Consider the following 139095-nt stretch of genomic DNA (forward strand, 5'->3'; position numbering starts at 1 on the left):
GTGAATACATCTATTCATTCAAGAATATATTATAATAACAATCGCGCAAAATTTAAATAAATGCAGTCTTCATACTTTTACAAGGCAATACGAATTTGTCATGCTTGGTAGTTATACATAAAGTAATTATAGTCGTTATATATTGTCATGTTTTGCTAAATTCAGAACAAAAAAGGATGCGTAATAATTCGTTGAAAAAATATAAAAATTCCTAGAAGACATATATACACTTAAAGACAGGCATACAATGTATGTGCTTATTCTTTTTCCACTATATTTTATAATTCAAAATGGAGTCCAGTCGTCTTCTTAACTTTCTAAAACAATGATACATATTATAATGAAAAAAGCTGAGGAAAGAAGTGACTTGAATGTGGACTACTGAAACGTGGCTTAAAGGTTTAATTGATTAAATCATAATAGCTGTCCACTTCATTGCTATAATTTCAGGCGTGCAATATAGGATTGAAGCTATTACGACTTCAGACATTTTCTTTTAAAAAATAGACCATAGTATGTACAATAGTTATAGCAAGTTTGACAAAGTTTGGAGTCAGAAAGGACACGTTCCGATTTCTCGTACCAGTTCACATTATGCCCGTTAAATGGAGTTTGAATGTAGCTGCAATAAAATAACATCCGTCTCCTAAACTACATAGGCTGAATGGAGTTTGATTAAATTGGCCAGCGTGTTTAAATTTAGATCGTTACAATCGGCCGACCCTCGTGGCTTCATAATGTATGTGTATGGCATCATTCTGTAGACAACTATCTTACACTTCGAAGTAGTAAATAAAAAGTTCGTGATTAATTTGTGCCTAAATTTTGTGAACGTATCGGAACCCCAGTTTAGAAATATATCTATTTTTCTCTCGTTTTTATCTATTAATAATTATCTCTATTTCTATTCTAAGTTTCTCTCTATTATCACTATTTTATCTGCTAATAATATATCGGTTACATATTCAAAATATTTAAGTTAACTTATCTGTGCAAAAAGAAGTATATTAAATAACTGTTCACTTTGGTCGCAGTATCGACTAATTGAATCAGCATGAAATTAAAGTCTGCTTAGTACTGGACTCAGTTTTGTCTCGTGAATTTCGATTGCAATATTTTACAGATATTAATAAATATAGTACAATACGCGGAACTGTAGCATAGAAGTGAAAGATATATTCACGTTACTCCGGCAGAAGATCATCGCCGAGTTCTTCATCCCCGAAATCATCGTCCCTTTTTCCAGCCGATGTCATGGGTCGAATAGGTAAAGGACCTATTGGATCCACGTATGGGGTACCTGCGTAAAATATTCCACATACATTGGCTATTGTGTGTATCAAATATTTTAAATGACGATTCTACAACCTAATTTATCACTTTTTACTGTTTCTTCCGACCTAGAATATTTCCATTCTATATGATTTTTTCATTTTATGCAGACAAAACTGGTGCAATTTACTCGTATAATACTTAAATGTTCAGTAATTTGTTAAATATAAACAAATTTAATAATGTGAACAATATTTCGAATAATAAGCAATTTTTAATGGCGGCAGAGAGTCGAGGAAAGGAATGAAAAATTCCAACAGACACAAAATACTATCTTCTCTTCTTGCATTGGCATTAACGCACCTAATCGAACATCAAATTAGCGAATGGAAGTGCAAGTTTGGAAGATGCATATATTACAGACATAGCAGGAGTAGGCTGTTTAAAATAGCTAGACCCATCTATCATCTATTCAATCCATTAGTGCGCTGCAATCATCATCTGTAGATCATTCTCGTTAATGCTCATTTGGAATAAAGCTACGCAATTCCGAAACATAGGTGGGTCTATCATGTATTTAGTGCTTGCAAAGGCAATATGAAGGAAAATATTCCTGCAGAATATAGATAGTGCTCCGATTATATTTTCCAAATCGTTCCAAATTGTTCCAAATAATACCTCTAAAATCATCAAATATTTATAAACAGTCCTTAAAAGAAGAATAACATGTTTGGACAAGTATAAATAATTTTTAAAAACATTACGAACTCGAATGGCGAAGAATCTAATCTTGCAGAAAAAGTACTACTAAAACATAAAATGAAATTGGAGCTTTCCTCCACATAATTCAGATTTTTGTACCTGTTCGATCATTCGAATCAACTGCAGCTTCCGAATAATTCTCGATCGCAGACATTCGATTAGATCTCGAGACGCCGGCACTGCTCAACCCTTGATTATCTCTTCTGCCAGGAACAGGACTCGATCTTTGATCCGACATTATACTCATTCCGGACCCAGTCCGTGACGATGTCCCGCTATTGGTCCTTCTCGATCCTAAACACAAATTACTTATTATTTTATTATTAATTTATTCGAGAACATGTATCTGAGATACCTGGCCTTGCCGATCCTTGTCTATCTTTCAATTCCTTCGCCTTTTCAGCACGTTTCAATTCTGTCGCGTACGTTTGCGCCTCTTTCAATCCTAGATCGCTACATAGTCGAATCAAGAACTTAAGACACTCAATGTTCTCAGGGAACTTCTCATGGATATCTTGATACTCCAATAAAGCCTTGTGAAACTGGCCTGTTCGTCTCAAACATGCTGCAACAAGCAATCTCCACCTCGGTTCACCCGGAGCCAGCTCTACTGCTTTCTTGAAGTAAACTAACGCTTTTTCAGCAACCTGAAATAAATAACGAAATAAATATATATATTTGGTATAAGATCTGGAGAAAACAAATTACAATCCTCACCTGCATCGATACGAAGTATGACCCAAGCCAGTCGATCACTTCGAAATTTGCGGGAAAGTATCTATACGACTGCAGAAATAAACATATTAATTAATATGTAAGATACGATCAAATAATTGTACACTAAATAAACTTACATCGCTGTACAACTGATATGCTTGTTGCTTATCGCCAGAAGCATCATACATTTCACCCAATTTTTGCAGAACTCCAGGATCAGACGGTATGATACCAAGTAATTGATTGTACCTAGCATATTTGAAAATAGCTTGCAATCAACTAATGTTCTTAACGAGCTAATGTCAAGAATACGTGTTTTACTCGCAAGGGAACATACTCAAGTTACATAAGCCGACTTTAATTAAACTTTTGTGTGAGGTAGTCCTTAGAAAAATATTCAACACATGTTTTAATACCATATTAGATGTCGTTAATCAAACGGCTTGTGTAACTTGAATATTTTCACTTGGCAGTCATTGTACCATTCCGCTGCTTGATCCACATCATTCATGAGCTGATACAGGTGACCAATTTGGTACAGTGTCTGTGGATCATGTCTGACTATATTCCGAACTTTCCAAAAGCAGTCCAAAGCTTCTTCATACATGCTTTGCTTCTTGTAGACTAATCCTGTTAATGAAATCTTCATTTATAATATGTATAAATATATTACAACATCCCAGATTATAATTTCAATTACCTAGATTATAAAGTGCCTGTACGTGACTAGCATCAGTGTCCAGCGCACACAAAAGAAACTCTCTAGCTATATCAAAATCGCCTTTTCTAATTGCACAAGCAGACAAATTGATATAGGCTGCTGCATTGTAACTGTCTGCCTTTCGAGCAATTTCTCCACAATTTTCTGCTTGCTCATAGTCCCCTTGCTATGAATTAAATAACAATAAGTCATAGTTTCTTCGTAAAAGAAGTATTGCGTAAACAAAAATGAATATTACGACTTACTAGAAAATAAATAAACGATAGCATGGTCGCAGCTGCGCTGTTAACTTTACTTTCCCGATTTTCAAACATTTTTAAGGTGTCAATGGCTAGCTGCGTTTCTCTGTTATGCAGGAACACCATTGCTTTGCTTATTTCCAAATCGGCGGCTAGAGGTCCATACGCTGAAGATTTTATAGCGTCAACGCACCTTTAAAAAATACAATAAACATATTGAAATATTTAGTAATGGCGGTATTTCGCGCGACCCAATGAATTGGGTGTGTAGATTGAAGTTCATGAAATTTTACCAAGCAAAGCCAGCTGTAAGCGTGTCTTCAATGACTGGTGCTATTAATTTAGCAGCACACAGTATAGTTCTCTCAGCTTCAGACTTCAATTCTTTTTCTAACTTTGATAAATCATCGTTCTTCAAAGTTTCATTCAATATATTCGAAGCAACATCGTCCTGCGAAACACATAAATAAAGTTTCAGAAGAGTACAACTAATTAACTTGAAAATACACAGTATTCAGTAATTAAAAGAAAATGAGATTGAACGTTTATGCAGCTAGTGAACGCAGGTGCAACAATCAAAACTCTTTGCATGGTGATATTCATAAATATTCCCAACTCACTGTACTTATACTATATCTGTCTTCCTGATCTATGTTAAGCTGAACTTCTAACAACTCTAAAAACGCCCTTTTCATTTTATCCCTATGTGACAATGCAAAATGGCACAGAACAGTATGCAACCCTGCTTTAAATTCGGCTCTCTCTTTCATAACCCATTCAAAACTATTAGCTGCTTCTTCCAAACGACCCATTTGTACAAATAACATTCCAATGTTATGCATTATCTTTATTCTGCGAATTATTTATCAACTCAATGTTAACATAAATGATAAATATATACATTCAATAATTACTGCACAATAATCAATCCACATTATTTTGTTACCTCAAATCTTTATGGGCAGCTGGTGCTTGATCAAACGCCATTCTGTACATTTTAATCGCTTGAGACAACTGTCCTATCTTAACATATATATTTCCCATGTTCACCTTAAGCCTAGCATTGTTGCTGAACATTTTGTTCCTTGTTATAGCTTGGTAAGTAGCTATGGCTTCTGTGTACATGTTATTGTTGGTATACTGAGTTGCCAAGTTAAAAATTACCTGTAATATTAATACGATGTTTAGCTAATATCTAATCTTCTCTTTTATAAATTAATAAAGAAGATCAATCCGTACAGCAAATGTTAGATCTACATTATGGTTGTCACTGAGTGCAGCCTGTTCTTCCAATCGAATTAGAGCTCGCTCTCGTGAGGATGCTTCCCTAGCTCTTTCCAGAGCAACCCTCATATTGTTCTCGTACGCTGCCTCCACTGAACTTTCTATTAGTTCCATTATTTTCCTTTCAGCTACTTTTATCTTTTCTTCCGGCCTACAAAAGCAAGCATTAAGTGACTATGAAAATCTGATCTATAAAAACAAGCTTTCCAAATTTGAATACACATTGAGTAATTAGTCTATAACAGTCTCACGTGTCTTCTTTCCCACTTTCTAAAGGAGGTGCGGCTCCTTTAACAGTGTTTCCCATATTTAATGGATCGAATGCTTGACGACTACTGCTGGTATAACCAGCACCTCTGACTGCAGTCATTGGACGAACTCCGCTGGTAGTCGGACGTATAGATATGCCAGTGCCAGACCTATGAAACTAAAACAATTACAATTATAGTATGCACCAATATTGCAAAAATATATGTACAGTAGGTTCTTGCTCATTGCTAGATCAAATGCTTGGTTCTAACTCTGATCTTGCCTGAAATTCCAGTTCCAATTTTGTGCAACAAGCAAATATCTACCGTACACTATTCAATTTACTTACTCCAGTCGACGTGCCCAAACGCATAGCAGTTCCAGGTGTTTTTGCAGTAAACTAATAAATTACAGAATAAATTTCTTTATTGTTGTATAATTAATATATACTTTCTAAAATGTAAGTCTTGTAACTACTTACAAGTGATCTTCGTCCATAACTCGTGGTAAGAGCTTCGTGAAAATATTCATCTTGCTCGAGATCTCTGATACTGTATACCGATGGATAATTATTATATCCATCATAAATATCGTCATTCATCTGCATAGTAGCCATCATGATTGCTTCGGTAGTGCTGTGTTAATTACAGGAATACAAAATAATAAGCAAGGCAAATTGCACAGTTTCATTCAACAACAACAAACAGTTTACTGTTTTGATTTTCGTCAAGTGACGTCACTGAGTTGCAAGGCAACGAGAAGCACATGTTGTACTTTATAACGTCCCGCTGCATCCCCCAAAGTACGCGACGCTGAAGATAGATCGCACTGTTATTTGGTAGTGTTTTGTCTCCATAATGTAAGCGCAACGATATTGACAATTTATCGGTATACTGACAATTTAGTGGATTTTAAGAATGGCAGTGAAAGAGAAACAATTAGAAAATTCCACCGATGAAATCGAGTGGAACGTCGAAAACGAAATTCAATTATTCTTTGCTATGAACGGACATAAACCTGTCGGTAAGATTTGGAATAGTCGGTAACGTTTTCATAGGTTATGTTTACATTAGTTTCATCTGAAAGCAATAATTAATAATATCATTACAGAACGCTTCTATTTTCATTTTATAAGAATTTACTAAACATGTTTTTTCGCAGGTGTGAATAAATACTTCCACATGGTCTGTATATGGGAAAAGTTTCGAGCTGCCATCCACAAAGATGTACCGTTAAAAATGATTTGGGATCATTTGGAATCAATGTACGACCTCATAGCATTGGTACTTATTAATGTATTAAGAAGTAGTACATCAAAGTTTCGAGTAAAGTTAAAAGTATATCATTTTAGGACGATATGGAAGATTTGCCGTTCCCCAATCAAGAGATAGATTTCTCTTTACCCGAACAAGAATTCTTGGGAACGCTTAAAGCTAGGAAACGAGAAGAACCAGAACTCAAGTTGAAAGAACAAAGGGACAAATACAAGGAAATGAAAAAAGAGAAAGATGTTAAGGACCCTATGAAAAAAGATACCATCCTCCGTGATCTTAAAGGAACAAAAGATGTTGAGAGAAAAAAGGAAGAGTGTAAGAAGTTTATCAAGGATATAGAAATGAAAAAGGACAAGCTTCGAGACATGAAAGATATCAGGAAGGATCACAAATCTTCAAAAGGGAGATCATCCAAAGGAAAAGATGATCTTGAAGAAATAAGTGTGTATTTCTATCTTTAATATAATTCTATTCATCGTCCACGAGAAGATGGTACAAATTTCGACAAAGGGGCAAAAGAATCTCCGAAACCCTCTCTTAATACTAGCGTAGTAGGGACATAGTGTTCTGGAGGGATAGCAGGTTCCAATCAACCTAGTCAGGTTCATTTGTTTTCAAACGACTCTGGCTATTGCGAAATACTTGCAACATGAAGTAGTGATATCAGGTAGTGGAGCAAGGATACCTACAAGTTTGCCATCTTCTCGTGCAAGAAGAATATATGCCTGTAGAATTTAATACATAATTTCTTTCTTTCAGTGTCTACTGTAAAGAAGGAACGTAAGGACTCCGACTCTGGCCGTGAAAGCTTAAAGAGAGGACCGAAACGACCAACTAGGCAAAGTGTTGATAGCACATCGAAAGCATCCCCAAGTCCTCGTGATACACCGCCACCAAAGCGTAGAAGAATATAATGATTAAAATAAAATTTATTGCTTATACAGTTTGTATTTCAAACTCCAAACAAAATGTGACTCATAACACATACGTATGATGTAAAAATTTGTATGAAAGATTGTGTACTTATACAAATACAGTTTTATAAAATGTTTTGCATCTATTGTAAATATATTGTACAATGAAACATTAATAAAAGTATTACATATCTAAAATTTTAAACAGACAATCATATGTTATTAATATTAATAACGCAATCTACTTTGTCTTGTGCTATAACAATAGTAATTATGCATCTTGCATAACTGATGAACTCCTACACAAGGTAATATAATTTAATTATGAACTCGCATCTTTTAAGCCATTTATTAAAAGAATTGAACGTATAGGGGAAAATCTAAGGATCTTTGATTTATAGAAAACGTTGACAAAAATTATTATAAATTTCGTTTAGTTTTCGAAACACAAACATAATAATTTTGCAAGGTAGTCAACGCTGGTAACGGAACCTAACGTTTATTGGTTGGCAATGTAAGCCGTCCTTCGCATGTTAGACAACTAATCTATAACACTATATATAAAAATGGGATTTCACAGTTACTATACGTAAAGAAAAGTGTTCCGACAGTATATTTCCACTATTTAGAAAGTTTGCTCTGTTTCTACGTACGATCGAAAAATATACGATGTAAATTTATAATTTTACGTTGGCAGTTTGATAAGAGGGGCTCTGATTTTATTGTTTCCCTGAAGGCGGGGTTACTTTCCGCAGCAGTGTGCTATAATAGATAACCTGTTCCGCCGAGTCCAGTATAATGTTGATAAATATTCGGATTTGACATGTGTTACGTGATAACAGATAAGTTGCGATGTAGAGGATCATGTGAAGAATATTTCAATCGTTTAACGACGTCCGCGCAATGCAATTCAAGGCCGAATTTGTAATGTGATCCTATAAAAAAGCGGATTAAACAGATCTTTTAAAAAATGACAACTGAGCGGAGCGGACACGATCATTCCCTAGCGATCCGACAAGAAATACAACGTTTCGAAAGTGTTCACCCGTCGATATATGCTATTTACGATCTAGCTGATCTAATATCCGACACAAACATCGCGAAACAAATTCGTGAACATGTTGTTGCGATCGAAGGTACAATACATACATATACATATATATATATAGATATATATACGTATAATAAAATTGTCAAAAGTATTCCATATATTTTTTTATTTTCTTATTTATTTTTCCTTTCTGACATCATTCTATATTATTGTAGATTCATTCATTAATAGTCATGAATGGACACTGGCCAGAGACGTGCCAGAATTACATTTAGGGATCATTGGTTCGTCCGACTCAGGCAAATCAGCTTTAGTACATAGATATCTGACTGGTTCCTTTATGCACGAAGAATCTCCAGAAGGCGGTCGGTTTAAGAAGGAAGTCTTTATCAATGATCAAAGTTATCTTTTGCTAATTAGGGACGAGGGCGGAGTGCCGGAATCACAAGTATACACAAAATATATGATATTTTAACGTATTGACTGCCGAGCGTATTTTATTTCAGTTTATAATACTAAAAATATAAATATCCGTATGTACACTTATCATTTTAGAGCACTATTCGAATATTAAATGCAGTTATAAAATTATAAACGTTATTGTTCGCGAAATTTACATATTTTTATTGAATTCGATTGCGCTGGTTAGTAGTGACCACTGTGGCAGTCAACATGTTAATCAATTAATCTATAGGTGTATCATATAGGTCTATAGGATTATAAATTTCGCACAATATTCATCACAGACATTGTTCTTTCCAGTTTTCCGCTTGGATAGATGCTTTATTACTTGTATTTAGTTTAGAGAGTGAGGAAAGTTTCTCGATAGTGTGCAGTTTCTATAATAGAATGTGTTCATTTCGAAATATGTCAGAGATACCAAAAATTCTTGTAGGTGTGCAAGGTAAATCAGACATTTGCTTTATGCTTATACAATATATGGCAGTCTACTTATTGATTTCAGTCAGTATGGATTAAACTTACGTAATATATATTTCATGCTCTCTAGATTCGATTAATGATTCTAATCCCCGGGTTGTAAAAGATGTTAGACCAAGAAAATTGGCATGCGATCTGAGGTGTCCTTATTATGAAACGTGCACTATTTATGGTTTGAATGTTGAAAGGGTGTTTCAGGATGGTAAGTATGTCTGGATTGATTCCAATATTATTCTTATGAATTTCTAACACACAACTTAATTTCTTACATATAGAAAGAAAATACTTATATGGTTACATTTTATTTTAATCACTGTATTCTGAATATTGCAGTGTGTCAAAAGATTATACAACATATATCTGTGAAACAGTATCGATGTAACGGGCAACAAACAGCAGATAGCGAAACAAAGTATCCTGGCCCAACGATTGCTAAAAACGCGCAGCTCCTTGCCAAAGACATGGAAGCAGCGAATTCATCGAAATTGAATGTGAGACAGTATATTAAAATAGAAGATACGTTAATGCATCACTTATGCATTAAGATAAAATTGATATGCGATTGATTGGTTTCTCTACAGACATCCGACAAAGAGGAAGACTCTAGATCTCTGCACAGCAGTTCTACACAAAACGATTCTGGATCAGTGAGCGATAACTTTCACAATATGCAGAATCAGCATACTGATCTTAGATCTTCGATTTTAACTCCGACTACTATCAGGTACAATTGTTAAAATACATGAATTTATACAGTACTACAGGGACTAATCGAGTGTATACTACAGGAAATTTAGAAGAAAATCCAACATCTTCACACCATCAAAGAAAGAGAAATACAATATGGGTGAAATGGGTGTTGGCAGAGAGATACCAGTGAAGCAAGGATATTTATTTAAACGAAGTAGTAAATCTTTGAAAGAGTGGAAGAAGAAATATGTTACATTATTGGAAGACGGTCGTTTAACTTACCATTCTAGCTTACACGTAATTATTACATAGAATTAGTGTGTTAACTTGAATGCTGTTGTAATGAAACTCGTCTTGTAACATTGTACAATATTTATTATTTAGGACTATATGAACGATGCAAATGGTAAAGAAATATTGTTACAATACGTAACTGTGAAAGTGCCTGGGAAAACTAAGGGTTCCAAATCATCCAATGCTCAAGGTACGTAAGAACTATAACGATGAACCTGCAGAATCCAAAAATCATCGAGATCGGAGGGTAGGTAGCTGTTCGCCAATATAACAATTTATATTTCATTTTGCAGAAGATAGTTTCGAGTTTTCTATAATCTCATTAGAAAATAAGACTTGGCATTTCGAGGCAAACAATGCCGAAGACAGGGACAGTTGGATATCTGCTATAGAGCAACAGATTCTCTCAAGTCTGCAAAATAGCGATGGCGACAAGAAGAATGAAACTGACGCTTTCAAAATGCATTGTATAAAAAACAAAGTGTCGGGAAACGACGCCTGTGTGGACTGTGGAGTACCTAGTAAATAACAAATCCACTACAGATACTTTAATATTTACGGACCACTATAATTTTTATACTCTTAATTATATTTTAGATCCTGATTGGGCTAGTTTAAACTTAGGTGTACTAATGTGTATCGACTGTTCGGGAATCCATAGGAATTTAGGTTCACACATATCGAAAGTTAGATCATTGGATTTAGACGATTGGTCGTAAGTGTGATAATTATTTCATTTGAGCAAATAACAATGTTCCAATTTAAACGATACTATTATCAATAAATAATTCGATTTGGAGAATACAGTTATGCGAGTCTGCACGAACATATTTTGATTTGCGCATGTATTGCTTTATGGTATAAAATAGCTCTGTTATTACTTTTAGCGCAGGTCAGTTAAGTGTAATGTTAGCTCTTGGTAACGACATAGCAAATAGTGTTTGGGAATATTGTTTGAACGGAAAGCAAAAGCCAACATCGGATTCTCCTAGAGAAGAGAAGGAGCAGTGGATCAGATGGAAGTACGAGGACAAAATGTTCTTGCAACCAATTAATCCAAATATATCGTTAGGAAAATTGCTTATTGATTCAGTTTGTAGGTAAATATTTTTCTGTTGCCTGTTATACCTATTACAGTAGGCATTTGACAAGTACCTGTGTTAACAACCCTACACATTTCTGCTAAACGCACAAAAGTCTGACAGTTACTTATCGAATGTCTACTATACATATGTATAATTTCGTTGTGTATTCTTAGATAATTAATCTTTTCTGTGAAAAAATAATGTAGAGGCGATATGAGAGCGTTTACGTTGTGCTTGGCCAGATGTAGTTACGAAGATATTAATATGTCTGTAAGTATGGAAGATTTGAGGACACCACTTCATTTGGCTTGTGCTACAGGAAACTTGGCCATGGCGCAATTACTGATATGGGTATGTATACCTTTTTATTTTATTTTATTTGATCATCGTGTGTAGATGTTATATACCGTACTTGTACATCAATCGAACCGTTACAGCATAAGGCAAATCCGCATAACTTAGATCACGAAGGACGCACGTGTATGTCGTACGTACGAGCACTCGAAAGAACTCTTGACAATTCGTCGGATTCTATGGAAATGCAAAAGCTTCTCGAAGTACTTGAACAAGCTACTGTCTCCGGAGTAGATGATGTAGAAACATCGCAGTATTAAAAATTTGTTCTTCGCGTTACGTACTTATTGTGCATGCGAAGCCATGCTTTAATTAATAGCTTGTAGACACGATGTAACGTTTTTTTTCTCATTAACAGTACTGATACTCAGAAATCCAACCAAAGTATGTTAAAAAGAATTTTAAATATGTACGGAATGGCCTATTTCTGTAAAGTAGCATTCTGTAGCTGTGTGAAAGAAAATTTTACATTATATTAAATAGTGTATCCCCCTCTTTAAATGCTGGCTATAAGTTTCATAAGAAATTTGACCACATAATTTTACCGAATATAACATACTTTGCGTATATATTTGTACATTAAAGAAGTAGTTTGAATTGAAAATAATAATACATATTATTATATATATATATATGAATTATACATATGTATGTATGTATATATATATATATTTAATTATTACTATATAATTATATATATATATATATATACATGTATATACGAATATATTTAACGAGGTTTAGGTCAGTGAAAGTAAATGACTAATAGTGAATTGGAGTGTACATTATCAATGACTGAGAGTACAAACACTCATAAATCTAGTTATATTTATACATCGAATACATTAAATGTATTTGAAGAATGCTTTTATAATTTTTATTTTATTAATTACGAATTAAACATGTAATTACCTCACAAAACGTTTTTATTATTTTGGACACCTCCTGAGAACTTGTGTATAATTTATTTTATTATTTTTTACGGCTCTTTAAAACAAAATTTCATTTAAATTTGATAGACGAACAAATTGCACTTGTAACATAATACGATTCGTCGGTAGTATCGTTTGACTCGTCTGAAAGTATGCAAAATTTTATTTTCAATATGTACTATGTATCTCGTATAAAAAAATCTTACCTAATGCACATGTACTCGTTGGAAATATGGGCATTTCACTATAATATTTAATAGTTGTTAATTTTGATAACTTGTACTGGGAAGAAAGAGATATTCTATGTGCAGCAGGAATCCTGGAAGCAATATATAGTTGTACTTAAATTCGTAATTATTATTGTAATTGTTTCACTTACTCTTTATTAAAATTATTAATGGTTGCAACTGGAAGCGGAGCATTTAAAGTATAAATTATATTTTGATCTAAATTATGACAATTCTGTATCGGTGATTTTTCACAAACATATTTTTTAAATGCATGTAGAAATAACGATCTTAAATCATCGTGTGTACATATTAAATGATCTTGGAACAACGTCATAAATTCCAGACATACATGAATTTGTACTAAACACATTAATTTTTTCCTAAAAACAATTATATTATATATGTACAATAACTAAGAATTGCACTATAATTTTGTCACACATACCTGTACTTATCAATTGTAAATTCACCGCACGAGACATTTCCCAATTTTTCTTGGATATTGTGCAAGTCACCGAATCTTGAGTTTATTAAAATGTATATATAGTCTCTACACAATTTTTCAAAGCCCATATCAATAACGTACTCTAATGGTAAACTACCTGATAGTAAATTTGAAATTATTGTATGCTGACTTGAATTGGTGATGACTTTAGCAAATCTTGTCGGATTTGTTAAATTTATCTAGTACATATTATTAATTGTATTATTACGTGTCATGTGCATTGGTAAAAATATTTTTATCATACCTGTGCAAAACATTCATCCACTACGATCTTATTCAGAACAGAATGTATACATTTTGCCATTTCGATGTAATTCGAATTTTCTGAAAGTGTGTGTGTGTGTGTTATTTGATGCCATTTAAATTGCACTACCTATTGTAGCATCACAATTGAATTTAATATGTGTATAAAAATACGTTAAACGATTTTTAGACGAGATATACTTACTAATAAGCAAGTCCCATAAAAAATCAGTAAGGTCTAAATTGTACCTAGATGGGAGATTTTTTAATTCTTCTCTCATTTTTACAGTACTTTCTAAATTTTCTTCAGGTATAAAATTATCTTTTCGTACATCAGCGTTATCGGTACCTCTGTAACTGTAGTCTCCATTGAGCAATAGGTTTATGTTATCCATTATTTTGTTGTGATCCTGTTTTATAAATAAACAGTATTATCAACAGTTCTGTATACTTTATATACATCTAAAAAATTAACTCATACTTCTGCATATGGACTCATAAAATTTTTTGGAAATTCCAGGGGTAATGGAGTGTAAGGAGAACTCGTATTCTTTTTAAAATCTTCTAGTATGTTCAAATACTGATTTAATAATAGTAGTTGTGTCCATAGTTCTTGCAGAGGACTGTTATCTGACCCAGTTACAACTTGAGCAACCTGAACATAATGCAAAATATGTACAACTCGTTTAATATGCATAACGAGATCTTACCAAAATATTCTTTGATGCTCTTGTGGGAGAATACAATGACAAATTAGAACTATGGACTTCTATGCTTATACTATTCTCAAACTTGCTTTTCGCATTTTTATCCCAATGTATCAATTCTTCTCTTGTTCCAAATACATCGTAAGTACTAAATGCAGATATGGCAACCTAAATAACAGTTTAAGAGGCATTGAAAATTAAGTTGAAAACAAAGAATAAAAAAAAGTATAGCTTTATCTTATATTCTACTCTGTGTTTAATAATACCTACATTCGTCTCATGAACATGCGAAAGTTTTAAATGTTGTTCAAGAAATGCTGAAGATGATTCTTTAATAGTTTCGAAAGTTTCATTATCAGCTAAACAAACTTCAATCGTAGTGAACCATTCTCTCTGAATACTTTTACCTAGCAATCTGCTTCTTACATTATCATTACCATCGCAAAGTGCAAATATAGGAGGAAATTCATCTGTGATAAGATCTGTGCACGCATTTAATGCATCACTGAAATAAGCTTGTATTATTAATATAATTAAAATAAATTTATAATAGTCGTAAATTTACCATGCTTCTGTTCTGCTTAATGGTAGATATTTTTCCTCCTCTTTGCACCAATTCTGTTTCATCAGAATAATGGTGTCTTCAAAATTGACATCCTCAAACGAATATTTTAAAGGTGATCCAGTAATATCAAAATCTGAAACTTTTGTATCACCAAATGGTATATTAAATGTTTCGTAAATAATTTACAGTCGTAGTTATTAAATTTACCGTTCGTGCGATTGTCACAAATGTAATCGGAACAATTATTAATATCGTCTGTACACCGCTGAAAATAAAAAATACAAATGTTATTTTAACACGAATTTCATGTTTATACTTACGTTGTCATTCAGAAATTTAAAGAATAAGATAGTAATAATATTTATTGAATAATTTTTCAATATAGCAATTCAATAATTAACGTACTTGTTTATGCAATATTATGCAAGGAGAATCTTTATAATCAGGAAAAATTCGAGCCACGTATGACAGACAGAGTTTACTTATTTTTACAGAAGGATTCAACACTTTTCTTAGTATCTCGATTTCATTCATTTTCGACGATTGCTTAAAACTTAAGGATCTTAGAATTTGTTTATAACAATATACATTTCAGACCTAGTTTATTGTTTGTGTTTAAATCTAGTTTACTTATTCTACTTCAATAATGTATAGGTCAAATTTGAATTGGAATTTCGAACGTTACTTGCGTTCCGAAATACACAAAATCTTTTTCGAATCATTCCTAGGGAATATTCCTAGGGAATATTAATTTTATTATTCGAATTTTTTAATGACATTGCAAATATCGATATAAAATTCATTTTAAAATAATTTGTTGTTTATTAATAATTTGTTAAAAATCGTTTTTCACTCATATCTCGAATATTATCGTGCTTTGCAAGGTTGCCATTTTTTCGTTTCGATCTAGTGATGGGCACTATCGACTAAATTCAACTATCGACTAGACATACATACATACATATGTTTAGTGAATTAATTAATTTGAGAGCGCTAACGAAAGAAACAATATGGTAGTAAAGAGATAATAAATCTCATGATCGGATCTGATCGATAATCAGTTGATAGCTCCGCCCGCTCTACCGCTGCATAAATCAGTCGATAATTCAGTCAGAGAGGAAATCTTTGGTTCAGTAAAGCAGTGAACCAAAGTAATACCCCACCACTTCAAAATTCAGTCGATAGTTCAGTAAAATCAGTCGACTGAAAATAGTAACAGCTACTATCGACTTAGTCGATAGTTTTTAGTCGATAGTGCCCATCACTATTTCAATCTACTTTCCCAACGAATGGAAAAACGAACTGAAAGAAGCGGCAACACTGTCTGCACGTATGTAGTACGCGAGGGTCATCAGATTCGAGAACACTAACGACAAACCTTTCCAACAGAGTTTCCATTTTGTACTTCGTGGTTGAACGTTCATTGTTCATCGAGTCTCCCATCAACTAATTCGCGTTTGCGCTACGTGCAGTGTGTAACATCGATATGTCAATACTTGTAAAGTACGAAATTTGATAAAAAAGTATATGATGTCGTAGAAGAAGTACGCGGAGATATTCGCGAAGTAATCGTAGCTTGGGTAGTGGTTAGGTTATGAAAAAGTCGAACAAATACTGGACAGGTGTGGGTAACATTTCAACGGTGTGTTTGTCCGAGGTGAAGAGGGACCGTAGGGAACTGGAGGACGGTCTTCCGACCTTTTACATGAAGGAACAGGATATTCCTGAATATTTGGAAGGCTGTGGTCTAACCACCTGCACAGCCGACATGCCTGAGGACGTATCCGCCCTGCGGGACATTAAGGAGCAGATGAAAGAAAAAAAGCTGTCCTCCGCGTCTATAGCAGGCCCCGACACCAAGAAAACGGTAACTGTCAAACACCCTGAGTCCAACAAGCCGAAACCCACTACGAAAAAAGGTAAACCGATCCAGGCCGATTTAGACGTCGCCAAAGAGTTCGTTAGATGCAGGGACGAGTGTGTGAAACGGCTGGATTTAAGTAAATCGAGCATCACGCATCTCCCTAGCACCGTGCGCGACTTGACGCACCTGGTCGAATTCTATTTGTATGGTAACAAACTGGCAACGTTACCACCGGAGATCGGTTACCTGGCGAATCTAGAGACATTGGCTTTGAGTGAAAACTCGCTGACCAGTTTGCCGAGCACATTAGAAAATCTGAAGTCGTTGCGAGTACTGGACCTCAGGCATAATAAGTTGAACGAAATACCTGATGTTGTTTATAAATTGACTAGCCTGACAACTCTGTATTTGCGCTTCAATCGAGTCAAATACGTTAGCAACAACATTAGAAACTTGACAAATCTAACAATGCTCAGCTTGAGGGAGAACAAGATCAGGGAACTTCCGGCGGGTATCGGAAAGTTGGTCAATTTGATAACGTTCGACGTGTCCCATAATCATTTAGAGCACCTGCCCGAAGAGATTGGGAATTGCGTCCAATTGTCTACTCTCGATCTGCAGCACAACGAGCTGTTGGATATTCCTGATACAATTGGGAATTTAGTTTCTTTAACGAGATTAGGTCTTAGATACAATAGATTAACTAATATCCCAAAATCATTGGCAAACTGTAAGTTAATGGACGAGTTCAGCGTCGAAGGAAACCAAGTGTGCCAACTGCCTGACGGGCTGCTGTCGAGTCTTTCTGATTTGACGTCGATCACACTGTCCAGAAATGCCTTCACTGCATATCCATCGGGAGGACCAGCCCAATTTACGAATGTTTATTCCATCAATTTGGAACATAATAAGATCGATAAAATACCATACGGTATTTTTTCCAGAGCAAAAAATCTGACAAAGTTAAACATGAAGGAAAACCAATTAACTGCTCTGCCTTTAGATATTGGTACATGGGTGAAAATGGTCGAATTGAATTTGGGTACGAATCAACTAACAAAGATTCCAGACGATATTCAATGCCTTCAGAGTTTGGAAGTCTTGATACTTTCAAACAATTTGTTGAAACGTATTCCTGCCAGCATAGCAAACTTACGCAAGCTCAGAGTATTAGATCTTGAGGAGAATAAGATCGATTCTTTACCCAATGAGATTGGTTTCCTACGAGACTTGCAGACATTAATCTTACAAAGTAACCAGGTGACTACCTTGCCAAGAGCGATTGGTAATTTGACAAATTTAACATACTTAAGCGTAGGTGAGAATAATCTTAACTATTTACCTGAGGAAATTGGCACGTTGGAAAATTTAGAGTCACTGTACATAAACGATAACGCAAACTTGCATAACTTACCATTCGAATTAGCTTTGTGCACAAATCTCAGTATTATGTCAATTGAAAATTGTCCACTCTCGCAAATCCCGCCTGAAATAGTTGTCGGAGGCCCTTCTATAGTGATTCAATATTTGAAAATGCAAGGTCCTTATCGATCTATGTAACAAAATTAGAAAATTGTCTTTTGTATGAATTGGATGTCGATTCTTAGTAAGAGTGATACAGAAACAAATGATATTTGATACAAATATTTATTAACTTAAATTCTCACCATAATGATCTCACACCAATAAAAATTCTATGGAATATTATCAATATACATATAATATATGAAAATATGTATTCTCATGAAATGAATAGAGATACCGTTTTCAATATAAAGATGGAGAAACGTATGTACAGATATATTATGAAATTGGTGCTGACTTTGGAAATCTGCACAATGACTAAAGAAACTATAAAAGAATAAAATCATAATAAGTAGAGGTGTGCGAGAACCCGTAGACATCGGGCTCTGGCACACCTCTAATAATGAGATATTTTAGATACAGTAATAATATAAATTATACGGACACTTTTATTAGTATAAAGCATAGTTTATAATACTCCACTCGTATGTATGTTATTTAATAATACAATGAACTGTAATAATGGTTGATGTAATACGTTTTAATTAGTATGTTATATACACTTTGCATAACAGTTATCTTATAATTTCTGAAATTAATCTAGCATATAAAATTTTGTAGCAGAACCCATAAGTTTTCAATTATACACAGATACCTGAAAATACTATTCTTAGACACGTAATTATTATTTTTGAAAATTGTATTAAACGCAAAGAAGTAAGATAAAATTGATTCATTTGAGAAGACATAAAAATTAAGAATCGGCATCAATCAATTTAGATTTTAGTTACTGCTATTCATTGCCATATGAATGAACAAATTTTGCTGAAAAATTATACGATAATATGGGGCTTGTTGTTAATTACTGTGCAACATGTTATTATCTGTTGGAAATTTTAATAGTGAAAACTTTCGAAATTGTTGCTGTTCGAAAATATGAAAGATAGCTACTTATATGATTTAGCAGACTGTAATGAATTATGTATTATTTTTTTTACTTCTAAGATTAAATGTAAACGATTTTATATCAAAGCACTTTAAAAAAAAATGATAAAAAAAGCTGATGTATCATGAAGAAAAAAAGTACATTATATGATAATAGCACTATATTTTAACAGTAATTTTTACTTTTGCATTTGCTACATAAGTTGCAATAATCAGTGGCAATTATAAACTATATTTAAGTGTATACTCCTACAATGTAGTTAAAGATTAAATGGCATATGTGTTCTTTTAATTAATTAGTAAGTTATCATTCTAACTGTTAATGCAATTAAAATTTATAATTGAATTATTAATGTGCTCTCATTCATTGAAAAAGCTGCCAAACCTAAGCATACAATTATATAGTATTAGCATTGTATTCTTGTAACATTGTTTTTTGCTAAGTTCCATACATAATAATTTACTATACGTATAATTAAGGTAATATGGTTTTATTTTAGTTACTTCATTGAACTGTGCACATTGTGTATTTATGTGTACGCGTGCGCGCGTGTGTGTATTTTAATTGAATTATTATTTTTTACAAATATATACATGTTTATATGATATATACTCTGTATCACACCTATAATACTTCAATGAATGGATTTTATTTATAGGTGAGGATATATTGATTTTTTAAACGTATAACATGCTCTTGCACACGTATGACTCGATAAACAATACCAGTATACTATTTTGCCATTTATAACATAATAGCTGAATTAGAAATATTTTTTCATAATTTGTTTATTATGCAATGGCTGTGCAATAAGACGTTAAAAAATTAGCACTATTTTACTTATATTAATTGTAACTGTAATTGATATTACATTAATGTATTATAAAATATAAAAATATATAAATATATTTTACCTCTTAATTAGTGCTACTCAAATTCTATTTCAATTGAAAAACAAACGGAAAATCGATGCTATTGAAAGTACATGGAAATATTTGAAAAGTAAAATGGAACTTAGTAAACTTTTAATTGTAATTAAGAAGTTGTAATATGTCTATTCTATAATTACATATTGATGTATATGTAAATGTATAATTTGTTATGTGTCTATTTACAGTTTTTCTATGCTAGTTATGTTTCTAGAATATAATTATGGTAATGTATTTGCATTATAAGACTTTGTCTTTCAAATTTCTACAATTTGTCCATAAAATAATAAAAGGTTGATAATAACATTGCATAATGAAAATTTCGCCAGATTTCGTATTAAATTTTCTTTCTTAATCAAGTGACTTTTATATATGTACAATTAACATATATATATATACCTACAATTATTTAATTATTGATCCAAAATATTAATGTCAATTTGTAAAGTTCAACTCGATGTTTACTTTTTCATTGTATCTACGTGTATGTTATATATGTATGTATTAGTAGTCGTATATATAATTTATGACATTTCTATAACATTTATCCGTATCGCTAAAGACATGTACAAAATTTTGGTTCTACGGTATTATTTAAATCGTTTTATTAAGACTAAATGTGTATGTCTATTATATATACGTAAGGTATTAAATAAGTTTCAGAATACACGCAAATGTTGCCAAAAGGAGTGCTACAATACAAATTGTTGTGATAAACTGTTCAACAGTTTTAAAAAGACATAAGTAATACACTATTATATGATTGGGAAATGACTAAATTTGTATAATAAAAAGAAATAGCTATTCTCAAATTATAATCTTGTTGAATAGTCTATTAAGTATGATATATATATATATAATTTCAGAATAATAATATTAATGTAATACCATGTATATGACTAATCATATAGGATGCTGTATATTTCTAAATAAATAAATACGCTATAAACGTTTTTTGACCTTTCATTTAATTGACCTTTCGTATAATTATTTATAACTTAATGTAAAACATAATTGCATCACGATTTTACCTTAATCAATATATTTTATTCAGTGTCCTTCATTTATTTATTACTTTTTAAGTTTCAAAGAAACGATACTTTGCTTTTTTAAAGTAAATTTTCCAAGTCGTATGTTGCTTATCACGCGTGGACGCTGTAATTAGAAAAATAGATAAGAATTGTCAAAAATATTCATTAACCAAAATAAATAACTATCTAATCAAATTTATTTTCAACCTTTTTAGGAGTATCAGCAATTTTCGTGAAGTTATTCGAAGATGTTGCAACATTTTCTCCAATTGTTGTGATAGGGTGGTTCTTCGAATATTTTTCGGCGCCCTTAAATCCTTTACATATTTTTAATTTTTGATTGTCAACCTTTTTAGGAGTATTAATATTCGTAAAGTTATTTGAAGATGTTGCAACATTCTCTCCAATTGTTATGATAGGGCGATTCTTTAAATATTTTTCGGCACTCTTAAATCCTTTATTTGTTTTTGGTTTTTTATATGCAAGTGTATTGCAAACATTTTGCGAATTTTCTAAAGAGTTTACTAATCTAAAATTCACATACAAATGGCCAAACAATACAAATTATTTTCATAAATAAAAATGATCAATCTTTTCAAATAATTTAAAACCGCAGTACCTTATAAGGTGTAATATTTCTTCCGAAAATGATTTTAAATTATCTAAGATGTACATAGCATTTGTTATGCTTTCTTCAATATCTTCATTATGAATGCATGTTCTTTGATTATTAATATTATCGATTTCATTTTTCAATTCCGTAATTTTATCTTCCTCAATTGTATTAATAGATTTCGCATAATTGTATGGTACAGTACTGTATTTACAATTATGACATTCAATTATTTCTGTGATATTAGGATATGGCTTGAAGATAATGTTAAAATTATGTTGCAAGTAAAAGTCCCACACTTCGTTACAAAATTTATCTTCTACTGTCCATACAGTAGAATTTATATTGTTCTATAACAAATTCAATAGAAGTTTATTGATTAATATATATATAAAATTCATAATAATAATAATTCATTCTTATTGTCCTTTTACCATTTTCGTCCGTTCTTCTTTTAATACTGTCTTTCTTTGTTCCAGTATTTCATAATTTGTACTCAAAAGATTTTGATGAACCTTTAATTCTATGTTTTTACAAATGTTCTCTGTTAAGTGTAAATCATTTTCTTCATAAATTGCCATAATTCCCAATAATTCTTCATAAATTTATAGTAAACGATAAATAGCCGTTATACGAATAGTAAACGATTCCGAGCGAAAAGTCAAGTTGTTGTTTCATATTTATTGGCTCACCCTATATATGCATTCAACGAGAATGCAAACGGTCATTGGCTGTTAAAAGATATGTATGTAAATAATCGTTTTCTAGAAAAACCTACTTAAATATACAGTTTCGAAAACAGCTATTTCTCAAACGAATAACTATATACACAATACAAATGTAATATAATTATAACATTTCATAGTAATAACTTTATACATAGTTTTGCGAAAACTTAAATATTACTTAGTACTGCATAGTATATTCTATATAACAAACATTTCAAAAGCAATTGTGTTTGTATTATGGTATTGTGGCGCGGCGTATCGAAGCTTTTCTATTACCGCAAAAATAACCTATAACACTGTAAACAAACTTTGTTTAACAGTTTTCACATTTTCGGACAACAAACGGAAGTTGGTGAATTAAACTTTTTAAAGTATGATTAACAGTGTAAAATGAGTTCGAACGGCTTGAAAATGATAAAAAAAAAGTTAGTATGAAATTTATATATTATACACACATATATTAATCTTTTAATAATATAATAGTAATAAACACAGTATTGCATGTAGCACTAACTGAGGTATAATTTTTTGCTATTACACCATCAGCAATCCATACCCTCAAGGAATGCGATGTCAGAAATGTTTGGAAATGGGACATTGGAGCTACGAATGCAAAGGAAAGAGGAAATTTTTGCACAGATCTTCGCGTACAACACAATTGAAGAAGGCCTTGAAACAACGAGAAGAGACCACTATGTAATTTATTAAAAAATTATAAACTCCATTAACGCACTGTGTACAGGTCACGACATATCTTGTTTTAATGCTTATAAAATGTGAAGCGAGAAAGGGCTTGTATGCATTGTACTAAGCTTTTTTCGGCATGCTCAAAAATGTGCTGGCTATGGTAGCACGTTGAGCAAGCAGGGCACCATACTCAATGTGTTAAATTTAGATCAGGTGTGCTGATAATGTGGCCCGTGAAACATTTCTTCTTCTGCATTGAACAGCTTCCTCTATATCTAATTAGAACCTGACAATCACAGCAGACCAACTTCTTCTTCAGTCACTTCTTCAATCATCGCTACTCACATTTCTATAAACACATATGTTATAATCACTGCAATCGATAAACAATAAAACGAACGAATATGTTACAGTGTAGAGCAAAAGAAAGAAGTCAAGAAGAGTCGTCAGCATAAAAAAATGAAGAAAGAATCCAGCAGTTCCAGTGATACAAACTCTAGTGCTGAAAGCAGCAGTTCCAGCAGTAGTAACGATAGCAGTAGTAGTAGCTCGTCGTCGGACAGTGAATCGGACTCTACCGACAGTCTTTCCAGTAGCAGCAGCGGTAGCAGTAGTTGTAGCAATAGCAGTAGTAGTAGTAACCGTTCTAAAAAGAAATAACACTCAAGGTATGTTTAAACAACATTACGTTCTGACTGTGAAAACATTGATTAATTACTTTGTAGAACAGCAACTTCCTGTTTTACACAAAGCCACTTTGTCTACACACATTTTAAGAATTTTATCGCATATGAAGAAGTGTTTTTAATTATTTACAAGGTAATTTACCAGTTCACTGCAAATACATGTATGATAAGCTTTGCTGTACAAAATTTAAATAACTAAGGTACTTATATGTAAATTACACTTTAAATAATAGTTTGTACAAGGTGTCTTGTAGTTTAATATTATTATTTGTATTATATGTAGCATCAATACCTACCTAATTTAGTAAACGTTTGTAATAGAAAACGGGAATAAGTTTTTTATCTCCAATAGGAATCATTTATTTAGAAACACAGAAAAATGAGATAGAAACGTATAAAAATGAGTAAAATGCAATCAGATGATAGTCTAATATAAAAAATACTTTTATATCAGATCAAAATATATTCATATACATAATTTAACGTTTGTTAGTCATCAATATTCTCAGGAAGTGTTTGGATTATCACTTTTCTCTTGGAATCATATACAAAGTTGTTCGATTTGAAAATATCACTTTCATAGAATGGATGAAGATTGTATATGTCAATTTGTTTAGCCTAAAACGAAACGAAAATGTGGATTAAACAATACATGTACACAATATATATATTTTTATGTATATATATATATGTTGTAGTTATTATATAGATCTATAATAAAAGTACGTCGAAGAAAATAAATTACCCTATCTAATAGATCTTTCTCCGAAATTTCGATTGCTGTAATGCGATTTCCGTGTATCGCTTTCTGAAATGCTAATGTGTCCAATGTAACTTGTCTCAGTATGTAATACAAAAGTTCACTGTGATCTTTCTTATACGATAAGTATTTCTGGAATGTCTGTAAAGAAACAACAAAATATTTGTTATATTTTAATAAAGTCACTCTAATTGTATTAATCATTCGAACCGAAGCACCTACCTGTCGCATACTTTTCATTACTGAATATTTCTGTGTATCGACGAAACTATCAAGCATCATTCTGATGGCAACATTGATATCAGTATCTTGAACATGATCCCGCAAATGAATCTTCGCGCACGCTTCAGACATACGTATAATACTTTCTATGTGTCTTACAGTAATTGGTAAACTTCCAGTTGCCTAAAACATTTTGATAAAAACAATAGTTGCGTTCATCAATATTGAAATGATTGTAATTGAACCAATTGAATTAATACTTGTTTCATTTACCAAGCTTTCTTGTCTCAACTGACTGTACAACTTTGCCACTTTGTCTTGATCGATATTCGTCAATTTAGGATGAACATTCTGTTTGGAATAAACTATATATTTCTTCAAAAGATCTTGCGGAATGGATATATCATTTGTATTCTCCTCTGGAGCGATTGTTTTTTCTGAATTTGCCGGATGATGTCTGATGTGAGAATTGACAACAAACTTGGCTAAGTGTCTATCCTGCATAGGATCAATTTCATCCTTTACTACACAGAGAATATCGAAACGAGACAGAATCGGTTCCGATAAATCTACATTTTCCGAGAACGTCATGCTAGCATCGTATCTTCCTCCGATAGGATTGGATGCAGCTATTACCGAGCACCTGGCGTGGAGAGATGTAACGATTCCTACTTTTGAAATAGAAATACTTTGTTGTTCCATAGCTTCGTGTATAGACGTCCTATCTTGATCATTCATCTATAAGAATGGTAATCATGAAATGCTGCTAAGAACGTTTACAAAAAATATTTGTCTACCTTATCAAACTCGTCGATGAGGCAGATTCCGTGATCAGCAAGTACCAGAGCACCAGCTTCCAAAGTCCACTCTCGAGTTGTTGGCGATTTCCTTACAAAAGCAGTTAAACCAACAGCCGAAGCTCCCTGACCTGTAGTGAATACTGTTCTCGGTGCAACCTTTTCGATGTATTTCAAAAACTGAGACTTAGCTGTTCCTGGATCACCACACATCAACACGTTAATGTCTCCTCTTACTTTATGTTTGTTACCTACGCATTTATAAGAGTAACGATTAGTCTTATTAATCGAGAAAGTGTGGTTGAATGTAATGTGAAAAATTAAAGTACCGGGATTCTTCGGTTCACCCCCAAATATTGCCAACGCTAGAGCTCTTTTTGAATACTCATGCCCATAAATCGATGGTGCGATGCTCGCGACAATGCGATCGAAAATTCGATGATCTTTGCTCAATGAAATAATGCTAGAAATATCTTCCTCGGTTAGAGATTCTACGATTTCTTTCGAGTCTTTCACTTGTAGATGATTTGCTAGGAGTACCGTTGCGAACACCGGGAAACCCTGGTGCAACGAGAATACCGTTTAGTACTGTGTTCAATGTAAAATTCCTAAAATTATTAGGTCAGTGTAAAAGTTCACACTGATCTAATAATATTGTTCTCTTACTTGTTCTGTATTTAATGAACCATCATAGTTGTTCGTATAAATCGCTGTGACGTCTACTTCGTCGCCTGGCTTACAGCGATCGCAGAGATCCGATAGAAGAATGCATTCTTTACTCCTAGGTATTCTACCTGCAGGAATTTTACCTGGCGATTCTTGGATTGTAACTTTTTGGTAATTTCTATAGATTGTTTGCTCCATATTAATCTGTGTACACATTGTTAACGAAATTTTGTATAAATACACACAGTTATAGAACCTTTATACCTTAAAAATTATTAATATGACAGTTTTACCATAAAAGGTCCGATGCTTTGACACTCAGGACAAGATCCGGGCTTAACTTCAGCATTTTGGTTTTGTACGAACGGACCAAGCACATATCCACACTTTGTACAATCGTATTTTACAACTGATAATTGTGGCATTACTCCCGTTGTCGCGGTTACAACACCCAGGGTACGTACCAGTTGATTTAAATGCAACTTCCTGATATTAATAATAAATTAGTAATTTCGTGAATATTAAATGTATTGTACTCGGCGTGCGATTATCTTTTACCTAAATGTACGGATCTCTTCTATTAAAGGTAATTCTGATATCCTGACGTGAATTTCAGTCGTGACTCTTTCGTAACTGGGGAAGATGGTGAGTACCAATTCCTTTGCTACTTCATCGAATATTTCCAACATTTGAAACGGTGCTTCTGGCAAAAAGTAGGCCAAAACGTGTTCTTTACTAGCAAGAATAGGGAACTCCACAATGAAACTGGCCTGTTAAGAAATGAGAATAATTATTTTATAAATATAAACATTATCTCTCGTAATTCTAATTAGTGAGAGAAGATTCATTACTTGATTACTTTCGCACATATGCCGAATTCTTTCCTTGTACATGTACTGTCCTTTTGAATTGGTATGTGTACGTAAGAAACTTTTAAACCGATTAGAAATTTCTGTCCTGGGCCCCAGCATTGATACCCAATCTTTAACTGAGTGACCTTTGGTATCTTCTAAATTTTCGATGGATTCGATCATCTGAAATAAAATGATAAAAATTATTTCACATTGAACAATAAGAAAGGCAATAAATACACTTACCTCTACATCTTCTATTTCACCTGTTGCAGCCTTCTCAGCCATACGTCGCTTGCGTGTTTGTACTTCATCTTCGTCGCTTTCATCTTCAATATACAAATGTATGAGTACACGTATTATTAAATGCAGGTATTTCTATTACGAGTTCTTAATAGAGAAAACATGTACCGTAAAGCAAATATCTATCATCTCTGACAATGCCTGCTGCTCTGTCTCTTTTATGCATGGCAGATTCAGCAGCTGCACGTTCGCCTTGTGACATTTCAGAGTAGGCTTCATCGTCGACCAGATCAGGATCGTATCTGTCTAAAGCTGGCATGGGACGATAATCGCTGGAATATTATAACAAAGTTAGCAATGAAACGATTATTTAATCCTTTTAACTCAGCCTTCGGTACCTATGCGAGAACTGCCACGGGCCTATGTATCTGCCCTATGCGTTTAAGGGCTATGGCACTCTTCGCATGGACCTCGTAGATCTGGCACTAAAAGGGTTAACTTCCATGCAACAAAAGGTCTTACTCTTCCATATTATCCCCAAACAACTCTTCTCCATCTTCTTCCTGCTCTTCCTGAATAATGTCATTGTCATTGCCAAGTAAATCAGATTCATCCTCAAAGGGTTCATCTATATCTGGCGCAGGGGATGTCATTGCCTCTGCTTGCCTTTCGGAACGAACCGGGGAACTACTGTTATCCTAAAAAATACAAATAATACAGAAAATCGGGAAATTGGAAAATATCTCGTAAATTATATCTATTAAAATATCTTTAACTGTGAAACATTAATTTAGTTTCAGTTTAGGACATGTAAATATTTTCAGTACATTCTAATGCATATAAATTTATGATTTACATGAATAAAATATCTTACCATTTTATTTACAATAGATGAAACAAAATTTAACAACAATTCAACAAAATACACAAAATATTTACTCGCGATTAAAGACTCGAACTGAAACGCAACAATTGGCGGGAATTTCTTTTAGATCAAACCTAACCCAATCGCGTCGTACGTAACCTTAATTCTGAAACGTCACAATTTTGATTAGCCAATGACGACAGCTCTTTGGGCGAGAAGATAGAAAACGTCGAGTTCTATTGGCTAACGTAACAAGTTGCACGCAATCTTCAATAGTTGCTTGTTATTTCGCGCAGATTAGAAGACGAATATTAGTTTCATAATTCAAATAAACGTGTATGACGAAAGGTATTGGGATAAATGAATTCTAGACACTCGCAATTATTTTTAACTTGTATTATTATCTGTGGTACAATAAGCATTCTTCAAAAAATATAAGGTCTTCAACTTTTCTAATACAGAGCCAATTTCTGCTTGAATATTCGCTGATCTTACAGCAAGGAAAAGAGACTCTTGAAAACGTTTTTGTGCAATCCGTAAACTTTGTGGGACCAGAACACCGAACCATTTTATAGGATCTGGAATTTCATCTCCATCTTTGTCTAACTTTTTTAAACTTAAGTCAAAATTTGGGATGATCTTGCCAGTTTCTTCTGTCAACTTCGTTTCTAATTCAAATAATGTAACTACTTTCTCTTCATCATCTGGAATCTGTAGGACGCTTATACTCTCTTTGCCACGGATATACTTAGCTTTAGCTAGCTCTATGTGGCCATTGCGCAACATATTTTCCATTTGCATGTTAACATTAATTTTCTCTTCCATTAGCTCTAGATTGCGCAGCAGATTTTCATCGATAGCTTTACATATGTCATCTACACTTTCATGCATTTTGCGAGCTGTTGGTGTTATACTGAGAAATAAGCTGTGTATAATAATGTAAAGTTCTACCTGAAACGTGCATATGTATTGTACATAAATTCATACTTTTATTATTATGTTATGGACCAATACGTTTACATTAATTTTTTTAATGAATATTGTTATACACATACCGTATATGACTGTTTTGGTTTTACTGTTGTCTATAGCTAAATATTAATAGTGTGCTCAAATATTCTTGCCCTTGTAAATTGTCATTTTTATACATTTTATGTAAAATAAATAATAAGTTTTTAGCTGGTAAGATTGTTCTTATGCTCCACACCTTCTATTGCATATATATGTACTGTGAGAATACTGTCACATTTGCGGATGTGTTTTCAATTTTGATAATATCTCATTTTCATCCCCACCATTTTAAGGCGCAGCCAATCACAGTCCTCTTTGTTTCCAGACACGTGACTTCATCGAGTTGCTATTCGATGAAAAATAGTGTCTACTACTTCACAACGTCTCGTTATTACCCCAAAGGACGCGATGCTAACTAGGGAAGATCATAATGTTATTAACTGTCTCCAGAATGGAAATGCAACGATATTGACAGATTGTCAGCATTGACAATTTAGTAAATTACAATGATGGCCGTGAAAGAGAAACAGTTAGAGAATCCCACCGACGAAATCGAATGGAACGTCGAAAACGAAATTCAATTATTCTTTGCCATGAACGGACATAAACCTGTCGGTAAGATTTGAAGTAATCAATAGTAGAGTCTTTATAGGTTATGTTTACATTGGTTTCACCTGAAAGCAATAACTGATAATATCATTGCAGAACGATTCTATTTTCATTTTATAAGATTTTATTAGACATGTTTTTTCGCAGGTGTGAATAAATACTTCCACATGGTTTGTATATGGGAAAAGTTTCGAGCTGCCATCCACAAAGATGTACCGTTAAAAATGATTTGGGATCATTTGGAATCAATGTACGACCTCATAGCATTGGTACTTATTAATGTATTAAGAAGTAGTACATCCAAGTTTCGAGTAAAGTTAAAAGTATATCATTTTAGGACGATATGGAAGATTTGCCGTTCCCCAATCAAGAGATAGATTTCTCTTTACCCGAACAAGAATTCTTGGGAACGCTTAAAGCTAGGAAACGAGAAGAACCAGAACTCAAGTTGAAAGAACAAAGGGACAAATACAAGGAAATGAAAAAAGAGAAAGATGTTAAGGACCCTATGAAAAAAGATACCATCCTCCGTGATCTTAAAGGAACAAAAGATGTTGAGAGAAAAAAGGAAGAGTGTAAGAAGTTTGTCAAGGATATAGAAATGAAAAAGGACAAGCTTCGAGACATGAAAGATATCAGGAAGGATTACAAATCTTCAAAAGGGAGATCATCCAAAGGAAAAGATGATCTTGAAGAGATAAGTGTGTATTTCTATTTTTAATATAATTCTATTCCTCATCCGCGAGAAGATGGTACAAAATTCGACAGAGGGGCAAAAGGATCTCAGAAACCTACTCTTAACACTAGCGTAGTGGGGGTATAGAGTTCTGGAGGGATAGCAGGAGATTGTGACAGCATCGTTCTGTTCCAGTCAAATTCGATAGGTTCATTCGTTTTCAAACGACTTGGGGTATTGAGAAATACTTGTAACATTAAGTAGGGATATCAGGTAGTGGAGCATGGATACCTACAAGTTTACGATCTTCTCGTGCAAGAGGAATACATGCGTGAAGTATTTAATAATTTCTTTCTTTCAGTGTCTACTGTAAAGAAAGAACGTAAGGACTCTGAGTCTGGCCGTGAAAGTTTAAAGAGAGGACCTAAACGGCCAACTAGACAAAGCGTTGATAGCATATCTAAAGCATCCCTGAGTCCACGCAATACACCACCACCCAAGCGTAGAAGGATATAACAATTCCTGACAAATTGAATTCTTTCATACATGCAGACATTTCATATTGAACTTCGAACGACACTCGTGTATAATATACACGAGCCGTGTAAAGACTTGTACGGAAGACTATGCCTATAAACAGATAGTTTTATAAAGAGTTTTGCATTTATCTATTGTAAATATAATGTATAATAGAACGTGAATAAAAGTATTAGATATCTTAATGTATGTATTAGTATTCTGAACTAATAAACTACCTCATACAATTATTAGGTCAGTGCAAAAGTTCGTAACTGATTTCTTGTTGTATTTTAATAGAAAATCTGACATGAATGTCTGCACTGACCTAGTATTAAATAGAAATAATAAAGTACACGAATGAAAGTAAAATATAATTAGGATAAAATAAGAAAGCAGATACTTCGGAGAATATTAGCCAGTGTTTATTACAGAAGTCGCAGACATCTTCATGGACATAGAGTTTTGGTTCGTGTTTGCTTATGGTACTGGAATAGTTGTGTGAGCTTCATTTCGGTCGATGGAATGGATTGTATCGCCATGATCAGGATACTCCTGACGGTTTTCGGACGCTGGTGGTAAATACTTCTACCGAAGTCTTCTCGCTTCACGTTCCGACTCCAGTAAGGTTAGGAGATCACCTTCTCGTACCGGTCCTTTTACATTCCTGATAATTTGTCGATTTTGTTCTCCCAGGAATTCAACTTTGACCTGCGTACACTGACCCTGCGAGCCAGTTCGTCCTAGGACCTTTATAACTCTCGCCAAAACTACTGGTTTGTCCATGGTGTTTTCACGTGGCTTTGATGCGTCAAGGAAAAGACGTTTCAAGGAAGTGAAAGAGCCTTCCTCGTCCCGCAATTTACTAATCAAAATGGCGGCTTCCGGTAAGTTTCTCCAGCTACACGCGCAAACATACGCGGCAATCGATGATTGTACAATTTTCATTTGAATGGAGTGTAATAATATTTGAATAATCGATAACGAAATTGTATGTATTTTAGAAAAGAGAAGCATCTGTTTATTTGAAACATAAATACTGCAATTTATTATTATAATTTTTATCTATCGGCGCATATAGTAGATGGCGTTTACTATATTTAAATTTATATTAATTGCACACAACACTGAGGATATGAACATTGTAATTTGTAATTGTTTCTTTTTTTGTTTCTTAATGCTGGAACTGTTTATTTAAAAACGTCACTTACGAAAAACATAATAAAAAAATGTAAAGAATACGTGACAGTTCGAAAACTGTTAATCTCTAATTGTAATATTATAGATTCGTCGAGGAGTACAATGCTTATGTTCAGTTTGTTAAAATCTAAAATTAACGACGGAATGTCATTCGGTTTGTTAAACCTCAGGACCAATTCAACTATAATATACAATTTTACGATTTCTTATAGTGCTTTCTTTTATATTTGCCATATAACTTTACCTTCACCTGAGAATTTGTTCTGTATTAATAATATAACACTGCTCGATACATATATGAACTTCTAACTTCGAGCAGGCGTTTCATATTTTATCGTGAATTAAATACACGTTTGTAAACAATTTTTAGTTCTCGTGTGCAGTTAAAAAAAAAATCAATTTATATACTGTTCAAACACAAGTCTTGAAAATCTAAACTTTTTCGATATTTTTTTTTTTGTATTTACCTTCCGAAGATTTAAAACGTCCACTCAAAGTTAAAAAGCCGCAGAAGTTAAAATTTGTTGTAAATGTAATCCTCAATATACACGTCTATATCTTTTATATATTTTTTATGGTCGTTTTAATTTATATCAATACAATGTACTCTCAGATCTCGTCGTCATGTTAAGAATTTCTTTGATTTTAGAAATCTCTCGTATTTTACGTCTTGACAATGTATATTTGTACTTGTATCAATTTCACAATTCTGTCCGATTTTCTCAATACAACAGCAAGTTACAAGGCCTAATCTTTTTTTCAACCGCTATCTCGTAAATTACACGATTGTTGGTAATTATTTATAAGAATACGGTGAAAAATGTTTTCAATATATTCTATATTTAGTGGCAACATGATTCAATATCACTTACGAAGAAACAAATCGAATTAAGCATGAATGGGTCGGATATGTCCAGAACTTATTGTCAAGTTTCAATATTTATGTTGTTACATGGCAACGAATTACAGACATTTTTTCAATGTAGAAAGCTTTAATTACTCTAGGACTGTTATAACTAAAATGCTGTTTATTAAATGCAAAGTATTTATAAAGTATAGGGGTGTTGGTCGAGTGTTTTTCATCATTAAGTCTCTGCCATTAGGTAGTATCAAGAGATGATAATAGTCTCAGTATCGTAAGAAGTAACAATAATACTTGCTGGAAAATATTAAGTTCTAAATTTTCTTTAATATGTAATCAACGTCGAAATTCAGCAATCTAAGTAACACGCTACTCAAGTACAAACACAATAGCATAGATAATTTCATGGACAAGACATCATTGTCTTCTCCATTCTTCGAATAATTAAAATCGATTATACGTGAAAACAGCAACTAAAATTTGTATCATATTTTATACATTTTGATTGTATACAAACATTATAACGTTTCGCTAGAAAACGTTTCTAGTCTCTAAAATCGTTTAATGTGACATTTCAAACAAAGTTGCATAAATTATGAAAAAATTACGAAACTATTACGTGCTTCGTCTCAACTTCGCATCTCGGAGGGGTAAAAACGAATTGTCTCGCAAAACACGCTTACTCGACTAAAAATACTTGTACTTGTTTAAGTATAATGAAATATTTTTTGCCATAATGAAAGTGGACCCTGACAATACACTAATCACGTAGTTACAAAAGCACCCATTTTAGCAAATAATATAATTACGTTCTCAAGTACATACATATACATATATACTGTACGTCACGAATAACTCTTTACAATCAGTCAAAAATTCGTTTTATTATTATTCGTAGTTCCCATTTCTTTTTTCCAACAATAACGTTGAAAGCTAGCGAAGCTTTAGAAGAAAAATATTTTCTGACTCGAAGTACTGTGTACATTTACGCATTACCTTTCGAAAATGGCAACGTTCGAGTACCTTCTTTTTTTTTTGTTTCGTGTCTCGGTTATGTTATATTCCATATTAATTTCCAAACTAATATGGATATATAAATTTGTTGGGCAACGAACGTTCGACACTAGTGTACAACACTGAACGACATAATCAATCAACTAATAATATCCTTAAAACATTTACTGCCACAGATTGGTGGAAAGCGTCTGCCCGGAAAGTGTAGAAGTAGTAGTCTTTCCCGGAGTGCTTGAGAAATTAGTAGCTCCCAAAGATAGTTGAGACATTTGTTGCGGTAACTGCAATATTAATAAGTAATTGAAATTGTTAGTACACGAAAGAAAATACAAGATTCCAAAGAAACGACGCACCTGACCACTAAAGCCGACAGATTGTTGTCGTTGCTGTGTTGGTAAGTTGAAAAAAGGATTACTACCAGGCGCGGGTTGAAGATTTTGTGATAACATTCCACTCCATCCATTGTTGCTATTAATATTAGACTGTCCTAGTTGCATCATCTACAAATACATCAATTAATATAGTTATCGATAACTAGGGATAAACTTAGTTCATTACAAGTTGTATGGTTTCAAGAGTAGCATACAATCAAGTAATTTAGGTGGTACACTTAGCTGAATCACCCTGTGTAATTATCACGAAAAATTAATTTAAGAGAACGAGAAAGTAAAAACTGCATGTCGTTCGCTGCTAAATCGAATGTCTACTGTGTATTGTATAATATAAAAATGTATATACCATTTGAGACTGCATCGCAATGGCAGGATTAGGCACACCATTCATTTGATGCATCTGACCTATTTGTATGCAGTTCCCTAAAGAGTTCGCTGCAACGGATCCTAGCGAATTCGGATTCACTGTCATTTGAGTCTGGTTGACAGGCATTTGATTAGTCGTAACAGGCATTTGAGCAGGAAGATGGTTAAGTTGAGTCAAGGAACTTTGTTGGTTTGGGAAATTACTTTGCTGGCCGAATGCTACCATGTTTGGTACTTGTTTGTATTGAACAGTAGGCTGTTGTTGAGGATACATTCCACCTGAAAATACGATAACGATAGACATACTAAAGTTACAAACGAAACAGTGCATTTAAAATGTTCATTGTACCAGGAACACCATAAATCGCAGATTGCTGATGACTCGGTGTACCATACAAGGCCAAAATACTGTCCTTAGTCATTTTACTTTTTTCCTGAGGTGACGGTGCTGGCTGATCGAAGAAACTTTCCTCTTCGCTTTTACTGACAGTAGTCGATGTGTTTGTAGGCGTGTTAGAGGTACTACTACTGGTCGAAGCTACAGAAGCCGGAGGTGCAGACAAGAAGGAAGAGAATATGTCATCTCCAGTACCATTTACGTTCGACTGATTCGCTGCAGGAGCATCTAAGAAAAATACGGAATACATTAAAAATGCAATTTATATAAACCCTTGTGATAAACGAACATATAATAGTAAGTTACCTAAACCCAGTAAGTCCAGAGTAGCAGCATTGGTAGCCCTATTGGGTTTCGGGCTAACAGAACTCTTAGGTTTTGGCAACTGAGGCACTACTTCTGGTTTCTTTACGGGTGGAAGTATAGTTTGGTTACTAGTAGTTTTTGAAGTCTCCTTTTTTCGCCTACGTTGCCTTTCGGCTTCTTCGTCGAGCTCCTTATCCCAATTTATCTATAAGTGACATGTATATAAATTATATCTTGTCTGTAAATATATTTTTAAAAGGGAAATATAGTTATACCTTTGGTAAAGGTGGTGGTACCCATTCTCTAGCTATGTACTTCTTGTGTTCATACTTTGCACGAATGAAACTCTCGAGGCTACAGTCTGTTTGTGGTCTTCGAAAACTGTCTGGAAGGTTTGCTTCGTATACAGCTCTTGCTCGGGAGTTACCCATTTGCTGCAGACTCTGAAAAGAACAATGTATTTTGTGAAACGATCTGCAAGTAATATCTAACAAGACGAAGCTACTATATACAGACCACTACTTGTTCCGGTGTCCATGTATCTAAGTTAACTGATTTAACTTTGCTTATATGGACTCCGAGATTTCTATGTATCCCGGCGCAACGAATGCATAAAAATATACCTAGATTCCAACTAGCCCACCTTGGTCCTACAAAACATAAAATTGAAGAATGTGTATATCTTCAATCTGCGAGATAGATTTAACCATTTTAGTGTCGTGCAGTGAATAATGCCGTAGCATTTCAGTGCGAAAACAGTTTAGAAAGAATTTAGAAAAAATTAGGCACTAAAACGGTGAATGATTTAATTTGTATGCAATCTATAAATATAAACAGATCAAAATGAAATTCTAACGAATTATTATAAGTAAAAGGTTGGACAATTGTTTATACATACGTAAATATTTAAGTATAAAAAAAATACCATTTTCGTAAAAATATTTATCGAAAACCGATAGAGAGCAGGGATGCACATGATTCCTAATCGAATATGCATGCACGAGGAAATGAGACGTCTACAGGACATTTGTAGTATTCACCTACGATCGCTGTCATTTATAGTTTGTCACAGTGGGAATTAAAAATCTATAATGTTTCGTTAGATGAAACTAGGTCGTTTTGAAATCGATATCGATGACCCGCATGCATCATCGGTTGTGAGAAAAAAAGCTGAATTTTCTCGGACACGTAGAGGATGGACGAAACAATGCTTAAACCTATCGTAGACAAGGAAATATCGATGGAAATGTTCACAATTGATGGACGAACCTTTCGCATCGCAGTCGACACAATACTTGTTGTCTTCGTCCCGCAGCATCTGCGTCAAGAGGTTTTGACATTTTTCCTGGATCTGTTTGGCACGTTCTTTTTCGAGGCGAGACGTCATTTTTAAACAGTGGGCGGACACTCTGGCCACACGTATTTCCAAAACAATGTTTTTCCTCTTGCAACACGGGACGTGCACCACAGCCGTCAAGTATAGTACTCAGCAATGGTCACCGAACGCCCCCAATAGCCAATAGTTCAACTCGTTACTCACCGAAACGTCATGCAGTTGAAAGAATTCTATTGGATCCGTTTGCTTCAATACCTCGAACGAAATAATACGTAGATTAACAAACGTCCCATACACCCGGAATGCCAAAAGTGAAATCTTGAGAATTAAATAAATTTTCAATGCGCATGCGCTCGCAAGTTGGTCCATGAGTATAGCTTCAGAATTCTGCTTACCAGATAGTGATGCGTACCATCGACTAAAAACTATTGACTAAATCGATAGTAGCCAACTACTATTTTCAGTCGACTGTTTTACACGTCGCCATCTTGAAATTTCAAATGTCAGTGTCACACGATGAAACGAAAAGGTTAGAAATACATGATTATGACAGCACGTGCAACTATGCAAGTAATGAAATATGTAATAGATATTTCAATACTTCAATTCATATTAGATGTTAAAATCTTATTGCTATTTATGCGAAATACTTTAATTCATATTAGATGTTAAAATCTTATTGCTATTTATGCGAAATACTTTAATTCATATTAGATGTTAAAATCTTATTGCTATTTATGCGAAATACTTTAATTCATATTAGATGTTAAAATCCTATTGCTATTTATGCGATATAAACTATATATGTGATATACGTAGGCATAGACTATAGCCCGCAATCTAGATGTAACCACTAAAACGAAATTTCAGTCGACTAAAAACTATCGACTAAATATTCGATAGTATGTAGTAACTAAATAGTAATTAGTCGATAATGCCCATCACTATTACCAGATAAGAAAAAGGCACCGGACTAATTTGTACACCTAATACTTATTTTGTGAAAAAAGTAGAAATTCTAATAATCATCTACACAGTAATGTTCTAATGTTCAGAAACATTTTTCCATTAAAGTTTAACCATAACTGCAGCTTTCGAAAATGAAAGTTGTCCCATCTGTTTCTATCTATAACATTGAAAAAAATACAATGTATCTACATTGTATTTTTGCTATTATAGATTACGAGTGCAATTTTGACAATCTAGAAGGCAATGGAAAACATTTCTGTTCGGCCATTTCCCAACCAATCGGCGAAGCTACTAGGAAAATGGACCAATCGAACCTGATGTAAACTTGACCGTAAAAGGAAATAAGAATGCTAGGCGTCGCTGATGATCGCGATTATTATCATTATTAGTCACACGCGGAGCTCTTGGTAACTATACTTTTATTGGTCGCCGGAAATTTTCGATCGTCGTTCTGTTATAATATTGTGCAAACGAGAAAAAGAATTGGATAGAAAATGTCGACGGTAGCGAGTCCTTTAGCCGTAGGAGGTGTCCGGCAATCTGGAGCACCTGTGCGAACACAAAATGGTATGTTTGCATTATGCGAAAATTTGGTTATAATATACAGTATTTCAATTTGTCGGCGTTTATTTTAGACAGGACTTTTCTAGACGATTTTCATCGAATTCACAATTCCCGAATTCCAAAACGTTAAAAACCATTATTTAATAATCCACATGTGTAATGATAAAATAACATTTTTGATACATGTGGCTTGCATATTTTAGATACAGATACTTTATGCATAAAATCAATTTCGAGAAGTAGTATAATGCTCTAAACATGTTTCGATATAATTTATCGATATATTTCTAATTAGTTGGAATTAAATTTTCTGTGTATTCATTCTTTCACAGTGATGGCTGCTTGTGCCATCGCCAATGTAGTGAAGACCTCATTGGGACCTGTTGGCTTGGACAAAATGCTCGTAGATGACATTGGTGTAAGTATTTCAAATAACATTTTGTAATGCATATGCTCTCTAAAATAAATTTTTAATTTTGCACGTATTTGAAATAATGTTTCAGGATGTCACTGTTACCAATGATGGTGCAACAATCTTGCGTTTGCTTGAAGTTGAACATCCAGCAGCAAGAGTATTAGTCGAACTAGCTCAGTTGCAGGATGATGAAGTTGGAGACGGTACCACATCAGTCGTAAGTTTATTCCAAATTGATTCTGATAAATATATTAGGTCATTGCAAAAGTTTGTGCACGTTTTTGTACTAAAATACAACAAAGAATCGGGCACGAACTTTTACGCCAACCTAATATTAGACAATAAACTATAGCAACTATTTTTTGAATAGGTGATCGTTGCCGCAGAGCTGCTGAAAAATGCTGACGAGCTTGTGAAGCAAAAGATTCATCCAACCTCTGTAATTAGTGGTTACAGGCTCGCTTGCAAGTAAATATCTGTTTCTGCATAATAAAAGAATATGAAATCATTTGCTAATTTGTTCATTTATATTTTAGAGAAGCTTGCAAATACATTCAGGAACATTTAACAGTCACAGTTGAGGAACTTGGGCGAGACTGCCTAGTTAACGTAGCTAAAACGTCCATGTCCAGCAAGATTATTGGCGCGTATCCTTTTTGTCGATCATTTGTTTTCCCGTAACACTAGGTTTACAGGACGCGGAAGGAATTGTTCAATACATTTATTTCTTTTGGTATATATTTAAAAAATGGCTAAACATTTGGATAGATACGTTCTCGTTATTTTTATAAAGTAGTGTAAAATAGCCACTGTGTTCCATAAACCTAGTGTTAATTTAACGATTCGAGCAATTGCAGTGCTTTGTATTGCAATGAGTATTTTTCAGTGAGAATTACCATGACTCGAGTAGTCACAAATATTATTCCTTAATGTATTCATAGTGATGCCGACTTCTTCGGAAACATGGTTGTGGATGCCGCAAACGCGGTAAAAGTTAATGACGGAAAAGGAGGATTCTTGTATCCAGTAAAAGCAGTGAATGTTTTGAAAGCTCACGGAAAGAGCGTTCGAGAATCTGTACTGGTGCAAGGCTACGCACTCAACTGCACCATAGCTTCCCAGGCTATGACCAAAAGAGTAGTAAATGCAAAAATCGCGTGTCTCGACTTCTCTTTGCAAAAGACAAAAATGAAGCTGGGTGTTGAAGTATTGATTACAGACCCAGAAAAGCTTGAAGCAGTCCGTCAACGTGAAGCAGATATCACGAAGGAACGTATTCAAAAGATTCTCTCCGCTGGTACCAATGTTGTTCTTGTATCTGGAGGAATCGACGATCTTTGTCTGAAGGTACATTTTCATATGAAAAACAAATAATGTTTAGAGTAAAACAAGAGTAGAATTTTTATCTGTATGCTTGTTTTATAGTACTTCATTGAGGCTAAGGCAATGGCAGTCCGAAGATGTAAAAAGGCAGATCTGAAGAGAATAGCTAAAGCCACGGGTGCGCAATTCCTTACTTCTCTTACCAATATGGAAGGAGACGAAAGTTTCGATGCCAGTTTTCTTGGAGAGGCGGCCGAGGTTGTCCAGGAAATGGTCTGCGACGATGAACTTATTCTTATTAAAGGGTATTCTTCGATTCAAAATATTGTTAACGGTTGGTCAACCTGCAGAACAGCTTCCTTAAGTGGAAGCCTCACACATTAACGGCTGCCTCGCTTAGTTTTACTTACCAAAATCTATCGGTATCACTATAGCGAATTCTGCCTATTGCATCTGTTGGGCCGTATGCGCCACTATAACATATCCAAAAATCGTCGAAATGGGAGAGCGGGCAGCTGTTCTGCAGGTTCACCCTTAAAGTATTTGAAAAGTAATAGTAAGGAAATGTTCTTGATATAATTTTTAACAGACCGAAAGCAAGAACAGCAAGTTCCCTGATTTTACGTGGACCTAATGACTACTACTGCGACGAGATGGAACGTTCTGTACACGACGCGTTATGCGTTGTTAAGCGAGTATTAGAAAGCAAATGCGTCGTTGCAGGTGGTGGTTGCGTCGAGGCAGCCCTTTCGATATATTTAGAAAACTTTGCAACGTCTCTCGTAAGTTAACTTTGTTATGCAAAATGATTGAAAATGATCTTCAATTGATTTGCTATTGTCCTTTCAGAGTTCTCGGGAACAACTAGCGATCGCTGAATTCGCGAGATCGCTCTTGGTTATACCAAAGACGTTAGCAGTCAATGCAGCACAGGATGCTACCGAACTTGTAGCCAAATTACGTGCTTACCACAATTCCAGTCAAACGAAAGCGGATCTTGCTGACTTAAAATGGTATCGTTTCTAATCCTGATAATGCAAGTTAAGGGGGTATTATATATTCAATTGATTAACTTGAACTCGAGGATATCGGCAACAGTTTCGAAGAAAGTAGTTTAGAAAATCCCGTTTAGAGATTCAGCTACCTATATCTCGCAACGCGAATTATGTTGTTCAAATGTTTAGAACTACGTTAATTTTACGAATTCAAACAAGTTCTTTTGCACATATATTTTAAGACACTTATATTTAAAAAAAACTAGATTTTTTGAAAACGAAAAACTAGAATGCCCCCTTGAAAGAATGAAATATTTAATACTTCGGTATTATAATGTAATTGTACTTGTACTTTTCACAGGGTTGGTCTCGACTTAATCGAGGGCACTATCAAAGACAATAAGAAAGCCGGTGTCCTGGAGCCAGCCATTTCCAAAATAAAGTCTCTGAAATTCGCCACAGAAGCAGCGATAACTATTCTCAGAATCGACGATATGATCAAGCTGGATCCAGATCGTACTAAAGATAAATCGTATCGCGAAGCGATGGAAGCTGGTGAACTCGAAGAATAAAATTAAGTTGCATTTACGTTAATTTTTCTCGTACGCTTTGTAACGAGGACGGAAGTTTAAATTAATTTTTATGTTAACTATCATTTCACGACTTAACAATAATAAGTAAGCGACACATTACACATTAATGTTCAGATTTGTATTGCATATTGTGCTAGATCTTAAAAATAAATCTGCCGATAACGAATAAAATAAAGCTTTTACATGTAAAGAAATTTTGTTTATATTTTTTTTTATATTCCATGAAAATAACGTGAAGGTATGTGAACGCATCTTTCCAGTAATTTATTAATAATCGTTGAAGTAATCGTATAGTTACCTTATAAATACTTTTTTTTCCAAGTTTAAAGTGCAATATTTCGAATGTACGTTTCACGTACGTATAGATCAAGAAATATTGCACCTTATGAAATTAAATGTTTTGACATTGATTTAATAACAATCTTGAATGGTGTCAATTTAATAGCTTATAACATACATAACAAAATTCACAAAAAAAGTACGTAAGAAGAAATTAATTATAAATTAAACTATTCTATAGTGTGTGACTCTAAAAAGACAAATATATTAATACGGTGAATAATGTTTGTCATAGGAAACATATTCAATTTATCATCGTATAAATATATTTATACACGCTTGCGACACGCAACGTGTACATATAACGATCGAAATAGTTGTTTAAAATTAATATTTCTGAAAAGTTTTGAAAATTAAACATAATAAGATTCTGACAATTAGCAAGTTAACAGTTTATTAATGGAAAATAATGGATTAACATTTTTAAGTATTATGTGATATGTACTTTAGGGTTTAAGTTTTTTAAACAGAATATTTCAGAAACCTTTCTTTTATTTTATAAACAAGTGTGTGTGTGTGTGTGTGTGTGTGTGTGTATTGATTAATGGATCATGGACCTATTTACAATCAGGCATTTCACAGATGTTATAGCAGTCGACATTTTTGTTCATCATACACCTTTTTGGTAAGGTGTACATATATGTAATGATAGCGTATATGTTTACTGTGCATGTATATTTACAATGCAATATGATTGCTCTCGAGAAATTTTTTGACATGTCAATTTGATAAAATATAGTACTTCTTTTTATAATACGATTTATCAACATTTCCGCATCCCATGAGGCAGAGATACATATATAACAATAAATTATTGAACATTATTTTTCGTGGTCAGACTAATTAAATTACGAACCACAATCTTATTTTCTTTCAGAAAATTGCATGGTCAAACAATTTTTCATCTTTTTACACGATTAGTACATTTTCGTTGAGGTATAATGAAAAACTGTGTAATAAGAAAAATTGAAACAGTAAAATTGAAAACTATCACGTTACAACAATGTTCTTTGGAATGTCATGCATAATTTAAGTATAAATTATGATAGATTATAAATTTCCAGTGATATTTATACGAAAAAAATAACTATACATATCATGCCAAGTGTACATAAAGTTATGAAGTATTTAGTACATGAAAAGAAATAACTTAATCACGTTGATACTCCTAAAGTATGACTGCAATACGTAAAAGTATTATCCATAAAATATTCTCCTGATTCTTCCATTAATAATTGTTTACAGTATCAATTAATCTGTAAGTACGCTAATAAGAGAATCATATTGTGGGTCGAGCTTTCTTTAAATTTCGTAAATAAAAACACATAACTTAGAACCATACATGATCTCGTTTGATGAAATTCGTTAACAAAATCTTCTTTTATTAAATTTCATAAATTATTTTATAAGATTATTAGTAATTTTGGACCATCCTGCAGTACTGACTTAAGAACCTTTTCTTTGTAAATAGTAAGATATAAAATATGTTTTCACTACACGTTAATATTTATATACAAACCCTGTTCGGATTGATAATTAAGTTAATGAAGACAATTGATCTTTTTTTTTCCTATGCAGAAGTAAAAAATTATGTATCTTTCAATAGTAAATTTTTATACATATAATTGAATCTTTCTTTTTTTTAGCGCGTTAGAAATTGCGGAAGGTCCAAAATAATTCTGCCCTGATTTATACAAAACGTATACATTCCTCAATCAGGAATTAAAAACTCGATTTACAAAACTCTGTTGTCTTAATAGATATCCACGTTTCTGTCAGCAGTTTCGTACATTATTTTACAATTTATCTATCAAAAGAACCTAGATAAATCGCTTCGTTTTTTTTCCTGTACGGCTCAGAGGAGCTACTACATTCCATTTTTTTCTTCATCACTGTTAGTAGTAAACATAAGGTATGGAATACCTAATACTCTTATAATGCAGGATTCTCGAATTTTGGTCCTTTATTGACTACAATTTCTGCGTACGGGTATTCTTGATAGAGTTCTGTTACTTGAAACTTTTTAAGGACTAACAGAGTATAGAACTTTTGTGCAACCTAAAACAAAAACATCACGAACAATATAAATATACCATAAAACACGCTATACATATTATTGAATACACCATGAATTATATTTATAAATACATACCTGTTTACGGTTGTTCTTGTATGCCATTTCTGATAACGTCAACTTGTCTTTGGTATCCAGTTTGTTCTTAATAACATGATACATATGTGCTGCTCTCTTATTAAGAACTCGTTCTTCGAACTGTTCGTATGTTTCATCTACTTGCTGTTCTTCTTGCTGTAAAACATAATCGAAACGTTACACGAATGTTTCATAGTTTTAATCAGGGCTTCAAACGGTTCCGAAAACGACTGTTTAGAACTATTATATTGTGTACATGGTTCCTTTGAATGTTAACTTTGATTGATCCACTTTATAAAAAATCTGAAAAAATTGAGAACATTGCTTTCGACAATACCTTACTATTGAATTTTTTATGAAACTGGTATCTCTAAAACTTCTATGAGAAATATGCATTTTTCCGGATTTTTTCGAAAAATCTATACACACTAATAATTACAATAAGATGCAACAACCAGTTTTCAAGCCCTGGTTTCAATTAATGTTTAGTATGAAATCTACGTACAGGTCCCACAGATGGTGGGAACTCATAGTCCTCGTGATTCCATGGTGTCGCTGGTCCTCTTTCGGACATAGCAGGTGTTGTGGGAGCTGGTGGATGTTCATCGTATCCCATGTATGGTACAATAGGTTGAGCCTGTTACAAATATCGTAATTAGAACAACTATTCCGATGCTGTGAGATATAATGTGCTTACAACGATTAAACTACGAAACTTTATGCAAAATCAAAATTTTCCAAGTTAATTGTACGAAGCAGAAACTCAGTGAAAATATTTGGAAAATCTTCTAATATCTTTACAATTTGATGTACTTGTTCGTTTCTGTTATAAATGCATAAAATCCGCAGTCTAGTAATGAAGAACGATGATTATTAACCTGATCGTAGCCCATATTTTCCATTTGAGGCATTTCGGTAGATGGTGCAACAGGGAGTTCCGGTTCTGCTGGTGTAGGCGGTACAACTGGTTCCTCGGGTGGAACAGAGGTTTCAGTTGGAGGTACTTCGGCTACGAGTGGCGAAATCAAAGGTATTTCAGGAGGTATTGACGGAACTACTTCTGCTTCTTCGACAGGAGGCACTATACCGCTGATCTCGGAAACTGATTCGGTTGGCAAAGATACTTCGGGTAGAGGAATCGGCGATTCCGCTAGAGGTGGGGGAGCTATACTCGGGACATCCACAGCTTCGGCTGTTATTTCTACTGGTGGAGGTGCTGGTGCTGGAGGCGGTGGCCTTATCTGGAAACGGAAAACGTAATGCATGAATAATGGGACCCCATCAAAACCTGAATAAACCCCTCGCACGCGTTGATGAAAATTTCAAACAAGATCTGCTAAATATATATCTTATTAATTTTCTTCTTGTTGTCAATATATAGCCATACAATAAATACTTCTTTCCCCTTTTAAAAAAATATGAAATCACCGCAACCGTAAAGTAAACCGCAGGGTTAACCCTAGATAACTAAACAATCGATACCTAATAGATTCAGTACCAAATATAATTCTAATATTTCACTTATTTTGTTTCTTTGTAAGGATGTTGCTAGATAAAAAGCATTCATTATAGGTCAGAAACAGATAATAAATAAATGCAACGCACCTCTTCCTCGAATGGCATCTTTCGTTTCCTGGACAAACGCTTGCTTAAAATACTTTGTTCAAACGAGTCTGCTTCTACGGGCTCCCTCATCTGTTCCAAAGGCATGCCTTCCTCCTCGCCTACTAGACGTCCAAAGTCCTCGTGATCGTAGGATTTGCTCGTAAGATGCCGTTGATAATTCTATTTCGACAGCGTTTGAAATATTAAACATCATCTTATTTGTTCTAGGTATGTGTAATGAATAGACTGCGGATTTTATACATTTATGGCGAACATGAGTAGGTGCTATTTACAGTGGAACGGTTAAAGTAAATTAAGAATGCTATTATTCTGAGCTTGTTGAAATGAATAATGTATAAACTGTCTATCTGGTGGCTCCAGTCCGATGCAATTGATGCAGATAATTTTTATTGTGCATAAAGATCCACAGTCCAGTAATGAATTTCAAAATAATAAACCTTCCTATTACCTTAAACAATACACGTGCTGGAATCGGTCTTCCCGGTAGAGCGAACAATTTTTCAACTCCGCCGGTTTCTTTCCAATGCATTAGCCTTTTCGTCGGAGGCGCCAGGTCCAGGGTGGTTATGATATCACTGGTGTCTGATAATTGTGCTTTCATTTCTTCGCCAGAAATATTTTTCACTTCGTCAACGATCAGCTTACGCTTACGCTTCGCTTTTGTGAACCCTGCAATTTCGTCGGTAATATTACAATGACAATTGCGATAATTAAAAATCATTAAGAATTGGAACAAAGTAGCTCTACGTAATGTTTAACCTTTCAAGGCTGATGTATCGACCGGTGCAAGAGCAAAACTTTCCTCCTCGTCGTGTAACAGTGTGGTTTGATCTTGTAGAGGCGGTGTCTCTTCGATAGCTTCCATTGGACGTTCTTCGGGAATGGTTGATGGAGCAGGTGTGAAACGTCGACTTGCAACGCTTATTCTTCCTTCGATCTCCTCTCCCATCGTGACGGGAGAAGCGGGTCTGGAGTCGTCGCTGTTACATGAAATTTATATGTATTATAATTCCATTATTGGAAAATAGTAGACGAGTCGGATTCTCGGAAATTTCAAGAATGTGCTCAGGAATCGCGAGTATTCTCGAGAATCCCGAAATTTTCGAGATTTCAATTTTCGAGAACCCGTCCCGATTCCGAATAAAACTTTCGGGTGTCTCGCACACCTCTAGAAAATAGTGAACGATCAAAGGAATAGTTGATTACCTCATTCCTCCTAGGGGGGAAGGAGGCCCCATTTCTTCCTCGGATTCTTCATGAACTGAAGGTGCAGCTCCAGGGATCGCTGGCTCCTGTGGCTCTGCTACAGCACTAACTTCAGGTACGGATACTTCGCCCATCGGTGCTTCATCAAATAAACCACCTTCGAACAGGCCACCAGCTAAAACGTACAACAAATAATGTATTAGATTGTTACATATGATTCATAACAGTAACTTTAAAGAAATATAACTTTTCTCGAAATATAACTTTTCTCAAAATAAAACTTATCAATTAAATGATTAAATTATCGAGTAAGATAATGATTATCGATTAAATTATCGAGTAAATAAATGACGAGTTTTTCAGTTTAGAAACTGGAGATAGGACTTCATTAGCATTTTGAAATCGGACATTTCATGTGCAATGATCTAATACATGATTCGTAATTAAATGTTATATACATATGTTCAATATACTTACATATGATATCTTGACCAAGATGTCCACCAAAACCGTCATCCCTGATAGGCATGTCTATGTCCATGGCCTGCACTGTTACCGATGGGCCTGGCACTGGTTCTTTTTCTTTTTGATCTAAAGCTGTTTCAATTCCTGGTCCGTCAGTGAATAACATATGTGTCTAAAACGTAAACATAAAGTGTCTTACAATGTTTGTTACTAAACAAACGAATAATATATACGTACCTGATCTAAGGATGGTTCTACAGCACCAGCGTGTCTTAATAACTCTGGCGGTTCTGCATCGAAGCTCATATCACCGAATCCCTGATCGTGTGTAACTAAGGCCAAGCTGCCATAATCTTCTCTCATAGTTATTTCCTCTGCTCTCGACTGGTTTAAGCTAAACTGTGCTTCGATATCAACATCTCTGGAATAACATACACATATTGAACAATACCGTTAAGAATATGTACACAGTATACAATTATCTAATTGTTGTATATTTACTTTAATTCAGGCATCGCGGTATCAAAGTCATGAAACACCTCGGGTAACGTAATTGCCGTTACGGCAGCTTCTCTGTGTTCTTCCGGTAAATCTACCATGCCTGGCCTAAAAGCCATTTTGATTTTCACAAAAGCTTCATTACAATCGGCTAAGAGATATTTAGCTTTCCGAGAGTATATCCGTACCACTCCCAGCAGTAAGTGACCAGACGTTCTCAACGCCATTTTGACCTATGTTGATAAAATACAACAAAGTAACTGCATTAGAAGTATATAGAAATGGAATTATCGTAAATACATTGACGATCGCTGTAACTTCAAGCTACCATTCAACAACAATATGTTTCGTACTAACAAAACATGGTCTCGAAAGTATGTTACAGCTTTGTAAATATTCATGGAAATGATAATAATAAATGTATGTTAAATGTAAGAGATACTTTGTGCATACCTTTGGCTGTAATATACCGTCTACAGACTTTTCAATGTTCGTTTCGAATACATGAGCTTTTGTCAACTTCTTGTCCCAATGTGCAGCTAACCAAATACGGGCCAGCGGCCCCTTTTTGGCTAACACGAAATGTGCGTAAAACATTCTGAATTACGTGTTGCGTGCACTTCTGCGAAGAAAAACGATCGTATAAGTAAAATGCGCGAATAGTGCGCAGCGTACTGTTTGTAAACACAAATCTAAACATAAGGGCGAATGGTACGGTATCGTTAATGCAATTTCCCGTTAGCAACATGATTATCACCTTAGATTGGAAAACCGGGTGGCGTATCAATCAGTGGGTGATATTAACATTTTTTAACATTCGTAAATAGACAAATCGAGTCGTGGGACTCGAACGAAACGATGGTTAGATCCTGCGATATCTTTCCTGATTTAGTAAAATGTCAACATCTTTGCATAAGATGGCGTTTCCGTCTGTGATTTTGGCGGTTACGCGTAAGCTTGTTGAATACGTAGCGTGTTTTCTTTATTTCCTCGCGGAACAACTCGGAGCAGCGTCACGTCAATCAAAGTTACACCGCCAGTCTCATATTTCACGAAAAGAATCACATCTGACCGCAATATTATTGAATCATTAACACGCACGATAACGTTTCTTTTGACCGCGTCTTCAGAACCATCCACAACTAGTTTCACTGAACGTTCTAAAACTCCCTCCATCGATGGCGGGCAATTGTATTCATAAATCCACAAAAGTATACCTTTGCGATTTCACAATCATTTGTAGGTATACATTCCACTTTTTATTTATAGAATATTAATTCTCTATCTCAGTACTTCGCTAGAGCGTTACGAAATGATAGGAAATTAGAAATGAAAATGATTTGCTCGTATACAGGGTGACTCAAAAATGTTGTACTTCCTTGAAAGGGGTGACTCTTGTGGTCATTTGAAGTAACTTTTTCCTTTGTGAAAATGTTTTTCGCGGCTTTGTTAAGGAGTTATTAACGAAAAACATGGAGCAATTAGAGTGTAGTTATAGCTGAGCGGGGCGTTGGCATTGGTCGAGCCGGAATCCGTCCGCTGTAGCCGCGCTTTGATTGGTTCGTGTTTTTCGTTAATTACTTCTTAACAAAACAATGAAAAACATTTTCGTAAAGGAGAAAGTTACTTCAAATGACTTCGGAAATCATCCTTTTCAAGGAAGTACAATATTTTTGGGACCTGTATTACTAATTTACTACAATATCGAAATTACGAACACAGTTCATTCTCTCCACTTTGCGTGTTCATCGCCAGAGCGGTGGGAAATTAAACACATGTAACACAAAATGTAACACAAAATACGAATGGTTCGGTAATTCTTGCCGATAATCGTAAATGGACTAAAGAATGTTCAATTAGATTTGTCAAATATTTTAAGGCGTGATTTCATAAGCCATTTTTTACGAAAATCAAGAATGACGATCTTGCTGTAACGGTTTGGTTTCAAGCTATATTTTCAATTAACGATTAAAATCGACCAATAGCGTTTCATATGCCAACTCTCTATTGGTGGATTAGAAAGTTTTTCGACAATTTGAAAACAAAACCGTTACAGCAAAATCATCATTCTCGTTTTTTGTCTCAGATTGACTTGCAGAATCATCTTATAAAATATTTGACACACGTAGTCGAATGACCTGTATAAATTAGTACATTGTATGTACATGTTAGTTATTAATGGGCACTATGTTGTGACGTGAAATTTTATGGTTACTCCAATTGTTTATTTTTTGTTTAAATTTATACATTGTAACATAAATAAAATAAATATGCATTTGTAGGACACAGTGCTACCACAGACGAGGTATAGGTCGAAATATAGACGATCCTTGTAACTCGTCTGTGGTGCTACATAATTCGAAAGCAACGTAACTGCCACCTCACAGAGTATCTCTGCAATAGGGATGTTCGATTCTTCTTCAAGAATCGATTCTCCCAAAAGATCGAGGTGTGAAGAATCGATTCAAAAGATTGATCTTTTTGCCCAAAGAGTCGATTTTTTGAAGAATTGAATTGGAATCGAACTTTGCGACATCTTCATTTTCTACTATGTGTATTTTCTGTCATAACACAGAGAATTCTTTTTTACTTTGTGGACAGAATATTAATTAAAAATTTCTATTACAATAATAAACATGTGACACTTTTTGTAATAGAATACAACGAATAATAATGGAAATATTTTTACAATAAATAAACATACTACTATTCAAACTTAGGTTAAATGCTTATGTATAATTATCTTTTTACGTCTATTTGAAAGAAATTGTTCTCAAAAATGGATATCCTAAAGGCTGAGATAATGAAGAAGCGTAAACAATTGGAAGAGAGCAATGTTCTGGTAATTTCCATAAAAACATAATAAATTTTAATATTTCGTTCAATTGATTAAACATCGTTAATATTGCAGCAAAACAATAAGAAGTATTTCAAAAGGAGCGATTTAATATTGAAAGATGCGAAAGTTAAGGAAGTACAAAACAACAATGACGAGGATATTAAAGTGAATACAAAGGAACAACAAGAGAATTGTGTTACGGATGGCAGTTCCGAACACTTGACTTTACCTAGGCCCGAAGTGATTCGAAGATTACGTGAAAGGGGTGAACCGATAATGATATTTGGGGAGTCAGAAATCGAAGCATTTAAGAGATTAAGAAAATGTGAGATTCTAGAACCAGAAGTGAACAAGGTATTTACATTTATTTACATTTATATTGTAGTACCGTTCGTACACAGATGATTGCTAGATAAATAAAAGGAGATCGCATACATTGCTGCTATTGGCCAAAGATATTGTCTTAGAGAATGTAAATATTTTGGCTAACCATCATCTGGCGTACGAACGGTGTATAACATTAATTTGATACATGAATAACATATTCTGAATTAAAGGGTTTCAGAAACGACTTCCAAGAAGCTATGGATCAAGTAGATCAGGCCTATTTGAACGAGTTACTAGCTTCTTCGAAACCACAAGATCGTAATGGAAAAGGAGACGTGAATGTACCAGACGAGGGAGTTACTTACGAAGACCTGCAGAAGATGTCTGTCAAATTAAACAAGGGCGACAGAGACTTTGACTTAAACGTTATTACACAGTTTATACAATTCTTGGTACAAATGTGGGGCATTCAATTAAATAGTAGAAGTACTGCGGAGAAGATGAGTACTAGAGGAAAAATGGCTAGTGCCACTTATGCTCAAACTAGAGAATACTTAAAACCGCTTCTTAGGAAATTGAAAAACAGATCCTTGCCAGAGGACATCACCGATAGTTTAACGGATATAGTGAAACATTTACTTGAACGCAATTATATATTGGTAAATAGACAAGTCAGAATGATATTGGATTTTAGTGAAACAGATTCAATAAAAATAATTTGTTTCAGGCAAGCGACGCGTACTTACAAATGGCTATAGGGAATTCTCCCTGGCCTATAGGAGTAACTATGGTTGGTATTCACGCGCGTACTGGAAGAGAAAAAATTTTTTCTAAAAATGTGGCACATGTGATGAATGATGAAACTCAAAGAAAATATATTCAAGCGTTGAAAAGGTTGATGACTAAATGTCAAGAATATTATCCAACAGATCCATCACGCTGTGTAGAATATTCAAAGGCATAATATTTATATGTAAAGTACATACATAAGTACATACACTGTAAAATATTTAATAATAACAGAATATGTGAATATAACATTAAGTCTATTGCTACCATTGTGTTACAGCTACATCGTAGTGTATGTAAATTTAATGAGTTCAATTTGCTATTCATATTCTTCGTACTATTACATATTAGAAATGCTTGGACAAATGCGTTATAAATATAATAATTTAATATCTGTTAATATCTCTTTGTCAGACCACTTTTTTAATGCTGTCAGATTTTGTTGTAATAGATTTTATTCTACTTGGAAGCCATTTCATTAGATTTCTTCACTGCAGCTTCAACTGCATTCATCATAGATGCTCTATAAATTTATTTATATGTTATTACATATATGATTCAAGTAGTAATCATTTTTTATCTTCATTTCTAGGTGAACCTGCAGAACAGCTATCTACCCTCCAATTTAGATTACTTTTGGATACTAACTGAGACCACCGTTAATGTGTGAAGGAAAAAGTTGTTCAAAATATCGATTTCCACAACATATCCAAAAATCATTGGAGGGTAGGTAGTTGTTCTGCAGGTTCACTCATTTCTATTTGTACTTGCCTAACTTGACCACATTCCATGGCATGAACACCCGTGATAGTTGTACCTCCTGGAGAACATACTTCATCCTTCAATTGGCCTGGATGTCTACCTGTTTCTAACACCATTTTACCAGCTCCTACTAACACTTGAGCCGCAAACTTCATTGCCATAGGTCTCGGAACACCCATTTTCACTGCACCATCCGACAGTGATTCTATAATAAGATATGCCTGGGAATTTTGTTTTATATTATTATACGAAAATTCTCTACAGGTCTGATAAGATTCATTGTTTACATTATTATTTCTAGACAGCAAATCTTTAGAAAAAATAAAAATTTTCTACTTGAATTGCAACAAACTGGAGTGAAATAGAAATGTATTTTCGTTCTTAATATGTTTAATAGGCTGAAAATAATATAACTGTATTTTTGAATTCTTCTAATATTTTCACTGCTTTAAATTACACCTACTCATTGTTGTCATAAATGCATAAAATCCGCTGCCTAATCATTTTTATTAGACTCACATAAGCAGGACCAGAACCTGAGAGACCGCCTATTGCATTCATAAGATATTCAGGAACACTTTCAGCTATTCCAATGTACGACAATAATGTGTGAACCATTTGTTCGTCTTCATTTGTTGTGTTCATACAACAATATACTAGAAAATATAACATTATGTTAAAATATTTTTCCATTTCATTTGTTGTCCATTGTGTGGAAATCCATGAATACACACCTTCTAAAGGTGCAAATACAGTAGCAAGTAACTTGCGATGTTTTCTTGCGAGAACAACTTGCAGAAGAGTGTACACTTATTTGCAAATATTATAAATGTATTCCTTTGCTCTCTGAGAGCAATTGTGTTCAAGTGAGTTCAACTTGCTGGTCCGCTATCTCGTAGGCGTTTACACTTGTCACAAGAGTCGTTCTCGCGAAACATGTCACAAATTACTTGCTAGTGTATTTGCACCTGAAATATTTTCAATGGCTAGATTATCGTTATAGAATCTTATAGAATCTTCATTTACCTGTTATTCCCTCGCCAACCATCATTGGAGTATTTGGTGTGCATCTAATTATCCTAGGACTACCCTCCACAACACTTTTGAGTTTCTGAAAACAGCTATGGTTTTACAAACGTTTTGTTAAAATTTTTAAAATATTGTTCACGTTATTTAGCTCTTACATCGGCTAAAGTATCTAACGGAATGCCTACGAGTACAGAGACAAAAAGTGGATTGTTTATACGTGTCTTTGTTTTCTTCACACCATCAACTGCGCTACTAAGCATGTTTGGTTTCACTGCTAAAAATACGATATCACAATTGTCGTACACTTCTCCATTTTCTAATGTAGCGTGAGCTCCAAGATCGCTCCAAAAACCCAAAGTCCTGTTTGTACGTGCAGATACCCAAACATTGTTCGGATTAAAAATACCTGCAAAGACATTATGTTAACAGAAGAGTTATGTTAAAAAACAATTTATTAATATCGTACGTACCTTTTCTAATCAGACCTGCTCCAATGGCACTCGCCATATTTCCACCACCAATAAAACCAACTTTAATTGATTCAAAATTGTACTTGGCCATATTTGTTTACCAGTAATCTGACAACAGTTAATAAAACTAATTTACTTTAATTTTTATCGCTAGTGTGAGAGTTTTTATAATTCATACGATGTACTGCATGCACCTCTTCTGTCCCTTTGTTTCAAATATCTTAAAATATATTTATGAATAATGAGAAAATTAAAATCTCATTAATTTTGATTTTAATAAATTATTTCGAAATATTTTGTTATAGAAACTTCGTTTATTTTTAACTTTTTTTTCGAAGTTAAATGGAGCAGTTGTGACACGTGCGTTTTCGCAAACGCGTTTGATTGAGAAAAAAATCAAATGTCATATGAGACATATGTTAAATTCAAACAAAATTGAGAATAAAATCGACCAAGTAATATCAATCGATGAAATATTGTTAATAAGAGAATCAAATTAAAATATATTTTTTCGTACGTAGAAAATTTGGAAAATTTTCTCGTGATCATGTGATAGATAACGTTCGCTGAATACATATGTACATAATTTTCCATCGAATGTTTCAAATAACCTACATACATAGTAGATATTAAATATTTTATATCTTCAGTTATTCTTAATTTCGAAACTGAATCATTACGCGTTATATGACCGCATGTACAGGAAAAAAAGAAAAAAATCCGTTTTAATTGATGTTTTTTGTTTTTATTTTACCCTTTATCAAACTACGAAGTTGTGTTTATTAAGCTGCATTGACGCGTGTGACGTTAGATTACCAATGACGATTAATTGTCATATTTTGCATTTAAATAAATTTCAAACGTACAAAATTACATGATACAATATGACATAAGCAATCACGGGTTAATCGTATTCGAAAATACAGTGTACATTCCATTTGTTACAATGGGGAATTGTATACAAAGTCTACTGAAAAGGTTACGAAACAAAAAATGCTCCGAAAAGTAATGTATATTTTAAAAATAACTATTAACAAATACTAACGTACACAATGAATTTAATACTAATTTTTTTCTAGGACTATTATTTTATTGATTATTGGCCTAGATAATGCAGGAAAAACGTCCGTTTTGAATCGCATAAGCGGTGGTATGTGTTCGAATATTAAAAAACATCTTTTTATTGACAATATTTATGAAATACGAAAGTTCTGCCAGTTTTGAGCTATTAAACATATTCTAATATTTTTAATCAATATTTGTCATATATACGTTTTCCATTTAATTTATGATTGTTAATATTTATTTAAATGTCAGTTTATACTATCCACAAAGACACGGAATGGTTCCGTTTCAGTATAATAATACTTTTTTTGTTGAGTTTCTGATATGCGTATGTTTTTAGAGTCGGACAGAAATGTATTACCTACGATAGGGTTTCGAACAGTGTCTTTAAAATACAAGTCTTATACGGTGAAAATTTATGATATCGGTGGTAGTCCTCAGATCAGATCATTGTGGACAAAGTATTACAGCGGTGTAAGTAAACAATAAGAGATAACTAAGTATTCTATCAATTGGAATCACATTACGTATAATAGAAATGCAATAACTCCCCTTTTAATAGAACATAGATTGAAATATTGTTGTCTCTCCATTTTACATCTTTTAGATACATGGTCTTATATATGTGGTGGATGCTAGTGATATTTCCCGTCTTACAGAAAATAGAGTTGTATTTGGTGAATTAGTTTCACATGAATGTATTTCAGGGAAACCGATTTTATTGTAAGAAAGTTGAATGTATTTTTTATGCTTGTGTACGTTTTATTCAAATCACAGAACACCGTTTTATAGATGCGATGCGCACCGATTAAATTTGCACAAAGATTCGTTTATGTATAATGTTTACACTGTATTTACGTACACGTTACGTTAATATTATTACGGATATATTTTGGTAATAGGCTTGCGAACAAACAAGACATAAGTGGATCGATAGATGAGTTAGATCTTGTCGAGAACTTGGATGTGGAACATGTAGCGAATACTATGAAGTGTCCTACAAGAGTCGAAATATGTTCATCCACAGAGAGAGAAAGTCAATTAAAAGATGATTCTATAGGTATTAAGAACGGATATAAGTATGTTATCAATTATCTTATTTATCTTTTAAGTTTCTGCCGAGTATTTGATTAATTCGGCGATAAATCATTTACGTAGATGGATATTAGATATAATTGTAAAGAATTACATTGTATTAAATAATGGACTCAAAGATGCACAAAGTTCTCAAATCGTGAGAGTTCCTGAAGCACAAGATTCAATATCTGATACATCTTCGATATCGAGGATATCAGCGCATTCTAATCCCTTTAAACCGATCAAAGAACTAGTGGCTAAGAAGGCTAGTGGCTTTTTATTAATTTTATACTTAATGGAAAAACATTCATTTATATTCGTTGCAATTTTAGGAACAGACTCAGCCAACAAGTGGAATATTGCATAATGGTATGTAATATTTAAATATATAAATAATAAATATGAGTTCTTTAAAACTTATATACATGTATATAATGTTTATAGGAATTGGCGGAAACAAATTGAAAAATCTATTTATGCATAGAAATAAGACTGCTCCGCTTACCACTGAAGAACCAGTCGTTGAACTCGGAGATATGTCTACAAGTACTAAAGAAACTGAAAGAGTTCTGGAAGTCCGTAAGAGTATTCAAACACTTCCACCAATAATCCATCCAGTGAGACCGATTGCATTTTCAAATACAGTCTCACCAAAATCAAATCGTCCACACACCGCGCCAGAACGTTCACAACATGTTATTAACAAAGTAACAGTAATTAACATTCCCGGGCAAATAACACAGGAATGATATTAATTGTATCTCAATGATAATAATAAGGGACCACTATAAATGATCGTAACGATAAGTAAAGTAACGAAAATTCTATATAAAACAAATATTTTTTAGAATATATATTTTTTATTTGTTAAGCAGAAACCGACTGATGAACATTAAGTAATATTTATTGTATGTTCGATAATTACATTGTTCTTAAATGTAGAATAAGACGATTCTCAGTAACGTTCATTTCTGTACTGCTTTTTTATGTGTAACGAAACAAAATAAAAATGTCTGGAAACGTAATATTTGAGACACGTGCATTTGTATTTGAATTTTATTGTATAAGCTTGCATACAACTTTATGCATATAAAAGTTTTACAAATATATGTGACTTATGCGCTAAAGACTTAAAACTCTACGGTATAAATGTATTAAAAAACTTTCGATTATATTATAGTGATGTATGAAACTTCATACGGAAATGCTGTAACACCTTAAGCATACATAATTAGCACATCCTTTATCACAATTTACAATATAATAAATATTGTAAATATTTTGCAACATCCTGTTATATCGTTGAGCAATTACTTTGCAATATTAAGCAATGAACTCTAATGCACTGAAAGATCACACTAAGAAAAAATTACTAAAAATAAGGAACAACATATTTTGCATAAGGATAACAACCGTTTTTGAATCAAGTACCTTTCTATAAGTCATACTTCATGCACAAATGCACCAATATAGACACAGTAGTTAAACAAAATTAAAAGCAACATTAAAATTGTAAAATCGGATGAATACACGTTTAAAATTGCATAGTTTTCTCCCATGAAAGACTGTTTATATCACGATATATCGAAAGTATCCGTAGATTATACTAATGCCATTTAATTACAAATATAGTCATTTTAGTCGTGGTAACATCAGAGATCTTTTATTTAAATTCTAATCTACTTCATTTAGCGATTAAACCTCAAACTACAAAGCAACATAATGCTTTATACTTTAGCTGGCGATCCCAAAAGTATGTGCACATTGCATCTTCTAATTGATTTAGTTACAGCATATGTTATTTTTTTCACTCTCTTAACGATAGATAAAACTTGAATATTTCGTTGTAATTTCACCTTATCTAATCACAACTACTTTGATCAGGCAATTAATATTCATTTACTACTAAATCGAAAATATGTTATTTCGTTTCTTTCGCCTATAAGACAGCCCAGTTGAGAATCACTGAGACGGACTATTGCTTGGTATGAAAAGACACAAGTTTTTCGTCATCTCGACACTTTGTACAAAGCAGTAAGCATTATTATGCATCAATTTTTTAAATTGCTTTCGAATGATGGTTAGAAAATACATTTTTCGTAAATATATGTCGCAATGACATAAATAGTATACGAATCACTTGTTAAATTTTGCTTGAAAGCAGCAATTACCAAGGCAATTAATTCTTATTATATATCGCTGTTTCGTCACAATAGTGACACAACATCAAACGTGCCTTTTTTAAAATTATCGATATAGAAAATATAATTCTCACAGATATTACAGTATCGAATCACATTAATTGGACATTTGAACATGATCTTATAAAATTATAATTGTTCGGAACATTTGAACTAGTTTCCCCAGAAAAATACAATTTTTGAGTTGTGTCGTTATTGCAGCAAACGAGTGATAGTTGTAACACTGCCAACTTACTTTTACTTTGCATTTGTACTTATTCCATACCTTACTTATTGTAATATAATGAGTATGTATTAATAAACTTTTGTACGGCTAATATTACATTCATTATAACTTCGTAATGTAATGGCTTAAAAATGACCAATGATTACAAATAGATATTCTATTATAAATATCTAATGTCAATGTAAATGTTGTGAAAGACATATGCTGTATGAAATTTGTTCTTGAACTATACGAGTACAAACATTCGTATATATTATAAAGTCAATTGTGCTATATCTTATCATATAGTGCAAGTTTCATAGAATATAATGGCAGTTTGCATACATTAAATGCTATGCACTGTAATCGCGCTACTGAACGAGAGAAGTATAGACAAAATATCACTAGTTAACTCTGAACAATAGCGCGACCGTTGCAATAAAGGTACATGTAATAGTTTATATAAAATACTTATACCATTCCATTCTTTGGTGATGTAAACTTCACCAAACGAGTTAACATTGATGTAATGCATGGTATTTGTTTCTGTTGATGCATTGTTATATTGTCAGGAGTGTTGGATTCAAAGTCGATAGCCACTCTCTGGTTCACGAACGTGAGCAAAGTCAACAAGTCGTATCGAGTACCATTTTCACGTAATTCCAAGCATAGCGCTTGCATAAACCAGGAACCACGAGTGGTGTTTCTCCAAGAATAAAAGCCTGTGAAACAGGGATATTCTTCATATTCCTTAAAAATTCAGTTACAATTATTTATACAATTATAGTAATACCTGGTATTGTAGAATAAGCAATTAAAAAGTCTGCGTGAGACGGTATACGGAATGAAGAGGTTGATTGACCATCAGTTTCTGTCCGGTCCTTTATTGTTATACCAGCATCTAATCTATCACCTTGACAAGCTTGTATAAAAAATAACTTTGGTTTTCCAGCTAGTGTTGGACATTTATCAGCTGTAAAATGACCCCAAATAGAGTCTGATTTGTAAGAAGTATCATGAGCATACAGTAATCCTAACTCTCCATGGCTTAATACAGCTACAAGGAGACAATCGTGATGAGAATGATCCATACTGGCAACTGTAAAATCAAAATCATGATTTTTTGCAGATACGCTTGACGCAGTCTACTCTGGATGTTAACCCTTTGCACTCGAATGACAACTCTGAGGCATCACTAAAAATTACAATGCCATAATTCGATACAATTTGTATATTACTAAGTTTATTTATAGGTAATAAATTGCTAAAATTGTGGCATAGACAAATGCATACAGTTTTGTATGCATAAAACGATAAAAATCATATATTATTGGAAGCTGAAAAGAAGTCTCTTAAGACAGCACAGGGGAAAGGGGAATCTCTTGCTTGGCATGTCTTTCTCCATCATTGGTGCTTCCATAGTCCTAATGTTTAGGCTTTTACTGCACATGCTATGTAGTATGTGTGACTGCTTAGCCAATACATATTTTGCTACAGCCAAAAACGTGTGATATGGGGTATACCCTTCGTGCATTCCTTCCAAGAGACTTCTTTACAGCTCCCAGTAATACAATGAATATGTTTTAGATCGAAATGCCACCTAAAGGATTAAACTTAGAATTATGTCGAGCACGAAGGGTTAAAATTTCAAACCAAAGAAGGAAGTTTTAAATAATAGATGGGTAACACATCAACTGAAAGTACCTCGTTCTAAATTTTTCACTATGTCTCTATGCGTTGAATTATGAAAATCATTTACTTCGAAGCCAAGACTTTTCAATGTATTGACAAGATTTTCACAATCCACATTCGTGCCACATCTAGGTTTGAGATGTGTGATAGTGAAAAATTCATGATTAAAAATAATAGCTAATCCACGTTTTGAGTGACTCATGTTGTAATGTGTGGCATAACGTTCAGTGGATGCCGTTTGTAAGGGGCCTATGAGGGGACCAACGCTGTTTCTGTAAAAGAAAGAGCATGCCTGATGTATGGGTACATTTAACCAAACATTAACTCATTATACGCAGAAGGCAAGGTAGGAGTAACATAGTTTTGAGAATCTATAGATTATCTATCTTTTTGCACGAGTACTTGATACTCAACATGATATCGAAAACATTCTGTTGTGATTAACACTACACTTACGTCAAAATGACGCGTTCTAATATTTTTAATTTACCATTATTGAGACTGTAAAGATGAGAAATCATTTAAATAATTTTTTATTTATTTCCTTCGGTATATATGATAAAAAAATGGCTAAAAATTTGAATCGACACATTCCCGTTATTTTTGTAAAATAGCGTAAAATAGTCACTTTTAGTGCTTCGTAAACCTAGTGTTAATCACTTCTCGCATAACAATGAAGTTTGAGTAATGAGAAACATTCTGGTCGAATAATCGAAATAGACAATCTTAGTTCAATTTGATAGTTCCATGCAATCATGTTACATTTATTACACATGAGAAAGTAACTAGGAGACATCAAGGGTATGAACATTCAAGGCAACATATTAAATGTACTTCTTTGTAAGTTAGGCCATACCTGGAACATCCGAAAGCGTCTCCCACGTCGTTGGCGACATCAGCTTCAATTGAACACATGATTGCACCTTTGAAAAGGTTTCTACAACAGTAGGAACAACAATATTGTTATAAAAAGCACTCGGATCACAATTTCCAGAATGACGCACTTCAAATGCGCGTCGCAATGTATATGTTGTGTATTGATGATCAACTTGTATACTATACCGCAGAGTCCTCTGTGCCCTGTTTTGTTGTATTGTGCTCTGCATAGTTGAAAGGAAATCATGCGGAAGGTATGCGGTTTTGATTGGTCGTTGGATACGTTTAATTGTGTTATTGGTTGCAGTGACAATGACAGCGAATCAGATTATGCAATAGATAGGGTTTTTTCTTATCAATTTCTAGTAACAGATAGTACAGTATTAGACTGGTTGGTAGCACTGTCTGTAATGCAAAAGTTGGTGGCATTTTCTTTTTTGATATTAATTATAATACTTTAAAAGATTTCATTTGAAAAGTGTAAACAATACAATGAGGTAGATTTAACTTGCAAATTAATCTATAAATTTCATAGGAACTTGCAACGACAAATTGATTAGCTCAATTTCTGAAAATTCATACAGTAGATTCCCGCATAACGCGATCAAAGAAATTGTTTAAAAAGATTGTATTCATGTATGTTAGGTGGCAATAAATGTGCAAACGATTAATTAAAAGGGATGTACAATTACTGCCACAGAAGATACGCATTTACAGTGTTTTTAAACAATTTCTATGATCATGTTATATGGGAATCTGCTGTTGTTCAAACTTGGAAGCCATGTTTCAATCCGCGCATGCGCACTGGAAATTAATCTAATTCCAAATGTTTCAAATTTAAAATCACTTTTTTACACCTGTTGAGTGACGCTGCCACAATTATTAAGTACAGTCTTTTGCAATAATAGAATAGTTAGTATACTGTGATGTAATGTAGTAATAAGTGCATGAGTGAAGAATAAATACACTACGATTATTTATGCGTAAGTAACTTTTTACCTACCTTTAGTTGTTGTCTACTTTTAATAAACATTCTAAATTTCTAATAAAATGTACAAAAGAGTGAATCAATTTTATGGAAATTAGTGACAAATTATATTAATAACGAGATTTTAAATTTTATTGTAAAATTATGCACTAGCAATACGATCTATGCAATAAATTTAATAACCATAAATTGTTACTGTTCATATATACAAGTTTCATATTAAAGTATAGAAACATTTGAAGTATAAAAAACGATTAAAAAATTATGGATAATAAATGAACAAAGTCTTTTTTTATATATGTTTTTAAACGGTCAGATCATAGGTAAAATGATCTAAGAATGGCACAAGTTTTCAATGTTTTATGACTTTTTTATTGAATGTTTCTAACTGGTATCGAGAAACAATGTAGTGTCTGTCATACATATTATAAACTGGTCTTTATGTATTAAAATTTTTCATGTGAATGTAACCAATGATATTTGTGTCAATTTTTTCTTTCATAACACGCACTTTTGTATATTAGTTTACACGAGTCTGTACCAGTCACTTATGGCGATTATGATAAATGCAAAGACAACCATATTTTTATTATACGGACTGATGAAACATTACTACTCTATGAGATTTTGATATGGTCTATGAAAATTTGTTAGGTAGTAGATTCTTTAAGTAAATTTATAAAGGCTTTTATCAGTATAAAAAGGTTGTCGTAGGGGCGAGAAATTTTTGATCACTCAATTTATTGTATTAAAAGCTGAACTTGAAACTTTTCTTTTTGCTAAACGGTATGTACGTGTAATTGATAATTAAATTGATCCGTCATACATTGATTCCTTTCTATTTTTCTATCAGTAATTTTTATCATGTAATACACAATTGTCTAAGGTAATTACCCAGACGAAGAAATGTTTCAAATTCATTCTTCAACTTAAGAAAATGCATGTCAGCTTTTTGTTGTGTATTCACTGTGGTCTCCATTCGTAAACTAAATTCATTCAGATATTTGATACAGTGAATTTCGCTCATTCAAGCCATTGCATAATCCACGATGCATTTCAAACAGTTAGAATCCACTGTATCTTCAATATTGATTCCCATTGATAATAGTTAAGGTAGAAACAGCGATTCAATACTTATAGATCTATTCAAGTAACTTTCACATACTCAAAATAGACGAAAAGAGTAATCGATATTTAAAATTGCCATAATTCCAACAATTTCAGAAAGTTTTTTTCTATAATCAAAGCTTGGTCCATGTCCATTTTGATAAGTACTTCTACAGTATCTAAAATCTACGAAATAATCTATGAAATATTTGCCGATATCGTAAACCAAGTGGAAATACTGATTATCCATTAAAGCCTATTATTTCTATTAAATAATCCGTGTTTCGTTTGTTCTGTTAGACATGGTATGCTTGCCATAAGTAGGTACAGCTGTGTTATGTTGCATGAAAATATTCTTTTTTAGTGCAGTTCGTTTTGGGCCTTGGATAAGACAACGTACATACTCTTCGATCACTTAAGTGTTCAGTGGCGCACTGTGGGATCAAATTATAGGCCTCTTAACAAGAGATAAATAGTAATCATGAAGTTGTAGAGATTTATAATAATCCGAATTTTGATGAAACTGATATATCGATATTGGATAAAATCCCATTTAATGTGTAACGCAATGTTTATTTTTTTACTATATTATACTTTCTTTCAAAAGGATGCATTTTTGATATCTTCTTAATACAAAATTATGTACGTCTTAATACAATGAATGTAGTTCTCTTGTGGAATCTTTTACATAATTTAATTATTATATCAATAACAATAGCAATAGGTTTGGTACTGAAAGTTCATTCAAATTTTACCTTAGAATTTGTATATTTCTATTTTTGTAAAAATAATAGATTTGCCCTATTGTTGCACAGATATTTATAAAACTCTACAACTCGTAAACCAAGACCATGTACTCTGTATTTTTTGGGTATTATTAAGTAGGTATAGGTAGACATTGTCTATGTACAATCGTAACAATGTTGCGTATGCCTACTTCTTGGCAATCCTAAGTAAAGCTTATGGTTTGAATAAACTTTTTTTTTAGATAATTATGTCTTTAATAAGTAAGTAATAATTCTATTAGAAATTACAGTGCAGTATTTTGAACTGTTATTATCCTGCAGCCATTTACATATTAATATTTTCTAGTTTTTAAAGTATTCTCATACAATGCTTTTTGTATGTTTTGGTTCTGAGACGTAATTAAGATAATCATTTTTTACTATTATAACTGGCCAATAAGTATCTGCCACTTTTCTTATATTATTATATCTATTTATCATATATACAGATAATATACAATAGTCGCGCCTTACAATATAATTAATATTATTATCCTATTCTTTTAATAATGTTATAGTAGTTATACGAATAGAAACTTGACCGCATCTAATCCTTCAATGTGCGCTAGTGTTGCACATTGGAATATAAATACATTTTTATATAAAATTTGTATAATCTACATGAATCACTTTAAGTATATCTTCTCTTTTAATCACAAAAGATACAAATGTAATAACTACTACGCAAGCGGGGGGCTATGGGCGGTGTCACTCTGGTACCAAGAAAATCTAAATTAATTTTGTTTGCAAAATATTCAATGGAGAAATCTTTTGAAAAATGTGCCAATCAATGAATTTATTTTTCCTCGTATCGATTCAATTATTTTAATTTTCATATCCTTATGTTGTACACATAGCCAATTTTGCTGTACATTATACAAGATCACTCACGAATTTTGTTTGTTTATGAAATTTGATTTTCTATTACTCGACAATGAAGAAGTTTCTAATGTTACAACGTCGCTATCGATTATAAATCGAGTTGTTAAAGATCGTTAAAAATGAACTATAATGTAACTGGTTTTGGTGTACCTCCCGAGATTTCATCTATTAGATGTAACTATTCATTTTGCTTTGAAATTGTTTGAAATTGTTTTAATTAGTTCCCAATTACAACCGATTGAAATGGACAATTGTTCTGTTCGAAATTATTCGTCAGAGCCAAATCTAGAAGAAGATACACCGTTGATGATGTTACATAGGATCCAGCGTGAAGCCCGACGCCCTCGATTATTGTTTTTTCTTCATCTGTTGTTACTATTTATCTAAAGGAAAGGAACACTATATGCGCTATATCCATCAATAAGCAGGGTGGTTCACAACAGATGAACGCCTTATCTATTTTCAATTAAAACTTATTTACAAAAGTTACTGTACAATCGTAATTCTGTTGTGATGTAGGTCCATCATAGCCTTGAATGCGAGTAGACCGGTTATTTGAGGTAAAGATCGTATTGCAGGGAATTTCTTTTTTCTTCTTTCTTTCTTTCTTTCTTTCTTTCGAATCGAAGCATTTTTGAATTAGCACAGCACATTTTGTCAAGCAAATATTCCAAAATCATAAATCCGTTAAGAAAGTTTACAACTTTCCCGAAGGTACGCTAAGGAGATAATCGTCTTTCTTTGACTACAATTATATGTCAATATTGTGCAGATGTCGAGCAGGCTTGAAAGCCTACATTTTCATGTAAAATTTCTATAAATGTGCTATACGATCCGGTAGAAATTCAACGACGAAAAGGGTATGTTGGGTTTCCATCTATATATCGTAATTAACGTGAACATGTTCTCGGCGCACGTCCTCGGAATATATATTGTCAGTGTAAAAACTTATTTCTGAATAAAGAGCTGGACCAATGGGCAATGTATATAAAATATATATGTTGTTGTATATAAGATTCGTTCGATCGTATCGCACACTTACTGTATCAAACAAATACGTCTGTAATCTTAAACCGTATGTAAAACCTCGTATGGAAAAAGATCGCTCTACATTTGGTATTAAAAAATTCGTATTTATATCCATTTGAACACAATTAATATAATTGTGGTACTCGGTTGAGAATCAGTTCTGGAACATATGCCCGGCACAATGTTAGAACGCGTCGCTATTGGAAATGAAAGATTCCCAATATGAAGGACTAAAAAACGTAAACCGTGCAATAACATCTTTACAAACACAAGCACGCTACGCAGCGGTGCTTCGTTTTCCTCCGCTATTTTAATTAAAAGTCATCGTTTCACATATTTTTCTCTTCTTCTTCTCTTTAAATCTAATAATATGCCCTAACTTCGTCAATAGGAATATTATATAATTAGAGCTAAGATTGTTTGTACCATTGAATTAGGTGAAAGCACCCACAGTGTGACCCCAATATACGCTTCTCAAATATATCCTTCCCTACAAATACCTTCGGGTCTTGAATCGTATTTGTAGGAGAAGAATACTCAAACCTGCTAAATCGCTCTCTTTCCCTCTTTACTTTTCTCATGAATGTCAGGGTCGTGATTTGATTATTCCTCTAAAAGATTCTGCTTTGTATCTTTTATTCAAAAAGTGCCAATATATCATCACTCGATGAGGGGTTTCCACTGCTAGCGCCACTGCTGGGAGGGGTATTCAGATCTGGTGGATCCAGATACGAAAGTAACTCCATCGGATCCACAACATTGTCTGGCAAGAGCTGCAAATAGAAATTATTCTCATATACCACTTACTCGTACTGCGAATTCGAACTTTCAACGTTCAATTTGGTTAATCAGAACAGCCAACACAAATGTTACGAGTACTTACATTCAATGCTTCCTGACCCGTACCCTCTCCGTCTATCACTGCAGCCGGATCGAAATTCAGATCCGAAGGTATGTCTGCAGTATCGTTATTTATGTTTGTACTCGTACTACCAGACGTGTTATGATTCCCTGTAGATTCCTGAGATGCAGGAGGAACACTAGGTGGACCGCTGTTGCCACCACCCGGTGTGTGAGGTGTGTGAGGGGTATGAGGTGTGTGTGGTGTATGGGGCATCTATAACGAATGAAACAGTATTAATTACTAGAACTAATAAAATTAATAAAACACTGTAGAATGTTACGAGTTACGTTCTGTGTTATAGGTCATACAGGTCTATTGAATTAAATGAATTTACCTGATCGTTCAGCGACTTCTCCATAGCGTTAAGAGGATCCAGAGAGTTAACCGACTCGTTCAAGTGCGAAAGAGGTCCCGTCCCGTTCGAGTAATCGTTATTGGTGTTAGTATTCGTTCCAGAATTGATGTCAAAGGATCCACCCGACGAATTCCTATGGTTAATGTTGTTGTTTGCGTATGTAGATGTTGTGTTGTTCATCATAGAGCCGCTAACGATGCTACTCATGTCCGGTGGTATGTACGGGCTCATCGCTTGGTTCATGTCCCAGTTGTTCATCGTGGGCATGTTCATACTTCCAGGTGACATTGCCTTGATCATTCTCTTGCAGTCACTCTCCTCTTCAGATTTAATACCGCTCATGTTCTTCGCTGGCTTCCAATTCGCCATCGAGTCTATCGTCACCTCCTCCACCTCCGCCGTGTTCAAAGTGTTCAGAATGCCCCACATGTATTGGTCGACCTCTAGACCTTCCAATTGCGCAGGTTTTCTGTAATATATTCCATGTTAGTGTCATCAGTTGATACGTATTGTTGGGATTGGCATTATTAATGTGGTAGATAGACTTACGTGCATACAGGACACCTCCAGGATCCTCTCTCACAATTTAGTTGTAGATACGACTCCAAATCGAAGCATTGTATGTGCTTGCAATCGTGTCCTCTTGCTGGCAGTGTAATACGTTTAAAAGTGATAGGACATTTTAAAGATACCTGCAACCGAACAATAACGTTAATCGTTTGGTCCAATATAGACAGATTGTAACAAATGTCTACGCAGCTGTGGACATAGCTTTTGTATCTTGCAATTAATTCAAACAATTCGTATTTTATATAAAAGTCCCCAGTCTAGTAATATTAAGCACTAAAACTGTAGCTTAAAGTCAGCACAAATTGCAAGCAGATTATATTGACAGGAAAAAGTCTCACCTTAAGTGCTGTTTGTTCCACCACATCCTTCTCCGACTGTATGCCATTATTCGAAATGGTATTACTGAAGTTCCGTTTGATTTTGGTTATACAATGCTCCGCAGTGAGTAGCCTTTTGCGTAGCAATCCGTGAAGCACGCTTCGCACGCTCGGCCGATGGACTAATTGAAGCACGAACAGATGCGACTGCAGAAACATACGAACGGTCAATTAATTACACATCTGATTATACAGGCCGCATGAAACCGCGCGCGATTCGATAAAGAAATCTTAAGGAGTTCTTACACAACAACACGCCGAGACCGTGATTTGTATCGTGTTCCTTCCCGGTTGACAGACGTCCTTCAGGTATAAGGGCTTGTGAGACGTTTTATTCTCACCACGATCGATAACCAACGGCGTGGCGTTCACGGACACTTGTACGCTCGCCGGCCAATTCGTGTTCATTTGCCTATCCTCATGGTGGAAACACTTCAGCTGCAGCTCGAGATCCGACCGCCACATCAACGTTTGGTGCACCGTCGACTTCAGCTGGAATACGTGGTTGCTTACAGCCAAATTGTGTTCTAAGCGGAAGGGTGGAAGAATGATGCCATCCCTCACGGGGAATGTTAATCTCAGCTCGTCGTCTTCTGTGAATAACAATCAGAACAATTAGCCTTCCGTAACCTTAACTCCATTTCACAAGCACTTGACCCTTTGCGGATGAGGCTTTTCTAGAGTTAGACAAGCGAATATCATCAGTACTGTGATACTCATCCTCGAAGGTTCAAGACAGTGATGCCCGCAGAGGAAGTTCTAATTCTACGTGCTGCAAACTGAAGGGGGGATAGGTGCGGACATTATACTTGGTGGTAACAACATCGAGATATAATAAATTCAGTTGGGCCACATCGAAGGGTACACGTAAAGTTAAGCGAAGCCTATTTTGGAAGGAGACCTGAAGACCTCTATGATGTTGGAGAGAATATTTACTGTCTTAGTGCTAAAGCAATGGTCCTAGGACATGTACAGATCTACCATTACCTCCAAGTATGCCACACTAACAGGGAAGTAGGAGAAATAGTTTGCGCACCAAGTCTTTGGACATCACTGATCTAAATAGAGACTCGCTGGAAGCAGAACTTACTTTGTATGTTAACCGGTGACTTGATATCAGGATTTGGACTAATGTAGGGGGGCATGCTGGTGGCTGGCGTGAGCGGAGGAGTCGGATTGCCAGGAATAGGACTATGTTGGTAATTCAAACTCGTCGCGCCGGTCGTCCTCATCGCTGCGACATCCTGTTGGTATTGACTGGTCGATGCAGCACCGGCCCCATAAGAGGACGCTCCACCAGCGTATCCCGTGTTCGGTTGGTGACCGACGAACTGGTTGCCAACCGTGCTAGGACCCATACTAACTGGTATACCATTGCTACCGTAGTATTGGTTGGTCGCCGCTTGTGCGGTGGTGTTGTAGGAGGGCGCGGCTTGCCTCATGTTCGTACTCCGTATCATCGTGTTAGGCCCGAAACCGGCAGCCGTGGGGTTCATGGTCTGCATCGGTTGATACTGAGGCTGGAAGTTCGGCCTCGCTGCTGCCGCAGGATAATTGGTCGGGTATTGCGACGTCGCCATGCCGTTGAAGCTAGGCTGCATCGCAGCCGGATTTGGACCCGCGTACGGGCTCTGTTGCCTCTTCTGCGCCATGTGCATCGCGGGGTTAGGGTACGGCGCTAATCTCCTCGGATAGCCTTGGTGGGGCTGAGCCTGGAAACGGTAACGAGGTCTTTGAGTTGAGGTTCCGAGGACTGTTAACGCTTCATCTACCGGAAGGCGATTAACACGTTCACTGTCGAACAACCATCCCCCCAAAAAATCCCACAAAATCAACGGAATCATTGTAATCAAAATTGAAAATTCCGTTACAAAAATAATGGAATAATCGCCGGTAGACAACGCGTTAAGGCGAATTGATAGGGTTTTGGTGTCACGCGATTCGAACGTACCTGCATGCTCATTTTGTTCATCTGCATGTTGTTAGGTCCCATCATATTGTTCATGCCCATGTTGCCCATGTTACTCATGGAGTTCATGGGCGTCATCGCGTTCATACCACTCATACCGTTCATACCTCCCATCGACATAGGATTCATCGAGTTCATGCCATTCATACTGTTCATCGAATTCATGGAATTCATAGAGTGCATCGGGCTCATCGTGCCCATGCTATTGAAATTGCTCATCCCGACTGGCCCCATTCCGGCCATTGGTCCTCTTTGGGCGTACCCTGCGTTGTACGTTTGGTGGGGTATTCCATGTTGGCTCTGCATCTGTAACAAGTTCGGTTTCGATTACTCCGATTTGCAGATTCAGAAACGTGGCTTTAAGTCCGACAGGGTGAAATCAATGACATTTATTTCCGCGAGTTTTGGGAAAACAAGACCGAGAGGAAGACGAAGTCTTTGCTCTACACGAAGAGGCAGATGAACAGGAAGATAAGACGAAGATTAAGATGAAGAGGATGATGAAGAGGATGAACAAGAGGAAGGTGAAGATGAAAATGAAGAGAATGATGAAGATGAAGATGAAAATGAAGAGAATGATGAAGATGAAGATGAAGAGGAAGGTGAAAATGAAGAGGAAAATGAAGATGAAGAGGAAGCCGAACAGGGTGCTGAAGAGGAAGCCGAAGACGAAGATGAAGAGGATGCTGAAGACGAAGATGAAAAGGATGCTGAAGAGGAAGCTGAAGAGGAAGATGAAGAGGATGCTGAGGAGGAAGCTGAAGAAGAACATGAAGAGAAAGCCGAAGAAGAAGATGAAGAGGATGCTGAAGAAGAAGATGAAGATGAAGCTCAAGATGTAGAAGATGAAGATGAAGGGGAAGGTGAAGATGAAGAGGAAGGTGAAGAGGATGCTGAAGAAGAAGATGAAGATGAAGCTCAAGATGTAGAAGATGAAGATGAAGATGAAGAGGATGATGAAGAGGAAGGTGAAGATGAAAATGAAGAGGATGATGAAGAGGAAGCTGAAGAAGGAGATGAAGACGAAGATGAAGACGAAGATGAAGATGAAGATGAAGAGGAAGATGAAGAGGAAGATGAAGAGGAAGCCGAAGAGGATGATGAAGAGGGAGGGAATCGTACCTGATTGAATTGCGAGGGGATGTCTTGGCGGTCCTGCATGGCCACCACGCTGGCTGTGGCGGTGGCCGTAGCGGTGGCAGCTGCCACCATCGCCGCGGCACTAAATGTCGAACCACCACCCCCGTTCTGGGGTGGCACCGTGCTATGGTAGCCGGCTGATAACACGGGCTGCACCCCAACGCCGAGCGCCGCCGTTGTTGATGCTGTTCTTGCTGCCAATTTCGGGAAAAAGGAAAACGCACGACTATCGCGCGGCTCAGGCGATTCTCCGCTAAACCGGGGTGCTGAAACAATAAAATAAAAAAAGAACACACGTTATAAGTCTCGTCTACAGATCTTTCTGACGAATACATTACAAAAAAATCCTACTAATCATCGACTGTGCAATCAAGGACGAGAAAAAATCGCATTCGACCATCGCGCACGTTTAAAGTTAATAGAAAACCGTAATACAATTGTTTATCAATCGGTCAGTTCGAAACGGTCCGGCGATAAACGAATTCAGTAACGGGCGAAACACACGTCGATGCGAGCGCCGTATAGATATCGCTTTGTAGGTCAAATTCGTGTTCGAACGGTTCCGTACGAGTAATCGATTGTATCGCTACGTTCTCTATTTTCTGCAGTGCAGCAATAATATACGACAGATATCCATGACTGCTGAATTATTCGAGAAGGTCGTCGGGTTTAAATAGCGCCGACTTCCGACCGAAACTATACCTAAACAGACATTTATTAACGTTCGTTCATTAATATTCTACGGAACAATACACGCTCCGGTGCGTTTTCCACGCGTACACGTTGCAATTCTTCGACAGGACTAATCTCCCGTGATTCGAACCACCGCATAAAACTGTTATCGCGAAACTATAAAACCATTCGCGGAAAAGATAAGTGAGAAGAGTGACTTGGGACTTGTAACACGTACAGATTTCGATTTGGATCTATGCATGGCTAACGAACATATTTTTTAAGCCAGTTTTACGAGTTTTCTTAAATTTTTAGAATTCTCTTCAATATGTTCTAGTTTTAGTTAGTCGTGACCCGCCGCTAGACTGGAGATTTTATGCATTTACGATAAAAATCAGTTAAACGAAATAGTAAACGCATTGAAAGAATTTAATGATACTGTTTTCTTTGAAATTATTAAGAAATCAATGTAGACAATTTTTATGTTAGAAATATTTTAGCGATCTCTAGCGCACAGTTAGTGTTTCTAGTATACGTTAAATTCGACTGTCGATTTGAGATGATTTTCGAGGACGTAGTTTGACGCAGGAAGTTGTGTAAGGAACGCGCTTTGTCGTGGCCTTTTATCGATATATTCAGGCCTGAATATTGTTCGTTCGAGTAGTATTCCCGTCTCTATCCCCGGCTCGAGAACACGCAAACCCCAAAAGACCGAAAGATAGACCGAACCCTGCACCGTTCATATTCCCAGCTGGCCAAGGCCCCTATTGGTTTTCTGTGGGAAATGCACGTGCTCGCTATTCACACACCGTAGCTCTCTACGCTCTATAATACCGTTCTGTTACAAACACCGCTTGCCGGCGTAATCGCGGCACGGGAATGCTCTCCATTCGATCATTTTCGACTTTTCTTTATGGACAAAAATCCCGACGACGTCCTTTCACCACCCTCTGTCTCTTCCGAGTAGGACTTTTAGTAACCAGATTTTTTCACAATTTACATTCCAATCCATTTCAATTTTAAACTCAAACTTTTATTCCCCTTGAATTGTAAGATTGACTTTGATTATTATCAGATTTTTTTATTACTGTGAGGACGATTTTTTCACGGTCTAGATTTTAAATTAACTTAATTTTTTCGCAGTCTCAATTTTTTCATTCCCTCTGGAAGTTTCGCTAAACGACTTCGGCTGCTGCAGTTTTGATTACCACAAGGATGATTTCTTCGCAGTTTGACGTGGAAATTCGAAAGTTTAGAGTACCTATTATCTCAGAGAATCGTTTCCAAAGGGCGTCACATGTTAATGCGAGACGGATTACAGGTCTCAAGGTTTAAATTGGTACTGCAGAATCTTTGCAGACATAGTAAAACTCTGTTCAAGCCACGTGGTAACATAATCTCACGGTAGACACGGAGAGTTGCACTCTTTCACGTGATTTCGCGTTACGAGGATAGTGTGGAGAACAATGGTCACCGTACACCCTTGTCCTCGGCAACTTCTTCCACAGTTCCAAGTAATTTTCTCTCGAGTCTCATCGGCTACAACTTTAGTGGTCTCTATGTAACAACATGTAGCGTTCAACTTTCTCAGTATTCACAGTGTTAGAACTTCTAGCTTACTAAAGTGTTAGTGCGAGTAGAACCAAAATTGTTTAAAAATTCAAGAACTGCCGAGCAGTTTACGTGACTGCCTTTCGTGACTTTTTGACGTCATCAATAATTGAAGCAATTGTTAAAGCCAAGAATATACAGGTAATTGAGAGAAAATTAAAACTGTTCGTGAATTTATTTCTTTTAATTTCCATTAGTTGCTTTATCTCAATTTTTATTTCAACAAAATAATCGCGTATTGTCGATTTTTTTAAGATATTGACTTAAACAACGATTTCATTCTACAGCAACTTTTCAATTTTACAAATTTGACAAATACACACCGTGTGCAATTAAAAAGAGAATTCAATAAAAATTTTAACAACGATGTGACATTAAGGAATTCGTAAATAATTCTGCCTTCAGGAGACTGTATAATTATAAAAGAATATATTCAGAATTTAGTAATATTTTTAATGAAAGAAATTGATTTCTATACTTATGTGTTTTGTAAATTTTGTCCACATATAGAACACGGTTTTCATCATCGTTCCCAGGAAACATTTGACCCGCTCGTTATCGAAGAAGTACTTTTACGAGGAGTTTCGTATTGTCGCTCTGTATCTGGTATTGATTTTGCGATAATGCTAATGATAATCGAATACACGTGCACCCGTCATCTACACTCACGTACCGAAAACTGTGGTCGTTTACTGAAAGAAAATTGAATTATTTAACAACCAGAGTTACAGATAATTTTTAACTACTAACTTTTAATTACATCAGTCAGACGTAAAATATTTAAAAGAATAGATTGTGTATTGAAGAATCTAATATTTAACGACTAGAATAAATTAGAATAAATTAGAATAAATTAAGTATGAGATATTTAAAGTAGTGAATTATTTACATTTTAAGAAGTGATTTATTTTTGCAAAACGCTTTATCGCAAAATCTTGTATTTCGCCTACTAATATATTAACAAGATCATATCTTGATATACTCTGTTATACTATGTTACATTAATAAAGTCCTTATTGTACGTACATTATAAAATGATATCAACGTTTTATATGAGAAATATATCACGAATATCAACCATAATCAAAAGATCCGACGTCCTCCAAAGTATCCGTATATGAGCACCCTATACACTCACACACACGCGCGCGCGTGTATAATAGGCGTATACAGACGAGAAACATAACTGAAACGTGTTCCACTACTACTGCCACATTGAATTCGACCGAGAGGGCTATTATTCGGAATTTGTTTTTGTTCGATGCGCCATAATCGCGTCTCGAGGACACACGAGCGGAAAAGGCTCTCTTTCGTTCGCATAATAAGAGAGAAAACGCATGTCTCTTTTTTCTCTCTCTCTCTCTTCCATTAACTCTCAATTACCGAGCACATCAAACGAGCAAAAGAAAAATTATTTAAGATCTATAACTTTCCCCACTCATCCAACTCGAATTATTAGATATTTGCAAAAGTTTAAATCTTGTTCAATCGTAACGACTTATTATCCTAACAAATCGAAGTTACACAAAACTGTAGATTCTCTTTTAACAACTCTAAAATAATGTAACAACATCCTTAAAATCTCCTAATGATTTTTCAGTTCTACAGGGTGTCCCAAAAATGTACTTCCTCGAGAGGGGTGATTCCCGAGGTCATTTCAAGTAAATTTTTCCTTTGCGAAAATATTCTCCGCGGCTACGTTAGAGAGTTATCGAGGAAAAACACGGACCAATCGGAGCGCGGCTACGGCGGGCCCCGCCGAGCGCGGTGTTGACATTGGCCGAGCCAGAGAATCCGTCCGCTGTAACCCCGCTTTGATTGGCCCGTGTTTTTCGCTAATAACTCCTCAACAAAGCCGCGGAGAACATTCCCGCAAAGGAAAAAATTACTTCGGGTGACCTTCGGAATAATTTCAAGGAAATACAAGATTTTTCCGGGCACCTTGTATATTCGAGTTTCGTCATCAGTCAGTTTCAGAAGCATAAAATTTACCATCGTAAAGACGGTGGCAAGTACGGCGTTGTTCGTCGCTTCCTAAAAATCTTTGGCGTGATTTTCGAAACACCCAGTACATGTGTACGAACGTAACGTACTTACGTCCAGATATAGCTGGTATGGGGAGCATTTCGAAGGTTGACGTCATCCGGAGTCCCACCCCCTTTAAATTCGCGCTGAATGCAACTCTCGGAGAGAAAAAACTGAGAGGGGCAGAGAGAGAGAGAGAGAGAGAGAGAGAGAGAGAGAGAAAGAGAGAGAGAGTGAGAGAGAAAAGAGAGAATCGATGGGAAAGGAGAGAAAGGGAGACAGGGAGCGAGAAGAAGACCCATGCCTTTTTCCCTTGGTCTCTCTGTTCTCCCTTCGCCCTTATCCGCATATTCCTTCCCCCTTTTCTGTCTTCCCCTGTGAAACAGCGTGTCCGGGGGCGGGGTTGGTCCCTTCTGTAAAGCTCGCAACGGGTTTCTATTCTCGGATGTCAATATTTCGTCAACTAGAGCCCACTCGGAACGCAACAAAAGCCTCTGGCCTGCACACAGCTTGCGCCTGTGCGGCTGCCGTTGCTGCTGCTGCTAGCCTGGCGTGAGAGAAAGAAAGGAAAGAAAGGCTCGACAACGTGCGCACCGTGTTGTAGCGTTTAGAAGAGGATGCAACGATCACGCTGGGCTCGGGAGAGAACACTATACTCGGGCGCGAACGCCATCGATGGAGGGGGAAACGTATTCGAAGCACGTTAAAACGACGTTTATTAATCCTCCGGTGTACCGAGTCGAAAGCATTTTGTCGGTGACATTTTTTCCTGGAAAATTCACAGATTTTCTACCCCCCCCCCCCCCAAAATTAGTCCTACTAAATCTGGAATTCGTAGATCATTTTACCGAAAAATTAATTCAAAGCATGACAGACCCAAAGTGCACTAGAGAGTTCGCTAAACTTTAAAGGGTATTTTAGAATTAATCACGTCAGACTGGACTAAAGCTACGTCCACATGGAGCGACTTTTGAAAGACTATGCGAAATATCGAAAAATGTAAATCTCCAGGGAATCATGGTAATATTTGTAATTTGCAACGTCGGTCGTACAAGGAGAAACTGGTAGTTTCGTTCGTGAAGGGTTAATACTTATTTTGACTTTATTTTGATTTTCTCTTGAATAAAAGATGAAATAAATTTGTTTGTATATCGAGGCTGGTGTAAAACCGTGATCGAAGCGAGACATTGTATAAATATTCCCAGGCTGCGACACGCTATAAAATATTGAAGAAGTGTTGAATTACTGATAATGGAGCACCGGCGTCCATAATATAGCGTTCTTTTAAGAAATGTAACCGTAAGTGGGTCAATGCCGCTTTCGGAGACGCAGAAAGGAGAATCCGAGAGAGAGACTAACGATTCAGTGTACGTGTATGTAGTATGTGCAGTGATGTATACTATTTTCGATGATAATATTCATTATATCAATATTTTCGACCGTTCCTTCAATTTTGCTACAATCATATTTAGAAACGATATCCCCAGAAACATTAACTTAAAAATTTCGTCTATCGCTACAGAGATTTTCAATTTTCTAGGATTATAGCATAAATAAACTTTTGAATGTTCACTGTCTCTGGTAATTGACTTGGACAATTTTTATTTTTATTTTATTTTTCATACCATTTTTGTGTATCGAGAATTGGTAAAGTAGTATACATTTTTCAAACGACTTTTGCGCGACGTTGCTGAAGCGTACGAAGTCGCGAGCGGTTTCGAAACCGCTCGCATATTCATGTGGACTAGCCCAAAGGCTATTTCCCTATTTACAGAAACCGAGGAGGCGACTAATACTGGCGATGCGTGTCGAGGTGGAGGCGAATAATATCGAGCGAGGAATCCTTGTACGAGATAAAATGGGCCTCTCACGGTCGTTGCTTGTCGACGTATAATAGCCGCGTTCTCCTCGCTCGGTACACCGTGAACTCGCCTCTCTGAACCTCGCTTTAACAAATCCAGTTCCGATCATCGCCACCACCATTTTAACTCGCGTTTCTGCAAAACGAAGCGGTCGCGCCAACTCGCTATAATCGCGCGGACAACGCAGCAGTTCAAGGAAAATTGAAATCTTGCGCCAAACCAAAGGAGGGAAAAAGTTGATCAAAGTCGACCATTATACGATGTTTCTTTTTACCACGGCAACCTATATATTTTCTTCGATGTACTTGTAGAGCATAGAAAGACGAGTCCAACGAGTATAATGACAGTACCATTACGATTATCCAATCTCGAGATATTCGAGTCTGAAAGGAACAAACATAATCCAAGTCGACTTTCAGACACGAATATCTCGAGACTGAATAATAGTAATGGTATGGTCATTATACTCGTTGAACTCGTCTTTTTACGCTCTACAAGAATATTGGAGAAGATATATAGGGTGTCGTATTAAAAAATTGAAATTCCGCAGAAAATAATTGGAAGAAAATTGAAATCTTTTAAACGGACCTGCTCGGTTTTTGTATCAAGATCTTGAATTATAATTCGACGAAATGATATGTTAATCCATTGCACCGCCAATTTTTGTTCAATTTATTTCCCAGCGACAGTCAATCTTCTATAATATTCGTAATAATCATTCCATTTTTATTTTGCAGGTCGTAGACGAAGTGTTAAACTACTACGAACAACTATCAGGTACTACCGACAACTATCAGGCCTGTTGAACCGGTCTAAACGCACCTTTAACGGAAGCGACGAAGAGACAGTGAACGTGTGCGGGAGTAACGAGGACAGTACACGGAGAACACGCCGGATGCCGATCGCAACACTCCACTAAAATCAGGACAACGAGAGAAGGAGGATGAGAACGAGGATTCGAGAGAGTCTCGAGACAGCGAGCCTGCGATACGTAAACAAGAGCGTGTGTCCGAGGTCGACTCGAGGGAGAAACGTGGGAGGGACTCCCCTCCTCTTTTTCTCTCAAAAGAGAAGTCAACGACAAGATAGAAAGGCAGGAACAAAGGTGACACAGGATCGAAACCCTCTGTGTCTCCATTGGTCCATCGCATCACCACTTTCGGCACAAATCCAAGAAAAAGTGCACTCAAATCTCCTATAACCGGTATGGAAACCGCAGTTCACGGAAACCGTGCTATAAGAAGCTGGCGTGTATTTCCTTAAAAATTCTCGCTTTTTATTCCAAAAAAAGCAAACTAGTCTTAACAAAATTCAAGATAATATCTATACAAAATTCACCATTATTAACGAGTCTAGTCGTCTACTGTGGACCCACCAGGTAGAACGACGGAGCCGGTATAGTACAGCAAGTATCCTATAGACCGTGTTCTATAGATTAGCGAAACTTTCGAAGTCATTGGCGTCTGGCAGCACGTTGAAGCCTAACACTTCATGCTACGCTCCCGAGTAAATTGGTCTCTCCTGCTCTGCACCCGTTGTCAAGGGAACCGAGACACTAAGCATGGCGCCATTTACAATCGTCGCATCAACGCACGTAGCCTGTGCGTCTTCGAATACAACGATCCACTAATCGCTTTTAAGCCGAATAGCATTTTCCTTCGTCAAGCCAATCATTCGGTGACATTGAAAGGAATCTATATTTATCCAAGAATGTGTCATATAAAATGAAATTTGAGGGAGGTTGATGAATCACCGGAACATTGTTGAATCCCGTGATCCACGACTGTGCGCCAGAGAATAGAAAGCAGCGTAAAGAGCAAGTTACATAAAAATCAAGGCTACACATCCAGAAGCAAAACGAAGTTTCGAGTGGAGCTTGACACGTGCCTATTACCTAATGAGATCTCGCGTCATTACCGTAAATATTTTCATTCTCAGTTGGTCATCCGTGATGACACCGATTCAAATTAGCCGACTAGACTAATAAGGAAAAAAACGTTCGACACGTGCTGTTCAACGTTATACTGCTAATTCCGACGTATTTATGATTATTTACAAGCGTACCACAAGATTGAACAATTCACTAGTCAATTCTCTTCTTGCACTGAATTGCGCTTGACAATTAATTTCGTTGTAAACGAAGCACAACTAAAGAGTTTAAAAAATGAATTGATCAAATGGAGAACAGTAAAATCATTCGAAGTATTTAAATGGTTAGTTAGGCCGGTTGCTCAAATTTCAATTACAGTGTCTCAGAGTAGGAAACATTCTGTTGGTCTCGAGACGAGCCCAACCTCCTCGGGAATTTCTCTCTGCCTATGAGAAGATTCTGTCATTCGCAACAAACACTCGTGGCATTTCGAGGTGGATGGGATAGATTTTTCCCCGATGGAAAAGGTCGAACGACAGAAAGAGCCGGCGACGTTGAATCTCGGATTCGCGTTCGCGGCTTTTATTTTCGCCGGCGACTCGCCTAGCTTTCCAATGATTAATTTATTGCTTCCACCATGTATCCTAGAGCAAGTCTATTCTCTATTCTCTATCTCAAGTGACAGTCCATCGGGATCATCTTGTGACATTTAATCTTACCGCGTTCCATCGATGACGGAAATGTCTCTGAGCGCGACAAGATTTCGTTTTTGAAGACTTTTCTGTGTGAAAGCTATGTCGATCCAGGCTTTAACAATTGTTTATCTCTTAGATCAAACTCTCAGCAATGTACAGACCGTCTCGGCTAACCGGGATCATCGAAATATTAGTCTTGATTTAATGGTGAGAGAAGTTTCTTCTCTGTCTTTTTACCAAATTTCAAGGTTATCGATGGTTTTTTTATTAGTTATGGCATATTTTTTCTTTGATATTCTTGCAGAGCATGAAAAGACAAATCCAATGAGTACAATGATCATACCATTAAGATGATTCAATCTCGAGATATTCGTGTCTGAAAGGGACAAACCTGATCCAAACCTTAGCTTTCAGACTCGAATATCTCGAGATTGAATGATCGTAATGTTACGGTCATTGTACTCGTTGAACTCGTCTTTGCATGCTGTACAAGAACATTGAAGCAAACAGTACATAGTGTGCTGTATAAATGTTTCAACGACCTTGGAATCTCGTTGAAGAATGTCCTCATGAAAAAATACTTCCTACTATTTACGTATCTCTTGAAATAGCGCAATTTAGCAATAAATAAGACAATTATTTAGTGATCCAATTCATCAGAAACACCGGGTATAAAAATCTGTAAAACTTCAAGTACAACATTTTATTTAAGAACGACTTGCTTGATTTCTGTTCGAAGACCAAGGCCTTCAGTTCATCAACGGTTTACATGTTCGTTGATTAAGAAATTTAAACAAAGCCGGAGTGGTTCGAGGAATCGATAAGCGAACAAGGCGAGAAACTTGAGATAAAGATGGCGGCTGTTTGAACGTTTAAGCAACGCGGCTGTCGATGCACGGAGGTGTAGAAAACTGGAATTGAATTTTTTGGTTGTTGCTCTTATAGATTTGACAATAGTAATGTATTCGGCTTCGAAGTGAAAATGCTTTTTACTTTTCGATGTTTCCCTCGTATCAATTCGAACGTATTCGAACGTATTGGGAAGAGTCATCGGTGGAACACGTGCGGCGTATGTCATTCGTGTGTACACGAACGGAAATAACATCTGCCGTTGAAAGAGCCCCGAAAACCGTGCAAGATACCGCCGCAGGACTCTCTTCTAGAGCTTCGGACAACTTCTTCCTCGTTTCGATGCGAACAAGGAAAGTTGCACAAAGAACGCTCGCCCACAATGGCGGCCCGATAATAACCGTAAACGTAAGCAGAAGAGAAATCTTTGCTCCGCGATGGCGAAATTGTCGTTGGCATTTCTCGGCTGTGTGACTGACTAGAAAATTCTAACATTCGATTTTAATTGACAGCGGAGGAGCGAGATGGTAAACATTATTAAACCTACCACACCAAAAGTATGGCATATATAGAGTTCAATTTTTTTAGAGCAAGCAAACAATTTCAGAAGTTACACTACATGAACTCCAAAAATTTGTTGAATTGTGAATGAAATTGCTGTCGCTTTTATTAAGAAGCTCTTGAACATTTTTTATTTTAAGTAGACTATTGCGAAATTGCTGGCAAGTTAACATTGCAGTTCCATAAATAAATTCCACGAATAAGCTGTTGTTTTGTTGATGGACTTTCGTCGATTTTGAGAGATTAATTTAAAAGAGAAAATTCTTTAGAGGTTTTGCGATGATTATAGATTTCGGATTTTTTGTTATATTCTTTGCGCTGTATGACAGAGCGATCGGTAGAAATATTTACAACGAACGCGAGACAAGAACAAACAAATTATGCAACTGGACGATATACGTCTTGCATTGTCATTATGTAAGGATCACAGTCCAATTCTGGAACAATAGTACGACAGTTTAATAATTATGGCCTATAATATATGTATGTGACTGTGCATAAACGCGAAGCGTCGCAAAACCGTTTTGTAACAAACCTCGGTGATCGGTGTCACGTTACAGCTGTACAAGGTGTACTAGGCGTGTACCTTGTGCAATTTGAAGATTCGCAATTGCTGCTTCAATACTAACATCGTATTGTCATATATTCTATACAATTTTATTTAAGCAGTTTCCTTGAACGTCTGATTTTTAAAATGAATTTTTCTTTTGTTGTAAAGCAAGGTAAAGGGCCGCTAGAATTTTTATAGACTCAGTGAATGTGAATAGATCAATTAATTAACAGATCAAATTTTTATCAGGAAAATAGTCGAACGAGGAAAATGGAGAATCAAGGTCCTTCATTCATCGAATGTTGTTAAATCATTTGCGACATGAAGCCGTGATATTAAAAAAAAACAGGTAAAATTTTTATCAGGCTAATTGTTGAATGAGGAAACAGGAGGAATGTCCTTGGTATTGTAACTCGCGAGACGATTACGAAATCCGTGTTGACACGTCCACAATTTTTGGACGTGATGTCCAAAGAAGCGGCTTTATCTGTTGTGTCAACTAAGGTGTGGAGGAAAAACGCCGAGTTACTAATGAGTACACCGCGGATCTTTATGCAAAATAACAATTTTGTAATTGTGAGGGACGAGGTCCCGAGTGGAAATTTCTTTAATAATTTTAGTAAGTTAAGAATAATGAAATTTCTAAATTCTCTTATATTATTTTAAGTCGTACAATTTTGGTCACAAGTGCCTACAATTTCTGTCTACTAATGAGTAAAAGTTGTACTATCGAACAACGTTTATGGGTCCCATAGGATCTGATTTCCTAAAAGTTGTTTAAAAAATTCTGTTTCCATTGAATAACGTCTACAGTTACCACAGAATTTAATTCCTTAAAAAATGATGACCTTTGCCGTGCAATCTAGCATTTATTACAACAATAGTTTGTTTTGCATGCAACAATAGCGACAGGATTTCACGAATTAAAACTAGTCTCACGAGGACAATTCCCGTGTGTTACATCACGCGTGCTTCCGAATATCTTGAAATATGGCGGAAGTAATTTATCAATGATTCAGAGGTCGCGTAATATCCGCCATATTCATGTTTTGTTCTACAATGTGTGTCAATACGAATTGAAATTCCGCTTTTCTAGGATAACAAAAAGATATGCATACATTATCACGACCTGGTAATTAAAAACGAAATATTGTCATACTAAAAAAAAAAAAAATAATAATGAAGGAGGGGCTCCGCCCCACTCCGCCAAAAATTATTTTCAGAAAGATGTTTTCAATGCAAAATGAACCTATTTGCCAAATTTCAGCTGAATCGGATTTGGCTGGTTTTCGGAACTATCGCCAAGTTCTGCAAAACCTTGCAGATCGAAGACTACAGGGCAACCCTAATCGTGCATACTCCGCGGGTTTCAATGTCGAAATCGGCGAATTGTTACATGGTGGCTTACGTCACGCCGATTTTCGACGCGCGAATAAATCTGGAGGATGCATTTTCAGCGAATAAAAGGGGCGTGCACGCGAACCAGAAGGCTCGTCCCGTCAAGGATTCGGAGAAAGTTGTGTTTCAGGGCGTTGATTGGCGGATGACGAAATCACGGAAGCCGCTGGCCAATCATTGCTCTGGAAACTTTCCCAGAACACTTAAACCCTTTGACCGTTACATAAATATCATCCGATCCGGTGCAGCGTGTTGTTGCAGCGACGCGCGCGAGATAAAGGGAACTTCGGGGGACAACAATCCGTTGTTGTTGCTCTCTCCCACGTAAAACGTACACTGACGCTCAAAAGTACGTGTAATATCACTTTCCTCATCCCGAACACCTAACAATAATTAAGTAATCTCATTTACACCGGATCCACAAAACACCACCGTACAGAACGCCATTTTACATGACTTTCATTATATAAACTTTTATTGTACCGTATCTTCAAAAAAATTTTAGACTTATAGAATAATTCTCCACGAACTGTTGCAATTTTAATAATTGTGGATTAAGAAATTTAGAACCCGGAATTTAAACATTGTTTGGACAAATTAATTAATAATAACACTATTTTTCATTTTCCACGTATAGGGTGTCTTAAAATTTTGTTTTTTTAAGAGGGTGATTCCTAAGGTCATTAGAAATAAATTTTTCCTTTACAAAAATGTTCTCCGCGGTTTCGTTCAGGAGTTATTAACGAAAAACACGGACCAATCAGAGCGCGGCTACGGCAGACGGAGTCCGGCTCGGCCAATGCCAACGCCACCGTCTGCAGTGGCCGTGCTCTGATTGGTCCGCGTTTTTCGTTAATAACTCGTTAACGAAGACGCGGAGAACATTCGCCCAAAGGAAAAAGTTACTTCAAATAAACTCAGGAATCTAACTATTTTATTTAGTTTCTACTTCGATATGCTAGTTCAACCTAGATACTAGTGCTAGGCAACGTTTTAACGATATTACCAATAGATAAATACTGATAAGAGAATTTACTGATGAATTTGTGTCATTCTGAAACAATTATAGTTGTCTCGATACTTTTGTGCGACAGTGTACGACAAAGCACGTAACGCGCACGCGAAAGCCAACCGGCGACGATCTCCCGTAGAAAGCACGTTAGAGAACTATAGAGAATGATCGTTTCCGATCGTGACCGAGTCGCCGACGATTTTCAGGCTATGGACGCGCTCCAAAGCAACTGAAAAGTGTTCCAACTTTCTTCTGGAATCGCTCGAGAATTAAATCAGAGGATGTTGGAATTTTTTTGCTGAAACTGTGTCATCACACAGCAAACACTATTTACTTATATCCTCTTAAACCTCGCTGGGCTTCCAACAATTTTCTAACAGCCATGACTGAATTCGAGATAATAAAACGTTTAAATAAAATTCCTACTAACGAAGAGATGCCAAACAATTATAATATTACAAAAATACACAGAACCCTTTTTTAAATATAAAATGCTGCAAAAAATCTAGTATTTTCAGAATCACTGTTGACGGTTACAGGAATGCAAAATGGCCGTCGTCGGTCAGTTATTGGAGGTCCGACGAGTATTAATGTTCGCGAGCTATTTAACCGAAACAATGCTCGAGGTTCGACGAGGAAGCAATTTATTAGGAATTAGAAAGGAACGCTGGAAATCACCTTATTACCGGTGAAATCGAGACAATTGTTGCAAACTGTAATGTATGTACGGTCTAGAAAGACATACTTTCCTCCGGCGTTCATTTATAGTTCGACGCGGCGCGTGTATAGTACGCTATAGCGTGTCCACACATGCGCGCGGAGCCTGGAAACAAGGAATAGAGAATATGCATAGAGCGTATGTTAACCCGAAACATTGAAACGACAATGGCTTTGCCGTCGAGTTGTGCGGCGCCGGTGGTTCTTGTGGAAAACTTTGATACAATTTCTACACGCCGGTAACTCGAAGTATGTCAGGGTTAAATGGGAAGCCATCAACGAGTCACTTTGCCTGGAAATATTTTTCACGGTTGTGTACACAGAAGACCTCTAGTTACGCCTCTAAAGTTGTCAGTTGCGATCGTTGTTCGTATATTTTCCTGTTGGCTAGCGAAGCTCTCGTCGATTTTTGCGAATAATTAATTCGTCACAGCTCTATAGAATCACCTAAGCATCTGCCTTATTCGCTGTGGTATGAAACAACGCAAGACTCGTTCCTCCGAGTAATTTATTAACGAGATTCCAAGGTTGTCGGTAGGTTTATATGAGACACCCTATATATTTTCTTGGATATTCTTGTAGAGCATGGAAAGACGAATCCAACGAGTACCATGAACGTACCATTACGATCAGTCAATCTCGAGATATATTTATCTAAAATAATGCTTTAATTAAAAGCTTTATTATAAACAATTTTAACAGTTTCAAAATGCGAGACGTTTGAAAGAGTATCACACTATGTTAACTTCTCAATTTTTATATCATTGATTACTTTGAACTTCACGAATTTTTTACTGCTATACTTGTAAGAAAAGTGTCAACGCGATCGATTAATAATGCATAACATTATGACCGTAGCGCTCAGATTGGTCGAAAGCGCGCGAAACAAGGTCGTCGCTTATGGAACGAAGACTAATAACATCAGCTGTAACAACTTCGGTTGTTCGTTTGTTCTCACTATCAGCTGTCATTGACAGGGTGGGCAAATCTTGCGCGCATGCGTACGCGTGCGCGCGCGCTCCCGTTCGAAAGACGCGCGGGAAAGGAACGTTCGGCGAATAGTTTGCGAGAACCCTTGTGACACTCGTAAACGAACGTCGATAAAAGTTTTTCCTTCGAGACGGACTTCTTTCAGAGATAACAGCTTTTATCAGACAAAAATGCTCGATAACGCTCGGTCGAGCGACATTTGTTCCTTTGTTAATTTGAATGACTAAACGTGTAACAAAGAACCGTGATACTCGGCGGTACCGAGAAACCGTAAATATTCGGAGATTATTTATTATAGTTGAGGACTCCGGTCAACGGGTCTTCCCTTCGCGGGATCTTTATTTAACGCGTCGCAATTAATCACTTTCCGCGGCCGGTCGCGGGATATAATTATCCCGCCGCTTTTATCTGGACGAAAGCTTCGGAAACCGGGAGACTTTGTAATCCGGAATAATTAATGCAAAAGGGTAGGTGGAAATATAGTGTCGCTCGTGATATATATTTAAACGGCCGTTTCCGCGCACGTGCGAACATGCGCGCGTTTATTTGAAATTAACGAGCGTACAGCTGTAATGGAGAACGTGCGAAACAACCGAGATCGTATCAAACTATGCGAACCTGCCCGTAAATACATTGTTCGATGGAGGCTTTTATCATTTTTTGATAGTTTTCGTCGTCACGTTACAGTATTCCAAAGTTTCCATACAAAGATACAAAATTTCCGGGTCATCGGTATTTCTGAAAATGAAATGTTATATTTTTTCTTCTGTATTATTGTAGAGCAGGGAAAGACGAATCCAACGAGTATAATGACTATACCGTTACGATCATTCAATCTCGAGATATTTCTGGCTGAAACGTAAGATTTGGATTAGGTTTGTTCCTTTCAGACACGAATATCTCGAGATCGAGTGATCGTAACCATATGGTCATTAGACTCACTGGATTCGTCTTTTCGTGCTCTACAATAACGTCTAAGAAAAAGCGCAAGATTGCGTATAAAAAAAGCTAGCAACGACCTTGAAGTTTCATTAAGAAATGCGGAAAATCCACGGTTTATCAATTGTATTCATTTGGCATCGTAATTTCTGCAGATGGTAGTCTAATTATCTAGGGATAAGTATTGTCCTACTGATGTTTGTTATAAAATTCTAGTTGTAATTGTTGACGCCATTCGCGGTACATATATACCAATGAACTGTAAAGGGTTAGCGCATTACCGTATCTTTAAACAGCGAAATAAATCACGAACGCGTTATCGTCACGGTGACGATTAATCTTTCCAGCGGAAACTCGGTATACAATGTGTCTACGGTTATCACCGAACCATGAAGGAACTGTTCCGCGTTAGATTTCTTATGGCAGTCGCGTTTTAGACGCAGTATGCATGTATGTATATTCATAGCGCGCGGAACAGATCGACTAATGTATACAACGCGAATGACAGTTAATAGTTTACAGCCATCGTGGATAAGGTGTACGCCGACCTTGCTGACCTGTCGAGCGCTATTACACTGACTAATTAACGCATTCCACCTGCAATTGAACTGATTCTCATTCTACGTATCTTCACCTTACAATCCGATCGTTTTTAATCATTTATCAATTCGGAAGGGCATTATTAGACTGGGCTATTAACTTGTAAAATTATAATTAAAATTTTTTGCATAATTATCTGAAAACATTATACATGTGACAGAAATTTCGGAATTGATCAACCAAAACAGTAGAAATGGGAAAAAATTATAATTTGGTAGAAATTATCCGTTCGCAATTTGAGAACCGTTCCAAATCAGTTTAAAGAGCGTTCTGAATTGTAGAGGGGCCCGATTCGCGGAAAAACGACACAATCAGATACCGTAGCATAATTTTCGCGAGCGCCGCGGAGGCGTGCGTTAGCGTAATCTAGACATAGTTAGGATTATCGACGTTCTTGCCCCGGCGTTTGACATAAGTACACGGAATGAAGTTAGACGGTCGGTGCTTTAAAGCGCTATAGTGTGCACACATGCGCATTAGATCATCCCCCCGCACGCAACAGAGAAACGACTGATAGAGAAACGAAAGGTACCGCATCGTGTCGTGCTTTCCACAATTATTCGCTATCCTTATCGGTTTAATCAATCATTTTCTCGAAAAGAAATGCCACTTCTGCATATAATCTTCGATCGCCTCGACGCTCACGGAAGTTGTTCAGATGCGGGGTTGCAAGATCTCTACCATTGACATCATACACACACTAGCACGACCATTACACATCATAATCTATTGCATCGTGTGCACATGTTATGTCATACGCGTACAAGGTGTTTCAACGAAATTGGAATCATCTAAAGATATATTCTCAAAGTCACATTTTTTACGAAAATGATCAGTAGTGTTTTTTATATGACACCCTATACATTTTCTTCAATATTCTCGTAGAGCATAAAGAGACGAGTTCAACGAGTACAATGACCACCCCATTACGATCATTCAATCTCGAGATATTCGTGTCTGAAAGGTAAGATCTGGGTTAGGTTTGTTTCTTTCAGACACAAATATCTGGAGACAGAATGATCGTAATGCTATGGTCATGGTACTCGTTCGATTCGTCTTTCCAAGCTCTACAATGATATCTAAAAGAAATCGTAATCTTTCGTATAAAAAAATACCAACAACCTTGAAATCTTGTTAATAAATCATATTGAAGAACGATTCTTTTTATTGATGTATATGCCTACCTGTTGAGATAGTACAAATTTGTTCTAAAACTTGCCATTAGAAGGAGAAAAACTCACTGGCGAACAATTTGCATCTTATGCCCATTGTAGTACGTTTAGGTTCGTAAGAGATTTGAGAACGTCGTTACGCGTCTATGTAGGATGGTTCCGGTTCTCCGATCAATTTGAAATTGCCGCTTTGATTCGCGCGCCGTCCGAGGAGGCACACGGTTCCGAGACCTCATTATGCAACGGACAATTATGAAAATTTAATTACGCCTCACCTTGAGCACGCGTGCGGGAATATAATGTCCGAAGGCTGCTCCATTGTCGTCGGACCGCGCGAGCGTCACGAGCGACCGCTTCGAGCCGGCAAAACAAACGTTTCATAATCCAGCGGATTCCGTCGCGTGTAAACCAATCGTTTTGCGCAAGCAATACGTTACGGCCGTGTCTTCGCAGAACAGAGAGTATCGCGGCGCGAAACTTTTTCTTGCTTGCCTGGCGATTTCAACGGTCAGCGAAAACGCTCGACTCGTTCCAATACACCTCGAGAACGGACAAATTAAACGCGTTCGAAATCGCGCCCGGATAAATGAAAAGCTAACGTCGAACCTCGAAAAGAAAAAACAAAGAAAAAAAACAGATAGAATACGTGACACAGGACGAGTGTTTGTTCCGTTTCCCAAAATGGCGGCAGGAGAGAGAGAGAGAGAGAGAGAGTAGCATTTTTCTACGTGCCAGCGCTCCCAAGGTGAATTTATAACGTGTCGCTACGTCTGACATAATTCTTTGTCAGTTCCGAGGCGTCTGTCCGTCGTCCTTGACAAACGGGTACCCTCGCTCCACAAGCACGGGAGTGCGCAATCAAAGATGACGATATTATTTCTGACTCGTTGATATTTGCCAATTTGGTAAATAGCGGTGTGTGTATCGGCAATGAGGTTCTTCCAAAAACTTGATAGCCGTGCTAGGTTCGAACACTACGGCCCTCTTGTTACGCTCTAGCCCTTTGCGGATGGGAATTTCTTAAAATCATTAAAAAAAAATATCTTCCGCAAAGAGCTAAACCGTGCATCAGTCTAAACTACTGGGGGGGGGGAAGCAAACAACACGGTAATCCTTTTTGATCGAATTACATAATTTCAAAATTTGAGATTAAATTGTCAAGAAAGAAAAAAAAATCAAGAGAGAAGGAAGAAAGAAGCAGAATGGTTAGAGAATAGTACCGTGCTAGAGAGGTTATATGAATCGGCAAGCCGACCTCATTTATTTGTGGATAAGGGCAAAGTGTGCGCGCAGCAGCATGTCTCTTCTGGTGCATATCCCCCACCAGTTAACTGACCGGGTGATTCCCCCCGAGGTAATACGTCCCTGGGAAGCTCACGGTATGCGCCATCGAGTGTACGCTTATTTTAACAAACCTATTTCTGATATTGTGCCACCGCGAAAGAGACGGGGGCCTGTATCGAGATTAGAAGGCTTTCGACGAAACCGATTTACTCGGAGAGACGCAATAAACGCGCCGAGAAACCGCGCGCTACCGTGCATGCTGACCAGAAATCGACGACGACTGCGTTCTTCTACGACCGTGTTCTCTGTACAAGCACACGTTCGTTCGACAAATGCCCCTACTTCCTTCCCACACCCTTCCCACGAGAGAGCGCGCGCTGGAAACAGTATGTTTCTGTCTCGATGGCGTTAGGTGAAAGCTCGACAGAGTCCACAGAGTTCATAGAAGTAGCGCTGGACAGCTAGTTACGGGGGAGGGGGGGGGGGGGGGGGGAAAGGGGCGCTGGGGGCTGTCGATGCAATAGGCTCGACTTCGGAATTCCGAAAATAGCATACCCCGGAATCGATAACGCTGCGAATCTACCACCGAAATTTCTACTGTCACAGAAATGTCATAAACTTGTCAATTCTCCGCATATCTAACCCCCTCCCCCCAAATACTAACTAGCTTCAGAGGATTTATCGGTTCAACCAGAAAAATGGGGGCAGAAATCGATGGAGGCGGGTACTGTCGTCTATGAGGAGCCAGCTAATTGCACGTACTGCTATTCATTATTTATTATTAACTGATTTGAATTTTTCTAAACGTTTCATAACACTGGAACAAGAAGCTACACATTGGAGAATCTGATTATTGTGATCGAATGTACAACAATATATTAGTAGACGCATATTTTTAACCCGCGAACAGTGGACAATTGTATAAATGACTATTTTGATAGTATGGGTCAGAACAGACCCGGGCAACGGTGGGCTCATCAATCTGATTTCAGGAAGGCGAAGAACTGAAATAACGCACATCTAAAGGAAATTTTTATGAAAGCTACCTATTTTCATAGAAATTTGTAGAAAAATGTTCACAAAAAGTCACTTCCAAGAAAATTTTTACTGGAAGACACTAAAACATAAACTTAAAACAGATTCCCGAGAAAAACACAACAGAGCGATCTGATCACTCGAAAATTGCCGCCTGACGGTTTTCGATAACATTCGAGCCAATAACTTGGTAAAATTTCAATTGCGAACAATAAGTCCCGATTCCAGCAACATTCGAGTTTTCACAACGGCACCAGCAACAACCTTGATCCGCGAGCGATGTGGGTCACGGAAGAAAGGCGCAATATTTCAATGAAATTAAAATTTCTCAATGCCGCGAGGATTGAGCGTATTTCGAAGCATCAGCGAAAATACGGCGAGAGTATTATCGCGTTTTATAGCCGGACAGTGGAGATCGAGGCGCCGCAAGGCTGTAGTTCGCAGCTACCGCATAAATGTCAAGGGATCCCGACATAGTTCTTTTTTAAGGCGCTGAACTTATTAGCCAGTTTCACTGTTAATATGTATATCCGTTGTTCACCGTGAAAATCCCATTTCGGAAAACTATCGTAGATAGTACAGTGACTCGGTGTATAACTCCGGTGATAAACGATTAGATACCGCACTGCCTATTGCGCGTTTAACATTGCCAAGATTATCTCAGCCCGAAGACAACGTATACGTACAACGTGCGATATGGTGGCGCGATTCGATTCAAATTCGCGTCGATTGCCGCTCCGCGGCTAACCTTGCCTCGTCTTTGTATTTTTGTGCCGACTGATAACGACGTCAGTGACAATGTCAGGCCGATTATCGTCACGCCGAGAGCCAGATAAGAATTCAACGCCGAACGACGAAAGGTAACGATTGCTAAATCGCTTCCTTGACGCGATTTGCCCACGAAATTTTCAGGTCAACCACGCACACGAAGCTTCAAAGTTCATCGAAGTTGTAACGAGTCATTAAACTTTCATACAAAAGTCAACGCAATTCTACATAAAAGTTAACCTTTTAATCGTTTATTCAAAATTTAAAAAAAATTCCCATTTTACATGTATAGAAGTCGAGTTAGTGTATCGATCAGCTTTTGTACAGAAGTATCATTTTAAAAACGAGCATTTAGCCCTTCGAGAACGAATATCGACATGAGGCGATGCACATCAGTGCACCTAATTCCCACAGAAGCAAACAAATAATTTCGTTGTGTATTTAACAGGTCCTACTTTCATTATTTCCAATATTTAAGATTTCTAGTTCTCTATTCCCTAGATCTCCGATCTAGTTCTCCTTATTTTTCAAAAATCTTCATTCACAATTCTTTAGTAAAAGGAATCCAGAAATCTAATAGCTCAGAAGCTGGAATCTAGAAGTCGAATAGTCCCATATAAAAGCTAGTATTCAAATTTTCATAGTCCCCTTGGAAAGCTGGTATTGGAAGTCTGCATAGTTTCGCAGAAAAGCTAATTTAATCGTTCAGGGGGTTCCCACTGCGTCGATAAGAACGCACGCGCGTTTTTTAGGAACGCACGATTCGACGATAAATTCTCGATCGTCTTCAACTTTCTGTGGGCATGGTAGGTCGCTGCAGAATAATCGCGAAACAGCGTGTATTTTTACCGCGACCGGTTCATAGCTGTTCGGTGGTCGTCTATAGTGTTGTTACACATAAAGGTGTTAATACGCCGAGCATAACACGTCCCGCGACCCTACAGGCGATCGAAGATTACAGTGGACGTGACTTTCCGACTTGTTTTCGTGTCTCCGTCTGCGAGAGAGTCTCTCCTCCCGCTCTTTCTCTCTCTTCGTTCTCTTTCTCTAACCGGGATCGGATCGAGAAACGAGCAACACGGAGTGACACATCTTTAGAACAATCACCCGTTGTGAAAGCGCCTTACCGGTCCGAGTATACTGCAGCGTAATATAACGAGCAGGCGGCCTCGGTTCTCGAGAAATCGAGAACCTTTTTGTACTGTGAACCGTCGCAATTTTAATCTCACGATCCTCGTATCTCTACATTATCCGACATTCTGATAATCGAAAGGACCAATTCTATGTTCTACACAGTCCGCGGACTAAATATCGTTTCACTCTTTCCTTGATTCGATTTATCGAGCGTAATCGATCACAGTCGAGATTCAACTACTTCGGTGGGCCCGAAAGCGACACTATAGTCAGCGCAACTTAATATCACTTAAATTATTGTTTAAACAACGCACTGTCACTTACCTAAAGGACGACACAAAAGCGCATTATCCTGGTCGGACACGGGCCACGGTCCACGGTATAATCCAATCCTCCTCGGATAAACGAAGAGGAAGAAGGAGAAGAAAAAAAAAATAAGAAGAAGACGAAGAAGAAGAGCACTAGGATATCACACTAGCAACGACGTGCACACTTCCCCGCGTCCACGGAATAATCTGTCTCCGTAAATCGTCATCGTCCGTCAGGACGACGAGCACGTTCACCACGCTGCTTGGCACTGCAACGCCTTCGTCTATTCATCACCTCGTCATAACGACGACAAAACGAGCGAGAGAACGAGAGAGGCTCCGGCAACGGGAACGCGCGGCGGTACGACGACGATCCGATGTTGCACGCGCGTGACGCGCCGTTAGAGAGGGTAGGACTCTCGCGGCGGACAGACAGACGGACGACACACCGGTGTCCTTGCGCGAGCAGCCTCTACAGCCTTATCGGAGCTCGACGCACGATTGGCCGAATGATCCCCTGAGTTGTCAAAAACCGTCAACACAAAACCTGTCCATCGTGCTCTCTCCCTCGATTGACAATATCTCTCCCTTTCTTCGCAGAGTTCTCTTTTCTTTCTTTCTTTCTTTCTTTTTTCGTTCTCTTTTGTCTCGTTCACACACAAAACGAAAAACGGATTTATCCGACGAACGGTTCCGGGACGCCCGTTGTCGCACGACGATTGCGAGAAACCTCGTGCGGACACGACGACGACATCGACGACGGAACAACGATGAATAATAATAAAAACGGGTTTTACAACGGGCCGACGATTTGCGAAAACATTCCAATGTCTGTATGTGTCAGAGAGCGAGCGAGCGAGAGAGAGTGAGTGAGTGAGAGAGAGAGAGAGAGAGAGGATTGTCGCGTGGATGCTCGTCGTCGTCGACGATGCTCAGAGCGAGAGCGTCCTCTCGGTATTCGCGGACGGCTGACTCTGACTGCTCGGCTGACTGACTACTCCGCGCCGGGTAGCATTGGCCCCGCTAAACGGTTGAAAGTAATACTGTCTAGTGAGAGGCTGTTGGGGCCAACATCGGTCTTCCTCGCTCCCTAACGTCTCGCTCTCTCTGTCTTACACTTTGGTTCCGCGCGCTCTCTATCGTCCGGTGTGTGTATACGGTGTGCACGGTTGTACGGCGTGTGTCCCTGTCCGTCGATTCGTCGTCACGATCGTGTATCACACCACACGCGAGCGTCTCTCGTCGTATTGGTGAACACCGTGGTGGGTACCGGTGTGTTGGAAGCACGAGCGCGACGGGTACGCGACTGTAGTTCCCCGACGCGATGGTGTGTTGGTTAACGCGCGCGGATCGTCGAAGAGACTGTGTGCGCGCTCGTCGGCATCGAACACGGACGCGACTGAGCGTCCTGGTGTGATAGGTCGAGGGACGCGGGTGGGAGTTAGGTACACGCGCGCACGTACACACAAGCGCAGGCGCACACGAACGCCATCTAGCAGCGGCGCGACACTCGGACCCGACGCACGCACACAAACAAACGTAGCGGGACGCGTGTGCCAGAGACGCGGACTGGTGGGGACTGCGAGCGTCAACGGTTAGGGAAGGGAAGGATGCGGTTCGACCGGGTGGAGGGGGGGAAAAGACGAGGAGAACCGACGACGGCCGAACAGAGACCGAGAGAAGGACGCGCAGGGGTTGGGTGGGGTGAGAAACGACGTAGCCCGAGCTTAGGCGAGGGGTCGCTCCTCCGGCCGAGGGGTTGTCGTGCCGGTGGGGAGGTTTGACCTGAGCTAGTTCCCCTCCATTCAATCCACGGCCACAATATCGGTTATAGCGAGCCACTGTTGCCAGATTGTGCGCCTCGACGGCGCGGCGCGGCGTGGTGGCGGCGGCGGCGGTGGCGGCGTGTGGGTGGAGCCACGCGATAGAGGGAAAAGGTCCCCCTGTAACAAGCGTCCTCTCCTCTCTTGCCTCCACTCTCTCTCTCTCTCTCTCTCACTCTTTCTCCGTTTATCTTTCTCTAGTTCTCGTGCATACTGCTCGATCCGAGAAACGAGCACGTCTGTGTCCGTTTCTCTCTCGCTACCTTGCGCACATTCTCTCTCGCTCCCTCGCCTGTTCGCTCTCTCCTTCTCCCCCTTTTCGATCCTCTTTTTCTCCGTTCTTCCTTTCCGCCGGCACAACCCGACTGCCCGACTGTCTCTCTCCGCACAATGGCGTCCTCCGTCTTCCGTTCGCGGCTGCTCCCGCGCTGTTGTTGTCGCTACCGGGACGCACGCAGACCCCTTCGAATCCAAGGTGCATGTGGCATTTCTACGTGCGCCGCCCGGAACTTATGTACCAACGGTATGCGTGCCTCGATGGCGATAGCGCTATAGCGACTGGCACATACTACATACGCTGCCGAGCGGCTGCGACCGGGATGTTTGACGCGATCTTGTTCGGAAGATCGATTAGCTACAGGGAAATTAGCGGACAGTTTCCTGGGAATCTTAACCCCTTGCACTATATAACAACCAGAGACCGACCGGGGATCAGAATTTCGCACAGAATCTACTAGGGTACTTGTCCCTATTGTCGTCCTTCGTATTTTAATGGGTAGTAAAACTTAACTTTGGCAAAAAAATCGGCGAGACTATTTTTCTAATTAAATTAAGCCAGCAATGCACACGTTGCGAAGGAAAATATTTTATTTTTTAACTCTTGAAGCATATTACATATTTTTTCAAAGTCGCACAAAAGAGGTAAGGAGTACGTCTGTTATGGTTCATTGGTCCATTTAGGGACGCAACGCTGCAAGCTCCCATCTTTGGACACCTAAGTGGAATTAGGAAATCTAGTCATAGCGATCGTCAAATACTCAAAAATGGCCTCCCTCTAAAGTTTAAATTAGAAAGAGGTAAATAATGTAATTAACGAGTTCTAAAATTGTGGACCTTAATAAAAGGGTCTACATATGATTGGGTACGTACTTCGCATGATTGAGGACCATTTGAAATATGTATTAATAATAAATATCCGAACGCTTCCACAGCCATTAGCTAGCTCCTAATAGACAAGTATACTCGTCTCCATCGATTTCTGCCCCCATAATCGAAATCCTTCGTAGCACTCCTCCACCTAGGGACAAATATCTGAAGAATCCGCAAACGTATGATATTCATACACCGGCGGCCATTCCGTTAATTCGTCTCAAAGTGTTTTTCAACGGTTTCGGACGTATTGGGAATGTCGAAACGGGATTTCACGTTTCAGAGTTGTTCCTCGCGCGTGTCTGCGTCTGGTATACTAACGCAAACATGTGTGTATGCACGTATATGTACAGGCGCGAGGAGATAGGTTCACGCGTTATTTCTGCGTGTTTGTCCCCGCGGATGAATACGAAGTTGCTCTTCGAGTCCTCGTTACGTGTCACGGATGTTTAGAATGATCCGTCTCTGTGTATGTTTCAGACAATCACGGTCATCTCGAGTGTCTCTCCTGCGTCTCAGCCTCGAAAGATCGGTCGCAGCGTTGCCTTGCCACAGGTTGCGGACGTATCGGTGACCATACATGCAACTATAACGAAATCAGACGTTGTTTTTAATACCTATCACCGACGACGATTAATCGGACTCGCTGCGTTCTCCAGCTGGATCATTTTTCTTCGACGCATAACTAACACGAATGTTCAAGATTGAAGCAAATTCCGAAAGAACAATACAGATACAAAATTTTTTTCAAAATAGATGGGACAAATGTGTGACACAATTTGCGATACAACAAAAGTGCGAAGGTTAAATTTAAAATAATATTGGGAAGATTAACATATTATCCCCTGTTAGAATTATTGAAAGAAGAAAGCCATCTTTATTTTACAATTCGGTCAGATGATTTGTATTTTACGTGAAGATCCTTCACTGTTTGAATTTTTAAATTTCCCGCGCTAACTCGACAACCCGTACGCCCTCTTCCTCTTCTACCTGCTTCCGTTTGTAGCCTAGCAAAAGGCAACAAGTGTGCGATACACGATAATACGTGTAATAAGACACGAAGTCTGTATTTATTGTGCAAGCCTAATCCAAAATCCCGTCTGAGCAAACCAAACGTGAAACTCTAACATTTACTTATGATTAGACTGAGGATTTGATGAATTTATGATAAAAATTAGTGGGGGGACGCATAAAACCGTAAAAATACTGAATGCGAAACTACTGTTGTGTTATTTTCAACCCGATTAACCTTTTAAGAAAGGAAATGAATTTTTATTTCGCTCTGGTTTGTTGCAATTGGGGCAGACAATTTTTATTTTGCATAAAGATCCTTACAATCTCTGTCGCTGTTTAAGAATCGAGTTAAAAATGATTTTTCAGACGAGGAAGGGTTCAGTAACAATTATGCGTAAAAATTACTGCTCCGCAGCGTGCCAAGCGTAGAACTACAGTACTTTGTCGTGCATCGAGAGCGAAAGGGCCCTCATCCTTACACACCACTCCGGCCATCCCACGCCTAAATCCGTGCCTGGGAGTCGCTACATTCTGTCCCGTTTGCTCTTCGACCAGGATTGTTCATCCTCTCCCTTCCGTTAAAATCGCCCTTTCTTTTTCCGGCCCTCCGCATTTTCTCTGTTGCACTTCGAAACGCACGCGCGGCTCTCTCACGACCGCGCCACGAGTTATCCAGTGGCGTCACCACAACTTAACTAAAATTGCAAAGGAATCGTGCTCAATCATTCGAACAACAACAGATCAACGTTTCTCCACGTCCCTAATGTTTACACAGTCGTCCTCGGAAAGTAGCTATACGCGTGGAAAGTTCTCCGGTGTTCTCGAATGCATCGAGTTCGGATAATCGAGGCTCCACTTTATCGCGATTTACGCAGCCAAGTACGATCCGAACTGTATCGTGCTTGGACTCTTTTTAACCGGAAAAATGTCGCGAATATTTTTCTAAAAGTTTGGTAGAATAATGTGTAAGGACGGAAGAGTGTCGTCAAAAAATGAGTATTGCTTCACCGAAATATCTGATCTCCTACAATGTTAAACCACGGATGTTCTGTCTTTCTTTGCTTCGGGACGAAATCAAATTCTATTCTTTTGCAACCAATATATTTAGGTAGTGGGGTAGACGTACAGAAAATACAGATTTTTTAGTTAGATGTGTGAAAAAGTTGAGAAATTCACAAATTTCTGCAATAATTCTACGCAGTCTGGACAAAGGATCGTGGTAATGGTTGGAGAGTATGGTATGGTTGGGAATTCTGTTCGGTTTCGGAAAATGTTCTCGGCGTAAGGCCAACGGACCTGGAAATCTTTGTTTCGGACGGGGTTGTAACGGTACGCTCGTTTTTCCTACCTGTCGCGACCCTTAAGTGCGAGGCGGTCACCTTTCCCAGGTAAATGTTCCTTTATCTGTTTCGTAAAACTCCGGGATTTCCGTATAAATTCGTCAACGCTGACTCTGGCAGTAACCTCCGTAAATGCGTTTATGACGGAAAAACACGGCGAGCACAATGAGCCAGTAAACCGACGCGAAACGACGCGCCGAACGTTCGCTTGGCCAACACTGTGGCCGAAAGCATTCGGCAGGAAATCGACGACAATTAATATTGATCCTGAGCGAGCGTAGGTCTTCAAAACTCTCGTTATACGTTTACTATTGACCGGTGGGAAACGGTCGGCTCCTCGGTGCCTCGATAATCACTCCCTTCTGTTCGATGATCGGCAGGACGTGTATCGTGTCCGACGATTACGCGATCGGAGACATGGATGAACGATGATTCGCCGGTCGGACATTGTGCGCAGCGCAGGATTATCGTAATTTGACTTTTATACCGGCTGGTGACGTTCACCGGTTAGGTGGCTCAAAGTATGGTTGCTCGAAGTAATCTCGAATCCGGTTGCGAGAGTAAAACGAATCATTAACTTAAAAGCGATTATCGTCTCTTCTTCTTTTGCACAGCGGCGAGCAATTATTTTTCTTGACCGCGAATCTTGCCACGGAGGTGGAGGTTTCTGTCGTAGAAAATGCGAGATTTTTCAACCGGCCGGAGAAGAAGAATTTCTTGAACAATTAAAAATCTAATGAGCATCTTTCCCGGAAATGGTGGGAAAGTTACGAAGTATGCGGTCAAACGTAAAGATACGGTGGTTATAACTCAGTTAGCTACAAGCTTTATAGTCGCCATTTTTGCTCCGGATGGTACACAAATTATACAGTACGTTGGCGTTTAATAAAAATAGACGGCGGGACTCCAACAATGTGTTTTAAACAATCGGAAATTGACGAGGAGGAGGGTTATTTCTTTAACAATTTTAATAAGCTTCAATGTTCAATATTTTAGGTTATGCCTGGATTTCGGTTCCGAAGAAAGAATCGGTCAATTTGTGCTGACGTAGGGAGTCCTTCGAGCTACTAATCTGTTCATAAACGGAACTGAAACTTATCTTACGATAACAAACATCAGACTCCAAGCAGCCAGAAAGTATATGTTGAGATCGATAAGTGAGATCGTTCTCTTCGCATCTGCGTTTCGTAATGAATAAATATTATAACTGGACAGCGGATCTTTAGGGGAAATAAACATTGCAACAACCTCGAGTGAAATAGGAATAAAATAAATATATCTAATAGGGGTAAATATATTAAGAATGAAAACCTAACCTAATAGGTTAAGACACTGACGGTATTTCTAAATTTTGTCGAAGGTTTTTCCCGTTTTCAATCCCGCCATTTTTGTCCACAGAATGCAGAAAGTCCGAAAATCTATCGACGACGAAGAAGTTAGTCCTCGAATGTTGATCAAGCCTGTACCGACTGTACTGTTATAGTAATTACAAAAGCTAGCCTGGGAGGTTCCAGGTCCAGGTAGTGGAGCATTATTTGTATGAAGAAAAGTCCGAATTGCGGCCCACGAACAAGCACTATGGCCGTGGGTCGAGGAATTGTCCGGCGTTTATGACCGTAGGACTCTTTTCATACCTCCGAGGCACCTGCACCCCGCCGCAGGCTTGGTTTTCCGAATTTTTCGGACGGTCAGCGGCGACGTTACCGGCTCGAAAGTGGTATTGCTTTATACGCGACAAGAACCAGCTAAAAATGGCGTACAGGAGAAACTAACGCCCGTAGCGCAAGGATGCAGGAAAACTGAAGAAAACGTACACCGGCGCGGCGCGCGCGATTAGCCTCGAGTATCAAATCGCTCGTAGCGAAAGACCATTTAAGGCTTCGTACCATAAGCAATACCTCTCGGTGATGAAACTCTATCTGCAATCGCGGTGGACTGAAGCGATTAACGTATTAGAAGGTTTAACTCGATCGGTCAAACAGTTCGCGGCAAAAGGAGGTTCCCTCCGGGCGACGTTGTGTCCGCTCTTTCTAACTCATTCTTTTCGCTCTTTCAGATCGGCATTGCACGCGTATTCGACGGGGATTGGACGCGAATTGTTGTAATCGACGAAATTATGGCAACCTTTCCTCAAGAAGTTCACATGCATTTAGTTCTTGCAGTTGGCGTTGAAATTGCCCTGAAAATATTCGACAGCTTGGCTCTTTGGCTTCGAGAAATTAATAAAAAATGTATCTACATTTATTGTAAATCTCTTTTCAACACTGGACGATTAAAGGGCCGGTTTATTATTTTACAATTGTCGCAATTAAAAAAATTCTTTTAGGCAAAATTGCGGACAATTCGATTAATTTTTATAAAGCAATATTTACCAGTTTATTTTATGCAACTCAACGCAAAATTTTGTTTAAAAAAATCTCAATGGCACCCGTAACAAAATCAAATTGATATTTGCCGATAGTCCATGATTATTGCGATAATGGGAGAAAATCTCAGCTGTTTCTATCAACTGTGCTCCCACATTTTCGACTCTCGGCGTCACTCGGACAGACACGTGTTAACCGCAAGACGTTCAAGCTAAAATTATAATGTCACCTGCTTGGATGACACAGCTCTCCGATGTCGGAGGATCCGGAGAAGATGGCGTTTTACAGCAAAACGCAGAGATATACGTTTTCGCAGAACGCCTCGTGATTCCGAGCGTTAGTCGAAGACTGCACGAGGAAAACGGTCTCTCGCGCCTCGCGCCGGAGTTCCGCGTTAATTATGCATTCGGAAATCTTCCTTTGTCATATCTTTGCGGGAGAAAAGAAACCATCGGTTGCGTAACCGGCGTGTCACATGTTCGACGTGTTATCATCGGCGTGCGCTAGTCATTCTGCGAGAGATAATACTCGGAGGAGAGGCAATTCCCTGTGACTCCTTCAGCGCGAAAGACGTACGTATACGTCCTCGTAGACTTAGTAATATTTTTCAAAGACGTATATGTATACTCAAGACATTTTTATTAATAGCTACGTTAACTATTTTGTTCAATTAGATTGACCTGGGATGACGGACGTCGTCATATTGGCGACACAAGCTCAATAATTCATAAACTTGAAAACTTGATTTGTTTATATTAGTAAGAATGTTGTGTTTTTCTTAGGTATTATTGTAGAGCACGAAAAGACGAATCCAACGAGTATAATGACCGTATGGTTTCGATCATTCAATCTCGAGATATTCGTGTCCGAAGAGAACAAACCTAATCCAAATTTTGCCTTTCAAAAATAAAAATTTCGAGAATAGACGATCGAGACCATACGATCATTGTGTTCGTTGAACTAGTCTTTTCAAGCTCCACAAAAATATCAAAGAGAAATACCAGGCTTAAATTCCAAGCAGTTAAAGATGTTTATATCAAAGCATTATTTTACAATATCTCGAGATTGAATAATCGCAACTGTATGTTCATGGTACTCGTTGGACTCGTCTTTTCAAGCCCCGCAAGAATACCGAAGAAAATATATAGGGTGTCATATAAAAAGACCACTGGTAACCTCGAAATCTTGTAAAAAGAATGATACTGAGAAGAAACTTTGCCCGCCGATACACATATCTCTTAAAACAGTGTAACATTGTCCTGATACACTTCATCGTACAACAATCAGCAAGTCGGGCAAGCGAACGGATTTCAAAGGAAATCCTTTGTGTGCTGGTTAGGCTCTCGTTTACGCTCGCGCGTTTCTTCGACGTTTAAACTTTCCTGGTGGCTACCGAATCAGTGGAACTTTTCCCGCCTCCCCCTCTTCGTTGTCTACCGACCGGTGAACGATAATTAAGGCTTAGCTAATCACGACGTCCGATTGCTGAAATCTCCTCGGCGGCGGTTTCGCGCGGCCGCGGCAGCAGGTTTCCCGCGACACAGCCAATCCCTTTTCTGCGAACCCGGTCCCGGCCGATCGGGGTCGCAAAATTTCCATTTTATTGCAAAACCTGGCCTGGCGATCCCGGAGGGCCGCCGCGCGTTCGCGCAAGCTGCTCGCTTTTACGAGCCCGGCACTGACCTCTGACACACCGGGATGCGACGCGCCGTGATCATTCTACTGTCCTACGGTCGCCTAACTTCGCCTGCGAAAACCTACGCTCGCGCCTACAGTGCTGGACAGCGATCGCAGAGAATGGGGTGGTAACGTGCCCCCCACCTCGCCAGTTTTATATTTAAAAAATTTTAGTCTCCTAAAATCTGATTCGAGTTAACAGCTGAAAATAATAACCCTTAAATACCCTTAAATCATACCCTTCTACCCTTAAATTCTTGTAATTTTTGTATTCTTTCAAATTGCAACCTATTTTTGCCATAAATATTTGCCATGAATTTTTGCTTAAAATTTAAACTATCGTTTCTATTTCTAGTTCTTATAGACTATAACACACGTACTGGTACATACTTTCAATCTCTAGATATTAGTGTCTGAAAGGTCTGTGTTAGGTTAGGTTTGTTCCTTTCAGATACGAATATCTCGAGATTGAATGATCGGAACAGTATGTTCATTATACTCGTTGGACTGGGCTTGTTATGCTCTGGAAGAATGTCGCAGAAAAGACAAAAGTTTTTGTTTAAAAAGAAATTATTAAACAAAATTTTGTTTAAAAAAAAATAGTTTTTTTCAGTAACAATATTAGAAGATTAGGAAAGGAGTTAAATTTTTATTTCACTTCGGTTCGTTTGTAATTCGGTTAGAAACTTTTGCATAAAGATTCACATTGTCGGTAAGAAGCAGCAAGTGCGAAATAGGAATTAGGATTGAAGAAAACGCGTGGATGGTAGGGCGATCTGTTAGGTTATCGAGGATAATTTCCCGGCAATGCCGTCCCGCGCGAAATATCAACTGAAACGAAAAAACTTCGCGAATCCCTCGGCCGAGGGATGCAGTAGCACTTAACCTTTGGCACGAGCGGCGAATCTGCATCGGACTGCAGCGGCCGCGTGCGCCCTCTTCTAGCCGAATCGATATTCTCCCAGTAATGCAGGTAATTTATTGCTTAACACTCTGATTACCATGTGAATAACGGGTGGTACGCGGATAACTATGCTCGTGTCGGCATGCTCGCGCACCACTGCCCGTCGCGTCGCATAAATTCATTGGGAAAATGCGCGCGCGTGTTCAAGTATCACGAGAAGACAAAGAAATAAAGTGGGAGAAAGAGTATTTTCAAAATGACGAAATTATGCTAAGTTTTTGCGCAACGGGTTTTTTTTCCAACGTCTCATCTCTCAGGTCTCTCAGGCTCGATTTATCGGCGGTCTCGATCGTTAGATTGTATCGATCTCGCTGTTTTGAAACCGACAGATTAATCGTATCGTCCAAAATTGTTATCGGACCACCAATCGGCTTGCGACGTGCTCGTCCTTTTGTCCACGAGCCATTTTTTACGTTTGCGTTCGTGCACATGTGCGGTTCCTGGTTCTGGGAATTTTTGTCTAAAAAAGGGAAGAATAACAAAAAATTGTTGTAAGGGGTTGTACGCATTTTTAGGTTCGTTGTGTGTAGGATCTGTATGGGAAATAAAAATTTTGCGCGGGAATCGAACAGAATTAGTAATATATAGTAATTATAATTACTGTAGTTATTAATATACATATATACGTAATAATTAAATTTTTTAAAATGATTTAAATACGAATTTTATTAGTAAATTAAATTTGTAAGAAAATTTTAATTATAATTATAGGGATAAATTTAAAAAAATTAATTGAATATGAATAATAAACTATATATATATATATATATATATATATATATATATATATATATGATATTTTATTAATTGTAATTGTGCACAAAGTCGAATAGAATTTTCGACAAATTACGCTTTTCAAAGTTTCACTCTTTTGAATATAATTCCGTACAAATGTTTCTTTCATGCTTCTCCTAACGTTTCTTTTGCCAGTTAGCAACGAATTCCAACGTCCACGATGACAAGAAATCGAACGAGCAAAGCCGTATGAGTAATCTAAAGACGTCATTAAGTATTCTGCATGCACTGATTCCAGTCATTTCGAATTCAATGCCTACGAAATGGTTAATCTCTGGACGCTTCTTCGCCGAGTTATCGATACTTTCGATCAAGAATCTTCTTTCAGAAAGTGTATTAGCTGCACAAATTAATTCACGACCCTTGGAATTCATCAATTCTAACTTATCCGAGACGCTACCTAAATAGTAGGAAGATGAACAGAATTTAGAAATGTTAATATGTTATATATATTATTCTTAGAAATGTTAATATATTATTCTTAATCTAGGGAAATTATTAATCCTCGGTCGGATCATAGTTGCCGGTGACTGGGTCTCGCGTGACCCAGTGTATAGTCGCCTAGCTACTATACACTGTACAGTACAGTATAACGAGTATACAGTCAGAGACAAAAGGGTACTCGAGATCCACACGCATGGGTCGTCGCAGACCCAGTCATCGTCATGCGAGGGTTAAAGAATGAGGGAATATTTAGCTTTTACGCTTTATAATCCGTCCCGGAATTTTTTCTTTTCCATAAACATTCGCAGTCTAATTATAATTTGACTGTTAACTATTTACTATGCTCTATTTACTTTATTCTTTATTGTTTACTATTTATTGTTTTTTATTTATTTTTTTCTGTCGTTTTAATTTTTACTATATCGTTGCACACCTTGTATTCTGGTTCCGATTAAATTAAGTTACATGAAGATTCTCGAGGATTTTAATTAAAATTTTATCACCGACTGTATATTTTTTGAGGATGAGCAGCGGGCGCATGTTTCACGCGACAAAATTTTAATAGTCCCTGATAATGAATACGGACGGTCTTTAGCAAATTGTCGTGGCCGTTGCATCAGGTTTCCGTCAATCGATGGCAAGGTTGTTCTGGGGAAGTTGTTGAGGGCGACGGACTTATACGGTAGGAAGTTATACTTGACCTGCAATTTTCATAACGCGCAAGCTTCTAGGCGTTCATCCTTTCTACAATGTTCGTCTATCCGCGATCGAAGTGCCCACACGCGTTAAATCGGCTCGCGCAAATCATAAATCACTGTCGGAATATTTATATTACCATTTTAGAGACCTCCATTGATAAGGCTTTGTAAATATTTCATCTCGACGCGTTAGCTTGTACCACTTGCAACAGCTCTCATAGGTCAACTAGGCTAGTTAACTAGACCGTGGATCTGTGCGCAAAATAAAAATTGTCTGCATCAGTTGCGAGACACCGGAGCCCCATTCATCGGTTTCAATGATTTCCAGAAAATCACGTATCAACTTTTATTGTTCTATCGTGCTCAGAAATGCATCGAACAAAAATTGCAAATGCAAAATAAAAATTGTCCAGATCTTGTCGGCAGATCAAGACTTTGATCAATTCTAGAAAAATTGAGCTTAGAATTAGAAAAAAATTAAAGATTTATCGAAGATCATGCTATCAAGATTTCCCCTTCTACCGCGTTATTCTCCCACGCTTCAACAGAATTCAAACAGAATTGTGTGTACACCAACGCGTTGAAGACACTATCGAAACGATTAGAGACGTCTTCTGATTTAATCAAATTATACTTCGAAAGTCCAAGACAATAACCCTTTAGCTCCCCAGTCGGTTTTTCCATCGTCTTCAAGCTGATTCGTCGAGCCTCGATATTCTATTCGGAACGTGGCCCACCGGGACAAATAATTATGCATAGCTGCATTGTCGTTCGAGCCCAGGAGTCGAGTAATCGGTGCATCGTAATTGGATCGTGTATCGCACGAGCCGTCGAGCGGATTCGAGAAACGTGGACTAATTGGGGGGATTCCTGTTTCTGCCGTTTTTAATAACCGGCTCGCGCAGATTTTCGTTGGATCACTGACGCGACACCGGCCCCCGTACGTGACGTGTCGCGAGTGAAACGCTCGCCGAAAACCGGAGCGAAATTCTGTTCGCCGCAGCGAAACGTCCACTAATTAGTACCGATCCGAATTAGACGTTTCCCGGTTAGGGCTTTCTCCCCGAACTGAGATTTCTTCAGCTAGCCGATTTGCTATCGATCGACACCGATTTCCAGGGAAGTTAGCTCTAACCGATTAAAAAGCTCGGTTTTTCAGTGAGGTTTTTATAATTTTAGTGAATATGAAGAAAAAAAATTGGGAACCAGTCGCCTGTGATTGTTAAAGGAGAGGAATTTTTATTTGCTGCTTGCAATTTATGCGGAAGGTCTAGCGATGTGTTTATGACGAAAATGGGTAGCAGTGGAAAGATTAAAATAATTGGAGAAAGCTCCAAGTAATTTTTGTTTGGTGCAATTTATGCTACCGAAGATAAGTCTAATTATATGTTAGAAACGTAAGAATGATAAATTTTTTTTTCTGGGTTTCAAAAACGGCGAATAACTCCGCCATTTTTTGATATTTCGTTCTGAAAAAAATTCAGTATCGAGTCAAGAGTTGTGTTGATGTCACTGTAAAAAACTAGAATTTTTCACTCATTAGTTGTCCTTAAAAAAATTCCTGAAAACCACACATTTTTGGATAGTCGAAGTAATCCAGGCCAGGTTCCAAAAATAGGGAATAACTCCGCCATTGTTTGATATTTCGTTTCGCAAAAAATTGGGTATCGAGTCAACAGTTGTGTTGATGTCACTGCAAAAAACTAGAAATTTTTAACAAAAATTCCTGAAAAGCACACATTTTTGGATAGTCGAAGTAATCTAGGCCAGGCTCTAAAAATAGGGAATAACTCCGCCATTTTTTAATATTCCGTTTCGAAAAAATTGGGTATCGAGTCAAGAGTTGTGTTGATGTCACAGCAAAAAACTAGAATTTTTTACTCATTAGTTGTCCTTTAAAAAATGCCCAAAGACAGCACATTTTTAAATAGTCAAGGGACTAAGGGACCAACGAAAACTTGAAGGAATTGTTGAAGAACGAGAGCAATTTTTATTCGTTGGTTGCATATTATGCTGCCGAATATAAGTCTAATTATAAGTTAGAAACGTAAGAATGATAAAACATAGTTCGCAGATTGATCGGAAGAGGATTCCCCCTCGGCCAATGAAGATCTCGACGCAGCCTTCCTGCCGTTGGTTACAGCACTGTTGCAGACGTGTGTGTACAACCATAACTAGAACAAAGACAGCCCACTTTGAAAGACGGCCCTAGCAGCGCCAGTTGAATGGACAGCTCACAGCTTAGGGAGTGGGAGCCAGTCGGGTGGCTGGGTGCTTGAATCATCCCTTGGCTGCTAAACATCCCCTATTTCACGAGCCGGGGCTTTTACACGGGGTGAACGCATGTTTATCTGCACGGTGTGCTTAGGTAGGCCCGTGCAATATCCACAAAATCATTTGGCCCTATTATCTCGTCCGCAGAATTTGTTCATTTTCTATCATATAATTAATTTCCCACCCCTTTCCCCCTTCATTTCACTCTTCGGTCAAACACCCTCAACCCGTTGCCCCGAAATTGAATTTTAAGTCTTCCGATTGAAACATAATCATCGCGTCTGTCGCCTGTCGAAATAAAATAATTTGCATTGATTCAGAGTCGAATTAAAATTTAAAATAGTCAAAAGCTTTTCAATTAAAAATAATCAAGTTTGACGTACGAGCGGGTATTCTGGAACCTTCGGAGGAATTTTCTTTTGGACTTATGGATCTATTGCACCAAGGATCTATGCACTTTTATGTCTTTTCTTGTCACTAATGGATCCTCCCACTTACTTTACAGAACAAACAACTTATAGACTTGAATCGCACAGGTGCAATTTTCTTCTACTTCGTAACTACAGTCTGATGATCTACGGCCATCAAAAGTATAGAAAAACGTAGCCAGTTCGTAACTACTTCGACAACTTCGTGGACGGCAACTAAACTGTTGAGCGCCGCGAGTTCACAAAAATCTCCGAAACCGATCAAGCGAGAAACACAATACTATTATAACTGACTATTGTTTACAGTCATTAACAGGCTGCAGATTTTCATGAGAAAAATTAATAGAAGGAAACACTGAAAACACCAGCACAATTCAAGGATACAGTTACTTCCATAAAATCAAAAAAACTTAGAGAAATGACAAAATCATTATTTTATTATTTGACAAAAATAAGTAATTTCGGTACCATGCGTATAAAATTGAAATTCCTATTAGATTGGCACATGCAACAACATCTCACACTGTTTTGCATATTATACTGGGCCATAAATTCGCGAAATCCTCGATTCACTGATGAGCACAGTGAATTCTCGCTATAAGTCCCTTGCCCGGTTCCGGCGAGGGACATTTAGATGAAATCTGTCGTTCACGTCGAACGTTGCACTTGAAACACACAGTGCACGCTGGAAATGTAAGTGCGCGTCTTTATGGCCAAAACCAGGGACGTACCCTGCGGTGGTGTGGGTAATTCCAGGGCCCGGAAAACGCGAGGCTTCTAGTGACTTATAGCGGAAATTCACTGTAGACTGCGGACCCTTATCACTTTGATTGCCAAACTAGAAACCTCAAAAATTGCATAAAATCAAAGTAGGTTATTTAATGAAACAAAAATTTAAAAAATTAAACGTATGATACTGAGTAGTCCTCCAACTTTCTTACATTTTACAGTCCCAAATCGTTACAATTAATATATTAACGTAAAAATTCAATTTAAAATCTGGACAAATAATTCCGTCACCCACCTATGGGTTATATGGCAGTCAATGTGTTGTGCAAAAATTGTCTGCATAAATCGCGCAGTAGCCACATAACGACCTTGAACGACCTCAGCAAGTCAAAAATAATATATCAACATTCCAAAATTTTTTAAATACACCTCCTGTATCAAGTTGCGCGTTGTTGTCACAAATGCGCGAAATCGGCGATTCGCAGATAAGCAATCATAATACCCGAAGCATTAACTCGAAAAATCGATCGCGCCTGGCAATCTGAATTCGAAAAACCGTGCGGAAAGTCTGGGTTCGCAACCGCGCAAAATATCGAGCAGAGAGCATGGGGCCGAAACAAGAAAATGATAGCAATTGCTCGCGGACGGAAATTGCGTTTCGGGTGCGGGGGGTAGGGGTGGAGGGTGGGGGTGGGGGGTGGAATCGAAAGGGCTGCGACGAGAGAAACGAACGAGAGCCGAGCCGCATCCGAAGAAGAAGGATAAAAAAATCATTTCGGCAAAGCAATTCTTTTGCAGAAAGCAGCGGGGACGTGTCTGGCCGGGAGTGGCATTAATAAATCAGCCGATGACGCAAACGAACAGGAGAAAAATGACGGTCCACGGGGTAGACAGGTTACAAGAGGATCCCTCGGACGAGGAAATTTCGCGAAGGAAAACACTGGGCCAACAATGCGGGTCTTCGATTCGCAAGCTCATCGTTATCCCGGAGAACGGCGTTAATTAAATCGATAGAGGCGATGAGATAGCCGAGAGATAAAAGCTGGGGAAGTGCTGTGCCTCGCTGGAATCATTATTCGGCCTAGGAGAGAGAAGGTTTCCGGAAAAAAATTGAAGAAACAAGAAAATTTTTGGAAAAAGGGAAAATTTAACACTATACAGCGAATTCTCTGTTATATATATATATATATATATATATATATATATATATATATATATACATACATATATACATATATATACTTGTAACTGTAAGCTATCCATAAGGTAGAAATCAATGTAATACCTGTCTAACGACATCTGTATAATTACAAACACAATACTGACACGCGTCTGGACTACGCACACGCGTTGACCTAATCAGACGTTCTAGGACTTTCCTACCATAAACACACTGAAAAGTTAGACTACTCTGTTATATATTCACATCCATTGCCATATCCATATACCTAATTACGACATTCTCGATATATGTCAACAACACGGGTCTGGCCAGCGTCGTGAATCGTGCAGGAGACATACCCGAGCCGTGTTTAACGCTTCGCGGTAGTGGGGATGATTCCGCGACGTTTACCGTCGAGACCTTGGCGACATATACAGAGAAATCGCTGTACTTACCACAGCCGGTCAAAATGACCCAGATTTTCGATTTTACAAATTACTGAGATTACAAAGAAGCTTTCGTGGGAAATGATTAATAAATATATTTGGGAACCGCACAAAATCCAAATAAATTCAATCTGGCCATTTTTATAAGACAACACGAGTTTTTAAGACTCGGTAGGTTCAGTGTTAACACTAGATTTACGGGGCCCGTCAAAATGACGGATTCTAGTATTTTTAAATCGCGGAATATTGAGATTGAAAAAAGGCATCCATGAGCAATTATTTAACAAATTGATTTGTTTAGGTATATATTATTGAAAAAATGGCTACAAACTTTGATAGATACATTCGTGTTATTTTTACAAAACAATGTAAAATAGTAATTTTTAGTGCTCCGTGAACCTAGTGTTAAACAACACCAATCATTCGACAAGACGTAGGCCCTGAAGACGGCAACAATTTCCATCAAAACAGACCGGAAGAGAGTCTTGAAGACAAAAAGGGCTTCCGAAAAAAGAAGCTCAGCTGGAATCGCGGATCTTCCGAAGTATAGAATCGTTGACGTTCGAGACGCGTCCGTTAGCTTCGACTTCGCGAAGACAAGGGCTCGAAGTACAAGGCAAACAGGCCCTAGCAGAGGGAAGAGGAAACATCTAATCCCTTCGCTACTTTCTCCCCCCCCTCTCCTGAACGTATCAACGTGCACGTGCACACGGACGCGAATAAAGCAGAAAAAGTAAAAGGAAGAGGAAGTAGAAGAAGAAGAACAACAAGAAGAAGAAGAAGAAGAAGGCGAATGGATTCCGTCGTGGAAAAGTATATGGCCGGCAGAAAGCACGGAACTTTTCCAAGAAATGGTAGAGCACCGGTCTCCGGAGCGAGATGACGAAGGGAAAAGCCTCGAGGACGACGAGGATACTGAATAGGAAGCGAGAGAGGGAGACAGAGAGAGACAGTGACTATGCGAGTGACGAAGAGAGAGACGCGGGTCGACCAGGGGCGAAGGAGAGAGAGAGACGGAGAGAGCAGAAAATGGCTTAGAGAGACGAGAGGAATGCGATTTGGGCGAAGCAGAAGGGAAAGAGGGTTTACTGTTCTGCTGGAAAAGGAGCTGGCCTCTCTCCGCTTGGGGGTGGTCAGAGAGAGAGAGAAAGCGGGATGAACAGAGCCAGGGGGATGGAAAGGGAGAAGGAGGGACGGAGATGGATAGAGGGATGAAGAGAGAAGAGGGTTGGAGAGAGTGAGAGACAGAGAAATAGGGATGAAGTGAGGTATGGGGTTGGAGAGAGCAGGAGACAGAGAAATGGGGATGAAGAGAGAAGAGGGCTGGGTGAGAGTGAGAGACAGAGAAATAGGGATGAAGAGAGGTACGGGGTTGGAGAGAGTAGAAGACAGTGACATGAGGATGAAGAGAGAAGAGGGCTGAAGGGGGTAGAAGACAGGGGGATGGAGAGAGTCAGGGGCTGAAGAGAGTAAGAGCAATAGGGATGGAGAGAGATACGGGGCTGAAGAGAGTAAAGGACAGAGCTACAGGGATGAAGGGAGGTAGAGAGTTGAAGAGTAAAAGAGAGGGAAAAAGAGGGATGCAGAGGGATGAAGAGAGACGGAGCGACCAACTAGGGGGCTAGGCACAGTAAGAGCGAGCTAGAGGCTGAAGGACCAACGGAGAAGGCATTGGTAATGGTGTTGGTGGTAGAGACGGCGGCGGCAGAAGCGTCCGAGGGAAGGGAAAGAGGGAAACCTTTCACGAGTCGAGTGTAACGGGGGTGCAGGTTTTGGTTAGGGGTTAGGATCGTTGGAAGGGACCACAGTGGAGAGGAAAAGGCGAGCTCTCTTTCTCCCTCTCTCTCTCTGTCTCTCTCTCTCTCTCTCTCTCTCTCTCTCTCTCTCTCTCTCTCTCTCTCTCTCTCTCTCCTTTCTCTCTCTCTCTCTCGTGCTCTGCCAGGGAGAAAGGGAGAGGTGCATAGCGCGTCTAGGTCGACGGATCGGCCGAGAAAGTGAGACAAAAGGGCAACGCGAGAGGTACAAGGTGTTTGAAAAGTAACTTCCTAGTTTTTACCTTACCTGCGAGACCCTCAGGAGGCTACTATTGCTGAAGTTTGAGAGACTAGCTTTCTTAATACTGAGAAATATGATGGCTTCATTATGCTGGAACATGTCCGATAATCGGCTCCTTTGGACTCTGATTTTGACTAGGATTTGGTTTTGCTTTTGGCTAGCCGGAACTCTGTATTTTGACAGTTTTGTAAATGTCCGAATTAGTCACAGGGTCTCTTGTCTATATTTATCATATATTTTATCATAATAGTATAAAATATATGCGATATTTATTTGTGAGGGTATAAGAATTAATATATCGCATTAATATAAAATTGTAGGGATGTTAGAAGAATTTTTGGACGTGGTTGTACTATTTTCAGATTAAAGAAGAAAATGAACAGTTACTTTGTTAGCTTCATGTGATATATGATTTATTATATCATATGTTTATCATATATTTTATCATAATAGTATAAAATATATGCGATATTTATTTGTGAGAGTATAATAATATAAAAATTAATATATCACATTAATATAAAATTGTAAGGATGTGAAAAGAATTTTTGGACATGGTTCATGGATTGTTGTACTATTTTCAGCTTAAAGAAGAAAATGATCAGTTCCCTTGTTAGCTTCATGTGATACATGTTTTATTATATCATATGTTTATCATATATTTTATCATAATAGTATAAAATATATGCGATATTTATTTGTGAAGATATAATAATAATATAAAAATTAATATATCGCATTAATATAAAATTGTAGGGATGTTAAAAGAATTTTTGGACATGGTTTTACTGTTTTCAGCTTAAAGAAGAAACTGAACATTTACTTTGTTAGCTTCATGTGATATATGTTTTATTATATATTTTATCATAATGGTATAAAATATATACGATATTTATTTTTGGGGGCATAATAATAATATAAAAATTAATATGTCACATCGATATAAAATTGTAGGGATATTAAAAGAATTTTTTGACGTGGTTGTACCATTTTCAGCTCGCAGAAGAAAATGCACTTGTTTCTCGCGACTGACTTAGAGAATTTTTATTTTGCATAAAAATCCGCGGTGTAATTATGAAACAATGTTTAGAGTCCCATCGATTTTGGTGATTTTGATTGCTTTGCAATCGTTCCAGTGCGATAGGTTTCTCAAGGCAGAGTTCCATGTTGCTTTAGCGATGTTTTTCGAACCGCTTTGAATAGCGGGTCTGTTTGGACTCCAGCGATTAGGCAACTCCTGACCGACGATGGAAAAGATCGTCGTTCTCTTCCGAGAACACTGGGTGCTTGAATTTCTACGGTTCGAGAAAGCATTCTTGGAGATTATTGAGGAGTGATGAACGCGATACGGTCAAGCCCCACTCAAATATAAACAAATACGGAACAATTTGTCATGGATTCCGAGAGAACAGAGAGCAGTACTATGCATCGAGATGAGCGATTTGCAGTGTAAATAAACGGAAAAAATAAAACGAAGAATTCCTGTTAAAATACACAATCGATCGCTGTGTGACGAAACACGCTTTAACAAAATTTTTACACAATACATAAACGGTATGTAGACAAAAAAAAAAGTATATTTTCGAACCGACTACGAAGAGGAAGGGGCAACTCAATTCGATTTGTATTCGATTAGTTACTTTCTTTTGTGTTTGTAAAATTCGTACGTTTATTTAAAATACGGGGCACAATACTTGGAATTGAAACAGTGTCTGAATATTTACGCGAGCGACTTTAGCGTCTATTGATAATTTATATCGTCGAAGAGATTACATTTTTTTCCCCATGTATTGTTCGCGCGAGCTCGTTTAACGTTTTGTTTTGCAGAAACGTTTTATGCGCGTACAATAACTGTAAATCATTTTATTGTGGAGGGTTATGTAAAGTGTGCTTCGTTACATAAAGTATACGCCTGAAGAAAATGGAAAGATTCCGTGCAGGTAAAAAGGGAGTAGACCGAGAGGCGCGTAAAACCACCAGTGAAAGGTGTAACCAGCGAAAGAAAGCGGCGGATTTCGTCGCATTTCTAATCGATTACGATTCCTACTTGCCTCTAAATATTTCAACTATCGGTCTCCTTTTAGTTCTGCAAAAATAACGCCACGACGCCGCTCGAATATCAATACCGTGTAGATCAGGGGTTCCCAAACTTTTACCTAGGGTGGGCCATATAGTATATCTCAAAATGTTTGGCGGGTCGAGAAAAAAGTTAATAATAATAAGGGAAAGATTTGTACCAATTCTATGACATAATCGTTCTTCATTTATGACAATAATTACTTTCACTGTATTTTTACTATACTATGCTATACTATACTATACTATATTATACTATAGTATACTGTACTATACTATATTTTTACTATACCATACTATACTGTACTATACGCTACTATACTATACTATATTTTTATTATACCATACTATATTATACTGTACTATACGGTACAACGCTATACTATATTTTTACTATACTATATTATACTATACTGTACTATACGGTCCTATACTGTACTATATTTTTACTATACCATACTAGACTGTACTATACGCTACTATACTATACTGTATTATACGGAACAACGCTATACTATATTTTTACTATACTATATTATACTATACTGTACTATATTATACTATATTATACTGTACTATACTATATTATACTGTACTATACGGTCCTATACTAAACTATATTTTTACTATACCATACTAGACTGTACTATACGCTACTATACTATACTGTACTATACGGAACAACGCTATACTATATTTTTACTATACTATATTATACTATACCGTACTATATTATACTATATTATACTGTACTATACTATACTATACTATATTATACTATACTGTAGTATACTGTACTACATTTTTACTATACTTTTCTATTGCCCCGTCAACTGTGAGCGCATGGAAAAAATGTCGAATAAACGGAAGGCAAGCTGCGTAAAACCTCCACCGTTCGCCACTTTATAAACAACAATTTTTCATACATAACTCGTCGAAAAAAGCAGAACCTTGTTCCCAGTGCATGACTGTTCATTAGCCGACTGAAGGTTTTATGCAATTATAACAAAAGCGAGTAAATGGAAGAGAAAACGGCAATTTTAAAAATACCATTATATTATTTATGACTTTGTTAACATTGGGTTCCTTGCAATCGATGTACAATATTTTCACTTCGCACAAAGATTCGCAGGCTGTTCGTTACCAGTCGTTTGGCATATTCGTCACTCGGTTTCATTCCAGGGTCTTCAACGCCGACTTCAGTGTCGACCACAACCGGAAATCGACTTGACAACCCTGTGCCCCTACAAGGGTAGAAAGGGAAGCGAAAGGGAACGACCAGAGCGTCGGGACATGGTTTTGAGATTGCCGCGAATCGTCGGTATGCAACGTTGCCAATAATTCGCGCCGCTACGACCAACAGTTTTTATTGTCGGGGACCGTGCATCGTCCAATTGATTCGCGCGGATCCATCTTGCTCAAGGCGTATACTAATGACCGCGACGGTGATCTCGCGCCTCGGGGGTGATGGGCTAATTTGTCTCGTGCTTGATGTTCGCCGTGTGCACACGTTGATGGCGGTGTTCCGTTCATGGCGTTCGGTTTCGTTCCTTGGTCCACTAGGCTCCGACTATTTTGATTTCGTCACCACAATTTTATGAAGACACCATGTGAAGCGGACTGCCGCCATCTCTGCGAGTGACTGAATTTCTCAAAAGTTCTGTGCTACATTTTAGACGAGACCTTCTAGTTTGAGAATAATAAAAAATTTTTCATTTCAGATGGCTCAATTTTTGTCGACAATGGCGCCCATGCAGACCGTTCCAAAAATAGGGAATAACTTCGCCATTTTTTGATATTTCGTTCCGAAAAAAATTGAGTACTCAGACAAGAGTTGTAATGATGTCAGTGTAAAAAACTAGAATTTTTCACTCGTTCGTGGTGCTTAAAAAAATTCTTGAAAACCACATATTTTTGGATAGTCGAGATAGTCTGGACTAGGTTCCAAAAACAGGGAATAACTCCGCCATTTTTTGATATTTCGCTTCGAAAGAAATTGTGTACCGAGTCAAGGGTTGTATTGATGTCACTGTAAAAATCTAGAATTTTTCACTCATTAGTAGTGCTTCAAAAAATTCCTGAAAACCACGCATTTTTGGATAGTCGAGATAGTCTGGACTAGGTTCCAAAAACAGGGAATAACTCCGCCATTTTTTGATATTTCGCTTCGAAAGAAATTGTGTACCGAGTCAAGGGTTGTATTGATGTCACTGTAAAAAACTAGAATTTTTCACTCATTAGTTATCCCTAAAAAAATTCCCAAAGACAGGACATTTTCAGATAGTCAACGTGATCCTTGACCCTGTAAGGGACCATCGAAAACTCGAAGGAATCGGCAAACGATCGGTGTGATCGTTCGGCAAGTAGGAAAGCGATGGATCGGCAGGGTTCCCTGTAAAGGCTGAGAGCTGTACACTTGGACGACACGAGCGAGAAGCTGAAGAAGTGCCGGTGTCGTACACGCATCGAGCAATTTATAAAGCCGGGGAATGCTCGCGTGTATCGTTCCGACACCGGGAAACCGGCAAACCGGCAACCGGCTCGTCAGAACCTGACGAACGCATACCGTAGACCGTAGGAGTTAGCATAATTGACTGCGTACGTTAATCGGACGGTCATGGAAGAATGCCCCCGCGAACGTTTCGACGCACACGAGAGAGCCCTGCTGCTGTTGCCGAAGACGAGGAGCAACGGGAGAGAGAGAGAGAGAGAGAGAGAGAGACGGTGGTATTATTTTCAAGTACTCCGCGAACTGAATCGGGTTGAAAGAAAGAAAGGAAAAGAAGACGAAGAAGACGAAGAAGAAGAGGAACACCGGCAGCCAAACTAACAAGCCCGGGAATGCACACGCAGAGCCTGGCGACGCGGGTCACCGTTTTCTTTGCGGTACCACGAGTAGAAAGGTGGATACGGCGCGTCCTTATTTTACAGTGTCGTGCCTCTTCACGGTCACTTGCAATCAGGCGGCCTGACCGAATCGCGAATTGTTCCTTGACGCTGCGGAATCGAGAACCGGCCGATTTCAAACGCGAGTTAACCCGTTAGGCTGCTCCGCGTTCTGTTACCTTTCATTGTTACCGCTTCTCTGGCCTTAAAGACGTACCCTGCCTTCGAACCTCCGAAAAATCAATTTTCCTTCCCATCCTCTTCAAGTACCGTTCTCGAGTGTGCAGAATTTGTTCTAGTTCACAGAATTAATTTGGTCGCTTGCAAGATGCAATATTATATATTATTAGTCATGCGAAATAAAAAGTGTATGCATTGATTGCAAGATGTAGGATCCAAGTAGGAATTTATTCCTCTCCTTAATGGTTTTATTAAGTTGTAACAAATGTGTTGATACTATTAAATTCTTGCCTAGTTATTGTATTGTCGACAACCTTTTGAACCTGGAGGTAGCTGCAGTAAAATGGAATAATGGGCACTGCAGGTACAGTTACCTGCACGATTTTTATTTGGTACCTTGTAATTGATGTAGACAATTTTTATTTGGTACCTTGTAATTTATGTAGACAATTTTTATTTGGTGCCTTGTAATTGATGTAGACTACTTTTATTTAGTACCTTGTAATTGACGTAGACAATTTTTATTTGGTACCTTGTAATTGATGTAGACAATTTTTATTTGGTACCTTGTAACTGACGTGGACAATTTTCATTTAGTACCTTGTAATTTATGTAGACAATTTTTTAGTTGGTCCCTGGTAATTGATGTAGACAATTTTTATTTAGTACCTTGTAATTGATGTAGACAATTTTTATTTGGTACCTTGTAATTTATGTAGACAATTTTTATTTAGTACCTTGTAATTGATGTAGACAATTTTTATTTGGTACCTTGTAATTTATGTAGACAATTTTTATTTGGTACCTGGTAATTGATGTAGACAATTTTTATTTGGTACCTTGTAATTTATGTAGACAATTTTTATTTGGTGCCTTGTAATTGATGTAGACTACTTTTATTTAGTACCTTGTAATTGACGTAGACAATTTTTATTTGGTACCTTGTAATTGATGTAGACAATTTTTATTTGGTACCTTGTAACTGACGTGGACAATTTTCATTTAGTACCTTGTAATTTATGTAGACAATTTTTTAGTTGGTCCCTGGTAATTGATGTAGACAATTTTTATTTAGTACCTTGTAATTGATGTAGACAATTTTTATTTGGTACCTTGTAATTTATGTAGACAATTTTTATTTAGTACCTTGTAATTGGTGTAGACAATTTTTATTTGGTACCTTGTAATTTATGTAGACAATTTTTATTTGGTACCTGGTAATTGATGTAGACAATTTTTATTTGGTACCTTGTAATTGATGTAGACAATTTTTATTTGGTACCTTGTAATTTATGTAGACAATTTTTATTTGGCACCTTCTTACTGACGTAGACAATTTTTATTTGGTACCTGGTAATTGATGTAGACAATTTTGATTTGGTACCTTGTCATTGACGTAGACAATTTTGATTTGGTGCCTTGTAATTGACTTAGACAATTTTTATGTGTTCCCACATTCCTCGATATTATTATCGAATTTCATACAATTATTTATTTCAGTCCTCTTAAACTGCAGACTTCTCTGCAAAATAAAAATTGCCTACTTTAACTGTAGCAACAGAAATGAAATATAAATGTACTTTCTTAATAATTTTAATCAGACAACAACAGCCAAATGGTGCTCCTTATTTCCTCTAATGTTTTGGAACTTTTGTATTTTACTGTATTAGTTTTGTCATAAATGATAAAGATCGTTATCGAGTAATCAGCTGTTTTGACTTGCACCGCTTTTGCATCCGGTTACGAAGATTTATGTCTCCGCTTCTTTCAAGATTGTTTAACGGGAACAAAATTTTAAGAACAGTCGCAGGAAGCCAGCCTAAAGGGTTAGGTGACCTGTACGGTTTAAGCCCCCAGGAAGGGTAGGTTCTTCGTGGTCGTATTCCGGGGATTCGGACCGTTACGGAAAACCAAGAAACCAGGTTTTCTATTAATATTTAGCGTGTTCGTAGGTTCTACTCCGTGGATGTACGAGGCTCCATTTGTATAATGCATTATACCAAGTTCGATAGATGTACGCGCACTTTCGTGAACGACTGCGGCTTGTAAAGGGCCATTCCCGTGTAATAAATTCGGGAAATTTCGATTTTTAAAGCCCATAAGGTTCCCCACTCCCTTAACCCTTAAGGGGATACTACCATTTAGAACTGTCAATGTTAAACAATTTATCGGATCAAAAATTATTACATCATTATTGGCAACAGTTATATCTACATTCATACTGATTAACAAAGAATTCAATTTTTTTCCGGAATCGTGGTAATGTCGACCCATGTTTTTCAAAACATCCTCTCTAAAAAAATATATAACTCATACAATTTTCATTATTTTTACCTAAAAATAATCACACGTGTACTTCGAATACCGATTAACAAGTATGCAAAGTCTCAACGCAGAAGGTTCAGTAATTTTTCCGAGAAAAATTCATAAAAAATGGCCTCGAAAACCAGAATACAGCGAATTCTCGATATTTGTCAACAACACGGGTCATGCCAGCGACAAGTATCGTCCAGGAGACATGCCCGAGTTACGTTTACGCTCCTCGACGTCCAAGGCCTCTCGTGCTTCGTGGCCCCTCATGAGGTATACCCCGCGGTAGTGGGGATAATCCCGCGACAATTATCGTCCAGGCCTTGGCGACATATATAGAGAAATCACTGTATACTGTACCAATTGAACTAGAATTTTGCAACTGTGTCCCAGCACATGTACCTCGGCACCACGATCATGCCGAAAAATAAATTTGTTTAATTCTGTAAGAAGCTTAACAAACATTGGAATCGACGTCTGAAGTGAAAAGCGTAGTTTCTCGTCTAGACGGTCGTTGATCGGATCGATCGATGATCCGAATGATCATCATGCTGGCAGTCAGTTTCGCCTCTCGTCCCAGACTCGGGCGTGGATTATTCTGGTCTGAAGACACACATAAGCGGAGTTCAGGGCGGCGTATAGAAATACTCATTCTAATCATAGGAAATTCCTTTAACAGAGTGACTGGGGGGTGGGGAGAGAGGGCGAGAAGATAGGGGAGAGGGGGAGAGGGTGCACCCCTCCCAGAAATTTCACCAAGGAGTCAAGACTGTCGACGACGACGACGACAACGGCGACGACGCCGACGACGACGACGTCGACGGGGCTGGCTATAAATACCAACCCCTCTGTCCTCTCTCTTTCTCTCTTTCTCTCTCACACACACACATACGAGCCTCCTTCTTTCACCCTTTCCCCGTTTCCCTCATTCTCCGTCTGCGTTTCCTCGTTCCCTTCGTCTTCCTCTGTCTCGTTCCCCCTCTTTCTCTCCTCGGCTATCCGTCCTCCTCTTTCACAGTGACTCTGGTTCACTGTAGTACAGTCATGTTCACTCTAAATTCATCTGTCTCTCATTGGTTCTTTCTCTCTCTCTCTCTCTCTCTCTCTCACTCTCTCTCTGTCTTTCCGTGTCTATCTTTTTCTGTCTTTTACAGTGACTCTGGTTCACTGAATCACTTTTGTTCACTACTGTTCACTTTCAAAAGCTGTTTCATTCCCTTCGATCCCCCCCCCCTCTTTTACTATTTCTTTCTCCGTACCTGCGTTTTCCTCGTTCTTTCCGTGCCCGTCTCTGTCTTTCTCTGCTTTTCCTGCAGAGGCGTGGGGGAATGGCGCGGCCGGAGGGGAACGCGTCACGTGACCGGACGGGGCGGAAGAGTGGGGGAATAGCGCGGTAGAAGGGGTAATCAGAGTGGAGGAATAGCGCGTTAGAAGGGGTAATCAGAGTGGGGGAATTGAGTGGTAGAAGGGGTAATTAGGGTGGGGGCATAGCGCGGTAGTAGGGGTAATCAGAGTGGGGGAATAGCGCGGTAGTAGGGGTAATTAGGGTGGGGGTATAGCGCGGTAGTAGGGGTAATCAAAGTGGGGGAATAGCGCGGTAGAAGGGGAAATTGGAGTGGGGGAAAAGCGCGGTAACAGGGGTAATTAGAGTGGGGGAATAGCGTGGTAGTAGGGGTAATCAGAGTGGGGGAATATCGCGGCAGAAGGGGTAATCAGAGTGGGGGAATAACACGGTAGAAGGGGTAATCACAGTGGGGGAATAGCGCGGTAGAAGAGGTAATCACAGTGGGGGAAAAGCGCGGTAGAAGGGGTAATCAGAGTGGGGGCATAGCTCGGTAGAAGGGGAAATTGGAGTGGGGGAACGAGTCTTGTTCTGGCGACTATGACTACGAAGCATCTCGTCTCTCTCTGTCTCCCTCTGTCTCTCTCTCTCCCTCTCTCTCTCTCAGTCCGTCGTTCTCTGTTTTTCTCCCCGTCTTCCTCTCCCTTTCTGTCTTCCTCCGTCCCTCGTAGTCGGTCTTGTTCGCTCCGAAGCAGCCCGTCTCTCGCTGTCTTTGTCCTTTTCCCTCCTCCTCTCTTTCCCTCTTTCTCCGTAAGGCTCTGTCTCTCTTCCGGCGTCCTTACCTCCGTATGGTTCATGCTCGTACGCCTCTACTCGACAATATGTATTTAAAATAGCTGCATGCTGCAAAATAACTGAAATAGCCGTGAAGGGTCGATGATCCCCGCGGCTCCTACTTCCTGGAACAAGCCGCATCTCCACGGATTTTCGACGATCGCGTCTTCTGTCGCAGACTATGACGGTCGGCGTCGAGATCTTTGGCCAATGCCACCTATGATTCGGTGGGTATCGATCATCCAAACTTCACCGATCTATGGGGAATCCGGTCTGCAATCGTTTCCGGTTTATTTTTTGCTCGCGCCGTTGTTTTGGAAAGCTGTTGCGATTTTTGGGGAGGTTAATGTGGAATTGAGAAATGGCGGTCAGAGGACAACGATGGACACAATTATTATTTTGATCTATTTGAATTCTTACTCGACAATTTCTTTTCGAACGTTTTTTAATCTACTCCTTTGAGATTAATCTTGTTGTTAACACTCGTACATATAGTTAATGATATAAATTGGCTAGTGAACAATTAGAATTTAGGTGGAACTCTGCGACTCTGGGTCAAAATGGACCTAAAATCTCGCTATATCAGAAATAGCAGCAGTTTAAAAAGTTTAAAATTGTTTGTGTTTCAGCCGTCCGCTGCTTCTCTGGACAGTTGTTACTCAACAATTGTTAAATAAACAACGAAGTGGACGAGCGTCTTATGGTTTTTTAATGCAGCTCATGGTGTATTGTGTAACTTTATTTAAATGTATAGCACTATAAGAACAAATTGGATTTATATTTTGTATAAATACATGTAATGTTTATCAAATTTAAATATTTAACATTCATATTCAATAATTCTTGCATAGGGTGAGGTACCTATTTACTGTGGGGGCACCAATTGCTGTGCATATATTAATTATACTTATTTTGAATGCATAATAAATATTAAAAAAGAGATATATCACTTCCAATGAAAAGAATTTAATACCTGTTTTCAAAATTCATCATGCTTTCAATAGGTTCGGGAGAAAACCTTGAGATTCGGGGAAAACTGTTCACTTAATAGTAAATTAACAAACTTGTATTCCTAGTACGTTGAACAAAATAGCTACGATTCGAACGCAGTTATCTAACGAAATAATTAAAATTAGCACGCGTCGATGCTCGCAACCGAGCGAATATATGTACCCACACAGTAACGCGATTATTTTTTATCAGCCCGTCCACCGTCGAACGACAATCGCACACACGTTCGCGGCAGCGGCAAGTCGGTGTAATTTATTTATAGCGTTGCATCGTTGCAGAAACTATCAGAAATTTCGATATTTCTAATCGCAAGTTTGCATTCGCCGAAACAACAACGACACAGTGATCATCCGAGGAGCGAAATTTACCGTTGCCCTAACGACGGCGGGGGTAAACGAAAATACACAAATTTGTATAAACCGAAGTGCGGCTAATAATATCGCAATATTTCCGGTGCACGTGCTGCGGAACGTGACGAGGCGTGTTGCGTGTTGCGTTGCTCGCGAAACGGTTTTCGCTGGGAGCCGCAAAACCCCGACAAATTCTTGTACACAATATTAAAGAACAATCTTTTGTTCGACGATTTCCGTCGTTGTCGTCGTCGTCAGTGGCGACGGCGGCGGGGAGAGGCAGCACAGCAGAGTTATGCTCGCGAGCATGCGAGATTTGTTGCAGCACTTGCAAGTGCGGCTACCGCTGTTGGCGCAGCCTTGACATTGGTCACGTTGCATTTCCATCGCGGAAGGTTGCGGACACTCATGCATGTAAGACCTGTTCGCGCGAATATTTATCATTCGAACTGACGACTTTGCATATTTATGGCAGACGGCGAACTATACCGAACCGCGGTGATTTTGACGGAGCGTTCATCGTCCTTCCAATTTTTTCTTTTTTCATTTTTCAGAGAAAAACCAGTTTCCGGGGGAACGTGATAATTAGACTGGCGACTCCATAGCGAGCACGAGTAGGTGAAATTTGAAGGATTTTAATATGTCAGAATTTTCAATTTATTGGGACCATTGGGGGATGCAATAGATTTCTAGCGGAAGAGTTAAACAATTTTTAAATAAATACATTTTTATTTTGTCTCTATTGGCTTGCTTGGATAGAAACGAATTTGTGTAGACATATGACAATTAGGATTTCAATATATCAGAATTTTCAATTTATTAGGACCATTGGGGGAAGCAATACATTTCTAGCGGAAGAGTTAAACGATTTTTAAATAAATACATTTTGAATACATTTTTATTTTGTCGCTATTGGCTTGCTTGGAAAGAAACTAATTTGTGTAAACATATAATAATTAGATTGCAGATTTTATGTATTTATAGCAAGTATGAATAGGTGAAATTTGAAGGATTTTAATACAACGTTATTTTCAATTTATTAGAGCCATTGAGAGAAGCAATAAATGTCTAGTGAAAGAATTAAACAATTTTAAGAGTATCGGTTCGAAAAATTATTTAGATGACTAAAGGGGTGAAAATACATTTTTAACTCGTCCCTATTGGCTTGCTCGGAAAAAAGAATCTGTGTAGACATATGACAATTAGATTGCAGATTTTATGCATTTATGGCAAGCATAAATAGGTGAAACTTTAATGATTCTAAAACATCATTATTTTCCATTTTAATGGACGAGGAGGCTGGAGGAGTGGGGGGAAGGTGCAACTGGAGGGAGAGAATAACAACATTATTATCAATTTTGCAGGACTGTTATTTAATTTTTGACTTTAGATGGTGTACATTGAACGATAATTAGACTCCGGATTTTACGGATTCGTGACAAAAATGAGTAATCTAAAATAGCCCAGATTCCAATTTTAAAAGAATGTGAGAACGCTAATATATTATTCTTTCCAGTTTGTTAAGATTATTAAAGACTGGAGAAATCTTCTATACGGCTTCTGAGATGGACGTAGACAATTTTTATCTTGCATGAATATTTTCAATCTAATTAAAAGAGGATTTTTGACTGGCAGGGGACCCGGTGTAAAATTAGAGTGGTTTGTGCCTCCGAGCGTTAATAGCGGCGGTATAGTGAATGAACTGTGACGTAGATTTGTAGAACGAAACGAAACAGCCTCCCGCAAGCGGGAAGATAGCGAAATCGACTTCACCTCGGCGTCATTGACGTCAGCCACGCAAAAGGATACGTATTTACGTGGAGCGTGTTTCCAGATAATTCGATCGCACCGTTCGCGGGAGCCCACGAACGCCTCTCATAAATGACAAAGGACGGTCGATCAATTCGACAATACTCGACCTTTGAACTGGACACGGAAAAATTGCATTGTTACGCCGAGTTGTTTCCACGTAATTCTCGCTGGAACCCGAAAATGTGGATCTTCTCGTCAAATTTTTACGTTCGCTGGATTTTATGCATTTGTGGTAAAAACAATATTATTCCATAAAACAAAAATTGCATTTAAGTATATATTTCTACGTCGCTGAAATTATCAAAGAAAGAATTCAATTTTTATCTGACTCCTGTTTGTTGCAATTCTTGGATTATAAAAATGGCAAATATTGGACAAACAATTCTTGTATCTGGCAATTATTGGATTGTAAAAATGGCAAACCTAAAATTGTTGAGGTTGGCCGTAGTTTTCAAAATAATAAACGCTTGGACAAGGAAATTTATTCCACTATTTTCCATAAATGAATTTTTATAGTCTCAATAATTGGAAAATATAGAATCGGTCATTTTGACCGTGGTGGAGAATTTTACCAAAACAGGAGCAAATCAGAAGTATCCTTTTTTCTTTAACAATCTAAGCTGAAAATAATGTATTTTCAATTTAACTGTTTTAAATTGTACCAACTCGTTTCGCGTAAAATCCACAGCAATAATATTATCGTCAGCTTATTAAAACAATTAGGAGTCAAAATATATTTTTATTCAACTCCTGTTCCTTACAATCAACGCAGAAAATGTTTATTTTCCATAAGCAAATTATTAGCATTAAACCTACCGTGGTCAAAATGGCCGGTTTTCCAGTTTACAATTATTGACATTATAAAAACCTTTTCACAGGAAACTGCTTAAATCAATTAAACTGAAAATCGTACAAAGTTTAAATAAATTCAACGATCTCCCTTCTATAAGACATTTCACATTTCCTTGTTTTGTGCTTGGTCGGTTTAGTGTTAGTCGAAATAAAAAACTGTCCAAGTCGACTGTAAGAAATCATAGTTAAATAAAAATGTATGTACTCGTCGAATGTTTTTCCAGTATTGTATCCGACCTCTGAATTTTTCTCATAAACGCGCAAAATCCGTCTACTAATAATCAACGATTCTGATCCACGAGATGTGTCGGTTCGGTCGGTTTCGCCAGTTTGCGGCAGCAAACAGTTAGAACCATCACCGCGCGCCGCACTATGATCCACCTTCTTTCAATCCCAGCGGAACGAGGCTTAAATCCCCGAACCTCTATCCTCCCTAACGATCATTCATCCTTTCTCACCCTCGATCCGGGAATAAAAGAATACGGACAAACGCGAGAAAGAGAGCGCACACAAGACTCCCGTGAAAGGTGCTCGGAGCTATCCGAAGAGGGGCGGGGGTGGGAGGGGGTGGCAGGGGGCGAGAGAAGGAGGACGATCAAAAAAAGAAAAAGAAAAGCGGAAAGAAAAATACAAAAAACTAGAAGATCTGGGAAAGAGAGGGAGAGAGAGAGAGAGAGAGAGGGAGAGAGAGAGAGATAGAGAGGGGGAGAGAGAGGAGAAGGAACTCTCGTAAAATCGATTCGAGACGTGAGAGAGAGACCGCCAAAGAGGGGTAGGAACGCCTCAGTCTCAACGAGGAGGAGAGAAGATACTTCTGGATCAACCCTGAACAAAGTCTTTTATTGTGTTGGCCGGCAGGCTTGCTGCGAATGCCGAAGTGATAATAATAATAACATCAATTTTTGGAATTGTTGTGGAAGAGGGAGCTGGCAGATAGGAGGCCCTGGAGGATGAAGAAATTGACGAAGAGGAAGAAGAGGAGTACCTCTTCTTAAAAAAGTACCTGGAGATACACGGTGCCCCGAAAATGTACTTCCTTGAATGGAGTGATTCATGGGAAAAGTTACTTCATATTACCTCAACGGCAGCCCCTTTCAGGGAAATATATTTTTGGGACACCCTGTATAGAAACATCGAGAAATATTAGGGGATGCATACAGAAAGGGAATTAGGAAGGAGAAGATTAAGAGGACCAAGGTTATTTTTTATTTCCTGGTCACTATGGTGACCAACTTCTAAAGTTTGATTGGCTTCCGGTGGATAGAGTGTTCAGAGAAAACAATAGAGAGTGACATATATAGAAACAGAGGGGGTAAGGGAAGGAATAAAAGGTGAAGAGGAAGAACGTGAAGAAGAGGAGTGTCAAAGAGTAGGACCAGTATCCAGAGATGCTGAAGACACCGGGAGATCTATGCGAGGAGACCTGAACCAGAAAACAATAGAGAGTGACATATAGAGAGAGAGAGGGGGTAAGGGAAGGAATAAAAGGTGGAGAGGAAGAAACTCAAGAAGAGGAAGCGTGTCAAAGAGTAGGACCAGTACCCAGAGATGCTGAAGACACCGGGAGATCTACGCGAGGAGACCTGAACTAGAAAAGAATAAAGAGTGACATATATAGAAAAAGAGGGGGGTAAGGGAAGGAATAAAAGGTGGAGAGGAAGAAACTCAAGAAGAGGAAGCGTGTCAAAGAGTAGGACCAGTACCCAGAGATGCTGAAGACACTGAGAGATCTCAGAGAGTAATACAGTGAACTCTCGATATATGTCAACAAGACGGGTCTTGCCAGCGACATGTATCGTCCAGGAAACACACCCGAGACGTGTTATGTTTACGCTTCTCGGCGATCGAGGCCTCTTGAGGTTCGTGACCCCTCAGTGGTAGCGGTAGTGGGGATAGTTCCGCGACGTTTATCGTCCAGGCCTTGGCGACATACATAGAGAAGTCACTGTATTTGGCCCGATTTTGGTGGACAATTTTTAATAAATCTTGTCTTTGCAGGAATCATTAGTCTACCTAGGAGAGAGGAGAAGTAGATCTCAGGAAAAAATTGAAGAGACAAGAAAAAGGAGAAAATTTTTGGAAAAAGGGAAAGTTTAACACTATACTCGATATATGTCAACAACACCGGTCTTGCCAGCGTCGTGAGAAGACATACCCGAGCCGTTTTTACACTTTCCAGCTTCCTGGAAGTGGGGATAATTCCGCGACGTTTATCACCGAGGCCATGGCGACATATACAGAGAAGTCACTGCATTTGGCCTGATTTTGGTGGACAATTTTTAACAAATCTTGTCTTCTCTGGAATCATTAGTCTACCTAGGAGAGAGGAGAAGTAAGTCTCAGGAAAAAATTGAAGAGACAAGGAAAATGAGAAAATTTTTGGAAAAAGGGAAAGTTTAACACTATACTCGATATATGTCAACAACACCGGTCTTGCCAGCGTCGTGAGAAGACATACCCGAGCCGTGTTTACACTTTCCAGCTTCCTGGAAGTGGGGATAATTCCGCGACGTTTATCACCGAGGCCATGGCGACATATACAGAGAAATCACTGTAGAGAGCGAAGGGACGAAGGTGTAGCAACGGGAGAAAGAAACTGAAGAAGAGTAGAACTCCTAGAATCGACCACCACCAAAGAGCCTCCGAAACCGTGCTGGCACCCCCTCCCCCCACGAACCTCCCGGATCGAGCACAAAGTGTTTCATTGTGCAGGCCAGCAGGGCCTCTGGGAATGGTTTAAGCGATAATAATAACAACAGCGCGAATTTTTGGAATAGTTTATGCTAGCCTGGCGGACGGAGGAGATGGAATCTCGAAGATCGCGGAGGACGAAGAAATCGACGAACAGGAAGGAGCAGGCCAAGAGGAGCAAGATGACTGCCCGGAGAGGAAGACACTGTGATCTTAGAGGACGCAGGAGAGCCGAAGCTCAAAGAACATCGCGATAGAGAGAGGCTCGGAGACAGAAGGAGAGGGGCGATGAGCGGGGAGAGGGGGAGAGGGGGAGAGGGCAGGGAGAATAAAAGGTGGAAAGAAAGTGAAGAGAAGAGGAGAGGACGCAGAAGAAGAAGAAAAGTAAGCAGCAGAGGAGGAGAGGGAGGGGGAGGGGGGGAGGGGAGGGGCGGGAGAGACACGTCGACGGGAGACGATACCCGAGGAGAGCCACTCTCTGTGCTCTTATACACGGTCGATGAGAATGTTCCAGTGGGGGTGGTCGTCGAGGGGAAAGGATGCGGGGGTGGGAAACGAGAGGATGAGGAGGATCGAGAAGGAGGAAGAAGGTACGGTTCTCGAAGGGGAAGGAAGGCCTCGGGAGGAACGCGGCCGAGAGAAAGAGAGAGGTCTGAGAGAGGAGGGAGGATGAGAGGGAGAGAGCCAAGTGAAGCCAAGTGAAGTGAAGTGGGGCCGCGGGACGGACGCGGTGGCATTGACCCCGTATAGTAAGTAAGGTAATGTGAACAGCTAGCACGGCTCCTTCGCTCTCTGCTTCTCTCTCTCTCTCTCTCTCTCTCTCTCTCTCTCTCAAGCGCGACGGTTTCGTTCTCGTCCTGCTTCCTCGTTCTGCTCCGTCGTTCGTCCGTCCCGTTTTCGCCGAGCCTCCGGACTATTCCTCCTCCTCGTCCGACGACGAAGATGGTCCCTCGCTCTCTGCCTCCTCTTCCTCGGTTCTCGCCGCCTCCTCGTTCTCATCCGAGACAGCTTTTCTCTCTTCTGTGTAACGTGGCCTCCTCTCTGTTTCGCTGAGGCCGACAGCGAGAAGCGGCCAAAGGGTTCCCATCGGATATTGTTCGGGAGGCACGGGAGGGTGACCTCAGGGTGGACAGCGACCTCGAAAGCACCTTCTATCGGCGGGATTCTAGACATCATCAACGCCACCGGCACGCTAATCGGAGGGACGGCTGGACGACGAATTGGGACGATTTTTGGCGAGACGATCGACCAGTTCGACTGTTACCATTTTACGGCCAGAAGCTCGGATCTTCGGGAACTTTTTTCCCCGGCAAAAGCTGAAGAACGATCTTCGACTGCTTACAAGAATGAATTTTGCCATCGGTGGCTTTCAGAGGAGCATTTTTGGGTCGAAAGTTGGGACATTAACCCCCCCTTACAATCGAAGCCATTTTAACTCCCAAACATTTCTTCCGACCTGGAATATTTCCCATCTATACATTTCTTTTTTCATGTTGTACATACGAAAATGGTGCAATTTAATCGTATTATATTGCAATGTTTAGTAATTTATTAAATACAAACAAATTTAATAATGTACAGTAATTTTTAGTGACGCCTTACAGTCGCCATTCGAGTGCTAAGGATCAACCCCTTGCACTACGATTTATTTTACGGTTTTAGTGATCAAAACTTTTTTGTAATTCGTAATTTCCTAAGAAATTGAGAAAATTTATATCTATTGTATGTCTACATGTTCGCCAATAGCTGTGCATTAATAATGCCAAAATAGAATTTTATTTCGGTTTAAAGGAAATTAATAACATATATACAGTGATTTCTCTATATATGTCGCAAGGCCTGGATGATAAACGTCGCGGAATATTGTAGGAAACGATGGTAATTATACAGGGTGATGCATAATATGTGGGACGAATGTTCACCATTTCAGTTGTGCTATACAGTGAATTCTCGATATATGTCGCAAGGCCTGGATGATAAACGTCGCGGAAAATTGTAGGAAACGATGGTAATTATACAGGGTGATGTATAATATGTGGGACGAATGTTCACCATTTCAGTTGTGCTATACAGTGAATTCTCGATATATGTCAACAACTCGGGTCTTGTCAGCGTCATGTATCGTCCAGGAGACATCCTGGGCGTCCGATGCCTCTCCTGCTTGGTGGTCACTCACGGGGTATACCTCGCTGTAGTGGGGATAATTCCGCGACGCTTATTATCCAGGCCTTGGCGACATATATAGAGAAGTCACTGTATTTGGCCTGGTTTTGGTGGACAATTTAAAAAAAATCTTATTCGCAGTATCATTTATGGATCTAAAATAATTAAAACTCATGTTAAATTCTACGCAGTGTAACATCTGGGTCACCCTGTACAAGTGGATGTAGATGTTGAAAATTGTTTCGCTGCTTCAGAGAAGACAGTGTCAGAAAGTAGGGATATAATTTATTACTTCATCATTAGTAGACTGCGGATTTTATGCATTTATGACAAAAATGAGTAGGTGTAATTCAAAACAGCAAAAAGATTGAAAAAGTTTTAGAATGTCGATACACATTTAACATATAAAAACATTTTTAACATATAAAAATTATTAATCAGCAAAATAAATTTTCACTTAGCTCCTACAGATTGCAATTGATAAAAATTTTATTTTGCATAAAGATCCGCAGTCTACTCATTAGTTAATATTAAACTATTCGTACCGATTAATGGAACTGTGGCAAGTTAAAAAAAAATTTGCTCTAACAACAACAACAATAATGGCAACGCGGTAATTTAATAATAATAATCGTTAAAATAACTGTTGATTTTGTCCTATTTAATTTTACAATTATGATAGCTGTTTACAGGTGAGGGCACCGAAGTATTATTGTATACCTGAGTGAATCATGAAATGTTTAGATATGATTTTTGTGTCTTCAAGTGGCATTGACTCACGACGCACAGTGTGCGTCGCTGAGAAACCACGTCGGTGATCTCGATCATGCTCGACGATAGTGTGTCTCCCTTTTGGTGGGCGTTCCATTCGCTTCCGGGGATACGGACCGGAGAAATGGTCGTGTTAGTCTGTGGATTCGATAGCGTTCACGATTCACGGTGCATGCAAATGTGTCAAATGAACTTTTTCAGAATGTACTCCCATCGATAGTCGTTCTCTCAATCGACTTTAATTGTATTACACTCGCTGGGAGCAGTAAAAGTAACTCACATTACTTCATCAGAATTGCAAGATTTAATTTACCTAGATATTACACCATTTTATTACTAAAACCACCATTTTATTACTTATAATTTCCCAAGGAAGGGTCTTTGCAATTTCAGCAATTCCAAAATAACAATTTTGGAACCGGTCACACCATTTTCATTACAATTTTTATTACTAACCTATCATTTCCCAAGGAAGGGTCTTTGCAATTTCAGCAATTCCAAAATAAAAATTTTGGTACCGGTCACACCATTTTCATTACAATTTTTATTACTAACCTATCATTTCCCAAGGAAGGGTCTTTGCAATGTCAGCAATTCCAAAATAAAAATTTTGGTACCGGTCACACCATTTTCATTACAATTTTTATTACTACCCAATTATTTCCTGAGGAAGCGTCTTTGTAATTTCAGCAATTCCAAAATAAAAATTTTGGAACCATTCACGCCATTTTCATTACAATTTTTATTACTATCCAATCATTTCCCAAGGAAGGGTCTTTGCAATTTCAGCAATTCCAAAATAAAAATTTTGGAACCGGTCACACCATTTTCATTACAATTTTTATTACTATCCAATCATTTCCCAAGGAAGGGTCTTTGCAATTTGAGCAATTCCAAATTAAAAATTTTGGGATCGGTCACACCATTTTGATTACAATTTTTATTACTATCCAATAATTTCCCAAGGAAGGGTCTTTCCGATTTGAACATTTCCAAAATAACAATTTTGGAACCGGTCACACCATTTTGATTACAATTTTTATTACTACCCAATTATTTTCGGGTCTTTACAACTCCAAAATAAAAAATTTTAGACTGGTCGCCTCATTACAATTTTTATTGCTAAAGCATAAATTTGTATGAAGCTGTCTTTATGATATCCATAATTTTAATATAAAATATCTCAGATCGTGCATGTATAATAGCTACTCTGTGTAGCTCTGCTTCTTATCTCAATCATTTCTAGATCTATCACCAATTCCAATAATCGTCCTTCGGACCGGAGAGTTTAAATAATTTTGAATAATTAATTGAAATTCTCGTTGGTCAATTAAACGTTCTGCCGCCGGAAGGTGTACAGCAGAGCAGTATTCCCTGTTTATGTATCGATCAGGTTTTTATAGAATGTTTTTTCTGGTCTTGTTATCTAATGCCTCGTCTCTCAAGTACAATGCGAGACAAAACTTACGGAAGTGAAAACACAGAAAACAACACGATAACATATTTAATCCGTCACGCTAATTTCAACGTCCAAAACAACCAGTTTCTCCAACATATTTTTTCGCACAAATGCAGAAAGTGTTTACGGCACGGAATCTGCAGTCTAATGACGATATTAGAAACTTTTGAGCAGGAGTGTACGCGAAGGTGTAAAAAGAGCCACGTGTGTTCACCAGCAGATAGACAAATACCGATTTATGCACATCTCCCCACCACGTGTACCGTAATATCTTGCCGAACGTAACCATAATTTTTCGTACGAAAGTAAGAGTGTAGATATGATAAACCGAAGAGTGTACATTGAGATCCTGTCGTCTGAAGAATCGCATGAAGTCATCGATAAACCGGCACGATAAACTTCATCGCATCGAAGACCGGCCTTCTCTTCCCGTTAATACTAAACCTGCACTGAAACTCGCATGTGTTATCTTCTACAAGCATACCGGGCGCCTGTATGGAAAATAAAAATTTTTTTCTGCTCTTTCTTCAACAATACCAACACGAAAGTGGTGTGGGTCGATCGATGCCACTCAATTTTCGTTTCTATGCCAAGAGGTACTAATAAAAAAGGAATAACAATATATAAAAATAATAATAATATTAATAATAATAATAGTAGAATAGTAAGTTTGGAATAGTATAGTAGTATAGTAATAGTATATTAATAATAGTAGATAAGTTAATAGTTAATATTATTATTAATATGAATGTTAATAATAATATTATTAAAAGAAGAAGAATAATAACATTTATAAGCAATATTTGAAATTGAAATCAACTAATCTAAGAATTTCTTTATTAAAGCACATATTATAATCATTTCAACAGTTGCATTTATTATTCGGTGGTTCCAGCGTTAAATAAACAAATTCCTGAGTGGCCTCTATTTCTTGTACCAGATGCAGACAATATAGCTTGAAGACCTAACTATATGTTTCAATTAGGACCGTGATTCGATCATTTCCTACACTAGTCTGCATCATAGTCTCCATTTTGCAATAAGAAATTCGAGATTCGTTTTGATTGCGATAGTCGCCGGCACGTTTAGCGATAATTGTATGAACATGGCGATTGCCACGGCGAAGGAACAACGTCCGAGTGCCCGAATGCTTTCGCATCGAAGGATTATGGTCGTGCACCGGCCCCCATAACGCCGCCATCTTTCTCAGGAAGATTTCGAAGTTGCGACTGCGGGGAAATGTGTGTACGCGGAGGCCTCGGCTGCGGCAACAACAGCTATCGCGCCCTCCTTCAATCAGGAAAAGGATTCCCACGGGATATTGTTCACTCGGTGGATATAGGCGGTCGACCTTTAAGCTATTCAGTGACCTCGGCTCCTGACGTTCGATCCTGAACGTCCTCTTCTCCCTCCTGTTTCCTGCCGTTGCCGCTGCCGTTGCCGTTGCCGCGAGAACACCGGGAACGGGAACCTGAATTTCTCAATTATTCGCCGAACGTCTCGCGATCCCTGATATCGGATCGATCACTATCTTTCCTCGTCGTGCCACTAAATTCCCAGGTTCTCGCATTGTTGTATCAGACCATTGCTCGAGGTCTTGCTTTTATTTTAATGCAAAATTTAGAGGCGCGTATCGACGATGAAATTCCCAGGAAAATGGATCCCCTGTCATTGTGGTTTGAGATACCCAACTCAATTTTTCAGTAAATATTGTTTAAACATCTTAGAACGAGACGTATATCTCGATTTTTTAAAGACACGTCATTTTAAATATTTATAAAATTGTTAAACGCCTCTCGTCTTCCATCACAATCGTTCAAATGTACATTCCAGAAACGACTTTGGGAAAATGGCTCCCACGTCATTGTGGTTTGAGATACCCAGCTAAATTTTTCAGTAAATATTGTTTAAACATCTTAGAATGAGACGTATATCTCGATTTTTTAAAGACACCATTTAAAATATTTATAAAATTGTTAAACGCCTCTTGTCTTCCATCACAATCGTTCAAATGTACATTCCAGAAACGACTTTGGGAAAATGGCTCCCACGTCATTGTGGTTTGAGATACCCAGCTAAATTTTTCAGTAAATATTGTTTGAACATCTTAGAATGAGACGTATATCTCGATTTTTTAAAGACACCATTTAAAATATTTATAAAATTGTTAAACGCCTCTTGTCTTCCATCACAATCGTTCGAATGTACATTCCAGAAACGACTTTGGGAAAATGGCTCCCACGTCATTGTGGTTTGAGATACCCAACTCAATTTTTCAGTAAATATTGTTTAAACATCGTAGAATAAGACGTGTATCTCGATTTTTTAAACACACACCATTTTAAATATTTATAAAATTGTTAAACGCCTCTTGTCTTCCATCACAATCGTTCGAATGTACATTGCAGAAACGACTTTGGGAAAATGGCTCCCACGTCATTGTGGTTTGAGATATCCAGCTAAATTTTTCAGTAAATATCGTTTAAACATCATAGAATAATCTGTACATCTTAATTTTCTTGACGAAGCATAATTCATATATTTAAAAAATTGTTGACCGTCTCTACAATCGTTCAATTAATCAATCACGGGGGCCTCTAAACAATTTCTACGCTCGATATAAGGAACAATCGCGACCCATTGACGCCTGCTAACGATCTCAAATTAAAGTTACAATTAATTAATATGACAAGTGGTATATTCAAGGGGTTGCAAAATAATGGGTACACCCAATATAAGAAACATTTCCGACCGATTGGCTGATCAAAGCAAGGATTAATCAAGGAATTGGTCGATCCTAATCTGAAGCCTAATACGAAGAGTGTTTGCAATCGATCGGGGGCGCAAAATAATTTGCACACCCAATATAAGAAATATTTGCGATCCATTGGCACATGCTTTGCGATGTATCCGCCCACGCATGTTCCCTCGCGAGCGTATCGCGTTTAAGTAGCTCGGCTCGCGTTCTCCGCGGCACTACGCATCGAGATTCTTCCTGGTATGCGCATCGGTGCTCACGTGAACGCATGCATCATTCGCTCGTAAAGACATCTGCGCTATTCTGCACCGAACGGCGCATACGTGTGCGCACGCTGTGCACTCGCGGTTACGTGTATGCAGTACCTATGCACTTGCGCGGAACCCCTAAGCGTCGCACGGTGGGCCGTTTCTATCAAATAGGTGGAATTAATTCGAAAATGTTCGGCTCGCGGAACAGGTTCGAATTAGGTCTTTTGGGAAGCCAATGCTAGTTAGGTTGGAAACCAGATCTCGTTCGTTAAATAAATAATAGTCGAGTTCGTGTCTCTCGGAGATTAGTTTACCCCGCTACTCAATTGTTAATGCTGCCTTCTGTTTCCAAATATTTTCTTGCCAATCAACCCTCGGACCCCTGTTACTTCTACGCCGGGGTCATTTCTGACCCACGCTGACGTTACAGTACAGTTTTCTCTCGATATAAAACGACGGGACCGGCTTTCGTCGTGTTTCGGACGAAGAAGAAGAGGGGGTAGTGATTTCCTTATTTCGAAATGATAAACGTCGTCTTATATCGGAATAAAATTGCACATATCGACGGTCGCTCTTTTCCCAAAAAATGAAAATTGTCCCCAAAAAGGAATTTCTATTTCCACCTCCCACTAAAAGTCGCAATTACGTAAAATAATATTTCACAAAATAATATGTCCTTATATTGGATATTGGATAGGAATGTTGTAACATTTTTTGGTACGGTTGGGTGTACCAAAATTGTTCCGTTATTATGTTTAGTATTAACTAACTACTGTCGAGATCAATACTGTCGAAAAGCTGCAGCTGTGACCGTGAGACAATTTCTGTTTTAGGAAGCAATTTCGTGATAAGTAGAAGAGTGTGTGATGCAACGAATAATAATTTAATAATAATAATAATAATAATAATTTAATGGAAATTTCAAGTCAAATTTTAAGTCCCTGGTCATTTAAAATTCGTTAATATTAACTCTGTAACAGTTCCTGTAAGGGTGGTTTTAAAGAGACCATCTCATTCCGGATTAATAATTAATCCCTTGAACATTTCTATTCGTAATTAATAATACAATTGGCAGAGACGTGAATTTAGTCGAACGTTCCGCGATTCTGTCCAGTGTGCGTCGCCTGACGTCATTTCGTTTCGTTTCGTTTCCTTCTCCTCCCGTTGTTTCGTTCCCGGGCTCCGCTATCGGCAACGCTAGCTGATAACGACCGCTGACAGAGATAACAGAGGCTGCCATAGTCCCTTGAATCGAGCTCTCGTTCTGGGTCGAGTTAATATTAGGCGCAACGAAATTTCGATGATGTGTTGACCCCTTGCCGCACGATTATTTCTCGTGGCTACAATTAATTAGAAGATCTTTGTCTTCGATCATTTCCTAAAAGAGAAGGCACATTCTACATGTACGTTTACTTTAGAAAAATTTAGGACAAAAACGAGTAGGTGGAACACAAAGTAGAAGAATACAGACGAATTTTACGTTACTGGTGCATTATTTGCAAACTATTAAAATTATTAAGAGAACAAATCAATGTTTATCGCATCAATTAATAAATCAAGATTTATGCAACATAAAATTTGCTAGACATAAGAACCCGATAGAAGTTTATTTCTTTAGTGGTTTTATTAAGTTGTCAGGACTGTGTCGATACTCTTAAATTCTTTTAATTTTTACATTGTTGTCAGAAACGCGAAAAATCCTCAGGCTAGTTATCGTAGTACCAATGGTTGAATTTGCAAAATATGGAGCAGGTGAGGATCAAAACCAATAGGGTAAGAGACCCAATTACTGTGCCTATATTAATTATACTTATTTTTAAAGCATAATGAATATTAAACTTTTTCAGTAAAATCAGTTAATATATCAGTTAATATATTACATATCTCTTTTTTAATATTCATTATGCTTTAAAAGTAAGTATAATTAATATAGCCACAGTAATTGGTACCGTCACGGTAAATGGGCCCCTTACCCTACATGTTTACCGAATTTATTTAAGCAACTGTTTACGCAAATGTTACCAATATTTAAAAATCAACATTCTACAATAGCAAAACCAATATTTCACCAATATTTTCTATATATCCACCCATTTATTTTAGCAATTGTTTACACAAGCCAAATTGACACGAAGGTGTTAACATTTGCGAATCAGTTGCAGAAAATCATTTTGGCGAACGCTGAGTCGCAACCGTTCGCGAGTAGGGTTGCGATTTTCGCGCTAGTTCGGCGCGACCGCGTATGAATTATGCTCCCAGGGAGACATCGGTTCTCACGGGGAGCAC

General features: G+C 37.8%; 19 protein-coding genes and 2 long non-coding RNA genes across 25 annotated transcripts; 9 read left to right on the forward strand and 12 right to left on the reverse strand.

The window, feature by feature from the left end:
* Nucleotides 1-275: 275 nt before the first annotated feature.
* Nucleotides 276-5901, reverse strand: Nompb (intraflagellar transport protein 88-like protein nompB). Its single transcript, XM_076800364.1, has 15 exons — nt 5726-5901; nt 5594-5644; nt 5247-5422; nt 4951-5146; nt 4658-4875; nt 4332-4563; nt 4005-4162; nt 3718-3904; nt 3452-3638; nt 3234-3381; nt 2889-3000; nt 2752-2820; nt 2390-2681; nt 2134-2328; nt 276-1300 (listed from the first exon to the last, which is right to left on the reverse strand). The coding sequence occupies exons 1-15, from the start codon at nt 5861-5863 to the stop codon at nt 1185-1187; spliced, it is 2475 nt and encodes an 824-aa protein (XP_076656479.1). The 5' UTR covers nt 5864-5901; the 3' UTR covers nt 276-1184.
* A 228-nt stretch (nt 5902-6129) lies between these two features.
* Nucleotides 6130-7597, forward strand: LOC143361123 (uncharacterized). Its single transcript, XM_076800414.1, has 4 exons — nt 6130-6267; nt 6406-6527; nt 6596-6959; nt 7278-7597. Exons 1-4 carry the CDS (start codon nt 6162-6164, stop codon nt 7430-7432), a joined length of 747 nt encoding a protein of 248 aa, XP_076656529.1. The 5' UTR covers nt 6130-6161; the 3' UTR covers nt 7433-7597.
* A 154-nt stretch (nt 7598-7751) lies between these two features.
* Ceng1a (Centaurin gamma 1A) lies at nt 7752-12732 on the forward strand. Its single transcript, XM_076800365.1, has 13 exons — nt 7752-8568; nt 8699-8931; nt 9246-9387; nt 9493-9624; nt 9756-9913; nt 10004-10146; nt 10211-10409; nt 10497-10596; nt 10700-10927; nt 11004-11121; nt 11294-11506; nt 11698-11842; nt 11929-12732. Exons 1-13 carry the CDS (start codon nt 8403-8405, stop codon nt 12103-12105), a joined length of 2154 nt encoding a protein of 717 aa, XP_076656480.1. The 5' UTR covers nt 7752-8402; the 3' UTR covers nt 12106-12732.
* A 57-nt stretch (nt 12733-12789) lies between these two features.
* On the reverse strand, nt 12790-15830 carry LOC143361109 (protein zwilch homolog). The gene is made up of 12 exons (XM_076800372.1): nt 15433-15830; nt 15235-15292; nt 15028-15166; nt 14733-14967; nt 14466-14630; nt 14237-14410; nt 13961-14165; nt 13757-13836; nt 13453-13691; nt 13157-13387; nt 12984-13096; nt 12790-12921 (listed from the first exon to the last, which is right to left on the reverse strand). Exons 1-12 carry the CDS (start codon nt 15559-15561, stop codon nt 12848-12850), a joined length of 1842 nt encoding a protein of 613 aa, XP_076656487.1. The 5' UTR covers nt 15562-15830; the 3' UTR covers nt 12790-12847.
* Nucleotides 15831-16403: 573 nt separating this feature from the next.
* LOC143361110 (leucine-rich repeat protein soc-2 homolog) lies at nt 16404-21243 on the forward strand. Its single transcript, XM_076800373.1, has one exon. It carries the CDS (start codon nt 16622-16624, stop codon nt 18449-18451), a length of 1830 nt encoding a protein of 609 aa, XP_076656488.1. The 5' UTR covers nt 16404-16621; the 3' UTR covers nt 18452-21243.
* A 1-nt stretch (nt 21244) lies between these two features.
* LOC143361121 (uncharacterized) lies at nt 21245-22650 on the reverse strand. The gene is made up of 4 exons (XM_076800412.1): nt 22369-22650; nt 21941-22284; nt 21529-21850; nt 21245-21445 (listed from the first exon to the last, which is right to left on the reverse strand). Exons 1-4 carry the CDS (start codon nt 22513-22515, stop codon nt 21362-21364), a joined length of 897 nt encoding a protein of 298 aa, XP_076656527.1. The 5' UTR covers nt 22516-22650; the 3' UTR covers nt 21245-21361.
* A 132-nt stretch (nt 22651-22782) lies between these two features.
* Nucleotides 22783-24496, forward strand: LOC143361126 (uncharacterized). The gene is made up of 3 exons (XM_076800417.1): nt 22783-23087; nt 23209-23358; nt 23763-24496. The coding sequence occupies exons 1-3, from the start codon at nt 23053-23055 to the stop codon at nt 24007-24009; spliced, it is 432 nt and encodes a 143-aa protein (XP_076656532.1). The 5' UTR covers nt 22783-23052; the 3' UTR covers nt 24010-24496.
* Nucleotides 24382-28466, reverse strand: Mcm2 (DNA replication licensing factor Mcm2). 2 transcript variants are annotated; one of them, XM_076800362.1, is made up of 14 exons: nt 28449-28466; nt 28097-28272; nt 27743-27906; nt 27578-27660; nt 27332-27514; nt 27039-27250; nt 26774-26966; nt 26481-26684; nt 26144-26375; nt 25815-26065; nt 25291-25755; nt 25018-25200; nt 24781-24936; nt 24382-24653 (listed from the first exon to the last, which is right to left on the reverse strand). In XM_076800362.1, exons 1-14 carry the CDS (start codon nt 28449-28451, stop codon nt 24525-24527), a joined length of 2634 nt encoding a protein of 877 aa, XP_076656477.1. In that variant the 5' UTR covers nt 28452-28466; the 3' UTR covers nt 24382-24524. The 2 variants fall into 2 exon arrangements, with proteins under 2 accessions (XP_076656477.1, XP_076656478.1); XM_076800363.1 differs by lacking the exons at nt 28097-28272; nt 28449-28466 and adding an exon at nt 27973-28021.
* Nucleotides 28467-28820: 354 nt separating this feature from the next.
* Nucleotides 28821-29670, reverse strand: LOC143361125 (vacuolar ATPase assembly protein VMA22). The gene is made up of 2 exons (XM_076800416.1): nt 29495-29670; nt 28821-29390 (listed from the first exon to the last, which is right to left on the reverse strand). Exon 2 carries the CDS (start codon nt 29328-29330, stop codon nt 28827-28829), a length of 504 nt encoding a protein of 167 aa, XP_076656531.1. The 5' UTR covers nt 29331-29390; nt 29495-29670; the 3' UTR covers nt 28821-28826.
* A 133-nt stretch (nt 29671-29803) lies between these two features.
* On the forward strand, nt 29804-32072 carry LOC143361122 (uncharacterized). The gene is made up of 4 exons (XM_076800413.1): nt 29804-30065; nt 30207-30328; nt 30397-30760; nt 31097-32072. Exons 1-4 carry the CDS (start codon nt 29957-29959, stop codon nt 31249-31251), a joined length of 750 nt encoding a protein of 249 aa, XP_076656528.1. The 5' UTR covers nt 29804-29956; the 3' UTR covers nt 31252-32072.
* On the reverse strand, nt 31655-32110 carry LOC143361127 (small ribosomal subunit protein eS28). Its single transcript, XM_076800418.1, has one exon. The coding sequence runs from the start codon at nt 32035-32037 to the stop codon at nt 31840-31842; it is 198 nt and encodes a 65-aa protein (XP_076656533.1). The 5' UTR covers nt 32038-32110; the 3' UTR covers nt 31655-31839.
* Nucleotides 32111-34337: 2227 nt separating this feature from the next.
* LOC143361115 (stromal membrane-associated protein 1) lies at nt 34338-37336 on the reverse strand. Its single transcript, XM_076800389.1, has 8 exons — nt 37058-37336; nt 36305-36438; nt 36064-36231; nt 35789-35993; nt 35435-35710; nt 35066-35364; nt 34681-34827; nt 34338-34608 (listed from the first exon to the last, which is right to left on the reverse strand). The coding sequence occupies exons 1-8, from the start codon at nt 37173-37175 to the stop codon at nt 34492-34494; spliced, it is 1464 nt and encodes a 487-aa protein (XP_076656504.1). The 5' UTR covers nt 37176-37336; the 3' UTR covers nt 34338-34491.
* A 1128-nt stretch (nt 37337-38464) lies between these two features.
* Cct1 (chaperonin containing TCP1 subunit 1) lies at nt 38465-42177 on the forward strand. Its single transcript, XM_076800231.1, has 10 exons — nt 38465-38660; nt 38990-39075; nt 39161-39289; nt 39443-39540; nt 39609-39719; nt 40014-40419; nt 40498-40700; nt 40985-41177; nt 41245-41408; nt 41752-42177. The coding sequence occupies exons 1-10, from the start codon at nt 38588-38590 to the stop codon at nt 41960-41962; spliced, it is 1674 nt and encodes a 557-aa protein (XP_076656346.1). The 5' UTR covers nt 38465-38587; the 3' UTR covers nt 41963-42177.
* Nucleotides 42178-42699: 522 nt separating this feature from the next.
* On the reverse strand, nt 42700-49448 carry Vtd (RAD21 cohesin complex component verthandi). Its single transcript, XM_076800230.1, has 13 exons — nt 49027-49448; nt 48723-48891; nt 48273-48502; nt 48009-48192; nt 47784-47943; nt 47307-47481; nt 46860-47080; nt 46549-46769; nt 46080-46259; nt 45353-45715; nt 44980-45111; nt 44475-44630; nt 42700-44380 (listed from the first exon to the last, which is right to left on the reverse strand). The coding sequence occupies exons 2-13, from the start codon at nt 48864-48866 to the stop codon at nt 44255-44257; spliced, it is 2292 nt and encodes a 763-aa protein (XP_076656345.1). The 5' UTR covers nt 48867-48891; nt 49027-49448; the 3' UTR covers nt 42700-44254.
* Nucleotides 49449-50828: 1380 nt separating this feature from the next.
* On the forward strand, nt 50829-52473 carry Prp18 (pre-mRNA processing factor 18). The gene is made up of 4 exons (XM_076800221.1): nt 50829-51111; nt 51181-51462; nt 51666-52094; nt 52163-52473. The coding sequence occupies exons 1-4, from the start codon at nt 51049-51051 to the stop codon at nt 52397-52399; spliced, it is 1011 nt and encodes a 336-aa protein (XP_076656336.1). The 5' UTR covers nt 50829-51048; the 3' UTR covers nt 52400-52473.
* On the reverse strand, nt 52376-55365 carry P5cr (Pyrroline 5-carboyxlate reductase). 2 transcript variants are annotated; one of them, XM_076800223.1, is made up of 7 exons: nt 55240-55365; nt 54486-54593; nt 54171-54421; nt 54013-54097; nt 53506-53642; nt 52996-53207; nt 52376-52747 (listed from the first exon to the last, which is right to left on the reverse strand). In XM_076800223.1, exons 2-7 carry the CDS (start codon nt 54574-54576, stop codon nt 52684-52686), a joined length of 840 nt encoding a protein of 279 aa, XP_076656338.1. In that variant the 5' UTR covers nt 54577-54593; nt 55240-55365; the 3' UTR covers nt 52376-52683. The 2 variants fall into 2 exon arrangements, with proteins under 2 accessions (XP_076656338.1, XP_076656339.1); XM_076800224.1 differs by lacking the exon at nt 55240-55365 and adding an exon at nt 55003-55214.
* LOC143360986 (ADP-ribosylation factor-like protein 13B) lies at nt 55360-57652 on the forward strand. The gene is made up of 8 exons (XM_076800219.1): nt 55360-55490; nt 55565-55635; nt 55891-56024; nt 56158-56273; nt 56453-56629; nt 56709-56892; nt 56960-56996; nt 57072-57652. Exons 1-8 carry the CDS (start codon nt 55360-55362, stop codon nt 57374-57376), a joined length of 1155 nt encoding a protein of 384 aa, XP_076656334.1. The 3' UTR covers nt 57377-57652.
* A 37-nt stretch (nt 57653-57689) lies between these two features.
* Nucleotides 57690-61804, reverse strand: LOC143360988 (caspase-1). Its single transcript, XM_076800222.1, has 4 exons — nt 61582-61804; nt 60738-60997; nt 59827-60132; nt 57690-59755 (listed from the first exon to the last, which is right to left on the reverse strand). Exons 1-4 carry the CDS (start codon nt 61638-61640, stop codon nt 59505-59507), a joined length of 876 nt encoding a protein of 291 aa, XP_076656337.1. The 5' UTR covers nt 61641-61804; the 3' UTR covers nt 57690-59504.
* Nucleotides 61805-65963: 4159 nt separating this feature from the next.
* On the reverse strand, nt 65964-93911 carry Tna (Zinc finger MIZ domain-containing protein tonalli). Of its 2 annotated transcripts, none has more exons than XM_076800210.1 (10): nt 93776-93911; nt 71690-71973; nt 70550-70873; nt 69689-70310; nt 68845-69191; nt 68560-68745; nt 68201-68343; nt 67631-68120; nt 67276-67509; nt 65964-67165 (listed from the first exon to the last, which is right to left on the reverse strand). In XM_076800210.1, exons 2-10 carry the CDS (start codon nt 71777-71779, stop codon nt 67028-67030), a joined length of 2574 nt encoding a protein of 857 aa, XP_076656325.1. In that variant the 5' UTR covers nt 71780-71973; nt 93776-93911; the 3' UTR covers nt 65964-67027. The 2 variants fall into 2 exon arrangements, with proteins under 2 accessions (XP_076656325.1, XP_076656324.1); XM_076800209.1 differs by lacking the exon at nt 93776-93911 and adding an exon at nt 89506-89812.
* Nucleotides 93912-96416: 2505 nt separating this feature from the next.
* LOC143361079 (uncharacterized) lies at nt 96417-101812 on the reverse strand. Of its 2 annotated transcripts, none has more exons than XR_013083410.1 (3): nt 101681-101812; nt 96732-97317; nt 96417-96636 (listed from the first exon to the last, which is right to left on the reverse strand). It is a non-coding gene; the product is annotated as an uncharacterized LOC143361079 (long non-coding RNA). The 2 variants fall into 2 exon arrangements; XR_013083409.1 differs by having other exon boundaries at nt 96420-96576; nt 96728-97317.
* LOC143361078 (uncharacterized) lies at nt 101689-108486 on the forward strand. Its single transcript, XR_013083408.1, has 2 exons — nt 101689-102023; nt 108097-108486. It is a non-coding gene; the product is annotated as an uncharacterized LOC143361078 (long non-coding RNA).
* Nucleotides 108487-139095: the final 30609 nt, after the last annotated feature.

This window comes from Halictus rubicundus, chromosome 14 (genome assembly GCF_050948215.1).
Source record: "Halictus rubicundus isolate RS-2024b chromosome 14, iyHalRubi1_principal, whole genome shotgun sequence".
Taxonomy (NCBI): Eukaryota; Metazoa; Arthropoda; class Insecta; order Hymenoptera; family Halictidae; genus Halictus; species Halictus rubicundus.

Excerpts from the sequence above, each read along its gene's own strand:
- LOC143360988 (XM_076800222.1), bottom strand. The coding sequence starts at position 61,640 with ATGTGTTCAATTGAAGCTGATGTCGCCAACGACGTGGGAGACGCTTTC. Across the intron at positions 60,998-61,581 it reads GACGCTTTCGGATGTTCCAG|AAACAGCGTTGGTCCCCTCA; the intron begins GTATGGCCTAAC and ends TTTCTTTTACAG. Across the intron at positions 59,756-59,826 it reads TGCTTATTCTACAATACCAG|GCTTTTATTCTTGGAGAAAC; the intron begins GTATTACTATAA and ends CCTGTTTCACAG.
- LOC143361110 (XM_076800373.1), top strand. The coding sequence starts at position 16,622 with ATGAAAAAGTCGAACAAATACTGGACAGGTGTGGGTAACATTTCAACG.
- LOC143361123 (XM_076800414.1), top strand. The coding sequence starts at position 6,162 with ATGGCAGTGAAAGAGAAACAATTAGAAAATTCCACCGATGAAATCGAG. Across the intron at positions 6,528-6,595 it reads TGTACGACCTCATAGCATTG|GACGATATGGAAGATTTGCC; the intron begins GTACTTATTAAT and ends ATATCATTTTAG. Across the intron at positions 6,960-7,277 it reads AGATGATCTTGAAGAAATAA|TGTCTACTGTAAAGAAGGAA; the intron begins GTGTGTATTTCT and ends TCTTTCTTTCAG.
- LOC143361125 (XM_076800416.1), bottom strand. The coding sequence starts at position 29,330 with ATGCATGAAAGTGTAGATGACATATGTAAAGCTATCGATGAAAATCTG.
- LOC143361127 (XM_076800418.1), bottom strand. The coding sequence starts at position 32,037 with ATGGACAAACCAGTAGTTTTGGCGAGAGTTATAAAGGTCCTAGGACGA.
- LOC143361115 (XM_076800389.1), bottom strand. The coding sequence starts at position 37,175 with ATGACGTCTCGCCTCGAAAAAGAACGTGCCAAACAGATCCAGGAAAAA. Across the intron at positions 36,439-37,057 it reads TGTCGACTGCGATGCGAAAG|GACCAAGGTGGGCTAGTTGG; the intron begins GTTCGTCCATCA and ends TATGTTTTGTAG. Across the intron at positions 35,994-36,063 it reads TACCACCACCTTTACCAAAG|ATAAATTGGGATAAGGAGCT; the intron begins GTATAACTATAT and ends TGTCACTTATAG.
- Mcm2 (XM_076800362.1), bottom strand. Across the intron at positions 26,685-26,773 it reads AAAGCATCGGACCTTTTATG|ATTAATATGGAGCAAACAAT; the intron begins GTAAAACTGTCA and ends ATGTGTACACAG. Across the intron at positions 26,066-26,143 it reads GGGTGAACCGAAGAATCCCG|GTAACAAACATAAAGTAAGA; the intron begins GTACTTTAATTT and ends ATAAATGCGTAG.
- Vtd (XM_076800230.1), bottom strand. The coding sequence starts at position 48,866 with ATGTTTTACGCACATTTCGTGTTAGCCAAAAAGGGGCCGCTGGCCCGT. Across the intron at positions 46,770-46,859 it reads CGATACATCAGCCTTGAAAG|GGTTCACAAAAGCGAAGCGT; the intron begins GTTAAACATTAC and ends ACGAAATTGCAG. Across the intron at positions 44,631-44,979 it reads TCCCACCATCTGTGGGACCT|CAAGAAGAACAGCAAGTAGA; the intron begins GTACGTAGATTT and ends TATGTTTTACAG.
- P5cr (XM_076800223.1), bottom strand. The coding sequence starts at position 54,576 with ATGGCCAAGTACAATTTTGAATCAATTAAAGTTGGTTTTATTGGTGGT. Across the intron at positions 54,422-54,485 it reads AGCAGGTCTGATTAGAAAAG|GTATTTTTAATCCGAACAAT; the intron begins GTACGTACGATA and ends ATGTCTTTGCAG. Across the intron at positions 53,208-53,505 it reads CAGGTTCTGGTCCTGCTTAT|GCATATCTTATTATAGAATC; the intron begins GTGAGTCTAATA and ends CAAAATTCCCAG.
- LOC143361109 (XM_076800372.1), bottom strand. The coding sequence starts at position 15,561 with ATGAATGAAATCGAGATACTAAGAAAAGTGTTGAATCCTTCTGTAAAA. Across the intron at positions 15,293-15,432 it reads GCATAATATTGCATAAACAA|CGGTGTACAGACGATATTAA; the intron begins GTACGTTAATTA and ends TTTTATTTTCAG. Across the intron at positions 13,388-13,452 it reads TTTACAATTGATAAGTACAG|GAAAAAATTAATGTGTTTAG; the intron begins GTATGTGTGACA and ends AATTGTTTTTAG.
- LOC143361122 (XM_076800413.1), top strand. The coding sequence starts at position 29,957 with ATGATGGCCGTGAAAGAGAAACAGTTAGAGAATCCCACCGACGAAATC. Across the intron at positions 30,329-30,396 it reads TGTACGACCTCATAGCATTG|GACGATATGGAAGATTTGCC; the intron begins GTACTTATTAAT and ends ATATCATTTTAG. Across the intron at positions 30,761-31,096 it reads AGATGATCTTGAAGAGATAA|TGTCTACTGTAAAGAAAGAA; the intron begins GTGTGTATTTCT and ends TCTTTCTTTCAG.
- LOC143360986 (XM_076800219.1), top strand. The coding sequence starts at position 55,360 with ATGATACAATATGACATAAGCAATCACGGGTTAATCGTATTCGAAAAT. Across the intron at positions 55,491-55,564 it reads AACAAAAAATGCTCCGAAAA|GACTATTATTTTATTGATTA; the intron begins GTAATGTATATT and ends ATTTTTTTCTAG. Across the intron at positions 56,025-56,157 it reads GGACAAAGTATTACAGCGGT|ATACATGGTCTTATATATGT; the intron begins GTAAGTAAACAA and ends TACATCTTTTAG.
- LOC143361126 (XM_076800417.1), top strand. The coding sequence starts at position 23,053 with ATGAGTTCGAACGGCTTGAAAATGATAAAAAAAAA. Across the intron at positions 23,088-23,208 it reads TTGAAAATGATAAAAAAAAA|CAATCCATACCCTCAAGGAA; the intron begins GTTAGTATGAAA and ends TTACACCATCAG. Across the intron at positions 23,359-23,762 it reads CAACGAGAAGAGACCACTAT|TGTAGAGCAAAAGAAAGAAG; the intron begins GTAATTTATTAA and ends AATATGTTACAG.
- LOC143361121 (XM_076800412.1), bottom strand. The coding sequence starts at position 22,515 with ATGGCAATTTATGAAGAAAATGATTTACACTTAACAGAGAACATTTGT. Across the intron at positions 22,285-22,368 it reads AAGAAGAACGGACGAAAATG|AACAATATAAATTCTACTGT; the intron begins GTAAAAGGACAA and ends AATTTGTTATAG. Across the intron at positions 21,446-21,528 it reads TTGCTGATACTCCTAAAAAG|CGTCCACGCGTGATAAGCAA; the intron begins GTTGAAAATAAA and ends TTCTAATTACAG.
- Tna (XM_076800209.1), bottom strand. The coding sequence starts at position 89,611 with ATGAAACGTTTGTTTTGCCGGCTCGAAGCGGTCGCTCGTGACGCTCGC. Across the intron at positions 71,974-89,505 it reads TTCCCGCACGCGTGCTCAAG|CACCCCGGTTTAGCGGAGAA; the intron begins GTGAGGCGTAAT and ends TTATTGTTTCAG. Across the intron at positions 70,874-71,689 it reads TCCCCTCGCAATTCAATCAG|ATGCAGAGCCAACATGGAAT; the intron begins GTACGATTCCCT and ends AACTTGTTACAG.
- Nompb (XM_076800364.1), bottom strand. The coding sequence starts at position 5,863 with ATGATGGCTACTATGCAGATGAATGACGATATTTATGATGGATATAAT. Across the intron at positions 4,163-4,331 it reads ACAGATATAGTATAAGTACA|GACGATGTTGCTTCGAATAT; the intron begins GTGAGTTGGGAA and ends TGTGTTTCGCAG. Across the intron at positions 3,382-3,451 it reads ACAGGCACTTTATAATCTAG|GATTAGTCTACAAGAAGCAA; the intron begins GTAATTGAAATT and ends TTTCATTAACAG.
- Ceng1a (XM_076800365.1), top strand. The coding sequence starts at position 8,403 with ATGACAACTGAGCGGAGCGGACACGATCATTCCCTAGCGATCCGACAA. Across the intron at positions 10,147-10,210 it reads TTAACTCCGACTACTATCAG|GAAATTTAGAAGAAAATCCA; the intron begins GTACAATTGTTA and ends TGTATACTACAG. Across the intron at positions 10,928-11,003 it reads TGTGGACTGTGGAGTACCTA|ATCCTGATTGGGCTAGTTTA; the intron begins GTAAATAACAAA and ends ATTATATTTTAG.
- Cct1 (XM_076800231.1), top strand. The coding sequence starts at position 38,588 with ATGTCGACGGTAGCGAGTCCTTTAGCCGTAGGAGGTGTCCGGCAATCT. Across the intron at positions 39,076-39,160 it reads TGCTCGTAGATGACATTGGT|GATGTCACTGTTACCAATGA; the intron begins GTAAGTATTTCA and ends ATAATGTTTCAG. Across the intron at positions 40,701-40,984 it reads GAACTTATTCTTATTAAAGG|ACCGAAAGCAAGAACAGCAA; the intron begins GTATTCTTCGAT and ends AATTTTTAACAG.
- Prp18 (XM_076800221.1), top strand. The coding sequence starts at position 51,049 with ATGGATATCCTAAAGGCTGAGATAATGAAGAAGCGTAAACAATTGGAA. Across the intron at positions 51,112-51,180 it reads TGGAAGAGAGCAATGTTCTG|CAAAACAATAAGAAGTATTT; the intron begins GTAATTTCCATA and ends TTAATATTGCAG. Across the intron at positions 51,463-51,665 it reads TAGAACCAGAAGTGAACAAG|GGTTTCAGAAACGACTTCCA; the intron begins GTATTTACATTT and ends TCTGAATTAAAG.